The sequence below is a fragment of the Pituophis catenifer genome, unplaced genomic scaffold (assembly GCF_029215685.1).
Source record: "Pituophis catenifer annectens isolate HBS135680 unplaced genomic scaffold, rPitCat1.0.hap2 SCAF_1, whole genome shotgun sequence".
Classification (NCBI taxonomy): domain Eukaryota; kingdom Metazoa; phylum Chordata; class Lepidosauria; order Squamata; family Colubridae; genus Pituophis; species Pituophis catenifer.
The window spans coordinates 205608366-205752544 of NW_027256881.1; the positions used below are offsets into that span (position 1 = coordinate 205608366).

At 39.4% G+C, this 144179-nt stretch overlaps 1 protein-coding gene across 4 annotated transcripts; it reads right to left on the reverse strand.

Annotated features, from left to right (window-relative positions):
• Window positions 1-1643: 1643 nt before the first annotated feature.
• GPD2 (glycerol-3-phosphate dehydrogenase 2) lies at window positions 1644-101314 on the reverse strand. 4 transcript variants are annotated; one of them, XM_070941565.1, is made up of 17 exons: window positions 101048-101314; window positions 78782-78889; window positions 65970-66141; window positions 56870-56994; window positions 54492-54589; window positions 50501-50664; window positions 30081-30245; window positions 29022-29166; window positions 21882-22075; window positions 16597-16731; window positions 16075-16250; window positions 15207-15338; window positions 14052-14210; window positions 11801-11913; window positions 11260-11338; window positions 11044-11142; window positions 1644-4889 (listed from the first exon to the last, which is right to left on the reverse strand). In XM_070941565.1, the coding sequence occupies exons 2-17, from the start codon at window positions 78878-78880 to the stop codon at window positions 4764-4766; spliced, it is 2181 nt and encodes a 726-aa protein (XP_070797666.1). In that variant the 5' UTR covers window positions 78881-78889; window positions 101048-101314; the 3' UTR covers window positions 1644-4763. The 4 variants fall into 4 exon arrangements, with proteins under 4 accessions (XP_070797666.1, XP_070797835.1, XP_070797919.1 ...); XM_070941734.1 differs by lacking the exon at window positions 101048-101314 and adding an exon at window positions 100521-100604; XM_070941818.1 differs by lacking the exon at window positions 101048-101314 and adding an exon at window positions 95982-96019.
• Window positions 101315-144179: the final 42865 nt, after the last annotated feature.

Here is a 144179-nt window from a genome sequence, read left to right on the forward strand (position 1 = left end):
ATGCCCAGAGGTAACTAGGAAGAAGTCCACAGAACAGTGTTTTTTGTTGTTTTTTGTTTAAAAGTGCTTCGAGACAGTTTACAATTTAGGCCAATTCGAGGCTGTCCCAAATGTAAGGATTATGTTAATTACATATACATCACTTAAATTATGGTATTACAATAAGACACAATCAAATTGGAGGAGGAGAAAGAAGCATAGTTGGGTATCCTCTTCTAAGGATGGATGGCAGGAGACAGAAGGCAAGAAAAGGGCAAATACAGTCTCGGTATAATGACAAATCCATAGCTATTTCTTTTATTTTAATATCAGCACTATAGTCACGAAAACGTGCCACATAAAGCATTTAGCATGCTAGAACTTGATGAACATGATGAGATGTTCCCACTTTAAACTACTAGTTATATGAATCGGAATTAACACTTAATGAAAATGGAATCCATATATATCCAACCCTACCCCCACAAACTATGGCTAGTCTATTAAAGCTTTCATTCCTCTTTATGCAGGGCCCTACGTCCTGTGGATTGTAAGCACTGCTGCAGATATATTAACATCACTTTGATATTTCCAGGACCATTTGTGTACCTCTTTCCTCCAAGGAATGAAAACTAAAGACTTCCTCAGATGGTCACCATTATAGATTCACTTCAATAGGTTCACTTTATCCTAAATTCTTCATCTGCTCTAAATCTATAGAAAAACGGCAAACTCTTCCTACTGAGAGCTCATGCCAGAAAAAAAAGCACCAACAAATTTACTAAAAATAAATTTAACACACATTTAATAAAGATAGCACTTGATAGAAGAATGGCAGTGGGCTTTGCAAGTTTTGGATAAAATGGTAGACGTGGAATGATGCTTTTCTGTCATGCTACTTATTATGCAATAAAGGTTATGTCTGCTTGTGACAATACAAGCACGTATCCCAGATTCAAGAATTTTTTAATTACATGCTCATGCAAGTAGGGCTACAAAGTGTTAAGAAAAAAAGAATCCTACTCCAAGAGTAAATTAGGAACAATAAAAGAATACGACAATTATAACATTTTCATTAAAAATTTATAAAAAGGTTTGCTGATTTACTTTCACCGAAAATACATGGCCTTTTTCCATGTCAGAACATTTGTCAGGATTTGGCGACTCCGGGCTAACCTGACATGCAAGATGATCAAAATGGATTATGTAATCTTTTCCATTTATTTCTATTGATTTTAATCATGATAAAATTCATCAGGGTGGGCTGGGAACGTGGCACCTGAGAAGAGGTGGTTAAATGAAAAAAATTTTAAAAATTAAAAAGTCTAACCAGGAGACAATCCGTCATTTGCTTATTATGAGGAAGAGGAGGAGGAGGAGGATGGAATGTTATAGCAGCAACAAAACATAACAATGACAATATCCATTATTAATACTGCATGACAGGCTTCTCTTTAATTTTTCCATCTAGATATAAAGTTAAGGTCAAGAATTCATATCATTTCTTAAAAACTGAGGTTTAAGAGATTGTTTTAAACTTTTTTTTAATCATAAGCAAAGAAAAAAAAAATCAAGGAAAAAGGAAGGTAGCTGGGGGTGGGGTTTCCGAGCTAATCAACTTTATTTCCGTAACTGCCACTAACATCAAAATGCCAACGAGTGGACCATTTTAATCAGTTTTATTGATTCATGCTTTCAGATCTTATTCAGTTAAAAACAAGGCACATTAAATACATCCTCTTATTGCTCTATAAATGCATGCAGCTCATTCTGTATATCAAAAGTAATAAATAATGGCAATAAAACACCAAGACAGTTATAAAAATGACAACCCAGCCTCAAACACAGTATTTAACAGTCCAATCCTGAACAATAACCCAGCGCAATACATAAAAGTGCCAGATGGAAAAACATGCGGTATATGTATATGTATACATATGCATATATGCATAGATATATGTGTGCTTACCTATTCATACACACACACAACCACTAGAGAACTGCCTGCTCCTATATTTCTTTGTTTTCGAAACAATTGTACAGTAGTATCACACCAAATTACTGTTATACAGAAAGGAGCTTTGTGCTTCCTATACATTCATATATATTCCCTTCCAAATATACAAAGAAATACTATCACAAAGAAACCAAGTAGAGAGTCTACTTTTAACTGAAGCGAGCCACTATAAAATGATGTAGGGAAATAATACTTTCCCTGCCCATAGGAAGAAGAGGGGTGCATTGGCTAAAACATCTAGAGTTCAAATCAATGCATAAAAGAAATCATGGCTTCCTGATCAGGGTGTGATGATGGCATCAACAGCAAAACATGACAGACCCTGTGAAGAGACCTTTGCTGGGCTAAGGACAAACATTAGACATTAGTCCAACCTCTGGTTATCAGAGAAGTCTATTTGTAAAGGTGTGCACTCAAATGCTCATTAAAACTCTTCCCTTAAGAACTGTGGTAGATCCTTAGTATATATCAGCCCCATGATCCCCAGCCTCACTACATTTTGAGTGCTTGCGTAACCCTTAATGTTTCCAATGGACAAGGTGTTTCACATGGACGAGATGCACTTGTATCTCTTGATACCTGCCATTAATCTTTTGCCTCAAACAGAAAAATGGTGCCTCAATTATTAATTAAATGTGCAATGACCAACATCTCAACGTCTTTTTTGGACCTCTCCATGCTTCTGCAATCTTAGAAAAGCTAACTATAATAGCTTTTGTGTTAAGGCTTGGCGATTTTGGCCTAAGGAAAACGGAACGAATCAAAAAGGGTGTGTAAAAAGCATCCAATATACGTTGGCGTTAGGAGGTGGGGGAGGAAAAGAAAGATATGCCACAAAAAATACTCCAACTCTTTGTGCTAAAAGAGAGATCTCCACTGTCAAGTGCAGGCCCAGTTTAGACCTGTATCCCAAGTCATTCTGAAGTGCTCCGGGCCTAAAGAGGATGAGAATCTTGCTTTGGCTTCCACCTCTACTCTTAACCTATAAAACACAGGGCTGACATTTCTTGATCATAACAGTAACTTACATGGGAAATGGTCTGCAGAGAATTTTGCTAGAGGGCATTTTTTATAATACTATCTTTTAATATCCTTTATGAAGACCTTGCTCCTTCCCCTCAATGCTGCCTAAATTTCTAAATAGAAAACAGGAGTGCTTCATGTTAATGGCTGTTTTTACATAGCAATGTCTACTTCTAACAATAGATGCCATTGATATATTCACTTTTTGAATATAGAGTAATTCTTAATTTTAAATTCATTTTTATATTGAGACATTATGAAGGACCAGTGCCTACAGACTGCTCTGAAGAGTGAAGAAATGCACAGCACTGAAATGCTAAAATAAGTAAATGAAAGAATTTGGCTCTGCAGGTACTACAACTTTTACTGATCTATAAATTGCATTAGAATATGAAGTGTTATTAAAACCTGTAACAAACAACAAATGAACAAGGACATCAGAGGTACAAAAACAAACTTTCCACAGTAGCATGACTTTCTTCCTTTTAGGTTTGCACTTTGCTGCAATTTCATTTTCCAAATAGCAAAAAGCAAAACTTCTACTGATTTTGCTATTAATTTATCATTGTATTCTGGAAGATTTCTATCCTAAAAACTAGGGTTTTTACCTAAAATGATTTTAAATAATACGTAAAAGTTTTGGGTTTTTTTTTTTTAAAAAAATCCTAAAATTGAACGAGCAATCCTAGCAAGAAAGTAGTGTAATCTTGCTCAGTATTTTATTCACTATTTTTCTGAGGAGTTATAGGGCACCTATCACAAATAAAGTCAGATTTCAGAAACCCTTTTCTTAACATTTCTATGGAAATTTCAGAGCCAAGTCAAACCACCCACATGATACAGGATTTAGCTCTCTCTTTTTTATACACAAGATGTACCAGGGAAGGAATGGCAATTCCTTTCTGTGGTAAAGGAACAAGCACCATTGGATATATTTATTTTCTATTTTATGCTGGCTTTTTGGGTTTAGGACATTTTAGAAGAATTAGGCCCCACATAGCCTCTTATTAAAATACAATTGTATCACTGCAATTCCTTGGTTGGACATTACACTTCTATTTTGGGATACAGTCTATGAAAATTCTAAATGCAAGCACTCTCCTCCATGATAAATCACTCATTTTTATGGCATGCGCTTTTTAATAGACTGTGGCCATTATAAAAAATGTTTGCACCAAAGTTCTAGGCAAGCGATGAATATTTAGCACAATGTACTTCTCCGAAAGGGTGGGGAGACCAAAAAAAAGTATCTGGGGGTTTAACAAAAAAAAAAGTCCATTTTTAACATATGAAAGGCATGCTGGCATCGTCCACTTTTGCCTGGTTAAAAGGCAGAAAGAGAATGGAGAGAGGACCCTATTAATGTAGGACAGAAATTACTCTTGCTTTTGTATAACAAAGAAATCTACATTCATGTCTGGTTATCACCTGGATCCTTGCCATGGTTTGAGTGTTCAACTCCCAAGATTAGCCCAGGAAAAACAAAAAAAGGTGGACAGTTTCTCCTTTTCATGGTCTTGTTGGCCATGGATTCTAGAGAAAGCCAGTTCTACAGGCCACCAGTCAAGTAGACTCTTCACACAAATGTAAAAAGAAGAGCTGCACAATGTGACTTTCTGTACAGTTGCTCAGAGTGAGGAGAAGCAGAGACATCTGAAAGCAGTGGAATGTTTTTCAGCATTGAAAGAGGCAACCAAGGGGGCACACCTTTTTGTAAGCTGTAAGCCCACCCCCCACCCCCAATTCACAGTCCACCACAACTCCTGTCTACTGAAATCACTTCCCGCTGATGAATGTTCTCTTCAGCTGCTTTCATAAGTACGGCAAGCCGGCTTCCAGATACATATCCTTTCTGAATAGCAGTCATGAGCTAAAGAGACAAGATAGAGAAAACTTTAAAGTCAATATTGTGTGTCACTACATTATCAGATGATACCGTTATCTCCACATCCTGTCTTAGAAGCCTTTCCTTATAATTTGGCATATCTCTACCAACTTGATGTTGGGTGGTTCAGTTTCCTTAATTTTTCAACATTATACATGCCCCAATGACTTGAAAACTCCCTCACTCCTTGTATATAAAAGATTGAAAAGGGAAGACCAAGATACACTGGTCCATCTACCTGTTTGCCAAAAATGGAGCAAAAAGAGACATGCTTTTCTGTACCCTCCCAACAAAAAAGGAACCACCCTATAATATAGATTCAGTCTCTTGTGTTTATTTTTATTTCCCATTTTCCCCATCAAATTCGGTATTCCTTTTGGGTTGTTAACTTCTGTTTTGTAAAACCAAAGGGTAGGGACTGATATGTAAATAATTCTGACGTACATTTTCCCCCCCTCTCCGGAATAACAGAATAAAAATGGTTTCAACTACAACAGCAGAAGCAGCAACATAAATACATCTTTGGACATCTTTTTATGGAAAGACAGTTCCACGGAAATAAGACAGCAGGATAAACAGTTTTCACTTCTTACACCAGCCTTCCCCTATCTGGGGCCCTTCCAGATGGATGGGCCAATTCCCAGAATTCCCAGCCAACATGGCCTCTGCCGAGAATCCTAGAAGTTAATGGCCACATATTTGGAGGGCTCTCTTACATTACAGCCAATTCAAATAAGCTCCCTCTTAAACAAATATGGCAATCTTTCCAGCATCGTACTCTCCCTAAGGAATTTGAGGAGAAGAAAGCTAACAGATTGGAGAGCAAGCCTGGAGAAGATTGAAACGTGGCCATGAAATGAGACTACTGCTCTTAGAAATATTTAAAAGTAAGTTCTATACTTTGGGAGCCTTGCAAATAAATAAGAGATAAGCGTACAATTAGGTGAGGGATTTATATATATATATTACATATATATTTATTTTCTTGTCTTTTTGTAGGCCTTTATGTGTATTTTTCTTATAAAGATCTTGATTTACATAGGAAAAACCCAGCTGAGAGAAAAATATACACATATATACATATAACTGGCATGATTTAAATCATACAAAATATTTTTCAACTGCTCTAAAAAATGTTCAGAGAACAGGCTGCTCTTTCTTTCTTTCTTCCGTTCTTTCTTTCCTTTTCTCTCTCTCTTTCACATTTCCGCATTTAGATTCAACAGTGCTTTTATCTGCAGCCCATCTTGAGAGAGACAATTACCGTTTTCCTTTGCCTTGATCTTGTTTGTTTAACGTGACATGCAGTGAAGAAAGGGCTGACATGGACCGAAATCCCCAGCATTAATTTATCTCATGTTCTGCATTCATCATTGCCACAGCGCAGGAAGGACCTGGCAGTCAATTGAAAAACCTGACCAAGAAAGGCTCTGCAAAAATAAACCTGGCGAACAACTGAAAACAAATAAGCAGCTGCTTGCATAAAAGGAGTCAAAGGGACACTTGGAAACATTTTGCAAGTCTCTCTACAGCCCTCAAATGTGTATTATGCCACATGGGAGGTTTTTTTGGAGAGGGGGGGGAAACAGGCACATGCTCTTTTGTTCTACTTCACACTAAATTATCCCCTATGATTCACAGAATAATGGAACAGTTTATAGGAGAAGTGATGCCGAATAGCTCAATTCCAATGTCATCACCAAAGCAGGATGGTTTAGCAATAAAAATATACTGCAAGCTCTTGCCGATACCTCTTTCTTCCCTGTCCTGCTCACTGACTTCCTGTCTGTTCATTTGTCGATCTTCTCCCTTTCCTGGTTCTTGACAACCAGAGACTGCCACATCTAGAACTGGGATCACTAGGATTACTATTGGTTGTATTGTTGCCTCCGATGTGGCGTAAGAAATCTACTTCAACCAACGAAGATCTTAGCAAATGGACGGATTTATAATGAAGGGTGTGGACCTTCATTCATACAGTCAGTCTCCAATCTATTCAGGGTTGTAGAAGTCAATCTAAACATCTCACATTGTGACCAATAAGCAACTGGAAGCTAGTTCAGATCTTTCAATGCAGGCATTAAATTATGACTGTATTTTATACCATTTAGTAGCTTAGTTGCTGCATTGTACACCCTATTGCCTAGACTTGCTTTTTGTAAAATGGGTGGCCATAATAGTGTGAGACATAAATAAATAAAATCTTTCACCAATTGTAGCTTTCCTACATTTTTCAGGTATAGTCCTATGTAGGGCATATTCTAGTATCAATGAGAGGAAATTAAGGTATAGATAATTGTCACCAAATCACCAGGGAAAGGACCCTGGACATCACTGTGTGAAGGTGTCAAAGGCAATTTGCTACCAACAAATCCAATGGATGAAGATCAAGGAGCACTCACTCTCAGATTGCAAAGTTGCTCTTTCAATGAGAACCAAAATTTCAATTCTTGATTTAAAAAGAACTAAAACTTTAAAACTCAACAGTCACACTTACATACAACATTTACACTCTTTCAAATTCTACTATCGTAAAGAATGCGATCATGTTTTTTGTTTGTTGGCAAGAAGTAGCCAAGTCAAAGGTAGAGTTCAACATTACTGGAACTTAGTTTGTTTTATTCTGCTGTGTATGGATAAGGAAATATATGCCCTCGATAGTGAAAACAATGCTGTTCTTCCTTCCTCTTCTTTATGAAAAGGAGGTGTATTACCATATAAGTTCACAAGAAAGAAGGAAGGAAGGAAGGAAGGAAGGAAGGAAGGAAGGAAGGAAGGAAGGAAGGAAGGAAGGAAGGAAGGAAGGAAGGAAGGAAGGAAGGGCAGCCTTTTTTCTGAACCTTTTTAGAGGAGTTTTATTATCACTATAATCACTTAATAACAGAATATCAGAATTGGAAGGGACATTGGAGGTCTTCCAGTCCAACTCCCTGCTCAAGCAGCAAACCCTATACTTCTTCCCTCTAGCGTATTCCCGCAGATGCAGGGTTCGCTTTTCGGATCATTGAATGCCACTTTGCACAGTCACTGCGTCTCTGAGGCACAGGCCTGTGGCCTGCATGTCTTTAGTGATGGTGTCTTGCTGTTCAGCAAACCCTATAGTGTATAGGGCCTATACAAATTTCAGATAAATAGTTGTCCAACCTCTTCTTAAAAATCTGTAGTGTTGGGACACCCGGAACTCCTGGAGGCAAGTCGTTCCATTGATTAATTGTTCTGTCAGGAATTTTCTCCTTAGTTCTAGGTTGTTTCTCTCTCCTTGATTAGTTTCCATCCATTGCTTCTTGTTCTACCCTCTGGTGCTTTGGAGAATAGCTTGACTCCCTCTTCTTTCTGGCAACCCGAGATATTGGAACACTGCTATCATGTCACTCCTAGTCCTTCTTTTCATTAAACTAGACATACCCAATTCCAGCAACTGTTCTTTATATGTTTTAGCCTCCAGTCCCCTAATCATCTTTGTTACTCTTCTCTGCAACATCTTTTTTATATCGTGATAACCAAAACTGGATGCAGTATTCCAAATTTCATATATCATTAGAGGTTAAGGGGTTGGAGGAACATACACAGCAATTTAAGTAGCTGCACTTAGAGAGAATACAGTGCATGACAATGACTTGAACTAAACCAAGAGCCAAACAGCAACAAGAGTGCAATTTATAGAAGAATCCCCTGCCTCTCACTGGTGCAAAATGGTTATTTTTTACCACAGGAAAATAAACAGAATAGATTCTGCCAAACAGGTTGAGAGATGCTTGTCCGCATTTAGAAAGTGTGTCTCTTCAACAGATGAGATTGTTGGCTTTAGCAGGGTAAATTTCCCTCCAACTTGTATTGTAGTGGTTTACAGATTTATTTTTAAAAACTTTTCAGTAAAATGATGACTTAAAGGTTTCTCAGAAGAAAATGTAAATTATTGCTCATATTGCTGATTATCCCACTTGTGGGTATCACTCCAATTCAGGACAGAACTTCAATATAGGCGATAATTATTTATATACATCCTGTTTGGAGAACTCTCCAATTGTACAAGCTTTGCCAAGTTTTTGGCACCATCTGGAGACTCATTTCTATTCCTAGAACTTAGAGGTGAATTTATGCTGCTGTGCCTCTTTTCTTGTTTTTACAGGTTTTTTAAAACTGCTACTTTTTATGCAGGCTTATTGTTTTATAACCCATTTTAACAGGTGATAAATTTAAAAATAGGAGTGAAAAACAACACTGACAAAAAACCTGGTTGAGCGAAGTCAAAAAAGGAAGGTGAAAATTGGTTGTTACATTTTTTTTAAAGGCAGAAATTGCTGGAGCAATTCAAAATTTAAAATGTGGATTAATATATTCAGAAAGCAAAAATGCAACATTTTACCCAATGGCATACTAGCACTTTTATTTATTTATTCATTCCATTCTATACCCTACAATGGACGTCTGCATTTGTGGAGCGGCAGAGATAGAAAAACTGACTTACATACTATTTGATTGTTGCCTGTATAAGAGGGTTAGAGACAGGTACCTTGGTCTATATACCAAACAAATGATCCACTGGGATCCCCATATCAAAACAACTTATCTTATGTGCGGCCAGAATCTGAAAATAACATTTAACACAGCACAGTATTTAAGCAAAATGGTTCGGTTGAGATCTGCATATCTGGGACTGATTGGAGTATATTGTAGAGGTGACACTGAAATATAATTTTATCGTATTTTATCTACATCTTAAATTATTGTATTTTATTTCAATTTCATTTTAGATTGTATTTTATTCCAATTTCATTTTAAATTGTATTTTATCCCATTCCATTTTAAATTGCTTTTATCAAATTTTGGTAATAATTTGTTTCTGGAACTCTGCACGTTGATATGGCCCAAGGGCTAATCAATCAATCAATCAAATAAATGAATACTAGCACTAGCTACAACCATACTAAAGAAAAGTTACCCAAACTGGGGGGTAACCATTAAAAGTTCCTATCCTGAGCAGCAGCACTATGAATAATAGCCACAAGTGAGATCATGAGCAACTGATTCTATACTTTCCTCTGATTAGATAATTACTGCTATAAGGAATCTTTCAAAGATTCCAAATTCAAGGCCAAGGTCAACTTTTAATAAAATCTGACAAGATAATAAAAGTCAAGAACCTTGATTTCCAAGATTTCCTGGCTTTACTTTCAGATGGTGACCTGAAAATCATTTTACTACTTTTATTTTGGTATTTGAGGCATTTCTCCCTCTTTCATACTTCTATAATAATACTGTGCAGATACTGCAGAGATCTCGAACCATAAAATCAACTCAGATTAAACATTGGAACCTCTCTCCTACCTGTCCTAATAACTTCATATCTAGTATACATGCAAGTTAACAGAACTAATAGGGGATGAAGCATAAAAGGTGTATGTTATTTAATATGCATACATTTGATGTGTATTATGTTCTAGTGCAGGGGTGTCAAACTCAAGGCCTGCGGGGTGCTTAAATCTGGCCCACGGGGCCGGCTTGGGAATATCAAAGGATTGGCCCGCGGTGTCTCTGCTGGTTAAAGTGGGCCACATGCGGCTGCCCTGTGGCCCGTTTTCGGCCAGCAGAGTGCTGCAGGAGGCCATTCAGGCTGAAAACAGAGCAGAGGGGGCCGCATGCAGCCCCTCCAACACCTCATTTTGGCTCTCCCCTTCCCTCCCCCGCCAGCCCACAGAGAACTACAATGCTGATCTGGCCCTTGAAGAAATCCAGTTTGACACCTCTGTTTTAGTGACAGAACGTAATTGATTTGACTGATTGATTTCCTCTAACTCAGGGGTGTCAAACTCGTGTCGTCACGGCATCATCACGTGATGTATCGCAACTTTCCCCCCTTTGCTAAAAAGAGCATGGGCATGGCCAGCGTGTGATGCATCTGGCCCGCAGGCTATGAGTTTGACACCCCTGCTTTAACTGAAACAAAGAAATACTTTCCATTGTGCAACAACTAAGGTGTGGTTTCCATTTTTGAATAATATCTGCCAGAAATGAATGCCTGAACATTTTCCCTTCCAATATTAATGAACTGAACATTATGAGAATTGCAAGGGGTTTTTTTATACCATTATATTAGATTCATATAGATATACATGTATAAATTAAAAGAAGTACTCACTTGCAAAAACTCGTTGAGTTCAACCTGCCCATTTTTGTTCAAATCCACTTCATTCAAAATCTCATGGAGTGCACTTTCATTAATTTGAATGTTGATGCTCTATAAAATATATGAAAAAGAGAAAAAACTCACATGGCTGGATTAACAAGACACTATTAATATCATGCCTGGAAATTCCGATGAATTAAAAGAAATAATAATGAAGTAAAATGTTACCTGTAGCACACTCTGCACATCCAATATAGTAATAAAACCTTTGCCTTCTTTATCAAACATGTGGAATCTTTTTTTATACCTGCAACATAGATAATGCATGAAAAATCTATACATACTGCATAAGCAGTTTTAAACCAGCAAAGAAAAACCTCACTTAGTCATGTAAAGGATTCTCAACTGTCTTGATCCATGCACACCTCCACTCCCACAAACTTTTCCTTCTCTCTCTCTCTCCCCTCCCCAATTGTGAGGAAAATAGGTGAAGGAAAGTATATGTTCACTGCCTTGAGTTATTTCTCAACTCAATTTGTTTCAGGGATACAAACAAATAAATAAATGGTTTAGTGGCCTCTACCTTTTTCTGACCCAAATATAAAAATACAATTACGTTTGAATTTCTCAGAGAGGGGAAAAAGAGATCAGATATGGGCAAATACATAAATTGAGCACAACTCTGCTTGTAGGGCTGACAATATTTCAAATACCTCATATGATACATCCAAATCCCTTGAAATTAAGTAGTAGCCATTTGCCCAGTTACCTGTCGATATCCACTGGGGATAAAGTTATTTCACTCCGATCTGTCAGTTGCTCCGACCGTGCCTTGTAGCCCATTTCATAGTACAAGAACTTTTTTGCTGTTGCAAGCTCTTCCTAAGAGGGGAGAGCACACAATCTGAGCTGTAAGGTAACAGCAAATATTTACATTCTGAATTTCTCCTTTGCTGGAATGTTTTATTGGCTCCTTTCACTTTAATTATAATTGCTGGTCCTTAGAGGAATATCAGCAGTTGATGACCAAAAAGTGCTTAAAGGTGAACAAGGTAATTAAGATTAGGCAGCATTTCATGCTTCAGCTAGATCACTGGTTTGGTTGTACAAGTGTTGATTATCAAGTGATAATTACCCCGGGAGACGTGCAAGGTAAAGAATTTTTAGGGATGTATCATGCCCTTAATCCATACAGGCAACTCACAGCGATGTTGCGCTTGCAGACAGAAGGACCAAGAGATGGCCTTTAAGTTTTAGCACAATGAATGCCCTAAGTAAGGAGTCTCTGGGTTTAATGCATTTAGTTCTTTTACGCTGATGGCATGTGCTGATTATTCTCTTCAGGCAGCAAGGTAATGATGGAGTCTATAATTTGGAAACGGCAAGCTCCTTTCTTCCTTCCCTTCCTCTACTAGAAGCTCCCAAGGGTTTACACATAAAGCAAATATTAAAATCAATAGAGTCCCTTGGGAGCTGCCCAGAATCCCTTGGGAGTTGGGCGGCATAGAAATGCGACAAAATAAATAAATAAATAATAAATAAATACTTAAAACAGGGGTCTTCAACCTTTTTCAGGCTTTGAGGACCAGCGGGACGAGGGGGGAAGAGGGGATGGTTTCATGCACACCTCATGCGCGAACCTCCATTCGTGCGAGCGGCAGGAGCACGCATCCGCTTGCATAAATGGAGCTTCCCATACAAGTGCCCACTACTCGCGCAAATGTGCTTATCTGCTGCTTGTACACCATGGTTCTGAACGGGCCGTGGCCTGGTACAGGGGCCATAGCTTGGGGGTTAGGGACCCCTGACTTGAAAGATGATTTCAAAAGCAATTAAAATGTAAACAGCAAAACAAATTAAATTAAAAATCAACCGTTTGACTCAGTAAGCTGGTACAAAAAGGTATGATGTAACAGCGTTCCTAAAAGCTAATGAAAAGCTCAGGCCCCTCGCCATGCAGGGAGTCTGTTCCAAGGAACCTGAGCGACAAAAGAGTTGGCTTGATTCTGGCTGACAGCCAGATGAGCTCATGGCAACTGCAGGTGAACCTCCTCGATGATCTCAGTAAGCAAAGAGGGTCATTTGGAGGAAGGCCATCTCCCTTTTATCATTGTCTGCTTTACGCTGCCTTTTATGCTCAAAATCCTGCACTTGAAAACAGGCACCTGTAACTGAAAGCAGCTATCCAGCTGTGACGAAGGAGCCCTCGGCACAGCATGAAGGCTAGGTAAGATTGCATCTTTTATTTTCAAAAGACCAGGAATAAGACCCAAGAACTCCTTTTCAAATACAGAGGGTTAAAAAAAAAAAAAGTACTTTGCAACACCAGTTATCTCTCTCATGTGGAAGCCAGCACGCACACTGCTGTCTGTGTGAAGAGCTTCACTCAATGCTACATTTGTGGACGTTTGTTTGGGAGAACTATAGGTGTGGTACATGCGGGAGGAGGATACTTGGCCTATAACTTCAGTGCATTCATTTCTTTAGTTTAACCATATCTGCACAGGGCTTTCGTTTTTCTACAAATACATGTGTGCTGTTTGTGGTGAGAAGAGAGTTCCTGCAAGGAGTGTGTGTGTGTGTGTGTGTGTGTGTGTGTGTGTGTGGTCTCTCATTTTACAAAACAAAACTGTATGGTAGAGATGAGCTGAGAGATTGGCATAATTCACACATAACTTTGTCAGTATTTTTTAAACCATCATTTGTCACCTATGCCATAGCAGGATCTGATCTGTACATTATAGCAAGAAGTTCAATGTTCACATTAAGAACTGTTAACCCAAGTAGTAACTAGTGATACATATGGACAATCCCTTTGATGCAGCCCATAGAATTCAGTGAACTCTATGACTGAGTGGGGTTTATGCAAATGAGCCTCCCTTACTTTGTCCAGACACATGAACCATCATGCAACCATTGGTTATTGAGAAAATTATTCAAATTTTCCACCAAAGTCAAATAACTTCTTGGAAACATTCTCGTAAGCTTTCTGACTGTGAAACCAGGAGCCTCTTCAATACCTTCTTCTTCTGTTCACTCCATCTCAGTTTCTTGCCCATTATCTCAATGATTCTTGGCAAGGCTTCATCGGCAGCTTGGACATTCAGAAAAGCCAAACGAGTGCGACGAGCAATTATGTCCACCGCAGTGCAAGCATATTCACCGATGGCATACTCAATCTAAAATGTTTGAAAAGAGTAACTGCTTCGGTTTGAGAAATTTGCACAAAAGAAATGAAATGCAATGTATCCTGATAACAACCCATGTTGGAATTATTTACTACCATTTTTACTCTAGAACATATTTATTTAGGCTTCTTAACCAAACTTTTCAACAGTTACAAGAGGCGCCTCTTCCCATTCATCTTCTTGGATTACAATGGTGATGTACCTGGAATTACAAGTTAGCAAATATGTATGTTTGGGGGAGAAGATTTAACCTCACATCTAAATAGCTAAACCAGTGGTCCCCAATCTTTCCGGCTTTGTGGAATGCCAGCATCAGCGGGGGAGGGAGAGAGGGAATGGTTCTGTGAGAGGGGACGGGGTACGCGGGTGCGCAATTCCATTTGCACAAGTAGCGGGCACATGCTGCTCACACAAATGGAGCTTCGCAGGCACACACACTCGCCCGCCACTCGTGCAAATGGAGCTGCATGTATGCACATGTGCTTGCCCACTGTTTGTGAGGTGTGGATTTGAACAGGCCGCAGCCTGATACTGGGCCGTGGCCTGGGGGTTGGGGACCCCTGATCTAAACTTCTCCAAACTTTTACCATCTGCCAAAGAAGCTTCTTGGATGAGAAGCGAAATGTTTTCAAAGAAAAATCTCTAAGAAAGTCCAGTTGCCTTTTGGAAAAACACATTTGGGTATTCTACTGATTCCTTCCTCTACATCTTTTTTTTTACCTCAGTCTTCTCAGGATTCTAGTGGGATTGACCGATTTCCTACTGGTCATTGCATGTATACCTTTCAGGTGTACTCTATCATGACAGAGTAAAATATTTTAGAATTTGCTATTCATGAAAGAATAGAACAAGCCTTTTCTCGTGCTGATTAGATGAGGCAAATGAAGCTTCCAATTTTAATAGGGTAGGAAAGAGAACTTTCAAAACCAAAAGCAAGAATGCAGGAAAGGAGGAGGGAGACAAGCAGCAACACAAAGCATTTCGTACCTCTGACTCGATATATGGAAACTCTGAGACAAGACGTTTCCCCACGATAGGCCACCTTTTCCCAGTGACCTGGGCTAGTTTTGCCACTTCAAAAGCCTTGTCCCCAAATGTATTTGCAAGATGTTGAGCCACCTGTGGAATTGAGAAGAGGTTAAGAGACTCGATGCCTTTTGGAAGAGAACTCCATCTTGTTAGGAGTCATTCCCTTGTCTGTGATTCAATAGCCAACCCAAGATGGTATCAAAGGCAAAAAGCCAGCAAGCCCATAACAATAAACTACATGCAGTCTAGGAATAATTAAAATTTTAAAAAGTGGTCAATAACACTGTTTATAGATAATGCTCTTTTGATGCTCTTTTTTCTTTAAAAAAAACACTCTTCTTCCAATGAACTAAGATCTGTACTGAGCTGTTAAGACAACATATGAAGAATTTTGATTAAGGTAATCTTTTGCCACTATCTTTTCAAGTGTTTGTCTCATCCTCTCCTTGCCTTCTACAATAATCCTTCTCAATCACCTTTGCTCTTTATCCCATTTCTCTTTTGACTGTTTTGTTGTCCTCAGAGCACTCACCAACTGGCTGTGGTGGGGATTTCCAGGCAGAGTCACAACTTGAGGATTTAACTTGCTCCCTATGGTCTCCATTTATGTCACAGTTTACAATCATGTTTATCGAAATCACCTCCCACTCATTTGGGGTGAATTATTCCCCTGCCTCTATTCCATACTATTCAAGGGGATAGAACTTCAGAGAGAGCCCTCACAGGCAAACAAGCAGACTAGAAAGTTCCATTCCATTCATACCCTTCAGCATGGAATTCTGTGGATTTAAATGGTTCTACTAACCTGAATAAACAACAAACTCACCTCATTTTCAAGTCCATAATCTTGAACCAGGCGGATATAAAGGGTAGGGCTCCAGCCCTCTGCACCCTGCAGGAGCAGCCCTACAGTTTTACAAGGACTGGCCTGAAGGTTATGAGATTTTACTGCAGCATCAATGGTATCCTGGGCCATTGAGCGATAAGTTGTCCACTTCCCACCTGGGAATATCAACAAATACAGATAGTGTACAAAGATTGATCCCTTAGGCCTCTATTTAAAAATATACAGACTAAAATTTTAAAGAAAAGGCTCTTAGAATGAAATATTTCTATTGTACAGGAAGACAGACACCTGCAATCCTACCACAACACTACCCTTACTGGATAAAGCTGATGGGATCTGTCATCCATGTTATTTAGAGGGCATCAGTTTTCCAACTCTACTTCTAGTGTTTCAGAACTGAGAACCTCAGCATATGTATCTGACCAGCTTCCTTCTTATCACTAAGAAATAATTCTAACAAGAAAGAAAGAAAGAAAAGAATTAGAAGGAACACTCTAGTACCTGCGATAGTCACAAGGCCGCTGTCACTAACATGCACAATGTGATTTCGAGATATGGACTGAGTGTCTTTAGAATTGGGATCTGTTACAAGGGGACGAATCCCACTCCATGCTGCCAGAACATCTCCTCTCCTCACTGTAATAGAAAACAAAATCAGGAAGAAAAAAAAAAAGAAGTCTTGTCAGAATTATCATCTCAGAAAAGGATTTCGAAATAATATATGATTTAAATGCTGGTAGCTTAGAAAGTAATCACAACTTTTAAAATGTCATCTTGGGGAAACAATAGTGTCAGTTCCATGAATTTTAATGAGAAAAGGCAAAGTGAAAGAGATACACAAATTCAGCACAGTTCTACCTTTTGATTCAATTAAACAAATACTTAAACAGGAGACAAAAATATAAGAGTTTGGTAATAAAGCTGAGAAACAAGTTTTCTGAGGGGGAAAAAAAGAAGTCCCAATGAGGTAACTTGAAGTCTGGTCCAAGGAAAGCAAAAACCATGATGTCCTAAATCTCAAAATCTGGCAACCTCAATATTGGGATTCTTAATAAGATTTTCCACAATTTTTTTTTACAACAGCCATTTTTATATGATTCAATCTTGACTCATCCCTGGCTAAGCAATTAATTATATATTTAGCTTTCCCTTACTATTTAGTAATTACACATACAGCTTACTTATGCCAAACTTCATATTCACATAGCTCTGTCATTGAAGATTTGGATATTACATTTACATATAGTTTTTGACACATTTTAATATTTGGGATCTTCTAGTTAATTCAGACCTTGAGAATTCGCCTTATTGTTTTGAGTTTATATCCTCATTATTTGAGACAAGTATTATCTATACAACATCACTAACTATTATCAGGAACTCTTAAGTCAGTATCTCAAAAGCTTCTTCACAATTTGTATTTAAATATTTCAAAGAACTAAATACATTGCATGGAGCAAGTTAATAGTTGCTAACTTAGGAAAACACCATTGTAAATTCTGACTCTGTGAACATGGACTACAATTCACTGTCAACATGTATAAACAAAGCATTTTAGCCTCCAGGGAAAAATAAAGATAAACAGTGAATTCTTACTATGTGGAAAATATGATCTGCCTGGCCAGGAACTTATAGGATGATTTTTATGAACTAGTCTGGAATTGTTCATTATTCTACTGGGCCAAAACCTCAGGAAAGAGTACTGTCATCACTCTCTGCAAGCTATTTGCGGGAAGAGGCAGAATTTGTCAGGCACACTTTGCAGTTCAGAAAGGTCAAAATTTTTGAAATTGCTGTTTTTACTCTTTAAATTCTCTTTCTTGGATTTTTTTTAAGGACTAAAGTTATCTGGCTTCCTATAGACCACCTCAAGGGGTCACTGAGATAACACAAGAGCAGTTTATTTTCACATGTCACTAAGTCAAAAAGAAAGAAAGGCTCATCCATCATTTTTTTTCTATAGTTTACTTCTTCTAGTAACTATTACTATAAAAAATAGTAATGTGTTTTTCTTAGGATAGGGAAAGAAATATACTATCCAAATTGAAGAGGAAAGCATAAGAATATTAAACAACGACCCACCCAAATTTTCTACCCAGAGTCAAGACCAAAAATACATTTTGTTTTGTTTTGTTTTTGAATTTATTTTGTATTATACATAATTCTCTACTTGTGTTTTCATCATTTTCCCCTTCAGTCCTATGAAAAAAATTCCAAGTTGATAGCAAAAACAAAAAAAAGTCTGAAAAATAGCAAGATGTTTTTAACAAGTTTTTTTTCCAGTTCTGTTTGAAGCTGTTTGAATGTTGGAGAAAATTATGAAGGCAGGTATTTTAAAAACATGAGCTTGGATGCAGGAAATCCCTGCTTTGTTGTATTCACTGAGTGACTACGGACTTTTCATCTCCTCCTTTCATCTTACCCACAATTAGAGGCTGTCCCAGACCTACTGTGGTTGATTCCTTAAGCTCACTTTAAAGCAGTTACTGCAATTTCTGTTGCTGCCTGTCCATAGATGGTTTTTGAGCGGCAAGCTGGTAGCCACAATGTCCCCAAGGAGAGGGGAGGAGGGGCAAGACAAAAACAAAATTTTATCACAAATTGAATGAAATCTTGCTTGGTCAAGGATGTCTGCAATTTTGGGAGAGGCTATGGGAAGTGCCCTAAGATTGTGACCATCAATTTTGTATTCCTTGTTTATTTGTTTGTTTTTGTTTTTGTTTAAAAAAAAAACCAGGCTTATGTGATTCCTCCTTCACTTGTGATTTCTGGGTAGACAATGACAAACGATGATTTCCACAGCCAAGAAAAGGAAGAAGAAAAGTTGAATATGCATAAGAAAAACAACATGAAGAAACATGCAGCTATAGCTACCGTCGCTTTCTAAGATCCCATCATAGGAAATAAAAACCAAGTATCCAGGTTATTCTCCTTTCAAAAAACTGACCATTTGATTAACATATTCATACAATCTTCAAAACATATACAATTCTCCCATCCAGCTGAACATGAGGTCAATCAACAGTGAGCAAGTTCTTCTTTTGTCCCAACCCAGAATGTGATCAATCTCTGTGTTTCGTGCCCTTCAATTTTACATGAAACAGTATAAAAACTTGTCCGCAGAAGCCCAGCACCACAATACTAAAAAAGGGGCTATGCATTGATCCTATTATTATTGACATCTCGATAATATGACCATGACAACATTACACTCTATGGTGAAAGCAAATTCATCTTCTTTTCCTGCTTCCTATTGAGTTACTAATCCATTGAATGAATTAACTCAGCGGCCCCCAACATTTTGGACACCAGGGATCAGTTCAGTGAAGAGAAGTTTTTCCATGGACTGGGGGGGTGGGGGGTTTCATGTGCTGCCTGTGTCCTGCGGATGGGGCTTTGCCTATTAGTGTGGCCTGGTTTCTTGCATGCTGTAGCCCGGTGTCGGTCCACGGACCAGAGGTTGGGGACCCCTGAATTAACTCTGACCTCACATAAACATTCACATAATTGCTTAAAAGTAAAACAAATACATAAACACACAAGGTTATTTCTCTCTTATCTCTCTATCATCCGTGTCATGTCTATTCATAAATAAAATATGAAAGTCTAAATTACTGTTGTGATCTTCCTTCAGTGGACTAAAAACTCTTACGCAGGCTTTTGTGTGTCAGTGTGCATGCGGGGAGGATTGTTTTAAGGACAGTACTTTCGCAAGGGTGTTAACAGAAAAATCAATAATGCCTTGTAAAAATATCCCGAAAGAACGAGAAATCTGAGAAATCAATGTTGTGTGCCAGCGTGTTTAGCCCACCAAAATGAAGTGCTAATCAGTGAAATAAGATACCATATTACATTTATAAATTAATGAAACTAGAAAAAGCAGCATGTGTGACACTATAATTAAACAGCTGGAACATATCCAAGCCTGTGTAAGTTGATAACCCTGCCACTGTCTTTGGCAGCAAAAAGGCAGGTCTGCCGTGAGTTGATACGGCCAGCACAATTGCTAATTCTCTAACAGACAATCTATAAACACGACTAATTACACACGAGGAAAACAGTGCACAGCCCAGGTTGGTTACTTTCAAAAGCATTAAAACGCTCAAGAAGGCTACTTTTGCAGAACTGCCTTGTAAATAATTAAATAAACAAACAAACAAATGCTGCCTTAATCAATTCTCCAAGCTGTAGCTTAGTAGACTCAACCACCTTGCCTGACAAACCTCAGCTCTTTTATTAATTTTTGCAAGAAGGACCTAATGATAATGGGTTTTTTCCCCTCCTCCTCTTCCTGTAGACCATTTTCCTTTAATGGCTACAGCAATAACAGAACTATCAATTATCCATTTCAAGGAAGAACAAACAAGCAATCTAGAATGTTCAATCTTTTTAATTTTTTTTTTTAAGGGATTAGGAACATGAGTATAAATCTACAAAGGGCAGGTCAGAGTCTGAATCTTTTTAGAGAATCACTTTAAAGAAGCTGGATAATTAAGGAACTTGGTAATGAAATCTGTTCAGCTCTCCCGGTTATCAAATCTCATTCTGGATGGACAATGACTAAAAATTTATTTAGGGCGCATCTCTACTTAAATAAACAAATGACAAAGTTCAATTTGTTTCCTACCAGTTATATCATTCAGGGAGTGAAGGAGGAGAAAGAATGTATTTTATTTTAAAAAATTACTTTAGAACACAGCAGAAAGGTATGTTCCTTAAACAAAGCCAATTTTTTTAAAATGAAAGAATGGCAGGTGAAAGGTAAGTGGTTCTTTAAAGAATGTGATAGGACCACATTTCAAAAAGTTAATAGGGACTAACCTTAATTTACATCTTAATTCAATTAAAATTAGATTTTGCCATGTTGAAAATTAAAGGCTTTTTAGAGTCACATGCAACACTGGGTTCTTCAAGTTGTGTCATCTTGGTTTAGAATAAAAAGGACATGATAGAAAGCTGCAAATCCTGACTCTTAATAGATTGGCTATACAAGAAAACCGAGTTGGTTCATGCAGCAATTATTCAATGCAATGGCAGGGCTGTGCTGTGGAGTTTAGATAGGAAAAATCAGAATTCAGACTCATAAACAAAGCTATTTACCCTTCACAGAAATGCTGATAGCATAGATATTCCCTGAAGAAAATCCTAACTGTTAAGGGAAGGTATCTCCATTGATACTATGGAAGTATCGTAAATAAAGAGAAGAGCAGAACTGCAGCCAGTGTGTGTTTTTGTGTGTAATTGGCACCTCCAATTATCAGAATTCATTTAACAATGTGGAGTTCCAAAAAAAGTCTTATTTTCCAATTTACTGATCTTGTTGATTTGTTCAAGTACTATTGTAGGTTCATTGAAGTAATTGCAGAATTTGGCAGGAAAGTCAATTATAAAAATTGATGTATTTGGCCATTCCCATGACAGTACTGAAAAATTTTCTGGTAGACATTATAAAAAAAAATATTTGGCATGTGGGGGGAGGGGAGAGGAGAACTGGCTTACCTTACAGGTAAAGGATCAAAATATATAATTTTTTCAAGGCCAAGGGAGGCACTCATGATGCAAAGGAATTTCTAAAAGTATGTTTTTAATGCGAGTCACATGTAAAAGGAAGCACAATTAGCACGATGATTCTTCAGTTATATATTTTGCTCCTGTCTGTTGCCTCAAAAATTACAATTATGATAAAAACTTGGGAGGCAGGGATCATGGGCTCTTGTGGTCTCAGGTTGTACACTTCTGCCTTAAAGGGAAGAATAAAATTACATTTTAATGTTACTGAAAATTACCTTCAACATCACAGTTAAGATAGTTGCGCACTTCTGTCAAAATGAAGTTGATATCTTCTTCGGTAGGTATTGGGTGATGGGTAACTTCAGTTGCAGTATCAGTAGTGCCAGCGATAGTCATCTTTTGCCATGGTAGGAAGAAAATCACTCGTCCATCACTTGTGGATGGGTCAAGAAGTCCCATATTGTCAGGGCTAGAAGAAGCCAACAAAAATATTACTTTTTTTCCTTCTTCCCAGGTTGTTGGAAAATGCTGCTTTGTGAAAGCTTCAATAAAACAAAATACCAATGAGCACCACCTTATCAAAAAGTGCACCAGAGACAATAGGAAGAGTACAGGCAGATATTGTAGTCATGGATTTGGATCTAATACAGGTAGTCTGCGACTTACAACCACAATTGAGCCCAAAGTTTATGTTGTTAAGTTATAATTTGTTATGTGAGTTTTGCCCCATTTTGCGACAATTCTCACCTCAGTTGGTAAGTGAATCACTGCAACTGATAAATAAGTAACCTGATTGTTAAGTGAATCTGGTTTCCCCATTGACTCTGCTTGACAGAAGGTTGCAAAAAGTGATCACGTGACCTTGAGGACGCTGCAATGGTCATAAGTATGAACCAGCTGCAAAGCATCTGAACTTTGATCGTGTGACCATCAGGATGCTGCAAGTGGTTGTAACTGTGAAAAACGGTCATAAATTACTTTTTTCAGTGCCGTTGTAATTTTGAACAGTCACTAAAAGAACTGTTGTATAGTCAAGGACTACCTGTATTATGTTGACAGGTGTTTCATGCCCAAACTATAGCAGATCTGGGTGTGAGTGTGACAGTCAAGGCAGAAAGGGAGTAACAAGACGACCTGTGACACAAGCAGAAGAGCACCTATAGCTCAGGGGTGTAGCTCACAGACAAACAGATTGTTCTTCAAGGTTCAGAGCTTGCTGACACATCATAGATACATACATGTGCATTCACACACTGTATCTCTTCAGGCTGTACTTCAGGAGTTATAGTGTCACGGTACAGGACAAAAATATTCACAAAATTCTCAAGGACAAAATTTCAAGCAAGCATCTGTAGTCTTCTGCTTCAATAGTAGATGGGAGGCAATTTCTCTTTCTCCAAGTTATTAAAATCCTTCTTGATCACACAAGGCCTTAAGATAAAAATCAGGGATGATACGATGGTGATGGGTAATCTGCAGTTAGATTCACAATCGAACACTGGTGAAAACTTAATAATTCAAGTCCTAATTAAGGACCTAAGAATGATTAAGGTAGTGCCTAAGGATATAAGCAGTTCCAAGTAAGGTGTGCTTTTTTTTGGGGGGGGGGGTGTAAAATTAGGGTATTCAGGTCTGATAAATTCAAAATTTCCAAATGGCAAGGGAGTCTTTTAGGTATTGCTCCAAGGGTTCCAATCATGATTGATATAACAGTGGATTTCTTTTTTTCCATATAATTATTATTATTTACTGTTTTTATTTTTTGCTCTGGGGACAAGGTTAAGGGAAACGAACACTTTCTCAAATAAAATACTCAGAGAATTAGATGAACGGAAATGTATAAATAATATATATTGAAGGTGCACATTAATTGGAAGGAACGCCATTTGGGGCCAGTTATATGTGAGAAATTAATTGGTTTGCCTTCTGTGAAAGAGGTATTTAGTAGTAGCATCAAATGGGGAATCAAATGATTAATTCATGATCTAAACTACTTCACTCTGGTTCTGATCTTGGCCAAATCACTTGTTTTCCATTTTCTTTAATACTTTGCAACAGAGGCCAGCCAAATGTTTTGAGAAAAGTACCAGCAGGTTAAGAGAGCATCCCGCTGTTTATTCCTATAATGTTTCTAACAGAAATAAGGAACATAAACACACACTCACTCACATACACACAGAGACTTATGAGCTATAATTGCACCAATGAGAAAGAGGATTGCTACGTCTCATTTTCTTTCCTAAATATTAGCACAGTGGCTTTGTTCTCATGTCCTAGCAATTGCAATAAGCACTTAAGACTTATATACCACTTCATAGTTCTTTACAGCCCTTTACAGAGTCAGCATATGGCCCCCAACAATCTGGGTCCTCATTTTACCGACCCCGTCAGGATGGAAGGCAAGTAGGACATGCTTGCCCTCCATCATGGCAGCCTAATTCCATACACGGTGAAGTCTGCTGCAAATGGTTCCTACTGAGTGTTCCTTTGACAAGGCATTACAATGGAGGCTTCTCTTACTGGATCCAAAGGTTCTCCATTTCCATGAGAAAGGCACAATTTGGGTGGCTAATGGCTAATATCTCTCTCCATGCCTCTTAAGGGGGTTTTAGAACAAAAAGAACCAGCTGCCCTAGAAACTCAGCAAAAATACTTCTTCCACCGGCAGAGCTTAGAATGATGCATATCCATGAAGCGGGATATCAAAAATTATATAGGGAGCTGTACTATCTGCGCTACCTGACACAGCATGGAACCTGACACAGTGTGACTTTGGGTATCTCTCTCTCTCTCACTCGCTGAATCTTTTATTAATACAATTTATTTGAGTATACTGAGTTACATGGATTATAACCTTCAATAGCCGTTGTTTACTGTACAGAACTAGCTCTACTATGATATAGAGAATTATTAGCTCAACCATGATGGTACTAATACAATTTTTTAAATCGCAATACGATTTTAAAATGTGGAGTCCTTTGTGTTTTCTGAGTTTGGTTGTTTTCTTGCAGACATTTCATTACCCAACTAGCTAACATCATCAGTGCTAGGAGGGACTTGGGTTATATTAAAATCACTTGTATACATTATTTGTATATGTTCCTAAATATGATAGATAAATATATACACCAATAAACAAAATGATTAAATATTAGAAAAATAGAAATACAGAAATATTATATTATTCTTATTCATAGATCCAAATAGAAATACCATTGCTATTCTAGATAATTTTATTTTTTTTCCCCTGCACAGGTCTGGGTAACAGAAAAATATGCATGAGATGCTCCTCTGAGAGATAATGACAATTATATACACTTGAAGTCTAACTTCTACACTAAGTCTTTGAGATGATATTTATATATAGCTTAAGGATACATTTAGAGAAGAACAGCTTAAAAAGTAGGTGTCAACATGGACTTGTGCAAGGTAAACTATGGCAGATAAGTAATTACTTTTCAAAATGAAATCACTATTGATTTAAAGAAGCCAGGAAACTAAGAAATTTAATATACAGGCTCAAACTATTTAAAGAAAAAACTTTTGACAAGTTTCAAAATGAGGTTTCTAAATTGCCTTAAAAGAATCTGAACTGTAGATTGAGTACATTTTTGAAAAGGCCGCTGGGAGATAATTTGCATTTGTTTTGACTGCCACCAATTTAACTAGAGGAGCTAAAACCAGAGAGAAGGGTTAACTTTCATATATTACCGCCTTGCTCACTTTCACTGTATTTCAAATAACTACCAGGGTTTGGCTGCCAAATAGATTAATTCCAGACTGTAACATGGATGAAATTCTAGATGACAATAATAATATTCACCATTCACTGTATAATATTTACCATTTATTCACTGCTTCAGAGGAATCAAAGAGCTCGACGTACAACAAGGAAGGGGGGCCACCGCCCACCTCTGTATTTCTGAACTACAATTCCCGCCACCAGTACTACTGGCCATGCTGGCTGAGGCTACTGGGAGCAATAGTTCAGCATCTGGAGAACAGTTAGCTCTTTATCCTTTGTATCTCTGTTATCCATACTTCTTTTTAGCATTTCAAGTTAATGACTGATTAGGGAACTGGATGCATAGCTTAGGCTCTGATTGCAGCAATTGCCTCTTTGGATCAAGTGCCTATTTTTTTCCATTTTCTGAGAGGCAGAATGACAGTCAATCTGAAAGCAACATCCACTGGATTGAAGTTTAAAATTATTAAGAGATTACATGCTAGCATCGCTGGGGTGAGACAAAGCCATACAGTCACTGCTTAAGTGAAAACATGCATTGGAAGAATAAAATTAATGAGTGCAGAGAGAACACTGGGACTATTAATGAAGAATATAAAATTTTAAAAACCCGATGGGAAATGCTTGCAGTGTATTAACATTAAATTAATTAAATCAAAGGTACATTTATACATAAAATGCCTTTAAAACTATTTATCATTTCCCCCAGATGATGTCAAAGTATTTTTTCCAAAAGACACGAGTAACTGTAATGACATGACGTGCACTTTCTTTAATAAGGCTCAGAGTGGCACCCGAGGTAAGAACCTACTGCTACATTTACATAGATACATTTACATTTCGTCTTTCTTTCTTTCTTTCTTTCTTTTCTATTTGTTTGTTTGTTTGTTTGTTTATTTATTTATTTATTTTATAGGGGCATTCCTTGATTTATCAAATCCATCTCTAGGATGAAATTGGTCGTCATCACTCAATAGCTTTGAAAGAAAGCAATCCCAATAATTGAAGGATGCTGAGAATAGGTCAAAGATGGGGGCAGACTATCAGCATAGGTAGCCCTCGACTTACAACAGTTCGCTTAGTGACTGAAGTTACACCAGCACTGAAAAAAGTGACATGACCCTTTTTCATACGTATGACCGTTGCAGCATCCCCACAGTCACATGATTAAAATTCAGACGCTTGGCAACTGGTTCATATTGTTATGTCAATTGCCATATCCCGGGATCATGTAATCACCTTTTGCCACCTTCTGACAAGCAAAGTCAATGGGGAAATAGCAACAGCACTTAGACTTATATAACGCTTCCCAGCCCTCTCTAAGCGGTTTACAGTCAGCAGATTGCCCTCAACAATCTGGATCCTTATTTTATCCACCTTGGAAGGTTGGAAGGCTGAGTCAACCAGGTTTATTTGACAAGCATGTTATTAATTTAACAACTGCAGTGATTCACTTAACAACTGTGGCAAGAAAAGCCATAAAATGGGACAAAACTCACTTAACAATTTTTTTCACTTAGCAACATAAATTTTGGGCTCAACTGTGGTCGTACGTTGAGGACTACCTGTATATGATAAATAAGTAAGCCAACATGTCCCACTTACATACAGACACCCTCTTGATTTTTATATAAATCCAGGAGAAACTAAGACCAGCATTAACTGTCCCCAATCTATTTCTTGATAAAACAGACCAACATATTTGTTTCTTATATGCTATATTGGTAGTCTTCGACTTACAACCATTTCTTCAACAACCCTCAAAGTTATAACAGCACTGAAAAAAGTGACTTATGGCCATTTTCCACCCTTACGATGGTTGCAGCATCCCCATGGACATGGGATCAAAATTTGGATGCTTGGCAACTGGTTCATATTTGACAATTGCAGTACCCCGGGGTCATGTGATCACTTTTTGCAACCTCCTGATAAGCAAAGTCAATGGGGAACCCAGATTCAATTAACAACCGTGTTACTAATTTAACAACTGCATTAATTCACTTAACGACTGTGGCAAGAATACAGCAAAACTCACTTATCAATGACTCAGTAACAGGAATTTTGGGCTCAATTGTGGTCGTAAGTTAAGAACTATCTGTAGTCCTTTCACTCCTTTTACACAGAATGGTGACAATTTTTTTTTTTTTTTTTTTTTTTTTTTTGGTGGAGGATGCTACAGTTGGTGAAGGACCCATGTAAGTAAGAAAAACCATGCTTTACTAATCCTACGGTTCCCTGTTTTGAATTTTTATATGATTAAATCTATGAACTGGTTTATAGCAAGTTCCCTCACCAAGAAAGTGAATTCTATTAGAACTGAAGCTGGAAACCAAATCCTGTAATATATGACAAAATAAAGTGGATGCTGCATTTGGCAAAGCGGATTTATTCCAGTCACAATAAATCAGCAACTCTACAGAAAAGCTCCCAATACATTAATAAGTCCTAGGTTCAAAGGAATTTGGCATATTTATTTATCAACCTAGAACCTATTTCAACTGTTTCCCAGTTATCCTGCAAAAAAAGGGGGGTTGTGATGTTAAGCCATGGCAAAGCATTTATGCAAGGAGGGGCAGTGAAGAGTGGGACAATAGTTCTCCTACCCTGTTTTCCCGAAAATAAGACCCAATCAGAAAATAAGTCCTAGCATGATTTTTCAGGATGCTCGTAACATAAGCCCTACCCCCCAAAATTAACCCCAGTTAAGATTGTCAGCCAGATGGATGCATTTAGTACCGTATTTCCCCCAAAATAACCAGAAAATGAGCCCTAATGTGTCTTTTGGAGTAAAAATTAATATAAGACCCGGTCTTATTTTCGGGGAAACACAGTACTTCTGCCTGGCCAAAGCTTGGCACAGCCTCTTTCAGCAAGCAGAACATTTGGGGTTTTCATTTTCTCATTCAGTATTCCAACATATGGTGAGAAAACACTGCCCTGTCACAAGCAGAAGGGCATATCTGAATAAAACCCCTTATTAGTAGTAATATTTAGCATTCATATAGTACAACTGAATGTACTGTATGAATGCTAAGGGCTGCAATAATTTTTAGAATATTTGTGTAAAAATGGTTAACTGTCTGCTACACTGGCTGAACTAGCAATGACTTGCTGAAGATTATCTAGGACTTTCCTTATGGCCAATAATAACCCCTTTTGAATTACCTCACCAACAGTAGAGAGAACACAACTTCTTAAAGCCTTAGTTGTTTGAGACAAGGTAAAGGTGGCATGGAGAAAATATTCCCCTCTGTCAAAAACTGTCCAGTTAGCATTCTTCCAAAGACGCTTGTTGCCAAAATCATAAAGATGGAAAACTCTAGCTTTTGAGGGGGTAGAAGGAACGGTATCCACTTCTTTCAAAACTCCAGCTGTCTCCTCCAGTTGCAGTGATATTTGAACATGGGGGTATTTTGAACGTCCATTAAAAGACTGTTAACTCTCCTATATAACCCCCCTTCCTTAGCAAATGTGATGGATTATGCTTGACTCACTCAAAATTATTTTTCATACAGCAGGTAAGGTGGGGAGTAGGGGAGAGGAATGAAAGCTTGAATTCAACAAGGACCATTTAAGCCAGAAAACAATCTCTTTAAATTCCCCTGCCTCAACTCTATTTGATTCACATCCTAAGATGGTTACAAATGGTCTGTGCTTTGAATATTGTTACCTGTAATAGCCGGGCATCACAATATGAACGCCTGCACTTGGTTGACAGATGTTTGATACTTCCCGCTCATCCATTTTCCGCACAGAATCCGTGAAAGGTCCTGTAGCATTGATAACACATTTGGCTTTGACATCAAATTCCTGCCCTGTGAAAGAAAACAGCATCAATCACATACTCCATTTGTTTTTCTCTTCGCTGACTCTCTGGATTATTAATTTATCCATGAAGTTAATCTATTGTGAAGTGTGTGTATACAGACACATACACTCAGGGCTCCTACACGTGCATACAGAACCGAGCAGCTCAGTTTCCAACAAAATTAGAATAGAGACGGCTTGTAAGCCAAGAGTATGTTGACTCCCCAATCTTTATAAAGATTTTGAAGATCAGACTCGTAGAACGAGGGAAAAGAAGCAGAAAAGAATGGTAGCAACCTTCCAACTTCTTCGGCCCCCATCATTCGGCTTTATTTATCGACATTCTCTATTTAATGACATTCTCGAAAACCCTGAAATTTGTTAAATGGTACTATTGCTGAAATGCACCACCCGGCATTTCAGAACGTCAGCTTTGCTTGACAGAAGGGCTTGGATGTAAAGCACAGCTTAGCTTGCCAAAGCACTAGGATTTGAATGAAAGCCTGACAGAAGTTAAGGATGATTGGCGGTAATGACATGCCACTGCACTTTGGAAACATGCCTTTTTTGTCAGCTAAGCGATATTTACAAACTCCAGCCCCCTACTGCACTCTCCCTTCACCCACCTTCTTGCACTTAAGTTTGAGGAGGAGAGGATTTCCCCGTTTCTTTTAAGCTGGAGTTAAAATGCCTTTCTGTGTAGCAGCGCTTCCTCCCATTTACGCTCAAAGTACGTGCAGCTACTGAGGTGAAGAGCTGCAGGGAGACTCTGGGCAGACACCCAGCCCCAGAAAGGATAAAAAGGAAGGGGGTCTCTGAAAAACAGAAAGACACCCCCCACACACACACCAGTACCTGCCAGAGCAAGCTACCTGAAGACAAGGGGGCTTCATAAATGCCAGGGAGAGCCCAAAGGACATACCTGTTTGAACATCCCTGCACCTTGCTCCACAAACCCGGCTCTTCCCGCTCTCTGGATCCATCTTCTTCAGCAAGTGCACCACTTCAGTGTAATTGGCTATGGCAGCCCCATACCTGGCAGCAGTGAGGGCGATGGCAAGGTTCATTCGTGCATCATTGTGCTGTCCTGCAGCGGGGGGTGGGGTGGGGGGCACAATCACAGAAGGACAGGAGTCACCTCCAGCCACTGATTTGTGGTATGGAAGGGTGTCAGAACCAATCTGTCACATCTGTCCCTGTCACACTGAATAGCCATGACGGCTGGTCAGATCTACCAAGAAATATCCAGAGAATCACTGACTCTCTGTAGTGTAGCATATTCTCCTAAAAAAAAAAACAAAAAAAAAAACAATAGGCAGCAGAAACCGCACACACATTTGCGAAGGCCTGGGATTCTTGTCCAGTGGTAAACTTATGTGCTATAGCTGAAGTGCATGTATCATGTATTTTGCATCCAGTCCAAAACAAGGCACCACTTTCTGGTACTGGAGAAGGCAGAGACTGTACTGGCAGTAATACAACATCTTTGAATGATGCATTTCTTGACAGCCCCACTGGTGTTAATTAAGCATCTCTATTAGCACATGTACAGCGTGACATTAAAAAAAAAAGTTAACGATCTTTCAGAGATGCTATGGCTAAGCTTTACCTTCCTACATAACAGTCCTTTCATGTACCCTTGAAGTTCACAACTTGCAGCTTTTACAATAAGTATGCGTGTGGAGGAAAAATCTTGGACATGTTAAGGTACGCACAAGGAAAAAAAAACAACCCCAAGGGTTAGGTAACAGATCACTTTAAACATATATATCATTAAAGATTTATTGCTGAATTTTCCTACTTGGAGGTAGAGGGAATCAACATGGAAGGGAGCACATGGGGGTTGGGAGGGAGGGAGAGAAGGAAGAGTGGAGATGATTAATTACTTTAAAATAGTGGCATCACCTGAGACTTTCTATTTATTATTGCCACTGAAGTTAAAACCCTGTCTGTTGGCTGGGAGCAATTATTCCCCGTAGCAAGGGCCAAGCTCTATGTGCCCGGCATAATTAATTACCAAGGGCTAGCCTTCTGAAGGCAGGGTTCAGCATGCCCAAATGTTGGGACCAGCCGCATCAAGATAATACTGGTAAGGAGGGGGTGGGAGAGAGAATGGTAATAGATACTGTTGTTGATTTATGTAGCCGGCATACCAAGTGTTCAGTATAAATGATTTATGTAAAGTTCGTCCCTTTCCAATTCTGCTTCACCAACACCCAGACACTAAGCAAGTAATCCGTTTCAAAAAACCAAAAGGGCAAAATTGTAGAAAGAGGATCAATGTCTCCCAGAATTCATCACCTCTCCTACCCTGTCTTTAAAACTTCTTCTTACGCCAACCTGCTGGAAGGAGAAGAAATGAACCTAAACAAGGATGAGGGGAGGAAAAAAGGAACTTCAGTGCAAATCAGCGTGAGAAACTGAGAAGAGGAGCATGGGTGAAAACGTTCACTATATTTGAGTGCCTAATAAATGAATAAAATGGGACAAATTGCATACTTTGAGGAAGATGACAAAGAACCTAAATGAATTGCAAACTACATAAATGTGGTTTGGCACATAGACACACAGTTCCTTCAGCTCCTGTCAGAGCTGAAGAAGCTTCTTGGATGAGAGGCGAAATGTCTTCAAAGAAAAAACAAGAAAGTCCAATTGCCTTCTGAAAAAGCACCTTTGGGACAGACACAAATACACAGGCGCATAAATGATATCCCGAAGAAGCTAGAAAATAGGCAAGCATTTTGTTCATGACTTTAAAAATATCTGACTAAAGTTCTCCGCTTGGGCTTTGATTTTCTAAAAGCAAAATGACACTTTACATGTACACCACATTGATGAACATGCAGAGGGAATTCTAAGATTGGTGGGAAACGTTTCACTAACAATAAATAACAGTATAGAAGTCCTACAGATACCTTCCTATTAAGGAACTGTTAGCAAAAACTTAGATGCAGGGTCGCAATGGGTCGGACACGACTTCGCAACTAACAACAAAAAAGCAAAAACTCATTTCATTTAGGGGACGTGGTCTCTAAACCAAAAATGGGTCCACAGAATAAAAAGAGGACTAGAGTCCTTCCATTCTGAATAAAAGAACAAGCAAACAATTACTATTTAAAAAAGATACATCAGGAAGACAGAAAAGGAAACTGATCCTAAAAAGGATTTATTTTCATTTTTAGTTTCCTCCGGTCCTATTCTTTTGCCTTTGCAACGTGTTAGCTGTTCAGATAACTGCGGCATTTGAATCAGAGCTTAAAATAAGGAGCTCTTGCTACTCTTCTTCTGTTACGAGAACTGTTTGTATAGTTGACATGGCAACTACAGAATGAAAAGCATAGTGGGTAGCCGTCCCTCACCAGATGCCGGGGACCATGTTTTTTTTTTTTTTCAGAATTCAAAGGCTGCCTTGGCTGGGAATTTTAGGACTTGCAGTCTAATTTGTGGACACTGTCAGGTGGATGACTAACACAGGGCCGTTCACAAAGTCTGGTGAATGTGAACATCATACAGAAGAACTGGGGAAAATGGGGGATTGTATACATTTACAGTAACCATAATTTTTGGCAATGCTAAATAGATACTGTAAACATGGAACTAGAATCTCGAATTTATTTTGCAGGCCTAGATTTTATTTTTCCAGGAATCTGCTTGATCAGCCAGCAAATGAATGGAAGGATTTTAATACTGGTAGTTCTCGGCTTACAACAGTTCATTTAGTGCCCTTTTTAAATTTACAGTGGTACTGAAAAAAAGGGACTTATGACAGTTTTTCAAACTTAAGGCCATGGCAGCATCCCGTTGGACACCTGATCAAAACTTGGCAATTGATTCATATTTATGACAGTTGCAGAGTCCTGCATTGTATTAAGATGTGTGAGTAAAATAGATAAATAAAATGACTCGTGAGTAAGCAGCTAGGTGCTTGCTGTCTCTCCTATGAAGAGTTTCAGTGCTCAGAAGAAATGCCGCAAAGAAGAGGAGTTATTCTCCAGAGCACCTGAAGGCAGAACAAGAAGCAATGGGTAGAAACTAATCAAGGAGTGAACCAACCTAGAACTAAGGAGACATTTCCTGATGGTTAGAACAATTAATCGATGGAATAACTTGTCTCCAGAAGTTGTGGGTATTCCAGCACTGGAGCTTTTAAGAAACAATTGGACACCCATTTGTCTGAAATGGTATAGGACAGTGATGGCGAACCTTTTTTACCTCAGGTGCCGAAAGCGAGCGCTGACACCCATAATGCAATGCCCCCCACAGACCGCTGCGCATGCATGCATGACCTCCGTGCTCCCCTGCCCCACCGCATGCGTGCATGACCCCCCGCGCTCCCCCTGCCCATGTCCCCCCACAGGGGTGCATGTGTGCGCAACCCGTTTTGGTGCTTGCAGGCCTCCCTGAAGCCTCCTAGCACCAAAACCGGGGGGCAGAGGGGGCGCTGCACCCTTCCCCACCCCCTGTGTGTGCACACATGACCCCCCCAACCTTTGTGCATGCGTAGGCGCCTCCTGGCAGGGACCCAAAAATCAGCTGGCTGGTGGGTGGCGCACAGGCATGCGCAGTGGAGCTGACCTGAGCATCGGCTCGCGTGCCCGCAGAAATGGCTCCACGTGCCACCTATGGCACGTGTGCCATAGGTTCGCCATCATGGGTATAGGATCTGCTGCTTGAATAGGGAGTTCAACTCCAAAGTCCCTTCCAACTCTGTCATTCTGTTATTCTATCCCAGGGTCATGTGATCACCTTTTGCCACCTTCTGACAAGCTAAGTCAATGGGGAAGCCAGACTCATTTAACAACTGTGTTACTAACTTATCAACTGCAGAGATTCTCTTAATAACTGTGGCAAGAAAGGTCTTTATCGCTACATATTTTGAGGAAACACGGAGTGGCAAACTCTGTTTGCACCAAAGGTGCACAGAATGGTGCCTTAACCACTGGACCAAGCCGGAGAGCCAGTTTGGTGTAGTGGTTAAGGCACCATGCTAGAAAACAGGAGACTGTGAGTTCAAATCTTGCCTTAGTTATGGAAAGCCCAGCTGGGTAACTTTCAGCCAATCATTCTCTCTCAGCCCAGCCCATCTCACAGGTTGTTGTTGCTGAGGGGAAAATAGGAGGAAGAAGATGTGTTGGATATGTTCTCCACCTGTGAGGTTAAGGCTCACAAATAAAAATTAGAACTAGTCAGAAAGATGGGATTGGGATGATATCAGGTGTGAAGCTGTACTTAGACTCTTAGAAGTGTAGCACCAGAGGCCTAACCAGATAATGAATTTCTCCTTGAGGGGGAAAGGATGCTGAGGGACAGATCAGAATTAGGATTTACTTGGTTGAGTCGGCTTTTAATTATGTTGTTACCCACTTCTTTTGTATCAGCCTTCAACATGTCACAGACATCTTATTGCAATGTCAGTTAAGTAAATGCAGAGTGTTAAAATGAAAACCAAATGTTGTCAGTGCCAGTTTATGGAAGCCACACTGAAATGTCACTCAGAAAAATGTCATGACAGCTTTTCTGTGTCCATTTTACAATACTGGGAACAAGTGCAGTGATGTCAGTGTATGTTACTAAAGAGGGGATAATTAACATGTCTTGTGGGTATATAAGTGCAGACATCTGTGTAAACAAACAAAAAAATTCACACAGGTCAAATTCTGAAGCAGGATGGAAGGCAGAAGTAAAATCATAAGTCACAGTCACATAATTTTTCACTTAGTGACTATCTTGCTTCATGTTAAGAATCAAAGTAAGATTACAAGTTCACTTGCGGTCTCATTTTTCCTCTTAGTGACTACATTTCTTAGCAACTGCCCAAATTCCTGGTCCCAACTGTGGTGCTAAGTGAGGCCTACCTATAGAAAATTATAAAGCACCACAGAATGCACACTCATACTAACCCAAATTACAATAAAACAATTACCAATTACAAATGTGGTCCTGATTTACTCTACCTGTCCCAAGTTCACGTTAATCAAATGACCTTCACCATCTTGTGGAATACAAGCAGAATGGGGACTTCTACCATCTCAGGGTAACAAGATATTCTACAGCATGCGGGCTGTCACCCAGGAGACACATCTCGGGGGTGTCATCTTTTTATCCTTATAGGGGGAGGAGACCATGAGCAATTCGGTTGAATGCACAGATGGCGCAGGTTAGGTCTCGTGAGACAATCCTGGAAATACTGTAAGCTTGATGTCAAGCCTTATAACGTTTTATAAAAATGTTAGAGAACCCATGACCTGTCAGGTGATCATTTCAGAGTTATTTCCTCACCTAGCCAGACAAAAAAGAATGACCAAGGTAGGCAAAAAGCAGCAGGAGTGGGAGGGACTTACTATTGACTTTCCTTGTAGGAAGGTGGGAAGGATCGTTGGACTATGATGACCATGAGACTGCGGCTGACCACAGCAGCATGTGGTGCAGTAGCATTAAAACCACATTTAAATCCTTCTATAAATTAGCCAATCTGAGCTACATTGATTCAAAAATTATTGCTCTATAATGCATTTGTTCCAACTGAAGGTTACAAACATTCATACTGACACAATTTGAATAACTTTGAATTAGCAAGGACTACATTATTTTTCTCACATACCTATGTTTGGTTCAGTTTTAAACTACTGGATGAAAGATGAGATATAGAGTATTAACAAATAAAGTGAGATAAACACACACAAATACAAACAGATTCTAACAGGCGGTTGTATTTTTTTCAGTTCAAATTGACCAGAAGACTTTAAAAAAAAAAAAAAAAAAAAGTAGAAAGAGTCAACAGTTTTATAAACTATTGTCTGTTTCATAGGACATCAAGAAAATTCTATCTTACAAGATCTTGTCTTCACTAACTTGGATTATGATCCCAGGTATTAAAAGAGACAAGAGACAGTATGTCAGAGGCATATATGGAAGATGCAAAATTACTTTTCATGAAGCAAAGTGACTTCATCACTCACCAGAAATATATGGTAATTTTTAAATAAATAATGAGATAGTTTTTATTCACTGTACAGAGAAAAAGCTAGCACACTACAAATACACAGCAGAATATAGTATTTTATTTATAAAATATGCACTTCCAAGGAAATCATAAGACCACAAAGATGCCAAACAATAAATAAATTTAGATCACAGAGACTTTTTGCAATACTGTAGAATTTTTTTTGATCTGAGTTGAATACAGCTCATTACAGCAGACCTAAGAGCCAAAACCAAGAGCTGCTCCCTGCTTTTACTTTAATCTGTCACGAGCACCCTAATGCTGCATTGTCATTTCCCACAGCAAATATTATGTATGGCCACCAGCTTCTCATACTTAAACACCCCGGGGTACTACAGGGCAATGAGAACGAAAAGCAGATGTACAAAGATTGTTATTGACATTTGTCTGCCATTAATTTATGCTTGCTGTCTGATGGTATTAGCAATATACCCTATTTATTCATCAGGAAATTCTGACTACGGTTTTGAACACACACACACACACACACACACATCAAATAAACTTGCTGTGCTCTTTCTAGCTCGTCCAACTAGGATTAGCAACTTCGACTGAAACCAGATTGGTAGATTTCCCTATTCTTGCCAAAAATGTGCTAGTGTGGCATGCTTGTAACTCTGTGTGCATATACTGCATGCATCTCAAAAAGGAACAGGGTAAAAGTGTTTTAATAATCATTCATATTAATTTAATAAATATTAATTATTCTACTCTAATAATACTAATTAAACTCTGTTTTTAAAAAGTAACTCATCTCCCATGTACTGTACATATATGAACTACCATTCTCTGTCTCACACATGAGCCACTCTTACGTACAAAAACACACAAGTGTATACGTACAGTCATCCTTCCTTCCAAAAGGAGCAGCAATTTGCCCCTCTCCCAAAATAAATAAATAAATAAATAAATAAATAAATAAATAAATAAATAAATAAATAAATAAAAGCAGGATGGTTAAAAGAAGAGTTAGTTATACTGGGAAAGAAGAAAAAGTACAGGAATTATGTTCAGAGGCTTCAAATGAGGTTAAATTAACCAGAAGAGACTGTTTGGTATAATGGGTAAGGGATCAGATTAGAAACCAGGAAACAATGAGTTTTAGCCCCACCTGAGGCAGGAAGCTGGGTGTCCTTGGGCCGAACCACTTCTGAAATCTTGCTAAGAGGATCTGCCACAACATTGACCTGAAGGCACGCACGCATACATGCATAAATATCACCAAGCAAGCAGCTCTTTCCATGAGAGCTGAAGTTCCAGCTACTTTTAAAAGACATTCACTTCATGTCTCCAGTTACTTGCACTTCCACCACTGCTTATTTTCTGTACAGATAACCCTCATTTAGTGACTGCCTCTTTCAATGACTGCTCGCAATGATGACAGTAATGAAAAAGTAACTCCCCAACCAATCCTCACATTTAACAACTTTTGCAGATCTGCACAGCAAAGGAAAGCTGAAGTAAGATCCTCAGCATAATCCTGGGTTCCCTTAGTGACTGCTTTGCTTACAAACCGAGTTGCCAGTCCCAATTATGGTCACTAAACAGAAACTACCTCAGTGACCTCTATTCTTCTCAGTAAGTATAAGGCAAATTTTCCCACATTGTGTGCAAGTGTGGGCAACACCACTCATCTTTTCATTGTTGTGACCCCGACTCCCGAGCCTATCCTAACAGAGGAAGAGGACTCAGAAGGTGATGGGGAGGAACTGACAAGGCCTCCCTCTCCAGGACCCTCTTTTCTGGCAATGCCTCAGGTTCCATCCGAAGGCCAGGAGGAACAGCCGGGGATGTGCCAGGAGGAAGGTATATCGGAGCACCCATTGATAGGGAGCGATGATGATGAATCCTGGCTTGATCCCAGGCAGCGTCGGAGGGAGAGGCGTGTGCAGCAAAGGAAGAGGTGTGGGAGGGCCAGAGATTGAGCTGAGTCACTGAGCCACACCCCACAAGGGATAAAAGTGGGTGGGATTGCTCTTCAGGCTTTGTGACGGACAAAGTGACTGATAGTCACATCGTGTTCCCTGAACTTCGGCTTGGATATATTTTGGACTGAACATTGACTAAACTCTTTGTCTTGCAGATAATTTGTTGCTCCTGGAATGGATTGAAGATAAGCCCTCTCCTGTTTTCTGGGAGTGCAAATGGACTTGGCAGGCATTTTGCAGTTAGCTGCCAAAACCTTCGTCTGCAGGGATTCAGGTCTGTTTATATAATAAACTATTGACAGGCATGTTTGGTATTGCGTTTGCCTGTGTGAGGGAGAGGGACAGAACATTCATCCTGTAAACACAAAACTCAAACTTTAATACAGGGGGTTGGACTAGAAGACCTCTGAGGTCCCTTCCAACTCTGTTATTCTGTATTATGGCCAATGAACAGAGACACTCAAATGATGCCTCCTGTGTATAAAGAAGAAGGAAAATGGCCCTGAACTAAACTGCCTGGGAGGTCCTAAATTAATGGGAAGAAGGTGCTTCTTATAAAAGTACACCAAAAAAAATCGTCCTGGGTTCAACAGGAACCTAATGTTTTATAGATTGGTAATTCTTTATAAAGTCTTTGGCCAAGATCCTGAACAATGAAGAAGCTCCTTTCTAACAGGCTCCTAATTGGATTTCTAAAGATTACAAGTACTTCTTGACTTATGACCAAAACAGGGCCTGAAAATTCCTCATTAAGTGGTGCCATCATTAATGGAGGCACTGTGCACCTGATTTTACCACCTTTTTGCCCTTCATTAAGCGAATCACTCCCAGTTGTTAAGTGAGACATCACATTACCACAAACCTGAACCCTCTTGCTGGCTTCCCCACTGACTTTGCTTGTCAGAAGGCCGCTGGGAAGATCACAAATAGCAATCTCATGGTTGCAGAAGGCCACAACTGTCATAAGTACGAGCCAGTTGCCAAGCACCCAGATTGAGGTCATGTGACTGCAGGGACACTGTTACAGTCATAAGTAACAGGACTGGTTGTAGGTCACTTTTTTCAGCCCCATTGTAACTTCATATGGTTGCTAGATAAATTATTGTTAAGCAAGGACTACCTATAAATCTATCCTAGAAAAAGTGTGAAATACAATTACGAAACAGATTCTGAATACAGCGTTTTACACTGTCTTTTGGTACTCCAAATCCTTATTAAAACAACTTTACTTGATTTTATATTAGCTGGAATAGCCTTCAAAATATAAATCCTAATTTAAACCAACAAACACAGAAGTACCCGGAAAATGCACTAAGTAGCAGCCCCTTTCAGTGGACAGATGTTCTAAGGCAGCTTTTACAACCTTTTCAACTCCAGTTATCTTATTCCCTACAAATAGATTTCAATCAAAACACTTCTACAACTACTGAGTAGGTTCCACTGAAGAGAAAGACAGGTGTGGGGGGCTCATAAACCCAATTTTGTACTGTTGCCTTTAAAATCCAATGAAATCCATTCTTTCATTAAGCATAGATAAAGGTAAAGGTTCTCCTCGCACATATGTGCTAGTTTTTCCCAACTCGAGGGGGCGGTGCTCATCTTTGTTTCAAAGCCAAAAAGCCAGCGCTGTCCGAAGACATCTCCATGGTCATGTGACCGGCATGACTAAATGCCAAAGGTGCACGGAATGCTGTTACCTTCCCACCAAAGTGGCCCCTATTTTTCTACTTGCATTTTTACGTGCTTTTGAACTGCTAGGTTGGTAGAAGCTGGAACAAGTAACGGGAGCTCACTTCGTTACACGGCACTAGGGATTCGAAACACTGAACTGCCAACCTTTGGATCGACAAACTCAGCGTTTTAGCCACTAAGCCATCGCGTCCCTTTTCATTAAGCACAGTGGAGAAATTAACATCATAGAATTGTCTTTACATTTTTTTTGAGGGGAGGGATATTCAGCTACTGTCTTAACATCACAGAAGCGGAAGCTTCACTTTTTTGCAACAACTTTCTCTCCCTCTTTAACGCAGTATCCATGGCACCATTGTCATTACTTCATGAAACAAGATCCATATTATTAACTAACGGCCTACTATTAAATTCACACAAACCTCACACTTATAAATTATATGCTTCAATGCAATCTCTTCTCTGACCACCCCATGGCACACTGGGGAATACCAAGAGAGTTTGCAGGATAATGCTCAAATAATGTCGAGAACAAGCCTGTATTTTTAAGGACAGCAGGAGACCTGAAGCACACCTTCACTTTAGTTTTGACTCTGTAAGAATCAGCATTTGATTCCCAAGCCAAAACGCATCAACAAAATAAAGCAAAATTTGGACATTTCATCCAGATCCTCATAAATTTGCTGCCTTAAACTCAGAACACGCAAATGGATGAATCTAGCCAGTCAGCGAGCAAAGCCAATTTAATCTGTGGCTCCCCTGAGGTAAATGTAGATCGCAGTCCTGCCCCCACCTCCAATTCAGCCATAATCCCTGGTTCCTGGAGGTTAAAAAAAAGCACTGAAGTGAGGAAAATTCTGCAGTAGGATATAATGATCCAAAATGACAGGGACAATAATGACAATGAATTTCATGTCTCCCAGTCATGTGCTGGGAATGCTTGACTGGGCTGACTTATACAATTAAATTGTTACAGGTACAGCAGGAGATGCAGCTATCATCTGCAAGTGTTTGGGGACGGTGCCTCCAGCAACCAAAGTGCTATCAAATGCACAGCCAACCTTTTGTTACAAGCAAACTAGGCATCTACTGGTACGTTTATGTGTGGAGCAGTGCCCTGCAATTGGGGAGATAGGGAAAAGGTGGGAGAGTAAGTAGCCAGTAAGCACACACCAAACTTTTAAGGAGTACCATTACAGTTGCAGAAATTTATTTGATAACCTTAAGAAAATATTGTAGAGCTGGATAAAGAAGAAGCCTTACAGCAGGGATGTCCAACTCTGGCAACTTTTAAGACTTGTGGACTTCAACTCCCAAGATTCCCCAGTTAGCCATGCTGGTTGGGGAATTCTGGGAGTTGAAATCCACAAGTCTTAAAGTTGCCAAGGTTGGACATCCTTTCCTTATAGTATCCTTACTACAGAGCCCATGTGCAGTATCCAGCTCCCTTTTTATAACACTGCCCAAATTTGCCAGCAATGCATTGAATGGTCTGGGAGAAATTTTTCAAAATTTTTAAACAAAAGAGCAATTAAAACAACACACTGATTGAAAGGTAATCCCAAACCAAGGGGCTGAAAACTCTAACCACTCTGATGAAATCACAGCCATGTGCACTGTGGTTTTTAGGAGCAACAAAACCACAAAACATAACAAAACAAAAACAAAACAAGTCTTTGCTCTTGGACAGCCTACCCATTTTATTGCCCTGTGTCTGCTTAATAAATAAAATGACTTGCAATTCATCAGAATGGTGGGGTCCTTGCTGCTCTCTGAGCTTGGTGATTTTCTTAAAAACATTTCATTATCAAACTAGGTAACACCATCAGTGCTAACAGTTTGGTAATGAAACATCTGCAAGAAAAGCACCAAGCTCAGAGAGCACCAAGGACCCCACCGTTCAACCCCGAGCTACAAATATTCTCTTCTATCGATGATTCATGAGGACATTTCCTTCTATTCACATGAGATCATAGTATAAAAACTCCTTTAATTAAAAAGATCCCATTGCTCTGGAATGCAGCACCAAATCAGCTTCCTATAAGTGAGTGCAAGTGAGTGCAAGTTTTGTGTAGAGATTTTTACAGTTTATAGGAATGATTCAGAAATAATTTTGAGTCTCAGGACTGCCTTTAACTACCCTTAATAGTTTCCTCGCTTTGCTCCTGGCCCCCCATGGATTTCTACTGATATAAGAGGTTGTCATAATTCTATTGTGATGTACATGCTGGGTTTCACCTGTGAGAAACCTTTACAATAGCAGTTTGTGACATTGTTTTTATTTCAAAACGAGAAAAACGTTTTAAATAAGTGTATGAAGTTTTACAACTGCCTAAATTTAAAACTGGGCTGGATCTCAATCAAACGCCTCAAGTCTCTCAAAATTATAAATTAGTCAAAAATGAATTATAAACCTGTAATTTCTCATAATTCAGCACACACTGAAAAAGGAGCCATAGGAGTCTAAGAGAAATTGGGTTCCTATCCAACTGTTGACAACTTAATGAATGTTCTACATTTTTCTCATTGATTTCTTTATGCTTCACTCTTCCTCTACATACATTAAAATAAAATCTCATAAAGTTTACAGTGGGGGAAAAAAATCTCCTTTTAAAAGCAAAGTCGCTTTATATTTCCACAGACCTTAATTGGCTTTCTCCAATTCTAAATACTGTCAACACAAAGTACTTACATATATCCCTAAACCTGTGTTATCTCTATTGGATGTTTTTTTTATTCTTACTTAATTAACAAATTAGGAGGCAGGACCTCTTCAAGGTAACTTCTCTGCAATACAATTTATGGAATGTCTGTTTGATAGGACCTACACTAAGAAATTTCAAATCAGATAATACTTCTGTTTACATAGCAATCTATTTGATGATATCCTACTACAAGAGGGTTATGAAGTCCTTTGGTATACATTTGAAAAATAAACAAATAAATAATTGTGTGCATCCAGCCAATCATGGTTGATCACAAAAAAAGGCATCAGGGTTAATAATTGGACAGAAAAACAACAGAAACTCTAGGGCTACAAACTAAAATGGAAAGTAGAAAGAAACATCCCAGAAAAAGGTAGGCCAAACCACTTAAATTATCTTGCAAAACAACATCAACCCCTACATGGACATCTCTGGGAAGTTACCAGAATTCAGACTTGAATTGAAGGAGATTTTATTTAAGACATAATGGAAAAATATCTATCAATCTTTAAACGTACCTACACTTCAAGGAAAACCTTTAAAACTTCACTACATTTACTACATGTAAAAAGTTTACCGCATTTAACGTCAAGGAAAATGAGCCTGAATTTAAGGCAATGTCCAACGCCCCCTTGCCTCTCCCTCAAAAAAGATCAGACTGGAAAGAAAGTCTTCTGCCTACATTTAAATCACCAAATGCTCTTTGATAATGCTTAGTCTAAAACAGAGCTCCCCAACCTTTCTGGCTTTGCGGACTGGGGGGGGGGAGAGGGGATGGTTCTGCGTCAGCAGCGGGCAAGCGCATGTGTGCACGCAGTTCCATTTGCCTGCCGCTCACACAAATGGAGCACATATGCATGCACTCGCTTGCTGCTCGCAGAAGGGGGGAGTGTGCATGCGCACTTGTTTGCTGCTTCAAGCGGCCCGGTTTTGAAGAACTTGCGGCCCAGTAGTGGGCCGTGGACCCCTGGTATATAACAAAAAGAACCACTAAGAAAAAAAGCTGTACCTTTATGGTACCTTTAAAAAATGGCTTCCCCAGTTTTAATAAAGGGAAAGTTGGTTACAAGAAATCTTAGTCTAGCTTTTCCATCGTGCCCCTTTTTAATTTTTCTTCAGATGCATAAAGGAAAATGACAGATCATTGCTCAGATAGCAGCCGCATTTCACCCCCCCCCCAAAATGTTGCCTTTTTTGCTATTCAAGAGTATCCAAATACTAACAAAGACTAAATGAAACTGACATGTACCCTTAAGAAACAAAGTTGTAAGTTGTAGCTTCAAAGGAAACCTTGAATAAATAGGACACATTGTGTACAGCTAGGCTAACATCCAACATATGCTTTGTTTTCCTGATGCTGCGACAGAGCACGAATAGCCCCTGGTAAAGTTTGTGATTTGCAGTGGCTGGTATAGCCAACATTTATAATGTCCCCTTTTTTTGCCTGTATAAACTTAAAATGGAATTAAGAAAGCTTGGAGCAACAATATGTGGTAGAAAATGAACGCTCTGATATATCGCTGCTTGGACAAATTGCTATGAAATTAGAAGAAATGAAAATCTGAGCCTAGTTTTATAAGAATCCTTTTACCCTTTGTTTAAAGCAGGGGGCGTGGGGAGAGAAATAGAATATGTACATTTATGAATTTGGTTGTACCAGTGCAAAGGTAGAGATATAGTACCAATAAAGGAGAATATTTGTAGCTCAGGGTTGAAATGAAGAGTCTTTAGTGCGCTCTGAGCTTGATTGTTTTCTTGAGGACATTTCATTACCCAAACTAGGTAACATCATCAGTGCTAGTAAGGAGTGTGGTTTGCTGTCAGTTTATATTCTGGTGTCTTGCCCTGTCAGTGTTGGTGGGGGCGTCTTAGAAATTCTTTGGTTGGGCTGTATACTGTTGGCTCTTTGGCAGTTTCTTGATTGGGGTTTTGTTTACTTGATTGTTGATCTGGTGTTAACTTTGGAGTTAATCTATACTGATCTGGGTGCTGATTGCTGGTGGAGAGGTATTTGGGTCTTTTTATTCCTTTTTGGGCTGGGTACAGGGGTGAAATCAACTTACCTTTACTACTGGTTCGCAAATGTGAGAGTGCTCGCACCTCCTCCACATATGCCCATGTGCAGAGGGTCAAAAACAGATGTGATGATGTCCGGGTGGGTGGGCGGAGTCTCCCGCTGCCGGCGCTATCGGTTCGCCTGAGCCGGATAGAACTAGCTGCATTTCATCACTGGCTGGGAGATAGTCCCTTTAGCATAGTCTATAGCAGTGGTGAAATCCAAATTTTTTTACTACAGGTTCTGTGGGCGTGGCTTGATGGGAGTGGCTTGGCGGGTGTGGCAGGGGAAGGATACTGCAAAATCTCCATTCCCACCCCACTCCAGGGGAAGGATACTGCAAAATCCCCATTCCCTCCCCACTCCTGGGGGAAGGATATTGCAAAATCTCCATTCCCACCCCACTCTGGGGCCAGCCAGAGGTGATATTTGCTGGTTCTCCAAACTACTCACAATTTCCGCTACCGGTTCTCCAGAACCTGTCAGAACCTGCTGGATTTCACCCCTGGTCTATAGATGTTGTTAATGTCTACTGATGGATGATTTGTCAGAGGGCCAGGCTTCTAGAAATTCCTTGACATTTCTGGACTTGGCTTGGTCACGTTTTTCCAATTGAAACTATGAGTGAGTTTGTCTATGTTGTGAAAACAGCTGTACATCAGCACTACTGTTTGCAACCAGCTGGGTGTTGCCAAGGCACCAAGTCTAGTTTCTTCAAAGAGATCAAAGGAGTACACAGGAGTAAAATGGCACTTCATCATTACATACAAATTGAAAGCACCATCTTTATGCTCAGAGATCAGAAACTATGTAGCACTGGCCATATTCTGTCGATTAAGATTTCTATTATGTGAAAAGTTAAGATTTATATTATGTGCAAACCTGCATCAAAAATGGTGGTCTTGTCAACCCTGAAGGCTTTATTTATTTGCCCTTAAACCATTCTAAAACTGGACAGCTTTCCTGCAGAAGGAAGAAAGGAAGAATCATCCATTTACTGAGTACCTCTTAGCCAAAAATCACTAGTTTTTTCCTCAAGGATTTCCACAAACATTAAAACGTATTTGGAAAAGTTACTTGTATTATAATTTAATGGCCCTGAGAATCCCACATCTTTCCCTCCAAAAAAGAATGGAGCTGTTTTGAACCTCATAATTCCCAATTCTGGCCTAAAGAGGCAGCTCATTAACACTTAAAGGTCCAAGAAAACTAACTTTCCATTTCTTCCAAACCTCAATTGGATTTATCAATCAGAGTGAACAAGACTGTTTTTCTTCCAAAGGCCATGTTGGAATGAATTTAAATCTAATTGAAAAACAAGATTTCCCAGGATCCAATAAATGGGTAACTTAGAGACAGAAGGTTATCTAAAAATGAATTTATTGAAATGTGAAGTTCTGTGTTGTCTTTTGCTTTCTGGAGAAGATTTTATGTTACTTTTCTAAAAAAGATAGGGGCAAATTTTTGTTAATGGGTCTGGATAGCAAATGGTCCTGTATTTTAAGCATGAGAATTTTCAGTTTGTTAGAACTGATAGAAGGCTTCCACTGGATGTGACTTATGCGATGAATGGTATGTGCCATTAAGCAGAAATTAAGAATATGGCATCAAAAAGAATATCCTACAAGAATTATACTAATAGTTGGCCTCCAGGAGTGACTGGGAAAGGAAGTGAAATGGGGCAGGAAGCATTTTTGCAATAATAAACTGCCTGATTCGGCTTTGTTCAATTGCCTGCCATATTCAGCTGTGCTAGACTAATATATATTTTCCACTTCATGAATCCAGGATCACTTCTATTTACCCTGTTACTGGACGTGGCACAGAGCTTTTTGAAAACGGGAATGTAATTAAAAAAAAATGGACTACTAGCTAAGATTCTTTCTGCTGGAAATGCCAAGGACTGAACTCGGGACCTTTGGAGTGAGTTACGTTTCTTTCCCCAATATTGGTGGCTATATTACTTTACCAACAAAGCATGTTTTGACTATACCTCTGTCTTTAAGCAGGCTCAGAAAACTTTTCTGAAGCTCTGAAGTTTAAGAAATAAGAACACCAAGACTTTAATTTTTTGCTCTTCTCTATCCCTCTCTGTTTGCAAATCAGCTAAATTTAACAGTACTGAGCCTTTAACTATTTGATTAAAAATGAATCTCAAAATAGATATTTAATTCCTCATTATAGTAAACTTGCAGATTCTTAGGAAAAGCCTAAAAAGAACAATACCAGAATATTTCAGACTTCATACATTTTCCTTGAGAAACGAGATTCAAGGCAGAGCACAAAATGAAAAACACATTAATGGTTCTTCTTCACCAGTGAATTAAAATTCTGTGTACTGGTCCTTGAGCCAGCAGAAAGAACACTGGCTTAAAATGTGACGGCTCCATCAGCAATCCTTATCCTGCCAAAGGCACATTGTCAATTATCCAGAACATGTTAAAGATAAGGTTTTGAATATCTCTTCTAGCTTTGCTTCACTCTTACTAATTCACCAGCTATTAGGAGACCATCCGCTAGTCCTTTTCCTCGGAATAGGACAGGGAGAGGCAACATGATTTACTAGGTGGCTAGTCCTCCCTGTTCATTTGAAATATTTCTTTTGTATGCAGATTTAGCATTATTTCAGAAAAATGTAGGGCTCTTCCCACTTTCTAGGGCAGACCTGGGCTTTTATGGCCCCCAAGCTACATCTGGCCCTTTGGCTGTCTCTGCCTGGCCTGAGCTACATCTGGCCCTTTGGCTGTCTCTGTTGCTTTTATTTTGAAGGTGACTGCTTTTATTTCAACTTACGTATGGGCATGTGAGCATGCCTACACATCTTCACTGCCCTATTGGTTCAGCCCTCCATAACGGTCCCAGTTTCTCATGTGGTCTCTTGGGAGAATTAATTGCCCACCTCCCGCTATAGTGGCTCACCTGACTGCTTCACTAGCAGAATGTGGGTAAAGCACAACAGACTGTATCTATGTGAAAAGACAATTGAAGGCAAGCTTTAGATATGACTTCAGAATTGGATGATGGCAAAGCTGCTGCGGACTGTTTTATGATGTACTACAGTGATGGTGAACCTTTTTGGCACCGAATACTAAAAAGGTCATGTCATGCACATGCACTCATTGGGACCGCGCTCCAGAAAAGCCGAACTTCCGGGTTCTAGCACACATGTGCACCTGACAATCAGCTGGCCGGCACGCATGTGCAGACCAGTTTTCAGCTCTGCTGCACGCACGAATGGATCACGCTCCAGAAAAGCTGAACTTTCGGGTTCTAGCGTGCATGCGTACCCAGCAATCAGCTGGCCGGCGCAGAAACCCAGAAGACAAACAGGCAAGGTCGCGCATGGCGGGTGACATGGCTTCGTGTGCCATTTTGGGCACACGGGCCATAGATTCGCCATCACGGATGTAGTATGTTCTAATGCTCACTGAATACCACTGCAATCTACCAGAAGATCAATTCACAGTTTAGAAATTATATTTAGAATCACTCAAGTCAAATAAATTTAGCATGTAGAAGAACAATCTACAGTAGCATACTCATAACTATTGATAGGTATAAAATATAAGATAGTTTTTTCTTTTTTGTATTAATTTTTACTTGAGGTTTGTTTGGAGTTGTCTCTTTTCTAATTTTTAAAAGCCTTTCTTTTAAGTTTAAAGATTGTTTTAACTGCGTAGGTATATAATTTTAAGTAAAATAAAGAAATAAAAAAGGACAAATTTAAATTCTAATTTCGTTTGTCCCCAATAAAATCCTTGTACATAGCTTTTTCACTGCAAAACCGATTCACTTGGATCCTATAATTAGCATACACCATTCTAAAGCTTCTTCAAAATGAATGGCAGAAAAGCACTAGAGGGTAGCAAAAGGAATCTGGATGGATACCAAAGCTCAAGTTTCCTACTTGAATATCTATGTAGCATTCGTTCATGAAAGACAGTCTGAAAGTGCAAATCTGGGTTATTGGCTATAGCTGGAGGTAGAAAAAAAACATTTTAAAAAATCTACATGTTAAGACACCCTTATTTCAACAGAAAAAATAAATCTATAAATCATCTTATAAAAAAGAATGGAAAACTGAATACGTCTAACATAAGGACAAAAAAAAAAAATCACAGTTAAAGCTGGCCTTTAGGCAGAGAGCAATAAAAATGTCACTAAATGGGCATCCTGCTGTGTAACTAGTTGCATTCCACTATCTCAGAACTGAGTTTCTCGGCTTCTAGTAATTTTCAGAGAAAGTGTGGTTCGGTAGGCTGATTTCTGTTGCTTTATGAAAATGTATGCAGACTCATCTCCATGTTTTTTTGTGCATATAACATTTTATTTTATGTTCTAAACTGTAGAAGGGATGTTTTCAAAGGTATAATCCAGTTTACAACAAAAACTACTCTCTTTAACCACTCCTTCTCAAGACTTATTGGGTAAAGAAATAAACTTACAATCACTCACAAAACTGCGGTCCTACAAAACTACGATACATAGCAAACACATATGCAACAGAACATTCAGATCCCATCAGTATTATTGTATTATGGTTACAAAGAAGTTTTAAGCTAGCTTTTTCTGATATATACAAATATTCATAATTCTATAATCATAGGTTTCTGGATTCACTACACTGATCAATTTTGCAGAAAAAATCAAGCATTTCCATTGTCATCCTCCTGCTTTAAAGTGGTAATGGTCCTTTTTAATCATTTTGGTCATCATCCCCAACCTAAATTTGAACAAGCTATAAAATTTAATTTTCTTCTTCCCCCTTCACAAAAAGTAAATGGAGTAACCTGCTAGTATATTTCATCCCCAATTCATGTATTTATCCATATGTATCTATGCTTGCCTGCAAAACGTTTTTCAAAGGTAGAATTGGAAAAATATCTAATATAAAAAAAGATAAAAGATCGTTCTGCACACAGCAACACATTTTGATGAAATAGCATTGTGCATACAGAAGCAAGTGAAAAATCAACTTTCATTTGGGAAAATCCAAGGGAAGAATGAAATGGGTTTTTTTTTTTGAGCACCAAAACCACCAGTAGGTGGAGCATTCTACTGGCAGACTAAAAGACACATCTGGAAACCTCAGTGAATAATGGAACTAAACACAGATTTTACAAAGTAAGTTCTTTGGCATGCTCCCATGTATGATAATGCCTCATTTATCCACCAGCCACAGAGAAGTTAATTTGGAAGACAATATACATGAGGAAAGAACAGATTCAAAGACATGAACCTCTTCCCAGAACTAGTTCTGGCATGTTGTCAGGAATTTTCACACAAATAGGTGCAAATAGGCACTGAAAGCAAAAGGGGACAAGACTAATCTAGTACTTATATCCTTTTTCAGTGTGAAGGAAGGGACTCGAGATGGGTATGCTTCACTTGCTATGTGAAGTAGGAAAAACAATGAATCTTCTCTGCTATGGTTTTATATGTTGGTTAGAGAAAGTCTACTAGACAGAGGAAAAGAAAGAACTGGAGCTAAAATAGCAATAGCACTTATATACTGCTTCACAGTGCTCTACAGCCCTCCCTATGTGGTTTACAGAATCAGCATATTACCCACAACAATCTGGGTCCTCATTTTACCAACCTCAGAAGGATGGAAGGCTGAGTCAACCTTGAGTCAGTCAGGATCAAACTCCTGGCAGTGGGCAGAGTTAGCCTGCAATACTGCATTCTAACCACTGCGCCACTATGGCTTAATGAAAGTTAACTGCAATTAAGGCAACTTTTTCTAACTGATTAGCTAAACAGTGCAGCAGCTGAAAAAGCAGTTGGTACTTAAAGTCTCTTGCAGGGGGATGCAAAGATATACAAAGGGAGAAATGTATGAATGAACCCAAGGGCCATACAGTACTTCTGCAATATAGCTACAGTAATAGAATGGGCTCATATTTACAACTGGGATCAAAGCTTCTGCTTTTAACACTGGCAAGAAAGGAGAGGACATACCATCATAGTAGACTATGGCACCCACGAGTTTGTCCTTCCGTAACATAGGAAAGAGTTCCAAAGCTCTGGATTTGCTAAGCACATAGCTGCTTTTCAGACATTGGGTTCCTGCTACAAGGTCATACAGCTTAATTCCCACCCAGTAATAAGGCAGTTGCCACCACCTAAAAAAAAAAAAAAGATGTCAAATAAACATGTAAGTATGTAAAACCAATCCTTTTTTTTTTTTTTTTGCAATTGTCATTCTTTTAAAACAAATCTGAAAATTCAAACAGAATTTAGAAAAATCAGAATAAACCTGGATATGTGTGGAAAAGCTGTTCTAAAAAAATCACAGGGGAATTCTGCAAGCCAATGTTTCAATTAAAAGAGGCCACCCAAGAAGAAGTGAGATATAACTATTCCAATTACTATTTTATTCAATTTGATAGATGTTTTTAAAATTCATTTTGTTATTTATTGAAGTTATCCTGAGTTTCTGGGAAGAAAAGCAGAGGATATATAAACACACCCGAATATAGATAATATTTATTTGCAAAGGCTGTGACTGTAATTTATATAACAGAAAGGCTCCAAATCAGTTAGAATGCAATCAATTCAGTAAAAAGAACTGGACAATGGGATCAAGGTTCATATTACCACTTGGCTATGAAGCTTTACTGTGCAGCTGGATCCAAGCATCAAATACTGGGAGTGGGGAAGAAGGACCATTTTAACAAAATACAAGGGATTTATTCCCATAATATCTAAATTAACTGCCTTAACCTGGTGTCCTGGTTTATGTAACATATTAAGATAATGTTTGGGTTCCTACAGTACTATGAGTCACAAGCTATTCAATTCCATTTTAGCCTAGCCTATTCTTTTACACGAATCCAGCCAGAGAAATGAGCAAACAGATTTACAGGCTTACATGGAAAACTGAGGATTCACTGCAGCTCATATTGTTTTCTAATGTTCTTATTTTTAAATATATTAACGATGGGGGGCAACTATTCAAGCACACAAAGAATGATCAGTGCTCAATGAAAAAAACCTTTAAATATTAATCATTTCTTTCCACCAAAATGATATTTAGTTTTATGCAGCATAAAAGTCTACAATTACCTGGCTGGACCACGTGCCTTATCCTACGGTCAGGATATTAAAATAATCATCTTTACACTCAAACCTGTTTTTACTCCCCTCCCACCCACCCCCACCCCCGATAGGCCTTTGTACTAGAACCGTCGCCCTAGGTCAGATCCACAGCGCATGCGTGCATACCTCCCACCAACCAGCTGATTTTTGAGTCTCTGCCACAAATGCGGGAGACGTGCACATATGCCCATGCTGCCCTGCCCCTCCCAGGAGTCTCCACGCAGCCCATTTTGGATGCCAAGTAAGTACAGGGCTCACATAGAGGCTCCGGGAGGGCGAAAAACGGGCCTGCCGGAAGTCTGGAAACAGATTGTTTCCAGGCTCCGGAGGGCCGGGTGAGGCCCTTTTCACCCTCCCGGCGGCTCCAGGAAAGCCTCCAGAGCCTGGGGAGGGCAAAAAACGGGTCTACCGGAAGTCCGGAAACGAGCAATTTCTGGCCTCCGGAGGCTTCAGGGAGGCCTGCTAGGCCCAAAATGGGGTGTGGGGGGTCACATGCGCATGTGCAGGGGGGTTGGGGGAGCGCGGGGGTCACATGCGCCTGCGCAGGGGGGCAGGGCAGCGTGGGGGGCATTGCATTATGGGTGTGGGCACGCGCAACAGTGCACGCATACACACACTTTTGGCACCAGAAGAAAAAAAGGCTAGCCATCACTGTACTAGAACATGAAAATATGAAACAATATTTAAGATTTCAAACTAACAGATTTGGAGACAGATCTACTGACATCAATGGGTCTTAAAAGTAAACATGACTAACAATTTTGAAAATATGTTCAACTTGAAGCTGACTAATGAATTTAATTCTTGGTTACTATAGTCAGCCAGAATTTATTAGCAAGCACCTATTCAAGATTATTGCAGGGAACATATAGTCACTATTCTACTAGCAAGGGGGGGGGGAAGCTTGCTTAACAAGCTATGAAGTCCATTGGGTGTTCTGTCAAAAAAAACAACACCAATTCTATTTATGTGAATTCGAAATTAGTAGGAACCTGAGGCTAACTTTCCCTGTGTCATCCTCTTCAAAACATAGTTGATTAAAGCAATTTCACTGGACTGTTGAGTCAGTGAGTCAGTCACAGAATGACAAAAGTAGTCACTCTCCATTTTACTTTGACAAGGTGTATTTAAACAATTATTATATCACATGGGTTAGTCTTTAACGTTCTTAAGGTATGCAATTCCTTTAAATGCCTTAAACTTCGCAGGCACTTAAAAGAGATTTCATCCCTTAAAGCTGCTGAACCCCCACTTCCATATTGGGCCTGGCCTTGACAATTTTTGGAATAAAGTGCTTGATAACATAAAGCCAGCTGCACCTCTTAAGGCAACAGAAATTGTGCATGCTTGGGCAAAAGAGAGCAATAACTGATGATTTGCATACTAATGTTTCTAATGTTTAGTTAACAGGTTTCTAAGAACAGTACATAAATAAGCAGCCGACAGGCATTTGAAGTTTCTTACATAACAAAAAGTCTTATTTAAATGACTCGGATGATGCTTCAAAATTCCCTTTCTCATAAGGTGTCTGAACTGATGGAGACCAAAGAAAGCTTGTATACTTTTACCCTGAGATATGGAAAGTACAATGTGCCAGAATTATATTTGTAAGACATGTTCTGTAAGTGCTGTAGCATCACCATATTTTTCTTGGATACATAACATCACATTATCTGAGCACAGATAATGTGAATTTATTTAGGTTTGATGACTTCTTTCTCTGATCCTTGATGTTTCCCCTGCTTAGTGTATTCTTTGTGAATCATTGTGGTGGGATGTGTGAAACCAAGTCTCAAAACGTTACTTGGTTTAGAAAGTCACTTAGAGACTCTGGGTAAGACATCATCTTAGGCTAACGTCCCTCCCCCAGTACCACTCCAAAGATCGAAATTCAAATAGATAAATTACAAAACACTTAAATATTCTCTTCCTGTAACATCCTCTCAGATGCATCCTTCTGTAAGTCCAAACAGCATATATTTGTGCATTTATCTATATTTTGTATGTTTTATTGAAAATTCTTTGATTGTCCAGAATATAATTGAGAATCAGGCATAATTCAAATTTAATAAATTATTATTACTCAAGAACATTAATTGGATACTCTCTTTTGACATCTCATTGACTAATTTAAGGTAAAGTACTAGTCTGTCTAAAACAGGGCTGTCAAACTCCTGCCCACAGGCCAGATGTGTCACGTGCTGGCCACGCCCAGTTTAGCGAAGAGGGAAAAAGTCTCAATATGTCACATGATGCATCCATGATGATGTGAGTTTGACACCCCTGGTCTAAACAAAGTAAAAAGGCTACTTATGTATTTTACTTTCTCAAGACAGGAAAATAAACATCATGTATACATTTGCATCTCATTTTCTCCCTTTTTATACCACAGAGATGCAGACATGGCTCCAACATTAGAAAGTAGATATCATTATAAATAAATAAATGCACATAAACACTGATGCACATGCACGCACGTAAATTTCAGTTCTGAGATGGCTAATCAAGGTTTAATTCAAGCACAGTTATGGTATAGCAACATCAAAGATTTATGCCACTGTAATCAATCTGTCAGTAAAATGCCAACAGGATTCTTTGTGCATTTGCCATACCAGAATAAAACAAATGGAATCAATGGTTCAAAAGATTTCACATTACAGTTCTACAAAATAATGGCAATATTTTGTTCTTGCAAACTAAAAAAATTAGGCTTGGCACTAGCAAAAACAAAACAAAATTAAAAAAATAACTCATAGAAATAAAGCACTATAATTCCTATACGGTGACACAGATTAAAATGTAAGAATATCCTGCTAAGCAAATAAAATAGGATACATTTTGAGTAACTTACTTGTAAACTGGAAGCATTATAGGCAGAGGAGCAGATAAATGAGGTGCAATTTCAAGCAAGTTGGCACGTTCATGGAGGGCTTCTTTTACCATTCTATACTAAAAAAAAAAGTAAAAGTAAAAAAAAGAAATAATAAAGAATTTACTGAACTGATTCTCAGTGATACTGCCAAACAATCATCTGCTGCTATTTTGTGGACTCCCTGAAGTATTAAAAAAAAACTTTTAGAAATTATGATTGTAATAAAAACTTGTACATGTCATTCTTTGACCAGAAAAACATATATTTTTATTGCAGAAAACTGTTAAAATATATCTCAAAGTTTCTTCAGAAGCTCAGTACGGTGTTCAAATTCTCCTTCCTCCATTTTCCACCACAACATCAACTGTGTGAAATGGGCTGATCTGAGAGAGAAAGGACCAAAGCCACTCAGTAAATTTCCACAGCTAAAAGTGGACAACAACTTATGTGTCACCATACCATACAGGTAGTCTTCGACTTACGACCACAATTCAACCCAAAATTTCCGTGGCTAAACAAGAATTTGTTAAGTGAATTTTACCCTATTTTACAACCTTTGCCACAGTTAAGTGAATCACTGCAGTTGGTAAGTTAGTAACACAGCTGTTAAGTGAATCTGGCTTCATTGATTATGCTTATCAGAAGGTCGGAAAAGGTGACCACATGATCCCGGGACACTGCAACCGTCATGAATATGAGTCAGTTGCCAAGCATCTGAATTTTGATCATGTGCCATGGGGATGCTGCAACAATCATAAGTGTGAAAAACGGTCATAAATCACTTTTTTCAGTGCCATTGTAACTTCGAACGGTCACTAAACTAACTGTTGTAAGTCAAGGACTACCTGTACTAGCTCTATGGAGATGAATTATAGCAGTATTTGCAGTTTCTAAATTAATATGTACCAATTATTGTTTTAAAAAATAGACAATTCAGTATTTATTTCATATTCTTATAGCTCTAACGTAAAAACATGTCTGATCAATAACAGAGTATCTGGAACTAATCCATCAAATTCAAGGAAATTTGAATTTTGCTGTTTGTACATCCAGAAAGTGTTCTGTCTGACCTTAAAATAAATACTGATTCAAACTCAAAATATCAGTCAGGAACTCAAGACTGCATTGAAAGAGTAAAAGACTTCTGAAAGAGTAAAAGCTACAATTACCACAGCATTTTTACACCCTACACTAGTATTTAATTACATCCATTTTCTAAGGATATAGTATTTTCCCAGCATTACACACGTCAAATTTGTTCTTGAGTAAAATATTGGATATTTACATGACCAACAGCTAGCAGAAGATATCTGAGGAATGTAAAATGAGAACCCTGAAGCAAGGACAAAAATCCAATGTACAGCTATGAGAGGAGGCACAACTAAGAAACAGCATGTGTGAAAAAGATCTGGCATAGTAAATTACAAATGAATTTGAGACACCACTATGGTACGGCTAAAAAGGGGGCAAATTAAATTTTAGGTTCCATCAATGGAAATATAATGATTGCATTAAGGGAAGTAAACTGGTCACGCCCCAGCTTCCGTACCTGATTAAGATCAAAACATGGTATAATGGAATAGAATGACTTAGAATCAAGATAAGGAAATAATTATTCCTACCAAAAATGTTCTGCCTGCAGAATTTAGTCTTAATATGGAGAAATGCACTATGAAACAGCTAGTCCGGTGTATAAGTGAGAAGAGGGAAACTAAGGTTCACTATAAATCAGGCATTAAGAACCCAAATTATTCATTTTTCAAAGAAGGCACAAGATCAGGAAACCTTTATGAGATAAGCGGTGCAAATGATGAGATCTTGTCAGATTTGATAATCTTCCATACATTGCAGCATTTTTACATTTTTGGGCAGTTTCTCCATCACACAAATTTATACAATGGAACCCACTGCTTGAAAAGGATACAAATACTTCTACAGATAATATAAAGGTGTGCTGCTACTGCAGTTTTTCAAAAAGTTGTAATTGTCTTAAAACATATGGAAGCTTCTCAACTTGTTTACAAAACAATAAATTGTACCGTAACATGTTTTAGGATTTTTTTTTCTACTAGTGAGAATTTGAATCCAAATTTAATAAATAAAATAAAGTGCTATCAAAGGGTCAGTTTATTAAAATGTACACTTCGCATTTCAATTGCTTGACCAAATGCGAACATAAAACATTCCATAATTTTTAATTACTTTGCATTTCTTCTATATATGCATTTTCTGCCTATATTCTCAAGGTTTCAAGCAATTCAAAACAAATAGTGTGTTAAGCCATAAGTGTGAGAACCAATTTAATTAGATCAAGCAACATATTGTTTTGCTTTACAAAAGCTATCATAAACAATTACCTGCTCAAAATCCAACTTCATGATGGCCTTCTGTAGATATCTTACTCCACCATGGATCAATTTAGTACTTCTGCTGCTAGTCCCTGATCCGAAATCATCCCGTTCTACAAGAGCTGTGCTGAGACCTGCATAACCAGAAGACCAAATTAACTTCTTAAATTATACAATTTATATTTTTATTTATTTATTTATTTATTATTTAAATTTATATACCGCCCTTCTCCCGAAGGACTCAGGGCGGTGTACAGCCAAAAATAAAAACATAAAAATATCAAATTTAAAACAATTTAAAAGTATATTAAACAAATTTGGCCCATATTAATTAAAAAAACCCTTTTTAAAAAAACAAATTTAAAACAATTAAAAGAGCTACGCCAGCCCAGCTTGCTGGAATAAAAAAGTTTTGAGGACACGGCGGAAGGTGCGTAGATCCGGGATCCTTCGTATCTCCGGGGGCAGCTCGTTCCAAAGTGCAGGTGCCCCCACAGAGAAGGCTCTCCCCCTGGGAGCCGCCAGTCGACATTGTTTGACCGACGGCACCCTGAGGAGCCCCTCTCTGTGGGAGCATACTGGCCGGTGGGAGGCTATCGGTGGCAGAAGCGGTCTCGTAGATACCCAGGTCCTAAGCCATGTATGTAATCCATTAGACCTTTCTCAAGGGTACAGACAATCACAAGAAAAAAACCTGCTCTACATAAATTTGTATTCAAAGTACATAATGTCATCTTTTTGGCAGTGAAGTGTGGCAGACTTTTCAGGGAAATATTTTGACTTCAAGTCATAAATATCAGAGATATGAAAATGACCGAAGAAGGAATTTGAGAGTATGTAAAACCTTTCCCCTTCTCATTAATATACAAGGACAATTAAAAATCTTAGATAAGTGATTCTAAATGAAATTAAGCTAATGCAGGACAGAAGAAGAGTTCAGGCCCAGACATAGTTATCACATTATTTTCCAACTTTTGATATTGATACACATGAGAACAACAAATTAAACGAAGTAATTAAATCATAATCAAACAATTAGTGTTATTAATGGTCTTTTAAATTTGCATATGCTTTTTTTTGTAGCAGAACAACATTACTGCTCTATTAAAAAAAAATTAAAATCAATATTGGGTAATACCTTTATTAGAGCCACCCAATTCAGGGGAGAGTGCAAGCTTTCAAGTTCTTCAGAACTTTTCACCAGGTAGAATATTATAAAAGCAGAACAGGAGACAGACGGAAGATTAATGGGCTTTGGGGAGGTTGCAACTAATTCGTATTTTGTCCTAAATGAAAACTGTAATGTAATACTGATAACATCTCCTGTCTAACTAATGCGTTCAAGTGCACAATCACTACCTTGAGACTGATTTTGAACTGCATACCTCATTACTAATTTTCAGACTCTTTTCCCCTGCCCTTTCTATTGTTTTGTAAAATATAATCATATGGAAAGTAGATGCAGTTAAAATAAATACCTACAGAACACCTGAAATGAAATTCTTTTTAGGAGGAGGAGGGGAAATCACATCTAATACAAACTAACTTTGTTCAACTCAGTGCTGTGGAGTCGGAGTCGGAGTCGGAGTCGAGGAGTCGGAGTCGGAGGAAATTTTGGGTACCTGGAGTCGGAGTCGGAGTCGGCAAACAATGCACCGACTCCGACTCCTACTAAATTTAGATTGGAATTTTAAAAAAAGCAAGTTTAAATGTCCCAATTCACAAAAAGTTATAATTAATGACTTCTCTACTGTAAGAATAAAGACCAATGCATGCAGTGCCTCACGTAACCGCAAAATGAACACGTTAAGTGACCGTGAAGAAGCATGCTTTTCATGTGCTTCACTATAAGCGTCGCATAAGCGTTACAGAACCAGTAAATGTCCAAATAAAAAAATTCCAACAGGAGTTTTATAAAGCACTAAAAGAAGTTGAAAAGTATGATCGCTCATCAAAACTTACTGTTGAAGAAGCCATCCTTGTTTATCCAGAGATCGTTAGTGATGTGGCCAGAATAGTTACTGCAATGCCACCCACCCAAGTCAGTGTCGAAAGATTATTTTCAGCCCTAAAAATAATAAAGTCTGACTTAAGAGCCTCTATGAAAGAGGATCTGGCAGAGGCAATTCTCTTCCTTAGAACTCTACATTGAATTGATTTGCATTTGCTAAGCCTATAACTACATTTCAAGATTAATATAAACCATTTCTAGGTTTTACAGATTTTGTTTTTGGTTCATATAGATAAGCTTTGTTTTTGTTCTAAAACAACCAAATAATGTGGTTTGTATTTTTGAACTGGTAAAGTTCCTGTTCCTGATGTTTATGCCTGCTGCTACTATCCAGCAACTTGATTAATTAAATTAATAAAAAAAAATTAATAAAACTTTGTTGTTTTCATTGTGTTTGTCTTTTGCTTAAACTGTTCAATACAGTAGACTGTTGGCTTCCCAGCCAGTAGTCCTGTGGTAATGACATGTATGTTGCCTTTCTTTCCTTCAAGGAATGTATAAAATACATTCGCATATTAATACAGAGGAGTCGGAGTCGGGGAGTCGGAGTCGGAGTCGGAAGTACAAAAAACTGAGGAGTCGGAGTCAGAGTCGGAGTCGGAACATTTATCTCCCGACTCCACAGCTCTGGTTCAACTGCTATTTTATGGAGCCGTGATGGCGCCATGGTTAGAATGCAGTACTGCAGGCTACTTCTGCTGACTGTCGGATGCCAGCAGTTTGTCAGTTCAAATCTCACCAGGCTCAAGGTTGACTCAGCCTTCCATCCTTTCGAGGTCAGGTAAAACGAGGACCCAGATTTTGGGGGGCAATATGCTAACTCTGTAAACTACTTAGAGAAGATTGTAAAGCACTGTGAAGCAGTATATAAGCCAAAGTGCTGTTGCTAAGTGCTGTTTTCAAAACTGAATAAAGTAACAATGCTAATGTCACAACCACTGTCAATGTACTTTCCATGTGGCAATCACTCATACAAAGCCACTCAAGGAAGAAAACAGGAAGAATGAAAACAGGATTTTAACAGAGGGTGTGGTAGAGTGTGTAACATGATTTTGCAGATCCAAGGAGGAAGTCCTCTGCACTCTCCCTTTAGCCTTCATTACCTTAAAGATCCCGCTATGCTTTATTACAGTACAAACAGCCACATTAGCCTCTCTTGGTCCCCCTAAACTTTCATGTCCTTAAAAAAAAAAACTAATTATTCCCGGTAACTTTAGAAGATCAGAGCAATTTATTTTTGTCAAATGTGACTGAAGATTAATGGATACAATCAGGAATAATTTGGCAAGAACGTATCAAAGATGAAGAAAACAGAATTTGCTAAGTGAAGCATCAAACTTAATATGAGAGCAAATCCCGTGAATGAAGAGCAACAATATACAATTCATTAACCAAATGCCTATGATTATTTCACACTTCAGAAAGCTACTGATACAAATCAACAAATGTACTACGAAAACGATAAATGAGATTGGCTTCAACTTTGGTTTTCCTATATAGCTCTATCATCTGCTATGGCCAATCCTAAACACTGAAAACCTTTATTTGATTATGAAACCAAAATCATATCCCTGCAACAAAATACATGGTAGGAAAAATAAATACAAGGAAGTTGCCGAAGAAGGTATCTCACCTACATATACTACAGGTACTTCCAAACTTGACCCCTCTTTCTAAATCTACCAAAATTTGGCCAGAAATAATGCAAATAATGTTTTGAAATTATGCAAAACAAAATATTAAGAATGTTTAGGCCTCTTATTTTGACATATATACATTACAAAATTTCAAACTTGAGGCTAACGCAGATAATCCTTCAGCAGAACTGGGGGTACAGAAAATTTGAAAAAAAATAAAAATAAAAACTTTTTAAAATTTTATTTTATTGAAAAGACAGTGCCATGTCAGGATAACAATGCAAATAAAGCAGAGTCAGAGAGAGATCAACAGTAAATCTTAACATACATGCTACTAACTATAACTGTACTATGTTAACAGTAATTACAGCAATACAACCAGAAAAGAAAAGAAAAGAAAAGAAAAGAAAAGAAAAGAAAAGAAAAGAAAAGAAAAGAAAAGAAAAGAAAAGTTCAACTAAGGAGTTAAGGAAGAAAGAAAACATAGCTGAAGCCAGGCCCATTAAATTTATTAACAAAAAAAGAACCTGTATGTAAAAATAGATGGATTATAAAACTTGAAATTAAAACTATAGTTAGTACTTTATTTTCCAAATCATGTCAACACTTTTTATATGGCCAAAAACACACACCTGATTACTAACTAATTAAAAGAATTAAAAGAAGTTATCAGGGTGGATTTGATTTAAATCAAGTCAATTTAAACCATGATTTAAATCACCATTTAAATTACCAGTAAAAAAGGCTTGATTTAAATCAACTGAATTTAAATCATAATTTTTAAAGAGCAACTGTCATCTCTGTCCTGCAGCAGCTCCTCCTCTGACCCACTGTTGACTCAGCGACAGTCCCATTCACTTTAATGGGATGGCTGGTGAGGGATGTGGCAGGCAGCAGGTGAGTGGATGCCCACTAACAGGGACTGCCATGATCGATCTGAAATGACAGGTGCTCTTTAAATGTAAGGTCTCATTCTTGCTGGTAGTTGAATCTTTAATATTATTATTTGCAAACAAAATGAATGTTTCCTATTTAGCTTGCAGAGCTTGGATTCATTGAATGAGTTGTGAATTTTGCATACAGCCTCATGCTACATAACTAAGCTCCATTTCATGCTGAATAAACTAAATTATTAATGTATCTTAAAGAGAAAACTATCTCTAGATAGATTTTTACTTCAAAAGCATTTTATTAAAATAAATTTGATAAAAATAAAAAAATCCGATTTAAATTTAAAAAATCTTTTTTTATTTTTTAAATCATCGATTTTTATCCATCCTGGAAGTCATTATAATAGAGAGCTGGCATAGACAGGAAAGTAGTCTAAAATGTATTGGTACAAATCAAAAATGGTTCAGAATTTCTTTCTTACATTTTTTTTACAATAACAGTTTTTAAAAAGGTTTGTACATTACATTAAACTATATTTTGTTCAACTATGGCTTACTGAATGTAAGTCGACTGATATTTCCACAACACACTATACTACTTTTGTTCAACTATGATTTACTAAATATATCACAACTGATTTGTCCACAACATACTGAGCTAATTCAATGACATTACATCTTAGGTTAGTGAAACATATGATTCCAATGATTTTTTAAAAAGTAAATTGTCCCTCGTATTTGATAGTCAAAATAAATCTCTGGAGCTGGGGTTCTATATATATCATTCACAATATGTGCACCAGTTGACAGATCTTGAGGTTTTAGTGAAGAAGTAGATCCCATAATCTAAAGACAATACCTGTTTTAATTTTTTTCATTCAAAAATGACTTTCCTCTTCTTTCTCATTTGCTCTTCCAACCCGGCTTAATTATCCTTATCAATAAATTTCAATATTGGAAATTTATTTATTTATTATGTCAGCATTACCATTACACATACAGGTGGTTCTTGACTTACAACAGTTCATTTAGTGACCATTAAAAGTTACAATGGCACTGAAAAATGTCACTTATGACCATTTTCATATTTATGACCATTGCAGCATCCCCATGGTTACGTGATTTACATTTGGACGCTTGACAACTGATTCACATTTATGATGGTTGCAGTGCCCCAGGGTCATATGATCCCCTTTTACAACCTTTTGACAAGCAAAGTCAATGGGGAAACCAAATTCACTTAACAACCGTGTTACTAATTTAAGAACTGCAGTGATTCACTTAACAAATGTGGCAAGAAAAATCTTAAAATGGGGCAAAACTCACTTAACAAATTTCTCACTTAGCATCATAACTTTTGGGCTCAAATGTGGTCATAAATTCAGGACTACCTGTACTCCAAGTTTTGGCTAGTTAGGAATTATGGGAATTTTAAAAAGGCAATTCGCAGCTAGGAAGGAATAAGTTCTTCAGAACTTAATGCAAAATGGCTTAGCAAGGAATAGCCCTAAAACAGGTCATAACATGAAGTGCAGGCTGCCCACACAGCTAAGATGATATATTGGACAATGACATTAAAAATAAACGGAATAGAAGAAAGCCCAGCAAGTCAAAGAGATAATCTCAAATGCTCAAATTATATTCATTTCATCTTTTAAACAAAAGGCACTTTGTTGAATTCTCCATGCTTAGAAACTGTGCTTCTGGAATATCAAAAGGCACGCGCCTCTTAAGTTTCAGAACTGAGAACTGTGATGTTAGCAACTTATCTCTATCATGATCCAAGACATCATTTTAAAATGCCTCAGGCCTATCACAGGCATTATATTGGATTGAATGACAAAGGTATGCGAGAAAGAGAGAGAGAGAAAGAGAAACCTCTTATGGCATTATGTAATAAAAGAACTGCAGCAATTAAATCCCAACTCTGTTAATCTTTTTTTAAACACTATATTACAAAAAACAAGCCCCTAAACTTGTAAATATAATTTAAAAGATTCAATCAAAAGACTACTGTAAATAATACAAATCAACTACAATAAATGTTTAAAAATACAATAAAAAGAAAAAGAAAAAAAAGGAAAAGGAAAAGCAATGACTTTAGATAGAATGAATCTACTTTTAATGTAAAAACGTATTCCTATCTCTGGGATGTATGAATGCCTAGACCAGCGGTTCTCAACCTGGGGGTCGCGACCCCTGTGGGGGTCGAACGGCCATTTCACAGGGGTCGCCAAAGCCCTCTCTCGCCCCCCCATGCCTTCACTCACCCTCACTCTCTGCTCTGTTGGATCGCCGGCCGTTCGCTTACCCCGCCCACTCCCAATCTATTGCTGGCCTCCTGAGTCCCAGCTGATGGCTAGAGGAAAAAAAACTGTTTAAATTCTTGCTACGGGGCTTCAAAGGGCCGCCCTATAGCCAGTGGTGGGATTCTGCCGGTTCTAGGGGGTTCGGCCAAGCCGTTTGTTAAATTGCTGGCTTGCCCCACCCCTCCGCACCACTATTTATTGTCAATAAATAGTAGTGGGCGAGGGGCGGGCGAGCCAGCAATTTAACAAATGGTTCAGTGTTTTTTGTAATTTTATTGGCCCCTGGAGCTTCAGCATAGGCTAATTAGCCCTTGATTAGATCGGCTCCCGACTCTCAGCTGATTTGCTCTCAGCTGTTTTGCTCAGGGCTCTGCTACTTGTTTGCAAAGAGTGCTGGAGCAATTTTTTTCCCCCCTAGCTATGCTGAAAAACAAAACTGAAAGTAAAGCAGGCTGTTGTCTTTGCTGTTGATGCAACGTTGGAAAATTAGGCAGGCAGATTTCTTTTCTTTTTCCTCACCAAAAAAGGTAGGTGCAAACAATGGGAAATTTAGGGAAAAAGAGGAGAGTTCAAGATTTTAAAACACAAAAGAAAAAAAGCTCTATTTAACTAGGGAATTGTAATAATTGAGATACTATTAATTGTATATTGTGTTGAAAGCAGAAATGGTTAAGTTGTGGTTTGAAGGAATATATGGGGGAAATTATTTGGTTTATTATTATTGGTAAATATAATTAATTGATTTGTAAGAAATTGAATTGTATGGAAATAATTGGAATATTCATGTTCATATTGATTAATATACAAAAAAGGTAGTTATATAACTAATTGATTTATATTAAAATGTTGAATTTATATTAAACAACTGTAATATTACATAATTAACCAATGTGAGGATGGCTATAAAAATAGATGACAATGGGAAGGGGTATAATATAGAATAGAAGGGAAAAATTGAATTTGATTAAGATTAGAGATGAGGATGAAGGGTAATATTGGTTTTTTACAAAAATAGATGAGGAATAAATATGGCAAAAAGGAAATATAGGAATTGTAAATTTAATTGAAATGACTAAACACTGTTTAAATTTGTGAACAGGCCAAATATACTCTGTTCAAAGAAAATACATTGTATGTTTGTATGTGTGTTTCTAATTATTGTTATTTATTCATATTTGTTCTCTTTTATTCTTTAAAGTTTAACAATTCATTCTTAATCTTAATATCTTTATATTTGTTTGGGGTTGGCTTTCTTCCCTTTCATCTTTTTTATTGTACAGCAATCTTTCTCCTCAAACCTACCACCTCTCTCTTTTCTTTCCTTCTTACTTTCTCTTCCTCCCCCTCTTCTTCTCCTCCCTACTTCCTCTTCCTTTCTCCTTCTCCTCCTCTCTTCCTCCCTCTCTTACCCTCACTCCTACTCTAATTTCCCTTCCCTTCCTTCATCCCTCTCTATTGCTGTATCCTTTTATGCATATGGACTACTCAGAGGGCTGAAAAAGTTATTTTTGACTGGTCCTCGCACTTTTGACCAGTCCTCGAACTTACGACTGTCCTCACATTTTACGTTTTTGCCCTGCCTTGTCACCATGGTAAAGAGAAGCAGTTGTGAAATGAGTGACACGGTTGTTAAGAATGCTACAATGGGCATAAATGATGACCAGTCATAAGTGCGAAGACCGGTCAAAAGTGCGAGGACCTGTCAGAAATCACTTTTTTCAGACCTCTGGGTAGTCCTTTTGTGCACATGGACTACTCAGAGGGCTGAAAAAGTTATTTTTGACTGGTCCTCGCACTTTTGACCAGATCTCAAATTTATGACTATCCTCACATTTTACGTTTTTTGCCCTAATCTTATCACCATGGTGAAAAGAAGCAGTTGTGAAATGAGTGACATGGTTGTTAAGAATGTTGCACGGGCATAAATGTGAGAATGGTCATAAGTGTGAGGATTAGTCAAAAGTGCGAGGACCTGTCAGAAATGACTTTTTTTAGCCCGCTGAGTAGTCCCTATACACATAGCCATGGCCACCCGGTCACATGACCAGCTAGCCACGCCCACCCAGTCACATGACCTCTAAGCCACGCCTACAAAATAAGCCATGCCCACAGAACCGGTAGTAAAAAAATTTAGAACCCACCCGTGGTTGGGGGTCACCACAACATGAGGAACTGTATTAAAGGGTCGCGGCATTAGGAAGGTTGAGAACCACTGGCCTAGACACAACAAATCTGACTGCTATAGTGATGTGAATCACTTACCTCTTGTAACAGCGTCTAAGGCACAACCACTTCCTGTGGCACCTCCACCTATGATAAGAACATCAAATTCTGGGGTTTCTCTCAAAGCCTGGAAATGATTCTCCCTAGTCGGAAGGGAGTTTAGCATTGATACAGGTTTACATTCTGAAGCTTCCACAGTTGCAAGATGACCCTGCAAAAATAAAATGGAAGGAAGGAAGGAAGGAAGGAAGGAAGGAAGGAAGGAAGGAAGGAAGGAAATTGGGCATAATTTAATATTGATTTATAAAGAGCAGAACTATTTGTCCAAAATCCTTGCCTACTAGTCATTAATAACACAAAATATTCATGTTAGAATAGTATTGAAATAAAATAATCCCCAAATATTATTACAATATTAAGTATTATTATCATTATTCAGTATCCCATCATGCCCATTTTTCCTAAAACCACATAAAAGACTTTTTAATGAAAGTGTCTTTAAATATAAATCAATAGAAGTCACAACTCTAGTTATTAACTGAAAAATCTCTATTTCAAATGCCATCACTACAGTGCGATATAATGTTTATAGAATTGCTTTGTCATCAAACATAAATCTATGTTTAAAAAAACAATACAGTGAGCACTCCATAAAAGCACACAATTTTTACAACCATGAACCCCACTCTATTTATTTCACTAATTTGGCAGATACCAAACTAAAAAGATATGAATGCTATATCTATATTTTTAAGTGAAGTGCACAGCCTTAAAATATAATAATGGCTGATTTTCTATTTTCTAAAAACCTTATTCCTCTTCCTTCGTATTTTTAATTGTTTTCTTTCTAATTTTTTCCCTATTGATAGAGAAGGGCCCTGAAATCCAAAGGGTCCTCAATAAACCCTGGATCATGTTTTTTTTTTAATCTTATCCTTTCATCTTTTATTAAGAATGCTATAATTTAATTTGGAATATATTTTCCACATTCTTCCAAAATGGTAGAAAACAAAAAAACATTATGAAAAGGTATTGTACCTTTGCTGACAATTTGCTGACTAAATTTTGCTAACTATTTGCCAAGCCACAGATGTATACGATTTTGAAATGGTCCAATCTGTTTTTTAATCCTGTATACTGAATATGATATCAAGCATAGAGAAGGTTATTAAAAAATATTGGGAACAGGTGGTAAAACACATTTCTGGAACATTAAAAGATCCAGATTACCAAGCCAACTGATCCTTCTGATACTGTTTTCCTATAATACCATATGAAGAACAACTTTCATTTGTAGAAGAAAATAAATCACAGAACCTTAACTGTAGAAATAATACTTTCTTGGGAGTAAATCTCACTGCATAGAATGGAATTGACTTCCCACTGCATTCTACTGTGGAATTATATCAATATTAACTAGTAAGAGGCCCATTATAAAGGAGAGGGAAAATTCTACACGTTCTGATACCAATCGAAATGGAAAATTTATTCAAAGAAAAAGGACTCTTTGATTTTTTAAAACACAATTCACAGAATAAACCATAATTGATTTGGTTCATATGCCAGAACCAAAAAAATTATACTAAGGATTTCTTGAATATATGAAACCAGAATTTGCCTTCTTCTATAGGAGATCCCATTCTAATTGCAGCATCTTTACATTAATAGCACAGCTGAGTGTTAGCACTAAGAAAACCTTCGGAGAGACTATTGGCTTATCTTAAGTAAATCAACTTCTGCCAAACTGCATCTCCAGATATATTGCAGGATGGGGAATGCTGGTATAGCTATAGCTAACCTCCTCATGATGATAGCAAGAAGGACATGGTTGCTGGTCTTGAAGATCTGTATCAATGGAAGGGCTCATGATTTGCCTATTATGTTCATGATAATTGTCAATGTGACTCAAACATTACATCTCCCATATGATGTTTCCATTCTATTCTACAGAGTCTTTATAAAGGATTGGTTTATTATTCTCAAATTGAGCAATTATTACTTTTCTCAATTCTCAAAGCAAACTACTTCCTGCTGCCACTATTTACAACTATGTTTATTTGCAACCATTACTTTTTTCTAATTGTAACATAATATTATTGTTTTATCCATAAAAAGATATTTACATATTTTCTGTGTGATTGTCCCCTAACTTCAGAGAAGTGGTAATTGCCTTCTAACCCATCACTGACAAAAATCAAAGTCCAGATACTGTGCAGTTTATTTCAAATTCTTATTTTGGGCCAAAAGTTCTGAAATTTGACATCCTTCCAGAGGTTTTCAACTAATACCCACCAGTAAGAATGATTCCAAAGGATTTGGAGGCTGGTGGCTCAGTGGCTAAGACACTGAGCTTGTCAATCAGAAGGTTGGTAGTTCAGTGGTTTGAATCCCTAGCGCTGCATAACTGAGTCAGCTCCAGTTACTTGTCCCAGCTTCTACCAACCTAGCAGTTCGAAAGCATGTAAAAAATGCAAGTAGAAAAATAGGGACCACTTTGGTGGGAATGTAACAGCGCTTTGTGCGCCTTCAGCGCTTAGTCCTGCCAGCCACATGACCACAGAGACGTCTTCGGACAGCACCGGCTCTTCGGCTTAGAAACAGAGATGAGCACTGCCCCTAGAGCCAGAAACAACTAGCATGCATGTGTGGGGGAACCTTTACTTTTACCATTTAGGCCAAAATATGTAGAACCCAACATGGGTTTTTTATCCCCAAATTAAGGATTCTGTCATATTTCTTCTTTTTTAGGCAGGATTCTATTACAGAATGTGATCATCCGGAAGGAAGCAATAGGCTTATAGCAAGAGGGAAGGATTAAACTCCGTAACTGCTCTTATGAATAAATGGAAGTCATGAAGGAGGGATTGGGTTTGAGTACCAATGGCAGAAAAGAGGATAACTGCCAGTTTATAGTAAACCCCATCAGGATTCTTGACGAGTGTATCTTGTCTTTTTATGTACACTGAGAGCATATGCACCAGACACCTTGTGTATTCAATCAGACTTGGCCAATAAAGAATTCTATTCTATTCTATTCTATTCTATTCTATTCTATTCTATTCTATTCTATTCTATTCTATTCTATTCTATTCTATTCTAATGTCTAAGACTCTGCTTGTTATGTTACTTTGCTTTACAAAAGACAATTGAAATTATTACATATAAAAAGCTAACAGCCTACAAAAGAATTAATGAGACTGCAAAATAGCAATAATTAGCACTAGCTAGTGTGTGAGTGTGCATCTAATATTAGAGATGTAAAAATACATTTTTAGTTTTCTGGGTCTTCATATAATTGTATTGCTTTAGATGCTGAATACACATTCTGAAAATGTGCTTTCTCTGTCGTAATTAAAACAAGCTGCCATTTTATAGCTACAAAGATATATCCTGCACAAATTTACGGTTTGCAAAATTCAGTGTTTCATCACGTGTGTGATCACAGAACACATTTTATTTCGAGAAGATGTATGCAAAAGTAAAACTGACTTATACGTATCCAATGTATTTCTATGTGTTATTAATTTCTATGATTCACTATAAGTTCATATTTTATTTTGAAACAAACTCTGAAAAAAGTAAAATAAATTCTTAACTAGGCAATCATATGTTTATTCAGAAGTCAGCCCAAGAAAGCACAGGCATATTTCTGCTAAGTGGGTCAAGTCCACACCCTAAATCTTCTATTATTGTCTGAGTGTTGTTGCTGTTATATACACAGCAGCGAAACAAACACAGAATGTTTACATTACTTTTTAAAATCAATTTCTATGCTGAATTTCAGCATATGAAAGTAATTATGGAGGTCAATACTAAAAATAATCTAAAAGTAAAAATATTTTAGAAAGAACAAAAACTCATGTTCATTTGAAAATGGAATTGAAAATCTGATAAGATGTACTATTCTATGCCTGTTTAAACAAATGCTACCGGAAGTCTCTTTCAGATTATTCTTTTCACTATGTGAGAGTCAAGGATTAAGCAAATGTGGATAAAGATGACTTAAACAAGTTTGTTAAATGCCTAAATACTGGCCAATGATATATGAGCCAGTAGTGTGCTGCAGCTGCCAAAAAAGCCAACACAATTCTAGCCTGCATTAACAGAGGGATAGACCCAAGATCATGTGAAGTGTTAATACCACTTTATAATGTCTTAGTAAGACCACACTTGGAATTACTGCATCCCATTTTGGTTGCCACAATGTAAAAAAGATGTTGAGACTCTAGAAAGAATGCAGAGAAGCTCTGGAGGCTGGGGACAGCAAAAAATGTCACTTCCTGTCCAACCGGAAGTTGAGAAACAGGCCGTTTCTGGCCTCTGGAGGGCCTCTGAGGGGGTGGGGAAGGCCGTTTTCGCCCTCCCCAGACTCATAGAGAGGATCTGGAGCCAGGTGAGACAGAAAAACAGGCCTTCCCCAGGCCCCCCCCCACACCCTCTGGAGGCAGGGAGCAGCCTGTTTCCCTACTTCTGCTGGGCCCAGAAGGCCTGAAAATCAGCTGGCCGGCACACTCATGCGGCGGGAGCTGAGCTGCCGTGCCCACTGATATGGCTACGCGTGCCACCTGTGGCATGCGTGCCATAGGTTTGCCATCATGGGTATAGGTTTTCTGCCTGAGCAGGGGGTTGGATTAAAAGACTTCCAAGGCCCCTTCCAACTCTGTTATTCTGTTCTGTTCTGCAAATCTTCTCCCTGTTTTAAGCCTTTGCATGATCAGACTAAGCACCGACATAAGGCTCTTATCCAAAGTTTTTCACTTAAAAATATAATAGAAGTTTTAGGAAAACTTCATTTTCCTGTCTTCAAGGCTGCTTTGGCAAAGGCTAACCAATGACTTCCTAAAAATGCAGACAGAACAGCTTGCTGCTGAAAGCCTACTAGTTGTAGAGTAAATGAGATGTTTCTAGAAGACGGAATATACAACTGGCCCAAATGTTAATTGGCTCAGATCTTCTCTTAGCACAGGTGAGTGTTGAAAAGGCTTGCTTAAAAAAAATAACAGAGCCAATTAAAGCCTCCTTGGGCCTCCTTCTCTCTTGCTACATTTACCACATCCTCTACATGACTGATAGGCATAATAAAAAAGGTAATTCTGACCCCACAATTAGGTTTGTCAACAGGACAAACAGGTCATCTTCTTGTGCAACAATCCTTCCACTTGGTATCATCTGTTGGGTATGAGCAGACAACAGCTACAAGGGAAACTATGCAAGTGGTGGAAAAGTCAGAATAAAGGAAAAACAGAATTTCTCTTCTTCTCTAGTGTGGTTGTGGCATCGGCCAGACATGGGTTATTACAGTTGGATCTGCATAGTTTTTCAGCCACACCCCTTGCTCCCTTCCTCTCAGGCTTTGTTTTGACTCAGTCGGCCTGAGAGAAACATCTCTGGGAAGATTCGGCTATTTCGGCCCATGTCTGTTCAGATGCCATTGAAAATCAGTTTTTTGGCTTCAAATTTTTCAAGCTTGTTTACAGCACACCGGTCTACTGCTTCTTTTCAGAGCGTACCGATCTACTACTTCTTTTTAGAGCGCACCGGTCTACTGCTTCTTTTCAGAGCGCACTGGTCTTCTTGCTAGGAAACTAGCATTACAATAGCTCAGAACACAGCGGTCTACTGACCTGCAAATGGGCGCCATTTTACCAGCCACCTCTGAGCAGCTTTGCCGCGGCTGTCTCGCCCAAGGCAGGCGTTTTCAGGCAGCTACACCACCTACAAGGCATTGGCAGTTCCTGCTCCCTACCACCACCGATCTAAGGCAGCACCTCCAGCTAGCAGCTCTGGAGTCTTGCCTTTTCTTCCACAGCTGCCTACAGCGCCAGTCAGCTATAGCGCTGCTCTTTGAAGTCCCGCGGAACACCACAGGGCCTTCTGAAGTGCCACGGAGCGTCACCCAGCCTTTTTTTTGCTGCTTCACCACCAACGAGAGGTTAAAGCCTCGGCCTCCAGCAACAGTGACCATCGCGTCCCCGGGCCTGGTTGGCGGCAGCGGAGCATCCATGGAGCGTCCTCCCTCCAGAAGCCAATGCAAGCAGCCAACTGGTCTAGCCTCGCTACAACCTACAGCCATTGGTGCTGGGTGATGGCATGTCCTAGGTCTGACCTCGGCAAGCTGCCCCTTTAAGCAAAGGTATTCCTGCTTGCGAGTGTGCTGGCTAGCCCGGTTTTTCCGGCAAAGCCGTCACCACTTGATTGCCACGAGGTACATTTGAGGCCTGTACTACAACCGGACGCCATTTTGATGCAGTGAGTACATTGCTTTCTTTAAATGGCGGATCAATCCTTAAACAGAGAGGTGGCTGGGGCTTCCAGGGGTAGAAAAGCCTCCAGCAAATCTAACAAGGGGACTAGGAGTAAACAACCAATGTAAATCTCCAAGGCTGCCCTGCTACAGGCCTCAACACCCCATCACAGTGAGTCTGCTGTCCCCATCAGCCTCAGAGCCGCGCCTTGTCTCCTTCGACACAGGCCTGGTCTTCAGAAGGTGCAGGAGAGTCCTCCACACATCCAGCCCTGCTGGATAGTGGTGAGCAAGGCCCCACTCCCTTTGATTGTCTGCTAGCACCTGAAGTAACTGCAGACCTTGGAGACGAAATTGCCTTGATCAATCAACCAAGCACATCAGCCTCAGGTCTAGTTTAGACCCTTTAAAATGTCTACCTGAAAGCATCCAATTGCTTATTGACCATGCCATTGCCAAGCGCATACGGCAGCCTTTCAAGAGCACCATTCTGAATCTGTAGTTTCTGAATCATTCTCACAGGGTCGTGTCACCCCATCTGCATGCCCGACAAACCCTCAACAGCATTCACCTACTGCTTCCAGGGTTAGTGAGGATTTTGCTCTTGAAGGGGATACTCATGCCAATTTTTCGGAGGATGAAGGCGTCTATCCTGACTCCCCTGCCTTCACGGGGCTTTTCCCCCCAAACCGGTTCAAGTCCTTATTGCACAAGGCATGAACCACGGCCTCCTTGAAGGAGGAGGATGTCTCCAGGGAACCACAGGAATCCCAACAGGGACAGAACCAGGGTCTTTTCTCAGAACCAATACCGGAACAACTTTTCATTCCGCCCCCCCCCCCCCAATTGTTCATGGATGTTGTCCAAAAGCAGTGGTTGAGCCCAGCAGCTATCCCCACAACTAACGGGTCTGATAAGAAATATTATTCCATAGCGCCCAAGTTCGCTCAGCTATAACAGGTTCCCACCGTAGACAGCCCCGTTACGGCTCTTTCTCCTTCCTCATCTTACCTTGCGGGGGATACGTCTGAAGGTCTTCGACCTGAGGACAAGAAATTCGATCTCTTGTTTAAAAAGAACCACCAGGCCGCTGCATGGGCAATCCAGGCGGCTTCCTCCGCTTCCTTCTTCAACTGAACATACATCCTGGGACTCCAGCAGCTGCAATCCAGGATACCTCCTACTGAGGCCCAGCTTCACCAAGACCTCCACAAAATCATCGCCATAACCCAGTTTTCTGCCGACACAATGTTAAACACTGACAAATATGCGTCGAGGGCACTGGCTTCATCAGTGTCATCACAAAGATTACTATGGCTTCACCAGTGGCCAGCGGAATTACGGGCCAAATGGCGGCTGGCAGCAGCGCCTTGTATGGGGTCTAAGCTATTAAGTGAGGCGTTGGATCCGCTCATCGAAACCAAGGACAAATTTTGCCTTCATCAACAAGATGGGCTGACAGGAGATCCATTACCCCTTACAGGAAGCAGTCCTTTCATGGCTACACCCAAGAGGGCCCTTCCCAACCATATTACTCACAAGGACAGACCCGCCAATCAGATTGTCAGTCCTTGCATGACAGGTCCCAGCAATTCTCCCAGTCCAAACGTCCCTTTCGAGGCTCCAGCTACCGCCAGGCCAGAGGCTGCAAATGACTCGCCACCCAATCCACTCATAGGAGGCAGATTGGACCTCTTCACAGACAGGTGGGTACACGCAACATTGGACAACTGGGTCCTAAATTCGATCAAATTCGGACTTCCCCTGAAGTTTCTCTCCACTCCCCCGAACCGCTTCGTATTATGCCCGGTGTCCCACAACAACACCAAACAAAGGCTCATGGAACAGGCCATTCAACACCTCCTTGAAATTCAGGCCATAGAACTGGTTCCAGGCAGCCAGTGGAGACAGGGCCACTATTCAATTCTGTTCATAGTACTGAAGCGCTGGCGCGGGGGGGGGGGGGGATGGAGAGCAATTCTAGACTTTAAAAACCTCAATACCCACCTTGTCTATCGGAGATTCAAAATGAGTTCCCTAGCATCCATACTGCAGGGGATTCATCCCGGGGATTTTCTGGTCTCGATAGACCTCATGGAGGACTACCTCCATAATCCCATCCTGCCGAACCATTGCAAATACTTGAGATTCTGCTATGTGGACAGGCACCTCCAATACAAGGCCATGCCATTCGGCCTGGCCTCGGCCCCCAGATGTTTCACAAAAATCTTAGCCGCATATCCGCTCACCTGCGGCAGAAGCCGATAAGGTTACAGGCATACCTGGACAACATCTTAGTCCAAGCCCCGTCCTTCGACAAAACTCAGAAGGATCTCGATCTCACCATTCAAACTCTATTCGACCACGGGTTCTTAGTCAACTACAAGAAAAGCCACCTGGTCCCAGTCACCAAGATTATTCATCTGGGCACCATCATCGACTCCGTGACAGGAGACGTATTCCTCTCCCTGGAGCAGAGGATGAACATTAGGGAATTGACTTCTCACATTCTCAAGAACCCCAAGGTTCCCTTAGCCACCTTGTCCAAATTGTTGGGCAAGATGGTATCATGCATGCAGATAGTCCCCTCGGCGAGACTTCATGCACGGCACCTTCAGTGGTTTTTGCTCCCATTCCAACGAGCGCGAACCTCTCACACCTTGACCATGGTCAGAGTTCCATTGCCAGTCAGAAGGTCCCTAAATTCATGGATTTCACCAGCACTAGACAGAGGGAGTTCCTTCAGGGAACCCCAGTGACTCACTCTTACGATGGACACCAGCTTGTTCGGCTGGGAGGCTCACTTCAACTCCCAGGTGGCGCAGGGTTGCTGGTCACCACAGGATCTCGCCAACCCAATCAACTGGTTGGAGTTGAAGGCGATTCGCCTGGCCCTCCAGCACTTTCAATTAGCCCTGCAGGATCATCATGTGCTTGTCTTGACAGACAATGTTGCTGCAAAAGCACATGTCAACCGCCAAGGGAGAACCCACTCCAGACGACTCATGGAGCAGTCCTTTCGACTGGACAGGTGGGCCGAGAAAAACATCCTCTCCCTCCAAGTGGAGCACATTGCAGGGACATCAAACGCTCAGGCAGACTATCTGAGTAGGACAACAGTGGACAATGCTGAATAGCAACTCCACCTAGACATTTTTCTGGAAATTTGCACCAGGTTCGGAACACCATCCACAGACCTGTTCACGTCGTGCCTAAACAATCAACTCCCTCGCTATTTCTCAAGGTTCCCATCTCAGGGAGTGGAGGGGTCCAACGCTCTTCGATGCACGTGGCCCCCCTGTCTCCTCTACGCCTTCCCCTCGCTACCCCTGATATCAGCAGTGATTCAGAAAGTCATTTCAGACAAGGCAGAGCTGATATTAGTGGCTCCTCATTGGCCTCATCGTCCCTGGTTCGCAAACCTTGTCGGCCTCTCCATATCGAGATCCTGGAGAATCCCCCCAGACAGGATTTCCCTCCACCAGGGGGTCCTGCTCCATCCGGAGCCTCAGTGGCTCCAACTGACCGCCTGGCACTTGAGGGGGTCCTTCTGAGGCGAGATAATTACTCTGACAGGGTCATTCATACCATTCAGGCGGCCAGACAACAATCCACGGTCCGTATTTACAATGTTACCTCCTTCTCCAAATGGTGTGCCACGCATTGCGTTGACCTTCTCTCAGCTTCTGTTCCACAGGTGCTTGAGATTCTACAAGACAGCCTGGACCAGGGATTGGCTCACAGTACCATCTGGAGGCATGTAGCGGCCATCTCCACAGTATTGTCAGGTAACGCGGGGGTGCCCTTAACACGCCACCCGGTTATCCATAGATTTCTAAGGGGAGCCAGTAACTTGTGGCCCCCGACTATTCATAGATATCCCACCTGGGATTTGCCCAAAGTCCTCAGGGCCCTTACTGAACCTCCCTTCAAGCCCCTCAGGACGATCAGCCTCAGGGACCTCACCATTAAGGTTGCCTTCTTGGTAGCTATTACATCAGCTCGGTGTATCTCCGAGATGACAGTGCTATCAATCAGAGAAGGTCTTTGCGTATTCCATCCGGAGAAGGTAGTGGCAACTTGAAAGCTTTAATTAATTAATTATGGCATCTATCGGAAACTTCACAGGTAGTTCTGAGGCTTGACCCGTCCTTCATTCCCAAAATCAACTCCTGGTTTCACAGGGCCCAGGACGTAGTTCTCCCAAATTTTTGTCCACGACCATCACATGTTCTCGAACATAAGTGGCATACCCTAGATGTCAGGAGAGCCCTCAGGAGCTATATTAAAAGGACAGCTCCAACCAGGCAATCCAAGGCCTTATTTGTCTCGTTCCAACCAACCTCACTAGGGTCAAAAGTGTCCTCCTCGACCATTGGTCACTGGATCAGGGCGTGTATTACTTCAGCCTATCAGGCCCAAGTGATTCCAGTTCCCAGGCGCATCACAGCCCACTCCACCAGGAGTGCGGCTACCACCGCAGCCTGGTCTACACAGGCCTCCCTTGAAGAGATCTGCAGGGCGGCCACCTGCACTACCTTTCATCAGGCATTATAAGCTGGACATCTTCGCATCAGCGGAGGTATCCTTTGGGAGGAGGGTCCTGCAACAGATACACCGAGCCAAGGTCACTCCAGACCCTTCTGTTTCCCACCCTTAGGACTGCCAAGCTTTGGTATGTCCCATGTCTGGCCAATGCCACAGCCACACTGGAGAATGGATGTTGGTCCTATCTGAACATCCTTTCTTGGGGTGTTGTGGCATTGGCCAGCCCCTCCCTTCTGCTTGAGGTCCTGGAGATGACCCTCTTCTAAATTTGACAGAGTTTTTCTTCCAAATGGTGATTTCTCTTCAGCTGTGTCAAACTGGGCCTGAGAGGAAGGGAGCAATGGGCATGGGTGAAAAACTATGACTCCAGTTTTCTATTGCTCTGTAGGCAGATCCAACTGTAGCAACCCGATGCCACAACACCCCGAGAAAGGATGTTCAGGTAGGACCAATGTCCATTCTCTTGCCGTTTTTACTTTCTCTAGAAACACCATGGTTTCACAGAATACCGTATAGATTTTCACTGTTAATTATTAGGAAACTCAATAGTCTCAGATTTACAACTGAAACATTGTGTGTGTGTGTGTCGGGGGAGGGAGTTACTACTGCATACTACTATGCTCCTTTAGTCATATTTTTCAACTCTATGTGAAGACTCGTAAGACAAATATTACAGGCTGTATCAAATTCCTTGTATATTCAACTTTAGGAAAATTAGTATCTTCACAGCTTTCTCTATACTTAAGCTTCTGTATGTGTGTGTGTACGCTCATGCAGACCTTCAAGTCAGAACTGATTCTCCTAGTGACTGCCTGGATATAAGTCCCTGCAGTATTTTTTTTTAGTAAGATCTCACAAGTGGTTTGCTCTTATCTTCTTCTTCCAAGAGCTCAGAGAGTGAATGGCCCAGGGCCACATACCTGTTTTTAAAATCTCCAGGTTTCTAGACTGGTGTCTTAATTCCTATACCAAACTGGCTCTCTGTGCTTAAACTGGCCAATAATATTCTCATCTACATTCAGTTAAAATGCCAAATACAGCTACAGCTATCAATAGTTTTTTTTTTATGACTATAAAGCTCTATTCCTTAACTTTCACTCTCTAATCTGAATCATAAACTGTGGAGAACCTAAAGGGAACAAGAAGCTTTTAATTTCCTTTCTTTTCATCCAATGTGGAAGATGTCATCTCAACACAACAATTATTAATCATCGTATTTTTCGGAGTATAAGACGCACATTTCCCCCACCTCCCAAAAAGTGGAAATGTCTGTGCATCTTATATACCGAATATTGCAGCGGAGGGAGGGAGATTGGTGCGGCACCGATCAGCTGTTCTAGAATGGGCCATGGCAGTGAACAGGCAGCGGCAGCAGCAAATGGGATAGATGAATACCGGATGGATGCTGGGAGGCAGAAGCAGATATTTTTTTCTTGTTTCCTCCCCTAAAGCTAGGTGCGCCTTATAGTTCGGAGCATCTTATAGTCCAAAAAATATGGTTTAGTCATACAGCAATTATTAATTATAGTCACGGTGCACACACATATCCTTGAACTGGCATGACTATACACTAAGCACATGGAACCTTCCCACCAAAGTGATACCTATATATCTACCTGCATTTGCATGCTTTCGAACTGCTAGGTTGCAAGAGGCAAATTATTAAATATTCAAAGAGAGCTTCATATTAATTCTATTTTGTCAATTAAACAATTGGATTTCATCTTATTATACAAATACAACAATAGCCTCCATTATTATTAATTACTGCTGGAGGGTTTCAACAACATTAAAAGTTTTAAATTACATTTGATATGCTGCTTGTATACGTTTTAATCTAATTCCTACAAAGAGCATGATGTAAAATGGTACAAAAACTGAAATGAAGGAACTTTTCATTGGTGCAACCATAAAATAATATACAGCCAGTATTTTCAGTTGAAGCCTCTTCCAATCTGCATAACCTAATACAGCGCCAACCCATCATTATAGTATTCATGCAATATATATATATAACATATTTGCATGAAATTTACAAGTATTAAACCAATTTACTTACCTTTTTTCTATATTGAGAAAGTTGTGAGAGGGCAAAGACTGTTGCAACGGCTCCTCCCCCTATGAGGATAGTTCCTTTCACTGCCTTCCGAAAAGCCATGATTTAGTTCTAGAAGAAAAGAAAAAATCAGGAAAGTTTGCCAGATTAGAGAACGTTCCTCTAAACTTGAAATAAGAAACTTGAGGAAGTCTGTGTGATGCATATGACAGTAAGCTTAAAAGGTTCATGAAGGGACAGCCACATTAGGTAAGGAATTTTGGATAGAATATTTAGCTTTGCTGACTAAAAAGAAATACGATTCCATCCCAGAGTCCTTTGAAGAACTGTTTGATTATGAGTAAAGACTAGCTCAAACATTGGCAATCACAGTATTATTGCAGTGCAAAACACAAATAGTCGAAAGCCCGAGTCTCAAAAATAATAACTCCCATCATAGCCCGTTTACTTATAGTATTAACATTATTGTATTTTAGGCATAAGGATATTCAAGGCAATTCAATATCATTAATTCAAAATACTGCTCTCACAAGAACATGTCTGAAGATGCTGATGAGATATAGGGCTTTGGCTCTGCTTCTGTTAGACCTGGTAATACCAAAAGAACATGTATACCCCAACTCCCAGAAAATAATTGTGAGTCTTTGTCTAAGCCCATGAGGTATATCCTATTACTGCATGTATGTTATCCAGCAGCAAGCTTGTAAGCTATTCTCTTCCTTCCTCAAAGACTAGTTATGGGAAAGTCCTACATCTACCCAAAGTCAAAGATATAATTCCCTATGTATAGTACTACCCTTGAAATGCCCTAAAATGACCTTATTTTCTCGTCCTAACATTCTAAGCTTAGTACAGTTGCAGCAGTGGTGTTGTGCAACTTTGCCCAGTCTGATATACTTCACAAATACATTGTACATTACAGGTAGTCCTCGACTTATGACTACAATTGAGCCCAAAATTTATGTTGCTAAGTGAGACATTTGTTAAGTGGGTTTTGCCCCATTTTATGACCTTTCTTGCCATGGTTGTTAAGTGAATCTGCCTTCTCCGTTGACTTTGCTTATCAGAAGCAAAGGGTGGGCGTGGTCAACTTTTTTTTACTGAGCCGCGTGATCATCAGAGCCTTTTAAAAAGCATTTTTTCTACCGAAGGCTCTGACAATCAGGCAACTCAGCTGGGATCGTCAGAGCCTTTTAAAAGCATTTTTTTTACAACCTCTTCCGCCGAAGAGGTTGTAGAAAAAAATGCTTTTAAAAGGCTCTGACGATCCCAGCTGAGCCGCGTGATCATCAGAGGCTTTTTTTTTACTTTTAAAAGCATTTTTTTGTCCGAAGAAAAAATGCTTTTAAAAGTAAAAAAAAAAAAAAAAAAAAAGCCTCTGATGATTGCGTGGCTCAGCTGGGCATGGGGGCGGGGGGGCAGGGATTTTTGCTACTGGTTCTCTGAACCACCTACCGCCATCGCTACCGGATCAGGCGATCCGATCCGAACACGGAGCATTTCACCCCTGGTCGTAAGTGTGAAAAATGGCCATAACTCACTTTTTTCAGTGATCCTGTAACTTCAAACGGTCATTAAATGAACTGTTGTAAATCGAGGACTACCTGTATATTCAAGTCCAGCCTTAGCCATGAAAGCCAGGTGGTTGACCTTGGGGCCAGTCACTCTCTCTCAGTCCAACTCAGCTCACAGGGTTGTTGTTGTGGGGAAAATAGGAAAAGTAAGGTATGTTGGGTATGTTTGCTGCCTTGAGTTATTTGTAAGAAATAATAAAGGTGGATATAAACAAGCAAACAAACAAATAAATAATTACGGTCCCAGTCCAATCAATGGACAAAAATTCCATTCATTTGATTTCAGAAATCAAACTGTAGTTTCCCCAAAACTACAAGTTTCAGAATTTCCAACAGCTAAAGTGTTCGAAAGGTACCAGGAGGAGAAAGTCTGGTACAAATAAATACTGACAAAATGAATTCACAACCAGAAGTTGGCCTGTGGCATCTATAAGTCCCATCCTCTGAAGCATCCGTCTATCTGCCAAAGTAAAAATGGGAGGTGGGGAATCAAATTTTTTGTTGGTTATGTTGTTGTGTGACATTGAACAGTGATGCTCTAGGCAGAAAAAAAGGACCACGCAAATATCTTGATTTATTATTCAAATGCAGATGGGAAGCTTTACATTATTAGTACTTTCTTATTTCTCTTGAGTGGGATGGAAGGAATCATTATTTTTGTTGTTCGTAATAATACAGTGATGAACACCAAGCTGAAGAAGGCTGGGTCATCTTAACAAACTCTGGTTATAAAAAGTAGTTGCCAAGCAGGTCAGACTACTTGTCCGCCTACCTCAGCTTTCCACAATCTGATAGCCTCCAAACGCATTGGAACTTCAACATTCCTTTGCCTGCATGCTTTTTATTACAAAAATTCCAAAAATTGTCCCAACACATCTCAAGGGCATGAGGTTGATGAAAATCGATCTAGCCCAGTCCTATCACTGCTAGTCTCAGTTGCAGTAGCAACTTCTCCCTTCACCCTGACTTTTTAATGGGATTTTTCCCATTAAAAATCCCATTTAATGGGATTTTTCCAGGAATCTGCTGCATGGCATTGAGCTATGGCCTCTCCTCAATGCATTGTACATTATATTATACCTTATGTCCCCACTTCTATTCATGCGCAAAAAAATCTATTTAGGAATTTTTGGAAGGCCATTTTGATAGGAAAATACTAGGAAACAGCCTCCAAAACTGAAAAACTCTCCTGGAAGAAAACAATGGCAAACCACATCTGTATTGTTGCCCAGAGAAATAACATAGACATGCCCATAAGGTCACTTGGTATCAAAGCTCCACTCAAGAGTGCCTTTCTTTTTTTCTTCTTCTATAAAATCTGATGGCAGAAAAAGGACTGCATAAACACCCTTTTACAAAAATTATTTGGACTGATTTTCTCAGTCCACCAGATGTGTGTCAGCTGTCATATGCTGATTTCAAGAGGGCTTAGGTAAAGGTAAAGGTTCCCCCACACATACGTGCTAGTCGTTTCCCGAATCTAGGGGGTGGTGCTCATCTCCGTTTCTAAGCCAAAGAGCCAGCGCTGTCTGATGACGTCTCTATGATCATGTGGCCAGCATGACTAAACGCCAAAGGCGCACGGAGCGCTGTTACCTTCCCACCAAACTGGTCCCTATTTTTCTACCTGCATTTTTTACTATTTTTTTTCGAACTGCTAGGTTGGCAGAAGCTGGGACAAGTAACAGGAGTTCACTCCATTATGCAGCGCTAGGGATTCGAACCGCTGAACCGCCAACCTTCTGATCAACAAGCTCAGCATCTTAGCCACTGAGCCACCGCGTCCATCCAAGAGGGCTTATGCTAATGCTATTTTCCAAGTAGGTAGAAAAGCTATGTGCTGGGATACAAGAACAGTCCTGTCATTGAGAAAATATTGACTGTGGAATGAGGAACGCACACTTATCAAGTCCAATCATCAGCAGTTACACCCTAGTAAGCCATTCTTTTTCAGCAACTATTCTTCCTTTGCGCAAACTGTCGTAATTACGCAACCTCTTCAATGAGTCTTCTGGGAAAGCATTAAAGGTCTTTATGAAAAACCACAGAACTTCTAAAATATCCTTCCTAAAATAAGATTACATAAATTGTATTGCAGTACAATCTTTTATAGCCTTTTCAGGATCCAGTGTGAAGGAAGAGAGGAGACGATTCTTATAAAAGGATGCCTACTGGCTGGTTTTTTAATAAATACTTATGCTAAAACAGAAAACATTTTTAAAATCTCAGCCACTTCAAAAATGACTGTTTGCATAAAACATCAAAACGTATTTTAAAGTATTTAATTTGATCGATCTAACAGGCCTATGTGCATACTACCCGAGAGTAACCTCCACTGAAAATAGAATTTAAGTGAAGACAACAAAAAGAGACATGCTCAACTCCTGATGTCTTCATGAATATACTAAGTTTGCCATGATCTTCTCCTTACGATTTTTCAATTTCTCAATCTGATCTACAATTCAGGCTGCAGCAGATCAGATGGAACAGAATGCACCGCTCTTCTAAGGAGGGATTAAATGCAGACACTCAGCTATACTAGTCTGAAGCTGATAAACACACTGTATGGACACATAAGAGATAACAGAATGGTAGAGCTGGAAGGATCATCTAGTTCAGCTGTCTGCAATGTACAGGAAAACTATTCATTTACTGATTTGTTTTTAAGACTGTGTATAAAGAGAATTAAAAACATGTCATAATAACAAGCAAGACCTCCCCAAATATTTTTTTTAAAAAAACTTACATGGTGAATTCAGAAGTGAAGTTTCCTTATCCTTCTTTTTAAAAAGTCCTCAAGAAATGGAGAACTGAATCCACAATCTTCATAGGTAGATCTTTATTTTGTCAAACCTGAAGCCGCCCGACTCATTAACGTCTCTGGGCGGCCTACAACTTTTACAAATACATACGCCCACACCCTTATGTGTCATCAAGCTCTTACTGACCACATAGTTTCATCAATCAATCACAGACACAATCCATCAATAAACCAATAACAATAAACCAACCCCAAGGAAGGGCTTTCCACTGTCAGTCTGTCAATACGGCTGGAAAAACACCCGTAAAAATTTCCTAAACAAACAAGCCACATGGATCTGGGGAGGGGGGGGCTTGTAACGGAGGAACGAAACACGTCATTCCAGAGGGCAAGTGCAGCAACTGTATAGGTTGGTCCAGAATCATACAGATCTTCCAGTGAGGTTTTTGCTATATTTAAATGAACTTTTAGGCCATTGCAATTTATGTCCATTATTTTTGGTTCTTGTTTCTTCTTTTCTCCAAACTAAATATCCCAAGTTCTTTCAGCTGTCTATTAGGGCATTTTGTCAAAGAAGATGAGATTTGTCTTGGATTACCTGTTTTTGACAAAGCTATGGCGACTCTTGGCAATCACAGCAATCTTCAAGCTTACAAATGGGCTACTTGTTCAATCATCGCTCCAGAGATTAACGTCCAGTTCACTGTTGAATAATTACTGGGATCCTGTTTTTCTTGAAAAGGGGAAATACATTTTTTTTTCTTCCCCAGTCATTTGGTATCTTCCCACCTATCAAAGACAATAGTTCCTCAGCAGTATTCTTGGGTATATTTCATCCTAGGACCTTGAAGGCATTCAAATTAGCCAAATGCTTCTTTATTTTATCCCTACCGTCCTGCACCCTTTCCTGTTCCTTCCCAATGTATGCTAGTAAAATAAAAAAAATTTTAGATATAAAGATTGAAGCAAAATTTCCCTGCTTTTCCCCCCCTCATCATTAAGAATTCACTTGGAGAAAACACTTCCTTTGCCCTTTTTTTCTTTTTCTTTTTGCTATGAATGTATTTTTAAAAAGCTTTCTTGTTGGATTTCATCTCTCTTGCCAAGTTTAGCTAATTTTCCACCTTTGCCTTTGTGTACTTCCTGAACTTCTGAGCCAAAGCTTACACAATCGTTTGAGTTTTAGTCCTTCCTTCTAAAGAAGCACGCTTCACTCACAAACTGCCTATTCAAACACATTGGGCCCTTTAGATCAGTGGTTCTCAACCTGTGGGTCGGGACCCCTTTGGGGGTCGAACGACCCTTTCACAGGGGTCGCCTAAGACCATCCGAAAACACATATTTTCAATGGTTTTAGGAATAATTTTATGGTTGGGGGTCACCACAACATGAGGAACTGTATTAAAGGGTCGCGGCATTAGGAAGGTTGAGACCCACTGCTTTAGATACTGTATCTCCTATCTCCTTTTCTTGTTTGAGGCTGCAGTATCCTTAATTTCTTTTAAAAGAAACCCAGACAGTGATGGTAATTTTGCATTTCAGATGTTCTTCCCATGCTATTTCTTTTCATTTATAAAATCAACCTTTCTAAAACTTGTAATTTTTAACAAACCTTTTTGCTAAAATCAAAAGCAGGTGTGGTCACCATACACTTCCCATCAATTCAGTGTATTCAATCCCTGCCTGCCAATTAGGACTAAATCCAAGGTAGATCACTCAGTGGCCAACTCAACTTTTTAAAAGAAAAAATTATCTCCAACACTAGTTAACACTATATGGCATTTTGTGTTTGGCAGAATTAGTTTTCCAACGGATTGCTAAAATCTTCCATCACAGCCACTTCATGACTTTTTTTGAAGCTTTGGTTAATCTGTTTTAATAAACCTTCATCCATTCCTTTGGACTGTTTTGGTGATCTACAGCATCTTCCTAGCAAGATACCCCTTCTATTAGCTTGCTCTTTTACCATGAGCTTTTCAACAATCATATTATTACCAGCAGAAGATTATTAAAATACAGAATGGTACTCCACCTTTTTTTTGTGTTGTCTGTTCCTCTAAAACCAACTGCAGCCATCAAGTCCAATGTGACACTGGTAGATTCATCCCACCATTTTTTTGCCTAATGAATGACACCTAACTTAAATGTCTCTGCACTAATGCGCAGAGCATTAGTGCAGAGACAAACAAGATGTTTGTCAACCATGCTTTGTGAATACACATTTAAGAAATTGGGTTTAACTTTTTGTATCCAGAAAGTCCAACCCATTCTCTCTTTGCCATCATCTCCTTTGTCTCTATCTAGCAATTTGTTTTGCTACTGTATTCAATCCACTACTTGACAATTCATTGGTCCCATTCCTTTGCATTCTAGTTTAAAGCCCTTATGATGAGGTTAGCTAGTCATCATCCAGAAATATACTTTCCCTTCTTAAGTAAAAAGAATAACATAATGCAAAGCAGTTTTTTTTTCCTTCCTGAAGTTTGCACCATTCTTTGAACCTCAAGCCTCTCGACTGCACTAACATTGCAACCAAGAGTTCACTTAATGTTTTTCCTTTCTTTTGCCTTCAATGGGAAGTATTCTCAGGAACACCACTTAGGCAGAGATAGGTTTCAGCAGGTTCTGACCAATTCTGGAGAACCGGTAGCGGAAATTTTGAGTAGTTCGGAGAACCGGTAATAAAATTTTTGACTGGCCCCGCCCCCATCTATTTTCTGCCTCTGGAGTCCCAGCTGATCAGGAGGAAATGGGGATTTTGCAGTAACCTTCCCCTGGAGTGGGGAGGGAATGGAGATTTTACAGTATCCTCCTGCCACGCCCACCAAGCCACACCCACAGAATCAGTAGTAAAAAAAGTTGAAATCTACCACTGCACTTAGGTCTCCAAACCATCACCCCCTTTCCCAATGCCATGTGGTAACTCTGAGCCTACTGGAAGTCATTCTTTGCAATATTATTTATGCCCACAAGATTAGTGGGACAAGTCTCTGATCAGTAGATCCAACAAGACTTATCGGTCCTACCATACCATATCTTAGACTTGGGAGATTGCATACATGTGAGGATGAACCAGGGGTGAAATGCTCCCGATTTGGACCGGATCGCCCAATCCAGTAGCAATGGAGGCGGGTGGTTCGGAGTACCAGTAGCAAAAATCCCTGCTCTCCCCATGCCCAGCTGAGCCGCACAATCATCAGAGGCTTTTTTTTTTTTACTTTTAAAAGCATTTTTTCTACAACCTCTTCGGCCAAAAAAATGCTTTTAAAAGTAAAAAAAAAAAGCCTCTGATGATCGTGTAGCTCAGCTGGGATCATCAAAGGCTTTTAAAAGAAAAAAAAACCTTTTTTTTCTTTTAAATGCCTCTGACGATCCCAGCTGAGTTGCCTGATTGGCAGAGAAAAGCCTCTGCTGATCAGGCAACTCAGCCGAAGAGGTTGTAGAAAAAATGGTTTTAAAATTAAAAAAAATAAAATTGGCCATGCCCACCCAGTCACATTAACCCCCCCATCAAGCCACGCCCACAGAACCAGTAGTAACAAATTTTAGATTTCACCACTGAGATGAACAATATGAATAATAAATGGGAACTACTGTGCCTCTCACAAACATCCTGTTTATAATCACTATGTTTTCTTCTTCTTGATGACCAGTAATAGATCACCTCCACTTGGATCAGATGACAAATTTAACTATGAGGGCTTTTTGTAGCTTACTCATGTCTGTAGAAGCTTCCTCTGAAGCTAGAGATTGCCAAGATCTAGAACAATAGTCTGCTTTGTAATCATTTTGCTTCTGACTGTGACCTGTTGCCAGCTTCTTTATTCCCACGCTTGGGCGAAGTTGTAAACTTTACATTTTTCTCCTGTTTGTGTTGAGTAATGGTATCCACACTACTGTTTAGGAAGTCTTCATCTTGATGAATGAGCTATAGGCATAACCCTATGACCTCCAGTTCTCTGATCTCTGCTTTCATAATTTCCACAAACATTTTATACAAATGAAATCAGTTTTGCCTTTAGGAAAAAAAGGCAGATCTTGCACACATATGTTGCAGCTGAGTACCAGAATCCCATCTTTGGCCATGATCTCTCCTATATTCTCTGGAGGAAAAAATCCCCAAAGAATAAATGCAAGCGCATTTGTTAAGTTTGTGTGCCATCAGAGGCATGTGTGCTGTTGGCTTGAGCTGGTAAGATGAAGTCCAATTCCTTTGCCATTAGCAGATCTTTCTACTGTCTTCCCAGGATACAGAAGGAATATGCAGATGAACCTCTAATTCTTGGATTAAGGGTTCTTTAGTGTTTCTGAACTACAATTCCTATCATGCCTAGCCAGGCAAGCCAACTGTCAAAAATTATAGGGATTGCTGCCCTGATATATCTAATATATTTGTATATGCAAAAAAAACCTGGAGTAGTGATGTAGACACTGCATTCTTCCCAAATCAAAGGTTCATATAAGCACTTAGCATAATCTTTGGTACATTAGGATAACTAGCCAGAACATGACAACAATTTACACAATAAATGTTACAGAAACAGGAAGTATTTATAGAGGGCTAGACTGCATTTGCTGTTACTATTAACCAACAGCATAAACCAAATGCTGGATTGTGATTCTCTTACCACTTACTATTCTGTTCATGAGCCATAGATGGAACTCAAATTTAGACTTCTTTACTAGTAAAAGCCGTAACTGTACTAAAATAAATAATAGTATTTAAAAATGCAAAGATACTGTGAATTACTGGTATATCCTAATCATAATATTCAACAACAGTGTTAGATTCTAGGTGTAATTTTAAAATTGGAATTATTTTTTAGCAATTAAAAGATAAATAAGATTAATAGATAAAATTGCTATTAATATCTAAAATTTGATATTCTGCACTAGATTCATATAATAAACAAGCATCTACTTAGAAACAGCAGGCTCTGAACATTATTTATTCACAATTATGAATACATTTTAACACATACTGTTTTAAAATACTGTGGCTGTGAAACATTAATACAAATGCACAATGAAATCTTACATTAGTAGCTAACTAGGCCACATTTCAAAACCAATTGTGTTTACACAAAATGCAAGCCCTTATTATGCTTTTGCTTCATATAATACTTAAAACTGTCTGGACTTCATTTTTTCAAAAGATGCATTATTCAAATCAAATTCAGACTAATAATTGATTCCACTTTATTTATTACCCCCTGCAGGTATGTGTTTTTGAAAATAAAGAGGTTGGGAGTAGAATTAGCTTCCCCTGGCTACATGCAGTGCCTTTGATCCAAATTGGGTCAAAAAAAATCAGGAAGTGCTTCTCAACCAGCCACTGAAAATGTTGCTGGGATACTGATGAAAATTGTTCACAGGAAGAATGTTTTAATCATGCTTAACACTACCTAATGTGCCACATAAATAAAATCATTCTCAGTATCAGAGAAGTTAGAACTACATTCCTAGTATATACAATGGAAATACACTCAACTACAGAAATCAATCATCCTTCAGACATTAAGCTATTTTTTTAGAAAATGGTGCAAAGACTAGGTTCTAAATCTTGATTTGGGCTTATTCTTTTGCGTAAACTCAAATCATTGTGATGTATTTAACAAACTCTACTCGAATAAATGATCGCATACCACAATATATGAACCTAGCATAGCTCCTTTGTGGTCCTAACAACAAGAAAAGAAGTGGCCACTACTGAGCTATTTTAAGCTTCCTTTCTCAAAGATAAAAGAATGGTGCATGCTGTCCGAGATTGTCCAAAATACTTTTGTTAAAAAAAAAATAGAAATGCATGATTTTATGGGGGAAAATGTGATGATCACTAGAGCCAATGGTTAAAAAGATATGCAGAAATTCTTTTTTTCCCCTACAAGTCAACGTTGCGTGATATTTTCTGGAAGCTCAATTATTCACAGAGAGCCCAAGTTGTTTTCTACCTTTCTATCAACCAAGGGCACAAGGCAAGCAATTGGCTTTTCCCCTTTTTAATTAAAACGAAATTGTGTTTAGACACCAGGGAGGGAAGCAGCTTGACATCTGACTCTAAAAGAAAAGGAACAGACTGAGATTTTTTTTACCTAGATTTTTCTTCCTCCTTGATGAGATACAAGCAAGTGATGCTTAATGAATTACGATAGGTAGAATATTAATTGCAAAACAATGGTCCTAACTTTATACAGTGTATTATAGATTGTTTCATTATGAGTTGGGGGTTGTTGGGTTGTTGTTGTTTTTTTGGTTCTAATACAGCACTGAATGCTGTTCTTTACATTCCATGGTTCTCTAATCCAGGGATACTGTTCTTGGAGAGAGAGAAAAGCAGAAATGAGCACATAGGAATAATGGGAGCATATAAGATTAATGTTAAGTGGTTATAGTACTGAATGTCAATATACCTCCCTCTACCCCAGCAAAAGCCTCATGAAATGTAATAATCTGAGGGCACTTAGAGAAAGCTAGTTTTCTTTAAGGTGAAACAATTCCTTCAGATTTAAATTAGCTTTGTACAAATTGGTATGCTGCATGAGCCAAAAAAGGGCTGAGAAAATACTATCTACAGACCTCTCAGATCCTAGTCATAAACCGTTTGTAATTCTCCCCTCAGGACACTGCTATGTCCTGCATATGGTATGCAATGCATATGGTATGCATTGCATACCAAAACAACTAGACACAAAGACAGTTCCCCCTCACCCCATGCCATCACTCTGCTAACACCTAATTCCAACAGCACCATCTTATCCCTAAGGATATCTAACCATGTAGTAGGGCTGTATTATGATTATCCTTCTCATCTTTCCTATTACCTACTCCGGTTAGTATCTTATGACTCTCACTTTGTTGGTTGTATCCTATATGATTTATCATTTTGTTGCTTGTATGTACACTTACAGCTTATGCGCCAAAAACAAATTCCTTGTGTGTCCAATCACATTTGGCCAATCAAGAATATTCTATTTTTCTATTCTATCTGTGACCCTCCAAAGCTGACTGTTCAGTGGCAGCTCATTGGTCATTTAATCACTAGCTCAGATTTAACCACACTGTGGTAACTTCTTTCCTGTTCTGTCTTTTTGGGGGATGAAGTTAATTGTTGTAGTTGGTAAATCCATGGTTCATCACAAGTAAATTCAATCTAAGTGAAACCAAATTCACTTAAGAGCTGTGTTATTAACTTAAAAACTGCAATGAGTCACTTAACAACTGTGGCAAGTAAGGTCATAAAATGAGGCACAAGTCACTTAACTGTCTTACTTGGGCTCAATTGTGGTCATAAATTGAGGGCTACCTGTACTGCAATATCGAAACAGTAAAAAGTAAAGTCTTCTAGTTCTTGTGTACAGTAATAGTAAAACAATTCCTCCTTAATCCACATAAACTCAATTTTCCAGTACAGTTAATCCTCGATTTACAATAGTTCATTTAGTACAGTTCAAATTTACAACAGCACTGAAAAGTGACATGACCATTTTTCACTTATTACCATTGCAGCATCTCCCATAGTCATGTGATCACCTTTTGCAACCTTCAGAAAAGCAAAGCCAGTAGGGAAGCCACATTCACTTAACAACCACATTTCTAACTTAAAACGGTTCACTTAATAACTGTGGCAAGAAAAGTCGTAAAATGGAATAAAACTCATTTAACAAATGTCTCACTTAGCAACATAAATTTTGGGCTCAACTGTGGTCATAAGTAGAGGGCTACCTTTAGTAAGAGCAGTCCTGCTTTAGTCAGCAGCATAAAGTACTTTTTTTTTAGAATGGGATGGTCATTTGGTACTCTGAGTTCCTTCAAAAAAAGTGGAATATAAATTCCAATGCAGTACCATTCATAAAATTTTTCAGGCACTAAAAGATATTAAGTAGGGGACGGATATTAAGCACATGAGACTTCTTGGGCTCAATCCCAAATTTTAGCAATATAAAAACCAGCACAGCTTTATTGAATGGCATTAAAATAATATCTTGTAAAAAGAGTTGAATAGGCTATTAACAGTAAGTTATAAATAACTTATCAATCCTAAAACTTTGTCTATAGTCTTTAATACAGAGGCCTGGTTCGCATATTTTGCTACCCCAAAAAGTGGTTTGATTTGGATTTATCATGATGGATAAATCAGGCTTCTGTGGTTCTTTTATTTTATAGCATAGTGTTTTGGGTGTATCTAAGACCAGTGACTCAAATCCCAATTTGACTCAGCACTGTATGTGAACCAGCCAAACATGACTTATTCAGTAACTTTTGCTAAATGATTGTTAGTCACCTAGAGCTATTTTCTATCATATAAGCAGCCATATTTTTTCTAATAAAATGTGCAAACCAAGCCAGTGTTTAAATCATCACAGCCATCTAAATATTTTCATTTAAGATTATATACTATGAGTATTGGGGAAGTGAGGCTTTAAGACATCTGATACGGCTTTATACAATTAAGTGTAGTATCCAAAATCAAGTATTTTTAACAGAACTGCATTAATTAGATATTCATTGCATCTCTAAACACACACAAAAGCTTCTGCTTGCAACAGAAGTAGCATTTTGGAAAAGACAAAATATTGCACTAGAAAAATTATTCTATCAAGAGTTCAATTCTAAAGACAAAATATATAGTGAAATAAAAATTCTGAAACTCAGAGGAAGAAATCAATGACTTTGCACTTCTAATAATGATCTCTCTCTCTCCCTCCCTTACACACACACACACACACACACACACACACACACACACTTAAAAACAACAGTCAAGTCTATCATAAGCTAAGTACCATTTCTGGGCATGTTTCTTTTTAACTTTGTTTTTAAAAAAAGCTTGATGTAGTTTTGCTTCTGATCAAAGAATAAGGAAATGAGAGTGAAATTTTATATTAATCTTGTTTTAACCATTAGTTGTTGTGACACATATGCATGCTTTTGAGCTATTCACAATTATTCATTAAACATTAAGCATTTCTTACCTGGTTATTGATTATTGCTGATACCAAAACCACTGCATTAATAAACAGATGTTGCCCCCAAACCATGAGCTTCTATGTAAGCATGTAGGTTATGTATAGATTGCTTCTGGTAATAATTGTCAGCTTTAAAGAATATGAATCTATAATAATCCGCAAATGCCCAGATATTGTTTAACTGCATCACCAGCAGCCCCAGCTATCACAATTATTGGTGTAGGATGCTGAGAATCACAGCAGTATTGAATGGCTACTTCCATCTTTCCTTCGATGTCTATATCCCATTTTAAAATACTACAGCTTTATCTGCTAGGTATTGCTTCCCATACTAACTTGTGGTCAAATGCAAAGCATTCAGAGATCTGGGATCTCATTTATAGGGTTAGCTCTTACCGCATGGTCACAACGCTAGCATAAGCACAACAGTGAATGGTAAGCAATTCTCTGGTTTCACTGCACCCTAAAATAGAAAGTGTGAAAGCATTAAATTGCTTACTCTACCCTGGATGAAGATATACCAGGGATCTATATCCACAATGACTCCAGCAAGTATTACTTTTATAATTAAAAGGTTATATATCAATATATAACAAAACATCAATATAGCAAAGGATTTATTATTATATGTCATATTGAGTTGCACATTAAAGACTGCAAGATAGGCTATAAATTGGTGTATGCTTATCCTTGAAAATAAGCCTGCCAAAATCTGTTGGGACTTACTTCCAAATAAATAAACCAAGCTATAGAATTGTTTTATCCCAAACTCGTTCACCCTTTCTATGATGAAGATTTTGGTACCTTCTAATCCCACTAATCCACCCACAGTTATTCAGAAGTTTAGATCTAGAGAATATATAGCAGTCAACTCTACATATTCCCTAGATCAGGGGTCTCTAACCTTGGCAACTTTAAGACTTGTGGACTTCAACTCCCAGAATTCCTCAGCCAGTGAAGCTGACTGAAGAATTCTGGAACTTGAAGTCCACAAGTCTTAAAGTTGCCACGGTTAGAGACCCCTGCCATAGATCTCTAGAGCTGTTAAGCTCTACATTTAAGACTTCTACATAAGTCTCATGTTGGACTAAGTATGGCTTGCTTCATCATGGTTAAATTAAACAAACTATAATAAGCTGGATCTGTGTAACATGCCAAGCTATAAATTAACTATAACTAATAGTATAATAGTTAATAGTCTATTACCATGATGGCGAACCTATGGCACTGGTGCCACAGGTGGCACATGGACCATATTAGCGGGCACGCGAGCTCAGTTCCGGCATGCATGCGTGCGCCGGCCAGTTGATTTTTAGGCCTTCTGGGCCTACCAGAAGGCAGGAAACATGCTGTTTCCAGCCTCCGGAGGGCCTCTAGGAGGGGTGGGGAAGGCCGTGTTTGCCCTCCCCAGGCTCCTAGAAAGGCTCTGGAGCCTAGGAAAAGTGAAAAATGGGCCTACCGGGCCCACCGTGCCATCACGTGCAAAAAGCAGGGGAAGCATGGGGGGCAGGGCACATAGAATTATGGATGTGGGCACACGTGTGCGTGACCCCCCCGCACTTCCGCTTTTGGCACGCGATGGCAAAAAGGTTAGCCATCACTGGTCTATTAACTATAACACCTGATTTTACTCAGTAATATTAAGCCATAACACTAAGTACGTTATGGTTTAGCATTATGAGAGAAACCAACCATATAAATAAAAATAACCTGCTCCCCTACATATAAATTTGGGAAGTATGAAATCACATGAAGAGGCAAAAATGAGAAGCTGGGGAGCAGGGACTGAGACTCTACCACCAAAGCTAAGTAAATATATGCTCTTTGCACAAATACATTAGACGTTCCAAAAATAAAAGAACTGAGCATCAGGAATGCAAAGGGAATACAAATACAAGTTTACTTAATCACAACCTCTTATACCACCGTTAAGATATTATTGAAGATGCTCTGATAAAAGTCATTCAAGAATATAATAAGAATGGGCAACTGGTAGGGTTTTATAGCTGTTCCCAAATACAATATCCAACTGCATCACCATACTAGCTTTTGAAAGAAAGAAAATACATTTGTTTTAGCTTTTAATTGGTTAATAGGAGGGGGGAGGGGGAGGACAAGGACGAGGACTTCTCTCAGGAGACTGCCATAGATTTATGGGTGGTACAGCTCTTAAATTGCCATACACCTAATAGGATAAAGCATAGGATGTGCCTGCAAATGTCTTCTCTGACATCTCCAAAAAAATTCATTGCACCACCAGACAAGCTCTATCCCTTTCATATATGCATACAATGTTATGATACATATACAAAAAGCGTAAACTTCACACCATGTCAGCACAACACTCCTTTTGTGATTTGTCCTTCTTTCTTTCTTTCTTTTCTTTCTTTCTTTTATTAGATTTATATACCGCCCTACTCCCGAAGGACTCAGGGCAGTGAACAGGCACAAAATAAAATACATAAATACAAAAGTTAAAAGATATAATTAAAACCAGATTAAATAATTTAGCCCAAAACAATTAAAAAATCCCAATAATTTAAAACAAATTAAAATTTCGATGTAAAAGAATTTTAAAACAGGGGAGAAAATTAGGGCAGGCCGGCTTGCTGGAATAGAAAAATCTTAAGAGCACGGCAGAAAGTGCGTAGATCCGGGATCCTCCATATCTCTGGGGGGAGCTCGTTCCAGATAGTGGGTGCCCCCACAGAGAAGGCCCTCCCCCTTGACCATCTGTCCTCCTTGACCATCTTCCACAGATGTTTCTGGATGTGTCACACATATTACTCAATACACTGAAGGTCTCTTAACCTACTAAAAAGACATAACAATGCCTCTGATGAAGTTACCGTATTTTCTGGAGTATAAGACGCTCCGGACTATAAGATACACCTACCTTTTTTGGTGAGGAAAGCAAGAAAAAGAAATCTGTCTCTGCCTCCCAGCAATTTTGCCTCCTTGCAGCAAACAGCTAATAGCCTGCTTTACTTTCATTTTCGTTTTCAGCATAGCTTGGTTAGCACAAGAAAAAAAATCTGCTCCCAGCAATTGACCTCTTTGCAGCAAGCAGCAGAGGGCCACGCAAAACAGCTGAGAGCAAAACAGCTCAGAGTCGGGAGGCCGACCCAATCAACTTGTGCTAATTAGGCTGTGCTGAAACAGCTGAGAGCAAAACAGCTCAGAGTCGGGAGGCCGACCCAATCAACTTGTGCTAATTAGGCTGTGCTGAAGTGAGCTGTTTCTTCTTGCTGCTTGCTGCAAGGAGGTAAACTGCTGGGAGGCAGAGGCCAAAGGGTGGGGGCCAGTGGGTGGGCAGGGCTACATTCGGTGTATAAGACACACCTAAATTTTCACCCCCTTTTAGGGGGGAAAGGTGCGTCCTATACTTCAAAAAATACTGTAATCATAATTTAATCATAATTATTGTACTATTTTATTTATTTTACTATAGTTTGAATTATACTGATTGTATTTCCTGATGTTTATAAGCACTCCAATACTCTCTCTCTCTCTCTCTCCCCTCCATTCCTCCCCCCCTCCCCCCACATATGGTATTGAGTAGAAAGGCCAGCAGAACTTAAAGAAAATCTAACAACATAGATACCATAGAAAAGTATGGATTCTCCTGAAGCAAAAACATTGGTAACATATATTAAATGCAGAAGCAATCTGCTCACAGATATCCACAGAAAGACAAATATCTTACGGTTACTTGCATTGATCATTCATAGCAAGTGACTCATACAATAACACTACAAAACCACAGATCCTAATTATCAATACTCAGTTATGTTGCATTACTGCGGAATATTTACTTTGTTGATTTTTTTCAACCCTCCCAAGAAGAACTGCATTAAGACTGACAGAAGACAATGAACAGTGCAATATTTCACAATCCAAACCTTAGCAAATAACGATCTCATATTATTCTGCCATGTTCCCTAAGGAACAGGGGTGTGTGACAAAAAAAACTCAACAGGCCAAAGGGAAGGTTTAAAGAGAGAAAGGGCACAAGGAGGCAGGCAGCTGCTAGGTAATTAATATGTCTGATGTAACTTTAAACTTTCTGCTTAAGGAATATCATAAGACACGATTCTATAACAGTATATGGGTAGATTTAGTTCTAAACATTTGAAAACATTTACTGTTATGAAACGCTGTCATGGACATGCCTTTTCTCTAATTCTGGATAATAAGAATTATAAGACATTCATTACGAATCAAACATTGAAATAAACAGTGATACAGCAGCCATATTTGTTAGTGCTAACTTTGATTGCACAAATATCTGGTCACCCGTAAAGTGAATATTCTCCCACTCCCCTGCTTCATGTGGCTTCCAAAAGACTATGAATATGATTTTGATTTATTCTTACTTCTTTGTAAGAATAACTTTTTGGTTAGCCTTTGAGTCAGGGTTGATTCCTGGTGACTGCTTGGACAAGTCCATGCAGTTTTCTTGGCAATGTTTCTTGGAAGTGATTTGCTATTGCCTCCTTCCTAGGGCTGAGAGAGGGTAACTGGCCCAAGATCACCCAGCTAGCTTTATGCCTTAGGTAGGACTAGAATTCACAGTCTCCTATTTTCTACCCTGGTGTCTTAACTGTTCTGACCTAGGCTTCCCAGGATCATGAAGCAGACTCCTTGTCCCAACAAAAACCCCTTTTTATTAAGTTACTGTGAATTCCTCTCATTTACATCCAGCAGTCTTTCAAGGGAGAATTTACAATCACAGACTTTATCTGGCTTGGAGAGCTGCCAGGCCGATATCTTCAAGAAATCTCTGAGAGTCATGAACCAATTAACCAAACTAATTGTCTCCTGCAAACTCCACTCCCTTTTCTCTCCTCTTTTATGCCCTCTGGGAGGGGCCATTCATCATCCACCTGTGGCCTTACTCCCAAGTCAACCCTTGTTCTTTAGCTGTTCCCTTCATCTGGCAACTCTGTGCATGCACACACTGGAACAGCCTCCAGCTGTTCACCTGCCTCACTGATGTCTGCCTCCAAAGGCAGCTGATAACTGGCATATGTCCCTGGCCCCCTCTCTGTTTCCGACACAGAGCCCTCATCAGAGCCTTCCCCAGACTCCAAGACTGACCCATGTTCCTCCCCAACCTCCTGTCTGAATCTGCTGCCAGCTCTGCTGGCGGGCCTCATTAACTACTACAGTACACAAAACTAGCTCTCATTAAAATAACTAGTTCTCCAAATATTTTGAATTCCTACAAAGTAAAATGTTTAAAAGCTACTCTTCAGTAATTGATCACCTGATTCTATTTTCAAAGAGCAGCATATCTGTATATTATCGAAACCTCAGGGTTGAAGGTCTCAACCATGGATTCTCCGGCTCTCCGGTCTTACCACAAAGGAGGCCTACTCCCTACCTCTGTCTCTATATATACATGTTACTGCTTTCTCACCATAACAGGGGCCACCGAGAATTCAGCACTTGGCATTTCTGTCTTTAGGTAATTACAGGTGAGTTGTCAATCCCACAACTTTGCCTCCCCTGGGATATCCTATTGGAGCTGGCCCAGGAAGCAAGCTGATTTGCCATGGTAATATAATTCCTTTGCATTACTGACCTCAGTTATTATTACCATGGTGACAGAAAATACAGCAACTCTTCCGTCAGCAGCCCATCATTCCATTTGGGAAGCAACTTCAGTTTTCCAGCAAGGACAAGTCTTGGATCCTAGACAGGCATGAATATCCTAATCCTGTGATGGCAAACCTATGGCACATGTAATATTGTGGGCATGTGAACATTGCCCTAGCTTAGCTCCAGCGTGCATGCATGCACCGGCCAGCTGATTTTCGGGCTTTCCAGGCCCACCGGAAGTTGGGAAATGGGCTGCTTCCAGCCTCCGGAGGGTCTCCCGGGGGGTGTGGAAGGCCCTTTTCACCCTCCCCAGACTCCAAGAAAGCCTCTGGAGCCTGGGGAGGCCAAAAAACAGGACTACCAGGCCCACCATGCCATCGCGTGCCAAAAACGGGGGAAACGCTGAGGGGGTCGCACGCGCATTGAATTATGGGTGTGGGCAAGTGCGTATGCGACACCCCACCCCCCCAGGCACTCTTGGCACGCAATGGCAAAAAGGTTAGCCATCACTGTCCTAATCCATCATACTCACTGTCCATACTAGCTAGGGAACATAGGAATATAACACAAAATATCCACATGATGGTAAATTGGGTGAAGTTGTTCCAGATCAATGTAGTGACCTCAACAATAAAAACATTTATAAGTAGGTACATTTTCTTGATGGGTGCTCACACTTGTAGAATTATACCGTACTAGTGAAAACTTTTTATACCTAAGAAATACTGGCTTTCTTTAAAAAATATATGATTTTCAGCATGTAACCAGCAGAAGAGTGATAAGGGCAGAAATAATGTATAATGTCAGTGGATTTTCATCTGCACGTCTTCAATTTTTAAATAATATTTAAAATTTTATATTCTGATCTTAGTCTGACTCCTAGGAATAAAAATTCAAATAAATTTTGGAAAATAATTAGAGAATGAGACCATTCTTATTATTCAGTTTAATTTTATTATTAAAATAAAGTGTTATAAAAAATAAACTCGGAACCTGAAATGAGATTCCAAAATCTAGGACTGCAATGGGTACATAAAACTTGTAATTTTTCAGGTATCAAACCAAGCAAAATAAACTTCACCTTAGAATCTTCCCAAAAAAAGGCAGACTTTAAAACAAAATGGGACAGAAAAAAGTGAATTATCTTTAATCCTTGTTGTCATTTAAAAAACATTTGTCTTTCCTGTTATGAAAACACTCATGGGTTGGGCTTCTTGACTCGAAACTCCCTTGAATTACCTAATACCAAAGAAGTAAGTGTTAATTTATCAAGATATCATCTACACATTCATTGTAATAGTTAACCCAAGATATTTTACTTCCTTGTTCAGCAGCCAAATCTTCAACAGTTGTTCACCTAAGAAATATGTAAGTGGTCTTATCTTGAATTATAAGATCTTCCAATCATGCTAAGAAGCAATAAAAATAGTTTCTGTCAGAGACCTATCAGAAGTAAAAAAAATTACTTCAAAGACTTGTTGAAAGTCTACTTCTATATTATTTTGGCAAAGGTATCGAAGTAATTTGCCACCGGGTTTTTTTCATTATCCTTTTTGACTTAGATCTTTTGAAATAAAAATTCCAAATTCTTGCAAACAGAAATCACAAATATGTATCAGCTTTTTTCATCCCTCTTTCTTAGCCCAATCCACCTCACATGTGGTTGTTATGGGGAAAATACGCGGGAATATTAGGTATGCATACCCCCTTTTGAATTATATATAAAAATGGTGGGATAATAATTAGGAAGGAAAATTTTGCTTTATCCTTTTTTTCTTAGAAAAACTGGATTCAGAAATCTTTCCTAATTTAAATTAGGTTGTAGTCATAACTCTTGTCAGTTACATGCTTCCAACTTAACACTGACTCAGGACAGATTGAAAGGTCTATTCTCAACTTCTTACCCTTCCCATTTCTCTCTAGTCAAGCATCCGCTGTACTGAACTGACCACTTCCCTCTGACTAATGGTGGGGCCTGCCATCTGTTCATTTACTTCTAATAACCCTAACCAAGTGTCCTCTACAGTAATAAGTCAACAGTGGTAACAGAACCACTGTGTATTTAGCATATAGAAACTGGCAACCACAAAAAGCACTCAGAAACTGCAATTGAGGAGAGAAAAAGACTAAAAGCTTCAAAAGCCTTAAAAAAAAAAAGCAGGAATTAACCTTTTTGTAATTTGTTATCAAATGAACTATTTCTTTCTCAAATGAAAGGCATGACCTCACCCTTCTGCCTGCAGATGATAAGCCCAAACCCATATTATATATGATGCTGGTTAGGCTAGAGGAGATATGGTGAGTGATCCTTTTGAGTCCTGTTATTACATCACACAAGTCCCCAGGCTTATCCTTGGAAGTAAAAACAGCCACCAAAAGTAAGCTCAGAATGCAACTAATGACTACTATCATCAGACCCTGGAAGTAGAAGCATAGTATATGGATGTCCTGGGTTTTTTTTTTTGTTTTTTTTTGGGGGGGGGAGGGGGCTTTTTTTTTTTTTTTTTTTTTTGCTTACTACAAATAAAACCTTATACATTTCTTTGCCAGAGGAACAGCAGCTCAGCCAGAATTTTTGGCCTGCAAATGAGGTCTCTGCGGTGACAAAAAGTGAAAGCAGGGCACTTCTGCCCAGGATCGGAGCCTGTAATCGCAACAATTACATAAGCTCTGACCATTCGCAACAGGTTTGAATCCCGGCGGTGGGGAGACCACCTGTGCCACCCACCTCCCCTCTCTCTCCTGCCCCACAGTGCCCCGATCCCAGCCCTCATCCAACCCGCAAGCAGGCGCGCGAAGAAATTGGGGGAAGCCAGAAAGGACGCAACCAGACCGACCCTCGCGATGCCTCCTCCGGGACCCCGTTCCTCCGATCCGGGCGCCGGCTCCACTGTATCGCCTGTTCCCGCCCGACCGAGAAGGGAAAGAGAGAGAAGGCGGGGGGGGGAGGGGAGGAGGAGTCAGCATCTCCCAGCGACCGGCACCTTTCCCTCCAGGCTGCAGCCGCCCACGGGCTCAGCAAAGCGGAAGAAGATGCAGGATCGCGCGGCTCCTCCTCGGACAAGCAAGCGGGGAGAAAAAAAGGGGGGGCGAGCCGGTCTGGGGTCCTTGTCCCCACGAAAATCAACAGGCTTTTATCCACCGAGGCCCAGCCGAGGCGGAGAATCTCAGATGAAAACTCCCGCGCTCAGTAGGCCCCGCTGCGGCCGCCCCTGCCGCCGCAACGCGAGGACCATTCCGGGAAGTCACCCGGCTGTCGGCCTACTACGCAAAGCTTCTTTTGCACGGTGTGCCTTAAAAAGCGCTCGCCTGCCTCCCCGGGCTGCAGGTGGAGGAGCCCAGTCGGAGCGACTTGCTCGCTTACCTTGCTTGCTTCTTGCCAACCCGGCAGCTTCTAGCTAGCCTCGGTGATGCATTTTTTTTAAAAAAAATTTTTAGGAAACCCGGCCTCACGGCGCGAGCCCTGCAGCAGCTCGCGGATGAACAACAGAGGAAGGGGGGAGCAAAGTTGGGGACTCTTGGCGGTCTCCCTTATTCCTCTTCTTCCCGCCCTCCCCCCCAGCCTGCTTCCTCCAGGCGCCTGTCCGCTAACCGGCCTGCAAAGGAGCAAGTTGCTGTAACGGGGCGGGCGGTGGTGGTGAAAGCTGGGGGGAAGAGAGCGAGCGCTTCCCGCTCCTCCCTTTCCCACACACGTGTTAGCACCGAAAGAGGGAGAGAGACTGCCGCTGCGAGTCACTCAGCCGCCCTGCTCGAGCCAGAAGCTGCTTTCCTGAAGCGGGGAGAGGGGGGGGGGGGAGGCCGTTTCAACGCTGTGACATTTGCAGCCAGTAAACAACTCTCCTGCCAAAGAAAAGTGACCCACCAAGAAACAACCCGGGGCCTCCGCACAGTCGCCTCTCAGAAGACCCAGATTCGTTTCCAAGGGGCGAGCGCGAGGCGCTGCGCGTTGTGCCATTTTACTTGGGAGTTTGGCTTTGCTAAAGAAAAAGGCGGGGTGGGGGGAGAGCGGAGAGGATGCTTTCCAAATCGGGCTTTTTCCTGTGAGGTTCTACACTGGGTTCATTCATGGACAACTCGCTTTTGTTTTCCCTCCATTCTTGCCTTTCCTTTAGCAAGGGGAGGAGGGAAGTAACGAAAAGTTGGAGCGGCTGAACTTTTTTGCCTTTCCGCCGATAGTGCTAAGGGGGCTACCTCTTCCTTCTGGATCAAATGATTCATCAGGGGACTCGGGTGGCGTCTCTGTTTGCAAGATGAACTGTGTATTCCCCACCTACTGTCCAACCGGAGTAAAATCCTTTTAGAAGCGACTTTATATCCCCTTATATATGCAGACTTGGGAAGTGCACACAGGTGATCTGGCAGGAAAGGAATCCGGGGGTCCCTTTTGGGATCCCAGCCAGCATGGTAACCAAGTGGGTTTCTGGAGGGCATAATCAGAGGTGGGTTTCAGCAGGTTTTGACCAGTTCTAGAGAACCAATAGCAGAAATTTTTGAGTAGTAAAAATTCTGACTGGCCCACCCCCATCTATTCTCTGCCTCCCAAGTACCAGCTAATCTGGAGGAAATGGGGATTTTGCCTAACCTTCCCCTGAATTGGGGAGGGAAAGGAGATTTTGCAGTATCCTTCTCCTGCCACACTCACCAAGCCACACAGAACCGGTAGTACAAAAATTTAAAACCCACCACTGGGCATAATCCTTACTCTTCCTCATACTTACACTAGTAATGTGTCTCTGCTGCTTTTTTTGCAAGTTGTTCTTTTGTATTTGAGCTTGTCAACTGGAAAGCTGAGTGCCCAGTCCAGTTGGAGACCCCGAGTGGAGGGTGAGCTCCTGTTTCTGCCTTGGTGCCTGTTCACCTAGCAGTTGGAAAGCATGCAAATGCAAATAGATTAATAGGTACCATTTTGGTGAAAAGGTAACAGCATTCTGTGTACCATGCTGGCCACGTAACCACAGAAACTCTTCGGACAACGTTGCCTCCCTTGGCCAAGAAGCGGAAATGAGCGCCACCTACTAAAAGTTGGACATGACTGGACAGGGAAACCTTCAAGGCTAGTTTTAGCTGTGATAGCATTTTCTAAAAAAAAATTTATGGCATGTTGTCCTACACTTTAGGTTAGAATTCCACTTGGAACCCTTGCATTTATAAAACAATATAAATATGTTCCAAATAAATACTTCAAACATGGATTCCTTTTGTGTTGAAGAATAAATAATATCCTTAGACACTGGTTATAATGTGACATACATAACTGACCTTAACCACTTTTAGTTAACATAGAATCCTTCTAAATATCAGATACTGGTAAAAGAAAAAAAGTGGGGGGAGGCGTAGAATGAACCTTTGCCTGCATACCATGTTTTTAAAGTGGCCAAAGGCATTGGTCACCAGGACCAGAGGTTTTGTCTTCTGAGCTTTCGGACTTGTGCTGGAGCCCATCTTCTCTCTAGCCTAGGGAAAAGTTCCCTGAAGGTGGGCTGCAGCATGAGTCTGAAAGCTCAGAAGACAAAACTTCTGATCCCAGTGATTGACCCAGATTGAATCCTGCGACATTATTCTGGGACAGGTATATTCCGCTTCATTCGTGAATGTTGAAACTGAATGTAATGCCATAAGCAATCCATGCATGTATGGCTTAAGGCTAGTAGGTGTTAACCCAAATCCTGGAAACAATTCCACTATGTTTGTACATCTAATTTGTAATCAGCATAATGTGCTACCTTATTCAGATAATTAGCATTTTAGCGCATACAAAGGTAAAACTGAAAATGTTTTCATCTGTTTTGTTTAAAAACTTTTGGGAACCAGATATACCAAAAATTAAAGGACGAAACTGAGCATTCTTCAGGACAAATGAAAATACAACAACAACTAAAACCATGAGATATTCTGGGCAGCCTTTAAAAGGCTCTTTTGAAGAAAAGAGCCTCAGGCACTTCTGAGATGTCTTTAACAATTTGTATTTGGGGTTTTAAAATAATTGTACAGGTTGAGCTGCTATTTTGGGAACGCAGTTTCAAACGAACATGCAGATCTGCGGTCTCAAAGAGACTGACTTTAGGTCATGAGTCCATAAACCAGCACGTGATCTTTTCATAAGGAAATGCAAAGTACCTTTTTGTCAGCCTTAAGCAACACAAATCAGACCAGATAAATGTTTTCAAGCCTGACCTTTTGAAAGGACCTTGTGAATTTAAATAGGGATAAACCATTGAACATCTGAAATGTAATACTTCTATTTGTATCCTGTTTTTTTCTTCTAAAGTGGGGGGGGATGTCCAATGTCAGCCCACTTTTATTCTGGTTGCAATAGTTGGTGAAAAACAAACCTAGTTAGAAAGACATGGTTAGCTAAGATTCACCAGGCACCCATCTTATGTATCCAGGCCTAAGTATGGTTATTCAGAGAGACATGCAAGCATAATTTACTTCTCTTGATGCCTTTAAAACAATGAGTTCAACTCAGAGTGTTCCTAAATAGGCCTACTCTGGACAATTATAATAACAGAAAAGGAAGACATTATTTTTGCCGGTTAATTCTAAAATTAAAACTTCAACATTCCCAGAAGGTTTCTCTGCATCAGTATGTGTGTGGGAGGGGGAGAGGCTTGGGGGGACTGCTATGGGAGAGACGGAATTTAAGAGTATACCATGTTTCCCTGAAAATAAGACCCTATCTTATATTTTTTTTAAACCCCGAAATAAGTGCTTGGCCTTATTTTCAGGGAGGTCTTATTATTTTGGGGCGCGTGGAGCAAGATGGGGCTCCTCTTGCCATCGTAGCTGATTTCCAGTTCTGTGTTTAAATATTTTCGGGGAGGGCTTATTTTCAGGGGGAGGCTTATTTTAGCGCATGCGCTCAAAAGCCCAATTGGGCTTATTATCAGGGGATATCTTATTTTCAGGGAAACAGGGTATTATGCCCCCTTTTGCCACAGGAAGAAACCAGAGTAAAATTTTCTTACAAATGAAAAATAACAATAGCACTTATATACCGATTCACACTGCTTTACAATACTCTGTGTGGTTTACAGAGTCAGCATATTGCCCCCAACAATCTCGGTTCTCATTGTACCAACCTTGGAAGGATGGAAGGCTGAATCAACCTTGAGCCATGTCAGAATCAAATTCCTGGCTGTGGGCAGAGTCTGGCTACACTACAGGAACTGTGTTATAAACCACTCTGCCACCAGGATTCTGTGGTTAAAGCTCTTCTGCTTTGACAACTTTAGTTTGGTTGGTCAGAAAACTGGTATAAGGTATCCAATCAACTGGATATTCCTTGAGTGTTTTTTAATTTGTTCTGGTCTGGTCTTTTGACTAATAAACTTGATTTTTGATTTGGTATAGGGTAGGCACGAGGATCCGGTGTGGGAAGCTCCAAATGACAGGCAGAAAGAGAGAAATCCAACCCAATTTGTTTATTAACGGCAGCAATAAAATAGCATGTATCCAAGTGTTAAACTTTTATACAATGTTCAAACAAAGCAAAATGATTTGTCAGAACTTGAGACATATGTATGTCACTTTGTCTATCACATAATGTATGAATGGGGATGCAGTTATAATAATTTATAATCGCAAAGGAGATGTGTTTTTAGGGACCTTTTGTGATAAGGCAACAATAGTTCACCAGGCTAATCACCCAACCACTTTTATCTGGTTCTAGCTGTCAGTCTTGGAGTTTCTTAGTTTTATAAGCTTTTTCTGTTCAGCAATACCTGGTATAGGCCATCAGTTTAGTAATCCTCCATCAGTTTAGCCACTTTCCATACCTGATGAGGTGAATTACAGCTCAGGAAAGCTTATGCTTTTTAATAAAATGTGCTAGTTGGAAAAGGGACTCCTGCTTTTTTAAAAAAATAGAATTACACTAATGTTTAGCTGGCTTGTATCCAGAGTACAGTTTCCAAGCAACAGCATTGTGTAGGATAGTAATTAAGATCTGGTATGTTCCCAGGCCTGGGGTTAGGGTGTCTGTGAGCCCCCCTCAAATCTTTTTTTCAGTGTTGGGAATGCTGTTTCAGTTAGGGAAGTCACAGTGTTTTAGTTGTTGTTTTTTTAACTTAGGTATTGAACATGTTGAAAGCTGCCTGTAGTTGTCCTGGAGTTACGTAGCTTTAACAAATCTAATAAATAAAATTATGACAATTCCCTACCCTTTCTACCCATAATCACTTTGCCTGCACTCCCTCCTTATCTCGGTAGGAAGAACATTCTCCCTAGCTAGCAGTCAAGATAATGGTTTACATTAGAACAAAATTGAATGGAAGCAAACGCTCCACCCTGTCAAAATATCGTTATGCAACAAGATCATAATTCATGTTCAAACAATTATATTTTTATCTTCATATTTTATCTTCAGGTTGTGCAGCCTAGGAATATCATGCCAACAAAGGTAAGATCAATCCTTGACTGCATATCCCAGGTTACTTGATTTCAGATGCAGCAGATGAAATCTGGGTATACCTAGTATGTTTCTTTGTCTGCATATGTAAAATTCCTAAAAATAAGAAAAATATGCAAAGGTTACATCCCATTCAACAGGCATTCTTCTTTAATAGAAACTCCTAACCAACCTTCATTACTGCCTTAAATTGATGATTTACATAACTCAAAAAGGCATTTGTTCTGTTTCATGCTTTCCTAATTGCCTTTGCAATCTCTAATCCAGGGTTTCTCAAACAGGTACAGATGCAGCGGTTTGGTGGTTTAAAGATGCTGGAGATATTCTCTGCTCTGGCAGTTCGAGTCCTGAGCTCCCATCACTTGCCTCAATGTCTGCCCATCTGGCAGTTCGAAAGCATACTACATGCGAGTAGATAAATAGGTATCACTTTAGTGGGAAACGTGGCAGTGTTTTCTTGTGGAAGGTCGGACCTCTGCTAGTGCTGGATCTGCCTGAATACGACCCCCAACTACAAGGAGACATCAATGGTGAGAGAAGGCCACAGATGGCACCATAGGAACTTGTTTGCCCCCTGTGTGGAATCCTGGATATGCACATGAATGTGAACTAAAAGGATTAATACTCTTCCACAGTCAAATAACTGCTATATAGTAACACTGTAGCTGTCAGGTTCCAAAAGAAAAAGAAAGGAACACAACCAAACAAAAACCAGGTTTGTTACTGCCTGCTTTACTTCTCTCCTGGCACGCAGTGACAATCGCAAAAGGAATATCTTGTTAGGGCTATTCGCCCGTTCTCCCCACCACCTTTTAATCACTAATCACTGCTGCACTCACTCACGCACGCAGTTCCCTCCCACGTGCTCAGGAGTTGTAGCCACCATCTGCCAGCCTTCAGGCTCTTCCTTCTTCGCCTGCTGCCCAATAACATCCTTGAGGGAGGACTGGTCCTCATCTGAATGGCCAGTCCTCCATGGAGGTGCAGAACGGCCCAGGGGAGCGATGGCTGCCTCCCTGCATCTCCCTGGTGATGTCATTGCTGTGCGACTGCCTCTCAGCTGTTCTGCAGCTGCGCAGCTTGCTCCCGGCATGGGCAGCCAGAGAAGTGAGAGTCAGGGTGGTGGTGGGGCTGGCAGCTTCCGGTGTCTTGGTGGTGTCTGGGCTGGTTCTGGGTTGGTGGCTGGCTGGAAGGCTTCAGGGTGGTGGCTCCCTACTGAATGGCAGCTCCAGGCTAGCTGGCACACCAGAGCTGACATGCGGCCCCCTCTATCAGGGAGTCGGCGTCTGGAATGGAAAGAACATAGTGAGTAAAGGGTGGTTGGGACGCAGGCCCCCCCCTTCCCAGGATGTTTCTGGTGAAACCTAATGACCAGCCGGGGGGGCTTGTACATACTTATCGGGTACCCACGAAGCTTCAGAGACAGGATATCCCTTCCACAGGAGAAGGTACTGCAGCCTTCCCCTGTGCCACTGGGCGTCCAGTACCTCTTTCACTTCATAGTATCGGTCACCATCCACCATGAGGGGTGAGGGTGGCAGAGGGGCTGATCCCCTGAGTGGGGAAGAATTGACTGGGCGGAGTAGGCTGCAGTGGAAGACAGGATGTGTTTTCCCCAGCAAACAAGGTAGTTGGAGTTGCACCAAAACGGGGTTGATCACCTTCACCACGGCGAAAGGCCCTATGTACTTTGGACCTAATTTCTTACATGGGAGGTGTAAGTTCAGGTATTTGGTGAAAAGGGATACCCTTTGACCTATGTAGAAAGAGGTCTGGGGCCTCCAGGTTTTGTCGGCCTGCCACTTATACCTTTTGGCTGTGTGCCGCAGTGACAGTTTTCCACACATTATTCAGGCCATCCACTCCCGCATATCTGGGTCTTCCGTGGTGTTTTGGGGACATTCGGGTTTGTTCCAGTAGCCACCCAGAACAGGGTGAAGCCAGTACCGCTGTGTACTGCGTTGTTATACTCCAACTCCGCAAAAGGGAGTGGGTCAGCCCAATCGGTTTGCTGATTGTTCACGTAACAACACAAGTACCTCTCCACTATCAAGTTGGCTCGCTCAGCTGCCCTGTTGGTGGCTGGATGGAATGTGAAGCTTAGGCCCTGTTTGAATCCCACCTTCTCTAAGAATTTCTGCCAGAACTTGGCAGTGAACTGTACCCCCCCCCTTGCGTCTGAGATTATCTTTTGGGGAATTCCATGGAGTCGGTAGATTTGCACAGTGAACATCTTTTCTAATCTCCTAGTGGACGGTAGGCCGGAGCAGGCAATGAAGTGTGCTTGCTTCAAGAACAGATCGACAATCGTCCATATGACAGTATTCCCCTTACTCTCCGGTAACTCGACAATGAGGTCCATGGCTATCTGTTGCCATTGTTGGGCCAGATCTGCCACTGGCTGTAAAAGACCAGGAGGTTTCCCAGGCTGGACTTTCATGATGCTACACCCAGCATAGCTACGCACATACTCCTCTATGTCCTTCTTCTTGTGTGGCCACCAGAACTGTCTGTTCATCAAATGTAAGTTTTTTAGAAACCCGAAATGACCGGCCAGATGAACGTTGTGCCAACGCTGTAGTACAATCAACTGTACGGTACTGGGTACATACAGAACTTTGCATGCAAGTTCTCGCTCTGCATTAGCCATGTTTGGTTCCTTTGGAACTACAGATCAGTGACGAGCTTTCTGGATAGCCTGAGGTATGTCCTCATCAAGGTAGCATGGTGGGGTCACTACAGTGTGTGTGTCTGAGGTTGGTTGGGCCAACTTGGCAGGAATGATTGTTTGGACCATCTCCTCTCGCCCACCGTTGTATTGTGGCTTCCTGGACAATGCGTCCGCTAAGAAGTTTTTCCCACCTGGGATGTATTTCAACCGGAAATTAAACCTCCGGAAATACAATGCCCACCAGACCTATTTCGGGGATAACTGACGTGGGGACTGGAGGGCCTCTAAGTTCTTTTGGTCCGTCCAGACCTCAAAGGGGCTACCTCCCCCCTCCAACAGGTGCCACTATGTCAACAGAGCCCACCGGACCGCAAATGCCTCCTTCTCCCAGATGGGCCAATTGTGCTCAGTGTCGTTTAATTTCCGCGACATGTATGCACATGGTTGGAGGGCCCCCTCATTAACCTGTAGGAGCACCACACCCACTGCCACCTCGCTGGCGTCCGCCTGCACTACAAAGGATTTTGACAGGTCTGGGTGCTTTAGTACTGGCTCCTTCACAAACAGGAACTTCAACTGTTCGAAGGCCTGATGACAGTCAGTCGTCCACAGGATTGGACACCCTGGACGGGGCTTTTTGGTTAAGTGTTTGGTCCTTAACAGGTTAGTAAGTGGAAGCGCCACTTGGGCGAAGGATGGTATAAACTGGCGGTAGAAATTAGCGAACCCCAAAAAGCTTTGCTGCTGTTTTCATGTTTTGGGGGGCTTGCCAATCTCTTAGCTAATTGTACCATTGCCAAACACTAAATACATAACAAACCATCAAACAAGGTTCTGCAAGAACATGATCATGTTCTGTGAGAGATTAGAGACAAAAAAAAAGTTCATTAAAGTCACTACACACAGCCAAGGGCTCTCGTAGAAATTTGTCAGAGGTATCTCAGCCATGTAGTGTAAAAATGCCATGGCCACCGGTTTCCTTGTGCCCAATCTGCCTTCTGAAAATTAGCCTTGCCCATCACTGCTTCCCTCACCTGAAGGAAAGGTTTGGGTTTTGGGGTGGACAGGAATTTCCCTTCTTAATTATCCCTTTTTTAAAGGAAGTGAGGTGGCAATTAACCAATTTTCTCTCATGAGGGCTTTGCCTATTGACTAGGGACTTTAAAAAAAAAAACAGGTTTGGCAGCCTAAGAAATTCTGAAAAGTCCTGCTTTAGTCAGTGTAAAGGTGAAAGCTGCATGTTAGCTTATTGGTGTCTGTCCTGATCTGTTGTGCAGCTCTGAAACTAAAACAATTCCAATTTAAAAAGAAGGTGGCAATCTAAAGGTATATAAAAGATTTGCAAGTTGAAATGACTTCCAATAGACCGTTCCAGCCATTCTGGAACATTTTCCAACATAAAAACTTCTTTTTTAACCTGGAGCAGGCAATTCAAGCTAAGATTTGGTTTGTTTCAAACTGGGAATATTTGCAGAATGATCAGAATAGAGGTAATTTTGATCATTAAAATTTCAATTTTGATTTATGAGCCATGGTGACGCAGTGGTTAGAGTGCAGTACTGCAAGCTTCTTCTGCTGACTGCCAGCTGCCTGCAATTTGGCAGTTCAAATCTCACCAGGTTCAAGGTTGACTCAGCCTTCTATCCTTCCGAGGTGGGTAAAATGAGGACCCAGGTTGTTGGGGGCAATATGCTGACTCTGTAAAACTGCTTAGAGAGGGCTGTAAAGCACTGTGAAGTGGTATATAAATCTAAGTGCTATTGCTATTGCTATCACGTGACCATGAGGATGCTGCACAAGTCATAAGTGAGTAGTCATAAGGCACTTTTTTTTAGTGCTACTGTAACTTTGAGCAAACACTAACCAAATGGTTATAAATCGAGGAATATATGTAGCCTAAAGTCAGATCAACGAATTCAAACTCTAAAGAGCAGGGGTGAAATGTAAAATTTGTTACTACCGGTTCTGTGGGCGTGGCTTGGGGGAAGTAATGTGACTGAGTGGGCGTGGCCAACTTTTTTTTTTTTTAAACTTTTCAAAGCATTTTTTCTAATGCTTTGAAAAGCCTCTGCTGATCAGGCAACTCAGCTGGGATTGTCAGAGAGACTTTTTAAAAAATGTTTTGAAAAGCCTCTCCGATGATCAGGCAACTCAGCTGGGATCATCAGAGAGGCTTTTAAAAAAATGCCTCTCTGCCGATCAGGCAACTCAGCTGGGATCGTAAGAGACTTTTCAAAGCACTTTTTTTACCACCTCTTCGGCCAAGAGGTTGCAGAAAAAAATGCTTTGAAAAGCCTCTGACGATCCCAGCTAGTTGCGGGATCATCAGAGACTTTTTTTTTTACTTTTAAAAGCATTTTTTCGTCGGAAGAGGTTGTAGAAAAAATGCTTTTAAAAGTTTTAAAAAATGCCTCTGATGATCGTGCGGCTCAGCTGGGCATGGTGGGGGGAGGGCGCGCAGGGATTTTTGCTACAGGTCCTCCGAACCACCCGCCGCCATCGCTGTCAGAACCGGGAGCATTTCACCCCTGCTAAAGAGGCACCTATATGACCATTCTATGTACCTGACATTGAGCCTCAATGGAACTTTTTTTTTCTAAAAAGGCATGTTTACTGTGAGACTAACACACTACAGTTTTTCTTTTAGCACTGAGAAGATTTAATGCCGAAAGAACACAAATTAATTGTTTAAAAGTAAATGCAATTTATATTACCATAATGTACTATAGTTAGTTAATGCATGTCATATATTATGGTAATATAATACATACCATTACCAATATGATCAATACTGAATTCATGTGCCTTTTCTGTTTTACTTTGGTCACTCTTATACTGCGAGGTAATTCCCAGAATTTATCAGCATAAGATTTTGACTAGATTTTTTTTTGCTTTACACCATGCCTAAAGTATCTTGCAATAAATATTTTATATTGTTTGACAATTTTCTTTGTATAATATTTAATTTTACAGCAAGGTGTAGGTTTAAAAAAAAATCAGAATAAAGAAATTGAATTCTCCTTTAATAGATTTTGCATCTGAAAAGAAACAATAGATGTTACTGTGCATACATTATCTATAAATACCTCTTAACTAATTGTATTATGTGCATGGTATTTTGTCAAGCATAGATCTCCATCCTCAATAAAGAAAGTAAATGAATACATATATATGCTGTGGGTGGAGGTTGTATTTTGTATTAAATTCTGACACTTTCTTTAGGAAGCATCAAAATCCTACAACAATCTGCCAAAGAAGAAAAGAAGACCCCCTCAGTTGTCTTTTGTGACCAATGTCAACACTTTGATTTGGATGCCATAGTAGAAGATACTGCTGATGTTATTTTAGCCTCTTCTTTACCAATAAGAATGAATACTTTCCAAGCCATATTTTCTGAAAATTTGCACAGGACTTTTAGTTGCTTGAGTCCTACCCTTGCTTGCTTATAAAACTGAATGAGAAGAGATAGAAAAAGGTAATGGTGAACCTCTATTTACAGAAATAAGTCTGTGATGTGTAAAATAAGAGGTGATATGAACTTTCTCCAGAAGTACTTTTTTGAGCAAGATGCTTACATTTTGATGCTGCCTCAGTTCCATGTATTTTTGAGTAAAGTTGGAAGTGGGAATAATATATACACTGCCTTGGATGTAAAAGGTGATATATAACTCAAATAAAGAATAATTGTTTTTCAATTTTGTATCATGCCTATGGTAGTTGCGCTAGACAAAAACTTTTTGGATTGAATATATTGGTAACTGGATAAGCAGTGTGCAACCCTATTTGTTTCTTTTAAGGAGACTCACTAACATCACTACTGTTTGTCATTGCACTAGTTCTTCTGTCAACAAACTGAAGAAGTCAGCCATGGCTTTCAAACATTAAAAACTTCTGCGAGACTATTTCACCTTGTTTACATGGATGTTCTGAAGCTGTATGGAAAAACACGATCTGAAATAGAATAGCTATTCAACACTGTCTGTACATAGAGCCAAGATATTGCAAGGAAATAGCTTCAAGAGTCTGAGTCAATCGCTACAAATATCTGAGCATCCTTCAAGCGGACAATATCAAAAACACTGAAGTTAAAAAAAGAAAAAAAATGAAGATCTTAAAAGTCCAAACTTAATGGAGGAAATATCATCAAGGCAATTAATACCTGGGCAATTTCAGTCATTAGATGCATAGCTGGAATAACAGACTGGACTCAAGCAGAACTAAAAGCCCTGACTAGAAGGATCAGAAAAATAATGACAATGAATCATGCCCTTCATCCTTGCAGTAATGTTGATAGACTCTACTTACCAAGGGAAATAAGTGGGTGGGGAATATTGCAAGTACACCAAACAGTTGAAGAAAAAAAGGGGGGAGGCATTGGAAAGATAACTGAAGGGCAGTGAAAAAGATGCACTGACATATTATATCATGAAAACCTAGTGAAACTAAGAGACCAAACTGGCTTACCAGAAAGACCAAATGAAGAATAGAAAAGAGAGATGGCAAGGCAGAGTATTACATGGCCAATACATTAAAATAAATTGGCAGGCAAAGCAGATAAAAACAAGACCTGGCAATGGCTAAGAGCAACAAAAAAAAAATTGAAGAAAGAGGCAGAGGGGCTAATTCTAGGTGCACAAGACCAAGCCTTAAGAACAAATGCATACAAAGCCAGAATTGAGAAGATGGCAACAGAGAGGAAATTCCACCTCTGCAAAAAAGATGAAGAAACAGTGGATCACTTAGTTAGCTGCTGCAGGAAGGTTGTACACGCTGACTACAAATAATGGTATGACAAAGTAGCAACAATACTGTATTGGAAGATCTACAAGAAATACCATTTGTCTGCAAGCAAAAATTGGTAGGACCATACAAAACAGACAGTAATACAAAATAAAGAAACTAAAGTGATTTGGGACTTTAGAATTCAAAGGGACAGGCATCTGCCACATAACACCCCATACTTCATAATTGTCCATAAGAAAGACGAATCTGGATAATGAATGTTGCAGTTCCTGGAGACTGCAAAATAGAAGAGAAAGAACTGGAGAAAACCACAAAATACAAAGATGTGCAAAAAGAAGACTGTGGCAAAAGAAAGCAAAGGTAGTACCAATAGTAATGACAATAAAACAATCCCAGAATATTTAAGAGTACCATTTGAACACCATCGGCATTGACAAAATCTCCATCTATCAATTACAAAAGCCAGCTTTATGTGGCGTAGCTTATATCCTACAACAATATCTTTAACACCATCAAACAACATCTGCCTATCGCAGATCCTTGAGAAAGACTCAGTAGGTGGATAAAAAATGTCAAACCCTATCTAAATATCTGGTTGATAAACTATAATGATTATGTCAACTTGAACACCATTGGCATTGAAAAAATAACTCATTTCTTCACCAAACTTGGGGCAATTAAACTGATTTGCTGTTGAAGTAGATTTTAATCTGGCATATGGTCCTTTTTCCTGACTAACCTGACCTGATCCGTCTGACAGATCATAAGTACTCAAACATATATGGGCCAAATCATGAAGGAGCATCCCAATGCTTTTGCACAACACCTCCTGTCTGCCTGTAGCCTGTCAGGCAGCTATTTCTAAATGTGAAGCTATTGGGCTTCTAAACGAATGTGAAACCCCTGTTTGAAAATAATGTGTTGACAGGGCACAGGTGTGAAGAAGAGGTGCAGGGTAACACAAGCCTTTTTCGTGCCTATCGAATGACTGGTTCTGATTGACAGGACATCTGGAGGTGTGTGGGTGAGAACTATTGATAACAAGCAAGCTTTGTTCTCATCTAGTGCTGTAGGGGAGTTGTAGTGTCAGCAGCAGATAGCCATTTCTGACCTCATGGACAACAGTAACCAGAAGAATTCACTTGGTGGTTATGGAAAGGATACAATTGTGTTTAACTCTATGCAATAACCAGTCATCATCAGGACAGCCGAGGCCATTAATCCAGAGTGTCTCAGCTATGGGCCAGGCAAAAGAAGGCAAAGATACAACATTGTACAACACAATGGCAGCATCACAAGGGCATGGCAGAAGAACATGCATTCTAGGGCATGTTCACATCACCATTGGGGAAAATGAGAATAGTATCTTGAAAATATTTATTTTTGCAAGATTTCACTACAAGTAGTCAACTTATGACTGCAATTGATCCCACAATTTTTGTTAAGCAAGACAGTTGAGTTTTGCCTCATTTTATGACTTTTCTTGCCATAGTTGTTAAGTGAATCACTACAGTTGTTAAATTAGTAACACAGTTGTTAAGTAAAGCAGGCTTCTCCATTGCTTGTCAGGTCACCAATGGTGATCACGTGACCCCAGGATATTGCAACCATCCAAATTTTGATCACGTGACCATGGAGACACTGCAACAGTCCTAAGTGTGAAAAATGGCCATAAGTCACTTTTTTCAGTGTTGTAACTTTGAACGGTCACTAAAGGAATGGTTGTAAGTTAAGGGCAATCTATACATATTTTTCTTAAGAATTTGCTTGTAAATAATAATCTTAGATCTGAAGTCCAAAACATCAGCCTTGTGCATTCTAGGTTACAGTGAAATTGGCAAGGGTTGTTTCTAAGGACTGGGGTATTTGTGACCTTTTACTTTTTCATCAGCTTTTGTGCTCTTACTATGCTGAAAGGGACAGTGTCAGAATATATGGGACCTGCAACATTTAAACCATGCTGACAATTTCTTGTATATGATAAATTTTACTTTAAATTTGCAGCTACTGCTTTGCATTGTTGTATATAAACCTTTCTCTGTTTTGTCTATTCTGTTCATGTACACCAATGATTCTTTTAAAAGCTTAAGATTCTTTCTCTCTCTATGAACTGCTACAAGTAAATGGATATACTTGTAGGGGAAACAAGTTATTATGGCAGATAAGTGACATTTACAGTATATAATTGATGTCCAGGAAAATACCATAATATCAATGCAACATTCTAACAGAAGTATTAAATGCATTTAATTGCCATATAGCATTTATGCCATTTTGTTCCAAGTACTGGAGTGTTCTCTCAGACTAAAGTATCAAGACCAAAGAATTCTTTAAACTAAAACAACAAATTGTCCCAAACAGAGGAGAACGATGTAATTCCTCTTAGCCAAGGTTTCTGGTAACCAACTGTTTATGATGTTACTTTCCCCATGTTCTTTTGCAATTATATTTGTATTTTGGTCTGTGACTGCAAATAAAAGTTATTATTATTATTAAATTGTCCCAAAGGTGCTTTTTCAGGAGGCAACTGGACTTTCTTGTTTTTTCTTTTGAAGATGTTTCACTTCTCATCCAAGAAACTTCACCTCTGACAGGATATGGGGAATGGAAGGATTTATATTCCTTGCAGGCAGCTGGTAATTTTCATCCTTTTAGAACAGGGGTGTCAAACTCATGTCATCACGGCGTTGTCACATGATGTATCGCAACTTTTTTCCACTTCGCTAAACTGGGCGTGGTGTGGCCAGCACATGACGCATCCAGCCCATGGGTCGGGACTTTGACACCCCTGTTTTAGAGGGTTGTTGAAGCACTTGGAGGTTTATCTGTGTCCTCAGGGGCACTTGAGTAGTGCTCCTGGTTCCTGTAGTCTGCCATTTTTCTTCTGGAAATCCATTCCTACTCCCACACCATTCAAAATAAAAAACAAGGAAGTCCAGTTGTCTCCTGAAAAAGCACCTTTGGGACAACCATGACCAGGATGACTGAGAATCTCTATAGATTTTTAGCTATAAAACAACAAATTGTAAACATGATTCTGATAGTGGTTTCAGAAGTAGCAAAACATGCTTTGAAACTAACAGGATACCCACAAGTGATATTGTGCTGGGCAAAGCAGGGGTGAAATGCTCCCGGTTCGGACCGGATCGCCTGATCCGGTAGCGATGGAGGCGGGTGGTTCAGAGAACCGGTAGCAAAAATCTCTGCCACCAACCCCCCCCCCCCATGCCCAGCTGAGCCACATAATCATCAGAGGCTTTTTTTTTTTGTTACTTTTAAAAGCATTTTTTCTACAACCTCTTCGGCCAAAAAAATGCTTTTAAAAGAAAAAAAAAAAGCCTCTGATGTTTGTGCGGCTCAGCTGGGATCGTTAGAGGCTTTTAAAAGCATTTTTTCTACAACCTCTTCAGAGGTTGTAGAAAAAATGGTTTTAAAAGTAAAAAAAAAAAAGTTGGCCACGGCCACCCAGTCACATTACCACCACCACCACCAAGCCATACCCACAGAACCAGTAGTAACAAATTTTAGATTTCACCACTGGGGCAAAGGATACACTATAAGTATAATGACTGGAAGCAGGCTTCTGTTCCATGTTTAAGGAGGCCTAATCTTCCTTTCTGATTTCTTGATCTCTACTTGATCATCATTTTATTAGCCTCCCTCTTCATTTGCATGCTTGCATCATTTGCCAATGTTGTTCTGATCCATCCTACCTGGGCTGCTTTCCTTTTGTTTCTTTAAAGGCTTCTTTGCCTACCTATACTTCTCTTCCATTTCATGCAACCTTCTCCCATGACACAAGTTCCCTCTTTGTCTCTGCAACCGCTCTCATTTTGTGGAGCCTGACAGTCCATGAAGATGTTGTAGCCTAATGGAAAGGAAATTATTTCAAAATGAACAAAATCCCCCTTTAAAAAAAGAAAAACCATTGCTTCCTAACCCCTGAACCCCATGTTTTCTGAGTATGAGTCTGTTGTTCTGACTTGGGCTTCCTGAGTCAGTAAAACACACAAATAGTCCCAAAACCTCTTTTATTGCAACAGCTGTGACTTCTGTTCATTCACAGATGAGTCCCAAATAGTTGTCAAGAGTCCTTCAGGATAAGGCTGATAATCATCCACCTTTATCTCCCTTGACCCGCTGCCAAATACCTAATTGGCAAAGCCACATGGAGTCCAGAATCAAACAGAGCTTCAGACTTTAAACTGAACAGAATTAACAACGTTGCTTCCTGCAAAGGCCCATGTGCCTTTGCTCCTCTTTTAAGTCTCATGGGAGGGGCCAATCATCTCCAAGCCCTACTCCTCAGCTGTCCCTTTTGTTTTAACTGTTCTTGCCTTCTGGCAGCTCTGTGCATGCATGCACTGGGAACAGGCTCCCCCTGTTCCTCTGCCTCGCTGAGGTCCGGCTCTGGAAGAAGCACGTACCTCCCAGATGGCCCTTTCTCTGCCTCTGATGCAGAGCCCTCGTTCGAGCCTTCCCCAGATTCCAGGACTGGCCCATGTTCCTCCCCAGACTCCTCATTGTCCAACTCTGCTGCCAGCTCCACAGGCCGCTGATGGATCACAACATCTGTAGGAAGTTAGCACCTACCCCTCTCCTAGGAAAATGAAATATTTTAGGAAATATTAAAAGGGCAGAATATTTCCCCTAAAAGGGAGGCAGAAACTCAGCCCCCCACCACCACCTTTGTCAATGGGCCATTAAGGCCTGGGCTAGTCTATTCTACATAACAAAGATCTACCTCCTTCAGGCCATAGTAGGAATTGCCAAAGCCCTTTCATTACATCATCACCCAGCAAGAGTCAACCAAGCCTGGGACTCAAAAGACAACCTACAGAGTTACCCCTGCATGGCCCCATGGGAGTCTGACAACCAATCGGAACACAAACTCAAATTCAAAGCCCAACAGAGGGCATAAAACCCAGGCACTCTCAGCATCTCTGCCCTTTTCTGCCCAGGATCTCAAGCCATGTGATCCTGTTCATCAATAAATTTTTCCAAGCAACTTCCATGAATCCAGTGTCTTTTTCCCCACTTGGAACTGAACCCAGATGGACATTTCTTTCAACAAGTCTATGTCAGTTTTCATATTAAGTTTGGATCTGCTTCGTAGATCCGCAGTTGGGCTTTGCCATTCCTTTCTGGGTATACAACATTTAAGTTCTTTCTAATTGGTTGCCGAAATGGAACTACATATTTTTATTCAAGGAAATAGGCATACGTGAAGCCAAGCTTGGGATGGTTCATGGAAATCAGTTCAATGGCCTATATACAGTATGTGCTGCTTAGAGTACAGATAATTAGAAGCACGGGAAATTTATTATTTATTTACTAAGCTTATATGGTGCCCATCTCACTATCAAATTGTTTCACACCATGACAGATCATTTATCTAACTAGCCCAGTGCATCCTATGGTGGTTTCCAGCAGGCATATTTTACGTCTATTTGGAAATAGTGGGATCTGAACCTGTTTCTACTTATAATAAACAAGGACCCTGTTTTTATTGGAATTTATGAATCAGGCTTATCTTGTCAAGAGAATTATAAAGGAAAAAATTAATATTTACATATATGTATTTAATCCCTCTACATGGCACCTACTTGCTGATATGACTCTGGATGATTAACATAACAATATCTATTTACAACAAAAATAAAAAGCAACCACACACTCCAACCACTAGATACAGTGTATCTTCTTCTAAGATGGGTACATTTAATGTTCCGGTCCAAATGCCTAAGGGGGAAAAAAAATCAGAATTTTACTGGCTCCCAAAGGAGGAATGGTTAGCAGAGTTGCAGTCTGTTAAGGATATTGTTGTTGTGTTACCAACCAGCAGAGTGTAGAGCACAGAGAAACGTTGCTGAGAGCAATGAATAAGAGATGTGTAAACTGGTCTATCAAAAGCTTACTTTATAGTAGAAAAACAGTCTCATAGTCTTTAAGTCAATCCAAGTCTTTGCCAGTTAAATCAGTCCAGTAATACAAAGATCTTCTTACCACACAAACAGTAGTTGGTTAGAATAACAAACTCATTCTGGTTCACAAACCACGATGGTAGCAGATCCATCAAACGATGATTAGCAGATAGCAACTCCTCACTATGGCAGCATATCATATTCTGGTAGCATATCACATCAGCTTCATACACAATGGCAGCATATCATAGCAGCAACTGAACACGTTACAATACCTTGCTTAAATACTCTCACAACCAGTCATTACCTAATTACAGCATGACTCAGCATTACAATGAATCAGCAAGAAAACCTTTTAAAGTAACATAATACATATCCAGCTTAAAGTTACAGTACACATATATTGCCTGGACAACTAGTTAGGCTCAAACCATATCCTAACACAGTCAATCAAATTTGGGGAGGGGGCGGAGCCACAAAAAAGAAACAAAAGGACCTGGAGGATTTCTATTCTGGAAGAGTATACTCATTACGAGCCATACTGCTGGTTCTGAGCCAACTGCAGCTTCCTGATTGTTTTCAAGCCTGATGTGGACATCATTGCAAAGAGCCTGAGTGGCGTAGGAGGCTAATGCCTCCTAAGGCAGCATTTAACATCCAGCTGCCTGCAATTACTGCAAGTTCAATTCTCCCCAGGCTCAAGGTTGACTCAGCCTTCCATCCTTTCTAAGGTAGGTTAAATGAGGACCCAGTTTGTGGGGGCAATAAGCTGACTTTGTATAAATATACAAAAGTATGAAGGCTATTGCTTAACGCATTGTAAGCCGCCCTGAGTCTCCGGAGAAGGGCGGCATATAAATCAATTTTTTTTAAAAAAAATTGCAATAATCCAACGACAGGGTAATTAAGATTTAAGTGACCCTCCAAGAAGTCCACGTACGGTCATATGAAAAAGAAATACAATATTTAATTATTCATATTATCACAGCAGCAAGAATAATCTACGCTCAGAATTGGAAAAACAATAATATACCAACCGAAGATAATTTGATCAGAAAAGTTTTGGAATGTGCGGAAATGGATAAACTTACAAAGGAGATACAAGAAAAAGAGGAAACAGAATATTACTTAGTGTGGGAGGAATGGTATGAATGGCTGGAGGAGAGAGATAAAAGGCAAGGAAAAATTAAATAATGGTTGAAATAGGAGTAGAAGTACAATAACAAATATGAGGAAACAAAAACTGTAGAAATGAAATTGCGTACACGGGTATTTATATGTATATATGTAAATAAATAAATTAATAATAGAAGTATATGTACAAAAGATACATTAGAATAAGGGAGAAAAAAATGTATGAGTAAGAAATTTTTTACTGATGCGAAACGGTTGAAAAGGAAAAATTGTTAAAGCTTTCTTTGTTTTTTTTAAAAAAATGTTTATTTAAAAAAAAAAAAAAAGATTTAAGTGACCCTGAACAAAGCTTCTCAGTCCAGGAATAGGTACAATTGCAGACCAGTGCAAAGCATTGCTAGCCACAGCTATCACCTGGTTATTGAGCAAAAACTATGAGTACATCCCAACTGAAGTGGTCCCAAGAGATGAATGTAATCCTCCCACCAATATTTTAATAAATGTTTTATAAATTGGTTATTAACATCAGATTTTCATTCAGTTTTGTGATAGAAATGCATATAGGTAGTCCTCAGCTTACAACAGTTTATTCAGTGACCGCTCAAAGCAGGGGTGAAATGCTCCCAGTTCGGACAGGATCGTCCAATCTGGTAGCAATGGCGGGGGGTGGTTCAGAGAACCGGTAGCAAAAATCCCTGCGTGCCCCCCCCCAATGCCCAGCTGAGCCGCGCAATCATCAGAGGCTGTTTTTTTTACTTTTAAAAGCATTTTTTCGACAACCTCTTCGGCCGAAAAAATGCTTTTAAAAGTAAAAAAAAAAAAGCCTCTGATGATTGCGCGGCTCAGCTGGGATCGTCAGAGGCTTTTCAAAGCATTTTTTTCTGCAACCCCTTTGGCCGAAGAGGTTGTATGGAAAAAAATGCCTTTAAAAGCCTCTGGCGATCCCAGCTGACTTGCCTGATTGTCAGAGGCTTCTAAAAGCATTTATTCCTGCAACTTCTTTAGCTGAAGAGGCTGTAGGAAAAAAAAATGCCTTTAAAAGCCTCTGGCGACCCCAGCTGAGTTGCCTGATCGTCAGAGGCTTTTAAAAGCATTTTTTTCTGCAAACACTTCAGCCAACGAGGTTGTAGAAAAAATGCTTAAAAAAAAAAAGTGGCCACGCCCACCCACTCACATTACCCCCACCACCACCAAGCCACGCCCACAGAACCGGTAGTAACAAATTTTAAATTTCACCCCTGGCTCAAAGTTACAACAGCAGTGAAAAAAGTGACTAATGACCATTCACACGACTGTTGCAGCATTCCCATGGTCATGATCAAAATTCACAAGTTTGGTAAATGGTTCCTATATATGATGGTTGCAATGCCCCAGGGTCATGTGATCAGCTTTTGCAACCTCCTGACAAGTAAATTCAATGGGGAACCCAGATGCACTTAACAACCATATTACTAACTTAACAACTGCAATGATTCTGTGGGAAGAAAAGTTGCAAAATGGGTCAAAACTCACTTAACAAATGTTTCACTTAGCAACATAAATGTTGGGCTCAGTTGTGGCCATACGTTGAGGACTACCTGTGTATCAATATGTCTGTAAATATATTGGCTTTCTCCTGACATAATATGGAATTCCTACACTGCACTAGGTTATAAAGCTTACTTTTACTACAGCTATACAGTAATTATTTTTAATTTTAAGGCTAAAATCTCTCCTATTTCTTTATTAGTTGTGCTTTCTTTGTCTCCTGTTTGTCATATTAATGCATATGCCTCTTCAACTTGCATTGTTCCAAGGCGGCTGCCTTTATTTCTCAGCCAGAAGCCCCTCCCCCACCCGCTGCCACCCCTGTTTTTTCTTCTTAAGGAAAAAATCTGCCAGGCTAGACTTCATTTAGGCACGTAGCCCCAGCCTTTTGTTGTAAAAGGAAATTAATACATCTTCAAGAAGAGTTTGGATGGGCGAAAGCATCCTGTTCCTTCATTATAATGCACTATGATTTGATGTTGTAATGCCTTATCTTACAAGAGGGCGTCTCTTCACGATGTGATTTAGATAGGGCAAAAATCAGCTTCAATAAGATTTATTTTTATTAGATGACTCTTTGCCCTCTGGCTCAGTTTCAGAGATAGTCTTGTATCTTCCAAAGCACAATTAAATAGACATTTAAGAAGGGGGGGAAATCTTGTTGGAGTGTAGTATATTGTTAGTACAAAATAATATCTGCTTCTTTGCTGATGATTCTACATTGTTCTTCTCAATTAACATAGTGCTTGCTTCTTTTTCAGCACTGAGTACAATTAAAATAAATTATTATAGGGACATGTACAGTAATAAGAAGAATATATCTTATGACAGTTGTATTACTGGAGATGGAACAAACTTTTTTTTTTAATTTTCTCTTGATCAAAATTAAATTAATTCCAGCTTTAATAATACTACTGCACATTTTGTTTTAGAAATCTTTATAGCAAGCCTGGTGGATAAGCAGATAGAACTATTCCTATACAGAGATTAAGGAGAGAGGCCATACCTTGTCCGAAGGAGTGGATTCATGGCTGAACTGAACAGTCAGATTTCAGCTGAACTTCCACGATACTAGCACCAATATAAAAGCAACTGATAATTTTTTTAAAATACTTGGCGTCTCAAAAGTTCAAGGCATCTTATAACTTCAACTGGCGATATACTGTATACACAAACATATGCACCTGTGCTCACAAATACTGAACTAAAAAGGAGTAAAAGAATGCTAAACATAGAGAACAAGTGGAGCCTTCTGTAGGTGATAATGTCATATTAGATCTGAAATATTACGTGTTGTGTTGATGGAGAAAGAAGCAGGCCATTGATTTGCAATTGCAAAGTAGCTTAAGAAAGCTTCAGATTTTTTTTTTTTAAAAAAAGTGATCAAAATAAGAAGAGTGTACTTGAAGTCTGAGTTCAATACTTTGATATAGTGGAAAATCAAAGTGAAAAAGATAATAAAGGTTAAAGAAAAAAGTTCCCCTTGTCCAATGGATCCAACTCTAAGGGCAGTCTATTTCATAACCGAGGGAGCCAGCATTGTTCAAAGATGCTTGTGTGGTCATGTGGCTGGCATGACTATATGCCAAGGTGCATGGAGCACTGTTACCTTTCCACTGAAGTTGTACCTGTTTATCTACTTGAATTTGCATGCTTTCGAACTGCTAAGTTAGCAGGAGCTGGGGCAGGAACTCACCACATCATGTCTGACTGCCCGGTATCTTAACCTCTAAGTCACTTCTCCCCTTATAAAAAGAGTAATAAACACTTGCAAAACATTGTAGAATACATTCATGTATCGTTCCCGGTTGTAAGCTTCCAAACGCATCTCACGTTTCTCACTGATCTTTAAATGTTCAGAAATAAGGCTTCACACTGTTAAAACTATTTGAAGAATAAAAAAATATTTGAAGAATTTAAAGGAAATATTCTTTCTTGTCCAGTAAATAAATTTTGCATGGCTTTGAAGCATTTGAAGCAAATGCAATTTTTATCTATTCAAATGAGCAGACTCTGTATTTCTATACAGTATTTTAATTATTCCTCTAAATACAATTAATTTTATTATTGTCACTGCAATGATAGCTTTATAAAAATTCTTTATTTTCAGAATTAGATTGCTTTTGTGCATATCCAGCATTTTATTTGTAATTAGCAGATAGGTGGTGGGTATTTCATTTTTGTTTAATACACACATTTTTTTCAGCAAGGACTATAATTGCTCTTGACTATCAGAGATCCCCACTCCCAAAAAATTTAGTTTTTGCACAAGGGCAAAAAACTAAATGTGAACTGGGGAGACCCTGGTTCAAGTTTACCCTCAACCATGGAAATCGGCTGGGTGACTTTATAGCACTACCTTAGTTGGTTGCAAAAAACTTAATGTCCATTACCTGGCAGCAAAGAGAGCAAAACAAAGTAAAACAAAACTCCAGGGCTTTGCTGCCATCTAGTGGTTATCTGCATTTCTTCATTCCAGAATAGTTTCACCCTAAATGCGGTGGCTCAGTGGCTAAAATGCTGAGCTTGTCAAACGAAAGGTCGGCAATTCAGCGGTTCGAATCCCTAGTGCCACGTAATGGGGCAAGCTCCCGTTACTTGTCCCAGCTTCTGCCAACCTAGCAGTTCGAAAGCATGTAAAAAATGCAAGTAAAAAAATAGGGACCACCTTTGGTGGGAAGGTAACAGTGTTCTGTGAGCCTTTGGTGTTTAGTCATGCTGGCCACATGACCACAGAGATGTCTTCAGACAACCCTGGCTCTTCGGCTTTGAAACGGAGATGAGCACCGCCCCCTAGAGTCAGGAACGTCTAGCACATATGTGCGAGGGGAACCTTTACCTTTTTAAACTTTGGACAAGTCACCACCCAACTCCCCTACAAGAGTCTTACCTTATCAAGGAAATAGGGGGCATAGAAATGTAATAAACAAACAAACAAACAAACAAGTAAGTAAGTTTCCCTCAGCCTAAATAACTTCATAAGATAGTTATAGGGAGAACAATGGACATCACCATGTAATCTGCTTTATGTCAATCTAACCAATAATAACTGTATTATTACAATGACTCCTGATTTGTTTAATCGTTTTTGCCTTCTGAAATGTATAGTTTGGTTGCAGCTCTTGGGAGTTAGATGGCATTTGAGCAGCTTTCAGTGGCCATCTATTGCCCTGGGACTTTAGGTTGTGCCCTCCTATAGAGATGTTTGTGGCTGTAGAAAATTCTACAGGCAAGCTGGACACACAATTGCCGGCTGATATTATGGGACAGGTCTTCATCTTTCCTACGTCCTTGATTTTTCATAAAACCTATTTTATTTTATTTATTTATTTATTTATTAAATTTTTATACCACCTCCTCTCCCGAAGGACTCGGGGCGGTGAACAGCCAAAATTAAAAAACATACAATATAAACATTAAAATACTTTATTTATTTATTTATTTATTTATTTATTTATTTATTTATTTATTTATTTATTCATTCATTCATTCAATTTCTATACCGCCCTTCTCCCGAAGGACTCAGGGCGGTGAACAGTTAAAATAACATACATATAAAATGTGAATATAAGATGATTAAGCCAATTTGGTTCATCGATTAAGAATTTTCAACATAAAGATTTAGGAAAATTAGAAGAGATTTATGCCAGCCCGGCTTGGTGAAATAAAAAAGTCTTCAGAGCCCGGCGGAAGGCCCAGAGGTCCGGGATCAGTCGTATCCCTGGGGGTAGCTCATTCCAGAGGGTGGGTGCCCCCACAGAGAAGGCTCTTCCCCGGGGGGTCGCCAGCCGACATTGCCTGACCAATGGCACCCTGAGGAGGCCCTCTCTGTGGGAGCGTATTGGCCGGTGGGAGGTTATCGGTGGCAGAAGGTGGTCTCGTAAATAACTGGGCCCTAAGCCATGGAGCACTTTGAAGATGAGAACCAATACCTTGAAGCGCACCTGGAAGACCACCGGAAGCCAATGCAGCTTGCGCAGGAGAGGTGTCACGTGGGAGCGCCATGTCACCCCCATAAGTACCCACGCGGCTGCATTCTGCACCAGTTGGAGCCTCCGAGTGCTCCTCAAGGGGAATCCCATGTAGAGAGCGTTGCAGTAGTCTAGGCGGGAAGTGATGAGGGCATGAGTGACCGTGCATAAGGCATCCCAATCCAGAAAGGGGCGCAACTGGCGTATCAGGCAAACCTGATAGAAAGCCCCCCTGGCCACAGCTGTCATATGCTCTTCTAAAGACAGCCATGTGTCCAGGAGGACACCCAAGTTACGCGCCACAAAAGCTTCACTGCAGAACAAATCTTCTCTGATCTGCAAGTCTTATCTACATAGTATTGTCTAGACAACAATCTGCAATCGCTTAATGATAATGCTAACCATATTTTGACACTGTCTTGTTACTTTGCATTCTATGTTACTGTCAGCCCTTCAAGGTAGACCAAACTAGGACACCAAAACCATACAGACAAATACTACTTTTAATCATAACAGATTTTGCAACTCTGAATGCACTTTTCCTTTCCCTCCTTTTTATCTCTAGAGAACTAGGAAGAGTCAAGTCCAAGATGTTTTCTCAAATTACATTTCTGTCTCGGAAGCCTTGATTGCGGCTCTTCCTTCTGTACCTCAAGGTTACATTTACTCAGTTTTTATGATTAACTGCTACTTGTTTTATCTGAATTGTTCTTCTCTATGCAGAGTCTGTGATGGCAACATCCCTAGACATGTTTGCTTCACTCTAGTTTATTTATAACAAAGGAAGATATTGGCCCATTTGAGGCGATTAACCAGTTTAAAAATTCCAATATCCTTATAAGTCTTCTAATTACTTGCTAACTCCATACTCATTTATTTTACTCTTCATAGAAAAATTACCTCCAAAGGCTTCAAACTTTCACAGTGGGTATAGGCATAGAAATAATTTTGCATGGTTCATGTAAAAATTCCACAGTTTCTCAATCTGCTTTTGTAAACAACATAAAGTTAATCCAATATTGTTATTCCCTAAATGACACACATATTCCCAATGCCATATGTTCATCATTGTTTGGAAGATCTCTCATTGCATCATCATATTCCAGATGTCTGGCAGGAAATGTGTTGTATTATTGCAGTGAAGGTTTTTTTTAAAAAAGCCTGAATACCACAATGGAAACCTAACATTCAGATTTCTCAAAAATGTTCTCCTGGGGCATAACTGACCTCTTTGCGTCTGGATTTAATGCTGACATCAGAAGGAAACAATGTCTCTTAATTCGCCAGTCCTTCCTATGTTGAGCTCATTTGTGGTATTCTAGAAATGTTTACAGATGCTCAGATTACATGTGTCGTTTTCTTCCAAGACAAGACTTTCAAATCTGCAACAATCCACAGCTTTACAGATGAGCAGGATCATCCCAGTAATAGGCTATTATTACATTCTGTTGTTTTGCAAGTACACTGAGTGTTTCTGTACCAGAGACAAATTGTGTGTCTAAACACACTTAGCCAAATAAATAAAGTATAAGTATAAAGGATAAAATAAAATCCTTTTTTTAAAAAAAGATTTTGCAAAAGCTTAAAAATTACAAAAACATAAAAGAAGTATAAAAAAGTTACAAAAGGATTTAAAAAAGCAAAGAATAACAAAAAGGTACTAAAAAGTTACTTAAAATCTTCTTTACTATACAGCAATTACATAGTGAAGGTAGTCCTTCACTTATGAGAATTCATTTAGTGACCGTTCAAAATTACAACAGCACTAAAAAAAAAGGTGACTTATTTTTTATTTATTTTTTAAATTTGATTTGTATGCCGCCCTTCTCCGGAGACTCAGGACGGCTTACAATGCGTTAAGCAATAGCCTTCATACTTTTGTATATTTATACAAAGTCAGCTTATTGTCCCCACAAACTGGGTCCTCATTTTACCTATCTTAGAAAGGATGGAAGGCTGGGTCAACCTTGAGCCTGGTGAGATTCGAACTTATAGTAATTGCAGACAGCTGGTGTTAATCACAATGCTTTTAGTGTGCTGAGCCACCAGGCCCGTTCAAATGGACTTACGACCATTTTTCACACTTACGACGGTTGCAGCATCCCCATGGTCACATAATCAAAATTCAAATGTTTGGCAATAAACTATTTAGTGAAATATGACTATATTTACAAGGGAAGAATTTAAAATAAATGCAACCAAACTAGATACACACACAATGCAAAAGTAATGGACTGTGATTCCATACAATTCTGAGACTTTTCCTCAAATTTGTACTGATTTTGTTCAGTTTCTGGGAGATTGTTCTATTTTCCATCTTCAAGTGCAGTTTTGAATTATATGGTAAATTTCTCAGCTTTCAGTTTTTCTCTTCCAGCCGTTGTCAATAATAAGAAAATGGTTCCTCTGTCCTTTTCAAAAAAAATATTGGAATTTGGGAATAGATCACCACTCACCTGATTTTTATTTATTTATTTATTTTTTCCGATTTCGATAGCCACCCAACTCAATCAAATGACTCTGGGCAGCTTACAATTCTAAAACAATTTAAAAGACATTAAAACAATGAAATCCTTGTCCTTTTCTACAAAGTTCTCATAATTGCTTATCTGGCTTCCCCTGTATTTGTTCTAAAGCAGGAAACCTGGGGCCAAGTCAAAAATAATACAAGTAACTACTCAGTTTATGAGCATAGTCTTTGTAAGCAGTTTTTCTTCCTTTGGTAGAGAAAACAAGGCATCTGATTGCTTGCAGTTTGGACCTGAACTGGGCTGGTACCCTTCCACAAAGATCCTTCAACAAAAGCCTGTGGGGTGACTTCCGGTTTGGTTCCCGTCGCCGACAGACGGTCTTTTTTCGGACCGCCAGCCCCGTTGCTTGTAAAGAGCCGCTTCGACAAAGGAGAAGCGGCTCGGAAAATTCCGAATCCTGTAGGAATCGAGAAGAGAGCCGGCGAGAGTCAGGTAGAGCCCCTGTGAAGCCCCCAGATAGCACCCCTTTGCTTCTGGGGAGGAAACAGGCGAGGCTCCCTATCCAGCTCGCCGAGGCTCCGGACAGTGAGGACAATTCTACACTTTATAGAACAAGGCAGCGGGACCAACCTTCTTATCGAAAATAAAGTGAATTTTCCAAACGAACAGGGTGAAGTCGGGACTTGAACCACGAAACAGCAAGTATTTGCACTAGCCCTGTGACTAACTTTAAAACGAAAGATTGAAAGTTTCCTGAAAATGGCGCCCGGCTTCAGCGTTAATGAAAGCTGAAAGCGAGAGTGGATTTGCATAGCTATTTCAACACGTTACAAAGTAGCATTGTCTGTAACAAGTGAAGGAAAAGGGAAATTCTTTTAAAGCAAGCCTGGTTCTGATTTAATCTCATCTTTAAGCTGACTAAACCTGGGGAAATTTTTCAGAGGACTTGGTGGAGGAGGAAAGGGAAAAAAGATTTCCTTCTTTGAAAAAGTTAGACTACGTGGCAGAATGGCTTCTAAACAGACTAAGCAAGATGCGAAGACGGCAGGGGGGGGGATCCCCCACACACAAGCCTCAACAACAGCCTCCCAGCCAGCAGAGCCAGAAAAAAGAGATTGATCTTGAAAACTTAAAGGATTTTATTGCTCAGGCTTTGATGAGGCAAGATGAATATATGGATGAGAAGTTTAAAAAGTCTCAACAGGAAATTAAGCAGGAGATTAAAGAAATTAAAGAGGTGGTACAAGAAAAATATGACAAGGTGACCAAAAAATTAATGACAGTGGTGACTGGATTGTCAGATGCAGTTGTCCAAACTGATAAAAAAGTGGAGGAACTCAGATCAGAAGTGGATGTTAAAATGAAGGAGGCTGATTATAAAATTTTTAATGTTGACAATAAAATGCAAAGACTTGAAAATGAGATGACAATGATGCAATTCAGGTCTATGGAGTTTGCCATAAGGCTGAGAGGCTTAAAAGAGAATACTAGGGAAGACCTGAGAAGGATTTGCGCTGATGCTTTAGCTGTGATGTTAAAGATTAGTCCTGAAGAGATTTTTTGCAAAATGGATAAAGTGTACAGAGTGAATTCTTGAGTGGCCATACAAAGACAACTGCCTAGAGATGTGGTGATATATTTTACAGATAGAAAAATAAGAAATGATATTTTGCAAAGGTACTTTGTCTCTACTGTGCAAGTGGATGGAAAGGAAATTGGAGTTTATAAAGAGCTGCCACCTAAGATGTTAAAAGATAGGAAGGATTTTGGATTTTTAGTGAATGAATTAAAAAAAAAACAAATTCCATTCAGGTGGGATACTCCAACTGGCATAATATTGAGGTTCAAAGGAGAAAGATACTGATTAAATACTGTTGAGAAGGCGGAAGAATTTTATTCTAATTTTTTCAAAACAAGTTCAACATCCCCACGTACATCCTCTGTGTTGGAGATAAAGGAGAGCGATAAGGAGAAGCAACTTGAGCAAGAGACTGAAGAGCAGTGTAAGCAGTTGGAACTGAAGGCAATGGAAATGCAGGGTGCCACAGGAGGATTTTTGGATGCGCCCCTGATAGATCTTCCTTTGGAAATTGTAACTGGACCAAAAATACAAGAGAAGTGGCTTTGGACCTAGCTCGGATGTGTGAAGCCAAAGATCAGCGTATAACTCGAGCAGTTTCTAAGCAAATCAAAGAAAAACAGCAACAGGAAAGGACCAAGCCACAGCAACACAAGAAAGGAGTTAAGGGCAATACACAAGAATGTGAAGCCATGGGAGGAGCAAAGCCGAAGACTACCAACTTGGAAAGCCTTCAGCATATGTTCTTATCGCTTCGAGAAGATTCAGATGACAATTAAGTTTCTATCTTGGAATGTGAATGGATTAAACTCACCACAGAAAAGGAAGAAATTATTTAATTATTTGAGATAATTTAACAATGATATTATTTGTCTACAAGAAACTCATATCCGAACACAAGATCAAAAATACTTGATAAATTCAAGATTAGGAACACAATTTATAGCCTCGAATTTGGAAAAAAAGAATGGCATAGTGATTTACATAAATAAAAGACTGTCAGCTAAAATTATAGAAGCCGATGACTGTGCAGGTTTATAGCAATTGAACTCTATACAGCAAATGGCCCAATTCTGGTGATTGGAATTTATGCTCCTAATCAACAACAAGAAAATTTTTATAAAACTTTGCATTCTAAAATATTGCAATGGGATTATAGATCTATTTTAATTATGGGAGATTGGAATGGAGTAATTGATCCTAAAATAGACAAAAAGAGTTTGGCAAAGTCAAGGATTAGATTACCACAGACTTTTTTTGATATGAAAGAAGATTTGGAACTAAAAGATATTTGGAGAATACATAACCCAAAAGATTTGGATTTTACTTTTTTCTCAGATAGACACAGATCCTTCTCTAGGATTGATTTTATTTTACTATCATTTGATTTACTTGTAAAAATGAAAAGAACAAAGATTTTTCCAAGGACTTTAACTGACCATAGCCCGGTATGGATAGAAATTGAGATGGGAAAGAGTGAGAGAAGATCATGGAGAGTAAATGAAAATTTGTTTAGATATGAAAAGAATGTAACTGAACTTAAAAAGCAGATGAAAGAATTTTTTGAAATGAACCTGAACAAGGGTACCCCTATTGAAACTGTGTGGGATGTGAGTAAGGCATATATGAGAGGGGTACTCATTTATATGAACTCTAAACATAAATTAAACTGACAAAAGAAAAGATCTGAAATGGAAGCAGAAATAAAGAACAAAGAACAGTTACTTATAAAAAACCCAACAGATGAAAGAATACGAGGAGCCATAAAACTCCTGAAAGATCAATTTCATATGCTTATGGCGGAACAAACAGCAACAAATTTACAATTTGCGAAACATAATACATTTTGTAACGCTAATAAACTGGGCAGATGGTTGGCTTATACACTAAGGAAGTGGCAGAGTACACGGGTCATTGATAGTATTGAGAGTGGAGGGAAGGAAATTTCTCAACAAAAATTAATTAAAGAAGCTTTTTTAGATTATTATACCAAATTATATGCCAAAGATGATATACAGAATGGACTTATAGAGAAATATTTAGAAAAAAGAAGAGTTACAAAAATTTCTAGTGAACAAAAGGAGAGAATGAATCATCCTATAACAGTTGAGGAGATTATTGCCGCAATTAAACAATTGAAAACAGCTAAAGCCCAGGGACGGATGGTTTAACTGCGGTGTATTATAAAACTTTACAAGCAGAAATGATTGAACATCTTAAAGATCTATTTTGTAGTATACAACAAGGGGGCAAAATACCCCCTTCATGGAAAGCAGCTTATATTTCATTGATACTGAAAGACCAAACAGGTCCTAAAAAACCTGAGAATTTTAGACCAATATCTCTTCTGAATAATGATTATAAAATATTTGCAAAAGTATTAGCCAACAGGTTAATGCCAGTTATTCAAGAGGTGATTCATTATGATCAAGCGGGATTTATAGAAGGCAGATATATGAAAGATAATGTAAGGCAAATTATAGATTTATTGGAATATCTTGAGAAGAATAAACAGATCCCTGCAGTGCTGGTGTTTTTGGATGCGGAGAAGGCCTTTGATAGAGTGGATTGGAACTTTCTACTAAAGACTTTAAGAAAAATGGACTTTGGGGATCAGTTTATACAGGCGGTTTCAGCAATTTATCAAGAACAAATGGCACAAATTATTATTAATGGAAGTTTGACTACAAATTTTAGTATTGAAAAAGGAACAAGACAAGGTTGTACGTTATCCCCATTGTTATTTATTTTAACATTAAAAGTCTTGTTGAATACAATACGGGACTCAGATTCTTTAAATGACATAGTTATAAGGCATGAAGATTACAGGACTAGGGCATTTGCAGATGATCTGGTTGTTACCCTAACACAGCCGATGGAATCAATAATCCAGATGAAAGACATTATAGAAGAATATGGCATGGTATCAGGATTTAGACTGAACCAGGAAAAAACTAAGATGATAGTTAAAAACATGACACAAGATCGAAAGCAGGAACTTGAAAGAAAGGCAGGCTTTGAAATAGTATCAAAGGTTAAATATTTAGGAGTGCAAGTTGCAGATTCAAATATAAAATTGTTTCAAAATAATTATGAGGTGTTGTGGCGAGAGGTACAAAAAGACATGGAGACTTGGAAAAAGCTGCAGCTGTCTTTACTTGGAAGAATAGCAGCAGTTAAGATGAACGTTTTGCCAAGATTTCTTTTTTTGTTTCAAATGATTCCGGTGCTTAAAAGTGATAAACAACTGAGAGAATGACAAAGTGGAGTGAATAAGTTTGTATGGAATGAGAAAAAGCCGAGAGTTAAGATGAAAATTATGCAAGATGTTCCAGAAAGGGGAGGCCTTAAACTTCCAAACCTACAATTATATTATGAAGCAGCAGCCTTGACGCAAGCAAGTGACTGGTTTGGAAGGATAAAGACTGGAATATTGAATATAGAAAGTTATGATCTTGAATTTGGTTGGCATGCATGCTTATTTTATGAGAATAAAGTGGATAAAGTATTCAAAATCCACATACTTAGAAACTCTTTGATGAGAGTTTGGAAGAAGCACCGATTCAAATGGGATTATAAAATACCGTTATGGCTGGATCTTGGTCATATCATGTGGAATACAAATATAATGTCACTCGGGGGGGGGGGGGTGTTATATAAAGAAGTTCTTTTTATGGATGGGGGCAGATGGCAACTAAAGATATTAGAAACACTGTTGGAAGAAGGGACTAATTTAACTTGGTTACAGTATAATCAACTTCAACTGAGATGGAAAGAGAACCAAAAAACTGGTATAATGATGCATGAAGAAGAATTGGTTAGACATATAAAAGAGAAAGGTCCAAAGCATATTAAGAGGGTTTATAATGTTTTGTTAGAAAGAGATTCGGAAAATGAATTGGTTAAAGATTGTATGATAAAGTGGGCGCAAAATTTTGCAGAGCCAGTGATGTTGGAAACATGGGAAAAAATATGGGTCCAGAATGTTAAATTTACACAGTCGCAGAATTTGAGGGAAAATTTTTATAAAATGTTTTATAGGTGGCATTTAGATCCTAAGAAATTGTCTTGCATGTATCCTAATGTTCAACCAAAATGTTGGAGATGTGATTGTTTAGATGCTACATATTATCATATATGGTGGACCTGCAAGAAAGTGAAGGCTTTTTGGATAAAAATTTGGTGGGTTATGCAAAATGTTTTGAAGAAAAAATTACAGTTTTCTCCACAATTGTTTTTATTGGGTATAGTTAAGGGTTTCACATTGGATGAAACAAAGTTGATATTGTATATGGTGACAGCAGCGAGATTATTGATAGGTCAATATTGGAAAAATGATGTTATGCCTACTATTGAAGAATGGATTATGAAAGTGGCCAGTTTTGCAGAAATGGCGAAGATTTCAGCATATTTAAAAGATCGGACTCAAGAGACTTACGTATGGGAGTGGAAAAAGTGGATAGATTATGTGCAGAATAAATATCAAACTAGGAAATATCAGATAGCTTTTAACTGAATGTATTATATAGGGATAGAATAATTGAATTTTATGAAGATTTGAATAATATACAGGGGGTGGAGGGGTTCAAGTTTTATAAAATGTGATTTTGATTTGGATTATATTTTGAGGAAGTCATGGGGGGAGGGGAGGGTTAGGAAGGGTCAGGGAGGGTTTTGGGGGGGAAACTGGGGAGAAAATGTATTTGTAAAACTTTTTAAATAAATAATAAAACAAAACAAAACAAAAGCCTGTGGCATCAGGGAAAAACTGAGCACCACTATTTTAAGACATAATTTTTAGTGCCATCGCTGCCTCTATATTGGAAGAAGATGGGGTTATCAGAGGTACTTTGCAAAGAGAATCATAAATGAGATGGATCTATTATTGGATGTAGTTTCTCTGAGCATGCTTGAACCCCTTCTATGACACATTAGTGGTCTCTGGCTACACTTGAGGAATTACTGCTATAAAGAGTGAAAAATTAAAAGGCTCACTGAAGATAACATTTTATTATTCTTTTATGGATTTTTTTTTAAAAGGGAAAAAGAATATCTCTGAAGGTTTTCCCATGAATAGAAACATGGCTGTAACAATCACATATAAAGAATCACTGTGATTGGGGTACTTATACAGATTTACATAGATTATAAAGCAGAGGTTTCTAGACAGTTAAATGATAATGTTTTTATAGCCTTTAATTTATAATCCCATGTGAGAAGGCAAAAACAGAACCTTACTTGGAAATCAACAATGTAGTCCAATTATAATAGATGATTAAACAGAATATTCCATATTTGATTGCAGATTGCTAAAATAAAATACACTGCTGTGCACTTTCCAAATAAAATATACAATTATTTATAGTGGGTTGGCATCATTTCTTAAACCATAAGCTCATTTTATTGAAGAACGAAATTACATATTATCTCCAGTACACCTTACAAAAATTAGTTCAGAGATGTGATGATTTGGGGAATGAAAACAAATCTTCACACAGTACTAAATAAATATGTATTAAATGTGCAAATGTTTAGTTACTATCTGAATTTAAATTAATATTTTCCTCTTGCTAACAGCCAGCCAATTTCTCCCCCAAATGTTTACAGTTTTACTAATTCAGCTACTTGATATTAATAGATTGGTATAAGGTAGTGGAGTAGATATTGAATATGAAGAGCAAAATGGAGTTTTAATTAAGACAGAACTTTTGAAGAAAAGTTAATGCAAAATTAAGGGTAACACCTCTGTTGAACATCTTTTCAATCTTGGTTAGCTTCTATTTTTTACTCAGTGCAATTTCTTAAATTGTTAATTCTTAAATTAGTTCTGATTTTGTGACTTTTAACAGTACCTTCTTAACTGATGTTTCTTATTTTTTCAGCCAGCAAAAGTTACTTCTTTCATCTTCGCAACCTAATATCACTGCTACATTTTGTACAGGATTTAGTTGGCCACTGCAATTGATTTTTTAAAGGTTTCTATTTTGTTGCATTTGGACTGTTAGTTGAATTGCTGTCAGCATTTTTATCCTTGAGATCTGAGCCATTTGGAAACCATCATCACTCGACAGACCCTTGCAAAACAGTTTTCTCCTGGATCATTTCTTTTAGTTGTAGTTGTCACTCTATTTCCTTTATTTTATTTTTATTTTTTTTTAAAAAAATTTATTAATTTTTTTTTAATTTATTTATATGCTGCCCTTCTCCGGAGACTCAGGGCGGCTTACAATGCATTAAGCAGGAAAATTGCATTTTTGTAACTTAACTTTGTATGTATTTTCTCTTATTGTTTTTAATATTTAATTATGGTTATTCTTGGTCCAAAGTTTGATTAAAACTATTTCATTTCTTCTTGTTGTTTTTTTCCAGAAACAACATATAGAAATTCTCTCTCTCTCTCCTTCTCCCCCTCCCATCTTTTGACAAACATTTATTCCTCACAACAGACTACACACAATCCACTAACTCACTACCCAAACTAAACACTATTCACTTGCACATCTTACAATTTCTTTATCTATTTCCCAACTAAATATCTAAATATGTCCATAGTAAACATTCAATCAATGTATACAAATTCTACTTGCTGAGTAATGATTATTCAGGCTAGAATGCTGCTTCAATCACAAACAACTCTAATTTCTGCATATCCCAATTCAGCAAATGTATTAAACATTCAATAAGAAAATACAAATGTGAACACTATTTAAATCCTACTACACTAAGAAATAACATATCTAAGCCGGATAAAAATAACTTATTTCAGTAGGGATTCCCTACCACAAATCACTCTTTAAAGACTTCTTAAAATAGCTTAATGACTTTCCTCACTGATGGAAGACCTGAAGGGCCAGGCTGGGAACACATCATCATGGTGAAGAACACTGTATGTGATTGCTAACCATCAAGAGTGACTTGGCAGTACATAATCAATGACTTTCCTAAATACCAACAGGATCTAATCTCAGGAGAATGCCATTCCACAGAAAGGGAGCAGCTACCTAAAAATCCTGTCTTCTTAGTTCTAAATAATATTCCTTTAGCTTTAGGACTCAAAGGGATCTCCCTTCTAGGTCTCATTGAATGGGCAAGTATCATTAGAAAAAGGCAATTCTGATGATACCCAAGTCCTAACTATGTAGTGCTTTAAAGGTGACAATTAGCATCTTACACCCAGAAGCAAAAATACTGATGTCACATGGGTGAAATGGTACACTGTGTTTTCAGGGCAGCAAAGTTTTTCTAGGCTATAGCTACCACTTGATACTTAAGCAAGCACCTGTGAGTCCCAGAGGACACCCAAATGACAAACTAATGCAGTACAAAGTTCCCATAACCAAAAATGGAATATATCCTGCCTCAGTTGTTTCCCAAATCAGAGCTATTCTTTGCTGGGATTGAGCCTGAGTCTGTTCCTTTCTGTCCAGACTGTCCCAGCCTCTGAGCAAGGGGATAGTATTTGACTGCATCTCCTGTTTGATTTGAAGGCCAGGTACACAACTGAATATATAAAAATGAATAGGGAAGGACTTGAAGGACCAGGTGAGAACAGATTCTCTTAGAGACAATCTATTCTTGCAGATGCTGACACCAACCTGATGGCACTCAATCAATCAATCAATCAATCAATCAATCAAAACAAACAAACAAACAAACAAACAAACAAACAAACAAACACTTATCTTCTTCCCTTAGTAACAAGAGGCTCAGCTGAAGCCCTACCTGTTTAAATTAATATACATGAGAGAATGTGGGAGACTTTAAGCTAATTTGTTTTATACACAAATACAACAACCTAAAAGGCAATAATAGTAATTTATTAAATGCATATGCTGCCTGATTCCCAACAATTGTGGGTGGTTTACAAATTGTTTTAAAAAATAGCAAGAAACCAAGAAAACCCAGAACAAAAAAGGAGAAAGATGGCAGACATAATGAACCCTGATAGAAACAAAGAAGAAAAGGGGCCTTCAACTGTGTTTGCCAAAGGCCTGAGCAAGGAGACAAGTTTTCATGCCCTTTTGAAACACGAGTAGAGTGAGACCTGTTCAAATCCCAGGGGGAACCATCATTCCAGAGGACAGAGGATTGCCTCAGAGAATGGGGGTTCGGATAAATGGTGTTGTTTAATCAAAGGAATATGGAACACCTAAGCACCCTGTTATTAAGACCAGCTGCCTGCAATTACTGCAGGTTCGAATCTCGCCAGGCTCAAGGTTGACTCAGCCTTCCATCCTTTCTAAGGTAGGTAAATTGAGGACCCAGTTGTGGGGTCAATAAGCTGACTTTGTATAAATATACAAAAGGATGAAGGCTATTGCTTAGCGCATTGTAAGCCGTCCTGAGTCTCCGGAGAAGGGCGGCATATAAATCAAATTAAAAAAAAAAAAAAACCAGATTGGATCGGCTGGACAGATACTATGGGAGTATTGGAGGAATTAAGTAAATATGGAGAGGTGGCAGGCTTCATACTGAACAAAACCAAAACCAAAATATTGATCAAGAACACAACTGAGAGCCAGAAAAACGAGATAGAAGAAGTACTAGGATTACAGGTTGCCAAAAAAATTAAATACCTAGGAATTTGGATTACATCAAGATGTTCGACCTTGAAAGAAGACAATTATATCCCCCTAATCAGGAAAATAAAACAAGACCTAGATTGCTGGAAAAAAATAAGACTATCACTTTTGGGCAAGATAGCCACAATTAAGATGAACATCCTCCCCAGAATATTATTTCTATTTCAAAATATACCCATAAATTTAGATAAAAAATTCTTTTTAGAACTAGACAAAATTATTAGAGAATTCATATGGGAGGGGAAAAAACCGAGATTTTCCATTAAAATTTTAAAGGGCAAAAGAGACATAGGTGGATTTGGACTCCCGGACTGGGAAACATACTACAGGTCAGCCAAGCTAGTATGGATAAAAGATTGGATCACCCTGGAAAATAAGAGAATTCTTACCTTAGAAGGCCATGACTTGCAAAAAGGCTGGCACGCCCACATCTGGGAAACGGAGAAGAAAAGGAAGACACATTTTCATAGACACAAAATTAGAGATTCCCTGATACAAACATGGACCCAGATTAGGCAAAAATATTACAAAAAAATCCCAAATTGGCTCTCAACGATGGAGGCCCTGACCCACCCAAATAGGTGGGAGAGGGAGAAAATGGGCAGATATAAAGATATTCTAGATGAAAGAGGGTGGCTTAAACCAAATGATATCTTACGAGAGCAAGGAATAACTTTAGATTGGTGGACTTATGCACAAGTAAAATCCAGATATCAGAAAGACAAAGAACAATATGGTTTAGAACTGGGATCAAACGGACTAGATAAAGTCTTGATGGGAACAAACAAAAAGATTCTGGCAAAACTATACAATTATATATTAAACGAGGATAAGTTCGAAGAGGTCACGAAGAATCAAATAATTGCATGGGAGAAGAATATAGGGCGCAATATAAATTTTGGGGAATGGGAGGAGGCATGGAACAGAAATCTTAAATTGACTAGAGCGGTGACATATAAGGAAAACCATTACAAAATGTTTCATAGATGGTACTTAGCCCCGGCCAGACTAGCGAAGATATATCCCAATATACATCCCAATTGCTGGAAATGTGGCCACGGTCAAGGCACCTTCTTTCACATGTGGTGGACATGCCCGGAAGCAAAAGGATACTGGAATAAAATTAGGAGATGGCTATATGAAATAACCGATGAAGATATTGCATTAACACCAGAGATTTTCCTCCTGGGAATAATAAAGAAGCCATATAGAAAGGAAATGATGCATTTAATGATCCATATAATTACAGCCGCTAGATTGGCATACGCACAGTATTGGAAAGAGAAAATTCAACCACCAGAAGAGCTTACAATTAAGAAAATACTCGAGTGCGCAGAGATGTCTAAATTAACCTATGAATTAAATGATGAAAAGTCAGTTTACTATATGGTGTGGGAAAGGTGGTACAAGTGGTTGCATGATAGAATGAAAGAAAGATCTAAAGGTGTATTAAATAATGGTTAAAAGTGAGTTAAAATGTCACCAAGTATTATCTATGGAAATAGTTAAAACACTGCACATCCGATACAAATTGAAAAGCTATATTATGTATATGTTGTTTTATGTTATTGTTTGAATGTTTGTTTGTTTTTTTCTTCTTATTTCTCTTTTGTTTTTATCCTTTGTTTTTTGTTTGTTTTTTTTTAAAAGAAAACCTCAATAAAGTTTAACAAAAAAAAAAAAAAGATACTATGGGAATCCCTCAAGTAAGCAGCCCTATTCCCTATAAATTGAAAGCACAATGCCATCCCAAAGCAGAACATTCAAAAGAGCAAGGCTGATCCTATTCAGCAGATTCACACCTCTGACTCCTGGTTTTCTCTAATGTTCTACCAGAAACACATTAAGACAGATGTGAAGTTAATTGCACAAATTTAGTTAAGATCTCTAATTCCTAAAAGCTAAATGGCAACTGCACAGGATGTATATAGGGTTATTACTTCTATTTTCTCATGCTGCACTTCTAATGAAAAATCCCACCTTTAAAGGTGATGTTCATTCCTCCAGTGCCTCTCTTGTACTTGATTTTTTTCTGTCTGGAGAATTTAGATGGCAGCATCTAGCTCCATGATGGTGAACCTTTGGCATGTGTGCCAGAGATGGCACACAGCGACCTCTCTGATGGCATGCAAGCCATCGCCCCAGTTCAGCTCTGCTGCGCATGCGCCTCCTGCCAGCCAGCTGGTTTTTGGGTCTCTGCCATGCATGCGTGGGGGGTGGGACACCTGCAGGGGGTACACGTGCATCCACAGAGGGCTGGGACGCATCTGTGGGGGGCCGCGTGTGCATGTGTGGGGGTGGAGCATGTGCAGGGGGCAGGGCACATGCAGGAGGCCAAGCGCGAATGTGTGGGGAGTGGGGCACATGCACAGGGGCCGTGCACACATTGCATTTTGGGGGTTCTGGTGCGCACACACATTTGTGCACACTCACTTTGGGCGCTCGGTCCGGAAAAGGTTAGCCATCACTGATCTAGCTGATCTTGGCTGATTTCAAAAGGACAGCAAGGTCAGACATGGTTAGTGCTTGGATGAGAAATCCCGGGGTTCTAGGCCAACCTGGGAAGTCAACAAATAAAGGCAGTAGCAAGCCACTTGTGTCTGTTGTCAAAGAAACCTACATGGTTATCTCCATAAAATCTCCAGGAATTGAGCTCTATCATTTTACTTACAAACAATAGCTGAGATTTCATGTACTGAATGAACAGCACTTGCAAGAGCTGTGCAAACTTTCTGGAGGAAGCACTGAGGTGGCTGCTTCCTTCTAAAGGCTGGCATGACTGCAAGAGCCTTATAAAGCTGTCTGTGTGCATATATATTCCAGCAATCTTTTTTTTTTTTTCTGCTGTGTCTTCATGATATTCTCTTTCCTTGATTCCAAGCCCACCCTAGAGGCAGCCTGAAATCATCCTTAACTTATGATTAAAAATTAGGTCCCCCCACCCCCTTATCTGAATCATCACTTCTTTCTCTCCTGCTTCATGACACAACACTCCCCATGCTTATCAACTTTAATTTGGGTTGTTTTTGAATGTGGGTTTAGCTCTCTTCCGGAATAGAACAATTATCCGAAAAATTATCCACTGATATCAAAACTGTCAAAAACATACCTTTCTCCCATAATCCTAGCCATTTTATGGGGAAAGGTGGCTAGATGTTTTCCTGCTAGCTGATTATTTTGTTGGGAAAGAAGGGAAATAAAACTGGATAAACCCAGCTATTCCTATCTTAAAATACCCCATACATTCTAAATATGGACAACACCATTTACAGGCATCTTTCCTTGGCAGGATCAAGATAACCAACCTTATACCATGCAGTACAGTTTTCCAATGACTCGAAAACTATTAAACAGCTCTTTAACCCAATCATGAGAAAGAACTCTATACTCATTAACAGCTCTTTTTGGTTTTGTACAATGGGAATCTATGTACAGTACTTCTAAAACTCTTTATTATCATGAACTTTAACTGGATGAAGTGGTACATCACATGGCAACAGTTTTTGAACCAAGGTACTTCAAATTGGACTTACATAACATGTCCAAAATATGGGGCCCATGATTCCTGAGGAAATGAAATTTGGGAAAGTTGTGGCTGCTTCGGTGCTACTAGCTGCTACTGCAGCGCTCACATGAACTTCATTTTCAGTGTTCCATGACAGTTTCCCAGCCAGTCTCACAATCCCTTGACTCTCTCCTCCACCTGGCAGCAGTCACTTACCTGCCTGCTAGCTTTGCTTGTAACTTTCTGCCAGCTTTCCACTGACTTTCTCCCTGAAATCTTCCCACAGGCAAAGTAAAGGGGAATGCAGCAGGAATTAGAGGGAGGGAGGGAGGGAGGGAAGGGAAGGGACAGATAGGAGGAGGAAAAAAGAGAGGGAAGGAAAGAAAGACAAGGGAAGGAAGAAAGGAAAGGGAAAGGAGGGAGTTTTCTGATGTTCCCTGCCAGCTTCCCATATGGAAATTTAATAGGGAAGCTGACAGGAACTTGGAATCTGCTCCTGCTCCCACTGCTTTTCTGCCCATCCACCCATGATCATTCTGTTTCTCTCTTTAGGTAAGGAAATATTGCTGAAACATTGACCCAATGGAGCACGGGTTGTCTATAGTTTTTAAATCTAAGTGCAAATCACACCAACCACCCTTGAACACTTTCTAATATGTTCAGAATTCAAGAGCAAAACACTCTTATAAGATCTGTGATGCTAGAAGACTAAATTTCAGTATGTCCAGTAAAAGAAGATGCCAAATCTCTGTAAGTAATGCAATTTTATTTTAACAGCAAATATTGTCACAAAGAGACAATTCTGATGACTGCAAGCATTAAACGATGTGTACAGCATTAAGCAAGAACTTCATTTTACATCTGCTATACTTCAGTTAAATGAGTTCTGGCTATTCAATATGAAGAAGCAGATGAATGATGATATGAAAATTGATTCTTATTTAATACTATTAGCAAAAACAAACATATTGCTCTTCAAACCAAAGAAGCTTAATAAATGAAAAAAATGAATGACACTAAATCAAAACTGAGTGTTATATTCATCAGTTAATTCGATAGAAGACCCAACAAAATTAGACTATATTGATACAATAAGCAAATGTGAACGCATTAGTTTCCTTATCGCAAAATTTCAATACTCAAGATCATTAGAAAGCAAAATCAAATCTCTTATTATTTTTACAATAACCAATTATAATTAGCCTATATTATTCAAACAAGAATCACATTATTTCTAATTAGGCTACTATTAACATACTGGAAGCTCAAACATGCTTACTAGTTTCATATCACATAATTTGGCACAGAAAGCAGAACAATCTCCAGATCAATATGATTTACATATTGCTAACTGATCCAAATCATAATCCACTCACAACTGGTATAGTTAGTGGTTGCTCTAGCAGACAATGATCTATAATACATCCCAGAATTATTTCTACATAATTGAGGATATGGGGCTCAATTGTTAATCAACACAAAATCCAACCAGGTTGAAAGTATCATGGTAGCAGCTCACATAAAAGAATGTGTCTGAAAACAGCAGCCTGTTTATATTATTTATACTTTTCCTGAAGCATTATGCTATTATTTACAATTTTCCTAAAGCATAGCCTTATTCACCTGTATAAAAAGCAAAGACAAGAAGATATCAAAAAGCGTGGTAGATTTGATTTCTTATAATAAGAGGCTGTAAGAATTAGTAAAGGATACAAGGAAGATTTAAAGTCCTAAATATGGGATAGATTTTTTTTTCATAGTATAAAGAGTAGATATTGAAAAATGGAAATGAATCGTGAGAAAAGTAGATACGGAAGCTGCAAGCAAATAGGAACAATATCAGAAAAGGCCTTAGAAGTCCTAAAATTAAAAACCTGGAAAAAAATTTCTGGCACCAAAAAAATAACCACCTGGTTGAGTTTCTTTAGGAAAATTATTCCATTCAATACGAGAGTTCCACTGGAAATTTCTTTTACTTA

Excerpts from the sequence above, each read along its gene's own strand:
- GPD2 (XM_070941565.1), bottom strand. The coding sequence starts at position 78,880 with ATGGCTTTTCGGAAGGCAGTGAAAGGAACTATCCTCATAGGGGGAGGA. Across the intron at positions 29,167-30,080 it reads GTGCAGGGATGTTCAAACAG|GGCAGGAATTTGATGTCAAA; the intron begins GTATGTCCTTTG and ends TTTCTTTCACAG. Across the intron at positions 22,076-29,021 it reads GTGATGCCCGGCTATTACAG|CCCTGACAATATGGGACTTC; the intron begins GTAACAATATTC and ends GGCTTCTTCTAG.